At 44.4% G+C, this 141,688-nt stretch overlaps 10 protein-coding genes, 2 non-coding genes and 1 pseudogene across 14 annotated transcripts in view; 8 read left to right on the top strand and 5 right to left on the bottom strand.

The window, feature by feature from the left end:
* The window catches only part of LOC110493471 (cytosolic purine 5'-nucleotidase), a 32,254-nt gene extending 21,266 nt beyond the window's left edge, over positions 1-10,988 (bottom strand). The window contains exons 1-2 of one of the 2 annotated variants that reach the window (XM_021567765.2): positions 10,780-10,988; positions 7,640-7,770 (exon numbers count right to left, since the gene is read on the bottom strand). In XM_021567765.2, the coding sequence (XP_021423440.1) occupies positions 7,640-7,740 (101 nt within the window). In that variant the 5' untranslated portion in view covers positions 7,741-7,770; positions 10,780-10,988. Of the gene's footprint in view, positions 1-178; positions 268-7,639; positions 7,771-10,779 lie in introns of those variants that run through there. The other variant, XM_036949426.1, reaches the window with a different exon arrangement.
* Positions 10,989-14,310: 3,322 nt separating this feature from the next.
* On the top strand, positions 14,311-21,254 carry LOC110493470 (alpha-internexin). Its single transcript, XM_021567764.2, has 3 exons — positions 14,311-15,407; positions 16,169-16,293; positions 17,490-21,254. The coding sequence occupies exons 1-3, from the start codon at positions 14,346-14,348 to the stop codon at positions 17,827-17,829; spliced, it is 1,527 nt and encodes a 508-aa protein (XP_021423439.1). The 5' UTR covers positions 14,311-14,345; the 3' UTR covers positions 17,830-21,254.
* Positions 21,255-66,587: 45,333 nt separating this feature from the next.
* On the top strand, positions 66,588-74,255 carry LOC110493473 (transcription initiation factor TFIID subunit 5). The gene is made up of 12 exons (XM_021567769.2): positions 66,588-67,025; positions 68,224-68,464; positions 68,724-68,871; positions 69,009-69,176; positions 69,369-69,532; positions 69,869-70,004; positions 70,254-70,374; positions 70,576-70,705; positions 71,214-71,378; positions 71,621-71,798; positions 73,615-73,792; positions 74,006-74,255. Exons 1-12 carry the CDS (start codon positions 66,620-66,622, stop codon positions 74,218-74,220), a joined length of 2,250 nt encoding a protein of 749 aa, XP_021423444.1. The 5' UTR covers positions 66,588-66,619; the 3' UTR covers positions 74,221-74,255.
* A 399-nt stretch (positions 74,256-74,654) lies between these two features.
* On the bottom strand, positions 74,655-76,039 carry LOC110493475 (ATP synthase membrane subunit DAPIT, mitochondrial). Its single transcript, XM_021567771.2, has 4 exons — positions 75,894-76,039; positions 75,158-75,256; positions 74,979-75,069; positions 74,655-74,780 (listed from the first exon to the last, which is right to left on the bottom strand). Exons 2-3 carry the CDS (start codon positions 75,242-75,244, stop codon positions 74,980-74,982), a joined length of 177 nt encoding a protein of 58 aa, XP_021423446.1. The 5' UTR covers positions 75,245-75,256; positions 75,894-76,039; the 3' UTR covers positions 74,655-74,780; position 74,979.
* Positions 76,040-76,083: 44 nt separating this feature from the next.
* On the top strand, positions 76,084-98,267 carry LOC110493472 (protein RRP5 homolog). The gene is made up of 35 exons (XM_036949418.1): positions 76,084-76,239; positions 77,222-77,351; positions 77,711-77,848; positions 78,111-78,275; positions 79,036-79,197; positions 79,507-79,627; positions 79,947-80,122; positions 80,404-80,511; positions 80,686-80,892; positions 81,330-81,454; positions 81,863-81,926; positions 82,189-82,335; positions 84,643-84,894; positions 85,344-85,469; positions 85,668-85,862; positions 86,130-86,303; positions 86,641-86,854; positions 87,056-87,208; positions 87,446-87,555; positions 87,858-88,351; positions 88,502-88,564; positions 88,656-88,752; positions 88,850-88,939; positions 89,120-89,225; positions 89,515-89,692; positions 90,663-90,719; positions 90,930-91,052; positions 91,373-91,495; positions 91,774-91,942; positions 92,390-92,662; positions 93,203-93,453; positions 95,088-95,256; positions 95,501-95,654; positions 96,006-96,171; positions 97,692-98,267. Exons 2-35 carry the CDS (start codon positions 77,244-77,246, stop codon positions 97,861-97,863), a joined length of 5,430 nt encoding a protein of 1,809 aa, XP_036805313.1. The 5' UTR covers positions 76,084-76,239; positions 77,222-77,243; the 3' UTR covers positions 97,864-98,267.
* LOC118940660 lies at positions 79,267-79,415 on the top strand. The gene has a single exon (XR_005037246.1). It is a non-coding gene; the product is annotated as a small nucleolar RNA SNORD15 (small nucleolar RNA).
* On the top strand, positions 93,496-93,738 carry LOC118940679. The gene has a single exon (XR_005037265.1). It is a non-coding gene; the product is annotated as a small nucleolar RNA SNORA53 (small nucleolar RNA).
* Positions 98,268-98,313: 46 nt separating the features above from the next.
* LOC110493474 (RING finger protein 122) lies at positions 98,314-104,612 on the bottom strand. Its single transcript, XM_021567770.2, has 7 exons — positions 104,413-104,612; positions 103,410-103,824; positions 101,521-101,678; positions 100,704-100,746; positions 100,437-100,478; positions 100,135-100,217; positions 98,314-99,847 (listed from the first exon to the last, which is right to left on the bottom strand). The coding sequence occupies exons 3-7, from the start codon at positions 101,622-101,624 to the stop codon at positions 99,727-99,729; spliced, it is 393 nt and encodes a 130-aa protein (XP_021423445.1). The 5' UTR covers positions 101,625-101,678; positions 103,410-103,824; positions 104,413-104,612; the 3' UTR covers positions 98,314-99,726.
* Positions 104,613-105,274: 662 nt separating this feature from the next.
* LOC110495105 lies at positions 105,275-113,786 on the top strand (annotated as a pseudogene).
* Positions 113,787-114,811: 1,025 nt separating this feature from the next.
* On the bottom strand, positions 114,812-118,590 carry LOC110493476 (zona pellucida sperm-binding protein 3). The gene is made up of 9 exons (XM_021567772.2): positions 117,984-118,590; positions 117,698-117,810; positions 117,449-117,549; positions 117,189-117,357; positions 115,601-115,712; positions 115,412-115,500; positions 115,256-115,335; positions 114,965-115,069; positions 114,812-114,873 (listed from the first exon to the last, which is right to left on the bottom strand). The coding sequence occupies exons 1-9, from the start codon at positions 118,587-118,589 to the stop codon at positions 114,854-114,856; spliced, it is 1,395 nt and encodes a 464-aa protein (XP_021423447.2). The 5' UTR covers position 118,590; the 3' UTR covers positions 114,812-114,853.
* Positions 118,591-125,667: 7,077 nt separating this feature from the next.
* On the top strand, positions 125,668-133,965 carry LOC110493478 (ras-related protein Rab-40C). 2 transcript variants are annotated; one of them, XM_036949423.1, is made up of 7 exons: positions 125,690-125,776; positions 126,176-126,365; positions 126,582-126,642; positions 126,734-126,794; positions 126,927-127,004; positions 128,962-129,184; positions 131,068-133,965. In XM_036949423.1, the coding sequence occupies exons 2-7, from the start codon at positions 126,212-126,214 to the stop codon at positions 131,379-131,381; spliced, it is 891 nt and encodes a 296-aa protein (XP_036805318.1). In that variant the 5' UTR covers positions 125,690-125,776; positions 126,176-126,211; the 3' UTR covers positions 131,382-133,965. The 2 variants fall into 2 exon arrangements, with proteins under 2 accessions (XP_021423449.2, XP_036805318.1); XM_021567774.2 differs by having other exon boundaries at positions 125,668-126,365.
* A 481-nt stretch (positions 133,966-134,446) lies between these two features.
* Positions 134,447-138,603, top strand: LOC110493477 (WAP, Kazal, immunoglobulin, Kunitz and NTR domain-containing protein-like). The gene is made up of 2 exons (XM_021567773.2): positions 134,447-136,450; positions 136,656-138,603. Exons 1-2 carry the CDS (start codon positions 136,169-136,171, stop codon positions 138,201-138,203), a joined length of 1,830 nt encoding a protein of 609 aa, XP_021423448.1. The 5' UTR covers positions 134,447-136,168; the 3' UTR covers positions 138,204-138,603.
* Positions 138,604-138,614: 11 nt separating this feature from the next.
* Positions 138,615-141,038, bottom strand: LOC110493480 (methyltransferase-like 26). The gene is made up of 6 exons (XM_021567775.2): positions 140,664-141,038; positions 140,248-140,410; positions 140,050-140,109; positions 139,596-139,663; positions 139,421-139,499; positions 138,615-139,189 (listed from the first exon to the last, which is right to left on the bottom strand). Exons 1-6 carry the CDS (start codon positions 140,855-140,857, stop codon positions 139,133-139,135), a joined length of 621 nt encoding a protein of 206 aa, XP_021423450.1. The 5' UTR covers positions 140,858-141,038; the 3' UTR covers positions 138,615-139,132.
* Positions 141,039-141,688: the final 650 nt, after the last annotated feature.

Raw genomic sequence — 141,688 nt, 5'->3', positions numbered from 1 at the left:
GTTCTTTTACAGTATACTAAAATTAACTAATAGTATGTAGTATATACACTCATTAAGTATGTAGTATACAGTATGTTAGTATGGGTATTTGAACACAGCCATTATGATACTGCTATCGTCACCGTCCTAGGAAATAGACCATAATACATTCAGAAATGATGCAATATTTTGCCATTACCTTGCTGCAGCTCCATACTGAACCAGCTTCCACTGCGAGTTAAGCCCGGCGGCAGACATACGATGCATTCTGTGTCGTGACTAAAAGTGTACTAGCCTGCGCTCTGGCCTAGCCCGCTTACATAATGCTATTCCAACTCCAGCCCAGAAACAAAAAGAGCCCACTCTCTTTGCTTCCTTGCCATTCAATTTCTGACGTGTTGCAAAAAATTATTGTTGCCATTCTGCATCGTTCTCTGTTATTGTTGTTGTTGTTTGTGGTGCCCGTTTGTCACTAGTGTTGTTGGTTGGGGGGAGTTACCGTTTGCTCTAGCCCTCAAAGACATCCAGAACAATCCATCAGGTGGAAACAGCAACAAACTCAGTGCCTCCCAGGCCCTAAGCCACTGGAGCTAGGCTACTGTACAGTACTAAGGCTCAAGCCTGTATTCGCAAAGAGTCATCGTGTACTAGGATCAGTTTGTCCTTTTAGATGATAATGAATGTGATTGTATGGACCGCAGGGACCTGATCCTAGATCTGCGCTCCTAACTCTGAGACAGTTTGTGAATAGGGGCTATGCTATCCATCAGGAACAAGGAGAACGTAACACCATTCACTGCTTTAACTCAGAAGAATTTAATCAGAAATAGCCAATTACCTGATGCTTACAATCCCTAATATGGATGATACAATTACAATGTCAGTGCACTGGATTTGAGGTAGACCTACTACTGACACTAAGCTGTAGCTTACAGCCGAGGTCTCTCTAGGCTAACTGATAACAATCATCTGGAATGTGAGTAGGCCTAAGAAGGACCTACTGTATTCTCAGCATTGAGTACAAAGCGGGGTCTTGAAGTAATGGGTAGATTACTGGGGGTTCTCCTTGTTCCAGTCCCCCTATGAACAGGTTAAAACGGTCAAACTCTAGGTGTACAGTTCAGGCCCTCCTTCTGCAAATAGACCAAGGTGTTCTGGGGCTATTAGCACTGAGGTGAACGTGAGTGGGAGTCATAAATGTTGCCCAAGTGTGCGAGTACTCTTCTCCCTACTATTGACAAAGAGTGACGGTGGGGGACAGCCCACTTTGACCTGATGACTGGGCCTCAAATAGACTGAATGTGTGGGCCGGCCTCCCGTACTAGCCTACCATTACCAGATTGTCTGGTTGTCGCCACTGGGGTCTGACTGAGGGATTCACTTTTAGGTGCAGGCGACGTAGAAATAGATTTACTAGAACGGGTAAAGCCCCTCAGAGCACAGTGATTCTATTTCTATGTAGTCTATATCTAACAGTGAATCCCTAGCTTAGGCAGACCACAGCGTGTGACAATCAGGCAGATTTGTGTACCACCAGTACCCTTATCTTATGGAAACGGTACATTGAACCTACCGTGAAAGAGTTTATCTAGGACTAACAAATGGTGTTCGCCTTACTGACTGAGTGGATTGTTTCATTGTATGGTTTCATCAGCCTTTCAGCAAAGATATTCTTTCTGTAAAGGTTGCTGATATTTTTGAATCTGCAAAGTTTGTTAAACTAAACCTGACATTTCAACAAAAAAAGTGTTGTTAGATGTACATAAATGCATCAGCCCATCAAAACAACCAGGTAGTAACAGTTCTGTTGTTGTGAGGGACTTGGCTTACAGACTTCCTTACAGATGCCAGAGTGCCAGTGAACTCAGATAGACCCAACAGTGACAGAAAAGTGACAGCTTTAGTGGCGCTGTAATGTCCATAGGTTATGTAACCGTATGAAATAACTGCAATTAACCCGCACGCACACACACACGTCTCTTTGGTGAAGTTAAACGTTGCACAAGCGGCTGTTTATCTCACTCACGTGAAGCCGGCATTCCTGCCCACTGCCATTGTCTAACATTAAGTCCAGCTAACCAGCATGCATGGCCAAAGGCTTCTTTCCTGTCACGAGATAAAATGCATTTAGGGCTCATCTATTTTAGGGTCCCCATTTTCAAATACAAAAGTAAGTGACTGCCAAAACATTGTAACCTATTTTACGACCGGGCACCACTTTAGCCTATATTTAACGAATTAGAGGACTAGTTTATCGAGTTAGGACATAGAGGTTATTTGACCGCTGCACACAGCTAGTGTAGGACCACACACACAGTCACACCCTAGAGCTGGGATGATAAACCGAAAATGATCGACAGACATTTTGCTGATATCTTCCATTACGATAAGTAGCCTATAGTAGAGGAATGTGAAGTTAGAAATGAAATAAGTTTCCTAATATAATATGGATGTTTGTTACTGGGACAATTGATGGCTACAACCATCAAACAGGTACTAGTAGTTTAAAGGATCATTTTAAAAACCTGTGGTGTACATTCATGTTGTAAACGTATCGTTCTATTTATCGTTATCGCCTAAATTCAGGCAATTTATCGCAATATGGATTTTTTTGCCATATTGCCCACCTCCAACACATCACAAATGACATGTCAGTATTGAGAAAATACATGTGTTTCAGTTGAACAGGATGTTGGCATTACGGTCATGAAGTTCAGAGGAAGACGCTTCAGACAGGAAGTGCTAAATGAAATCCACAGAGACTTGGTTTTACACTGAACGGGTGTAAAACAAACTAGTACACACGGACTCTGTAATATACGCTAGAATGGCTGACAGGTTGTCGCAAGATTTTGGACCAAAGAGTAACCTACAACTACACCACATTCAAATCTAGCCATTTACAAGACATACTGAGTGGCTATGACGGTGTGAACTGAGAATTAGGCTAAGTGGAAAGTTGACGTTGAAAGACATTTACAAACAGAGGGTTGGGACTAGTAGTATCATAGCGTCCTGTCATATGTTGCTGCTGTAATTATCTGTGGTAGACTAATGACTAAATAAAACAGCGACACACAATACACGGCTACATACAGTACAGTAGGTTAATATAACTGAATCTTATTGTACATCATTTACATGTTAGTCATTTAGCAGACGATCTTATCCACAGCGACTAACAGGCGCAATTAGGGTTAAGTGTCTCGACAGATTTTTCACCTAGTCGGCTTGGGGATTCGAACCAACAACCTATCGATTCCTGGCCCACAGTGCTTAACCGCTAGGCTATCTTCCCAGTGTCCACCCATCCATACAGAGTACCAGTCAAAAGTTTGGACACAAATACTCATTCAAGGGTTTTTCTTTATGTTTACTATTTTCTAAATTGTAGAATAATAGTGAAGACATCAAAACTATGAAATAACATATGGAATCATGTAGCAACCAAAAAAGTGTTAAACAAATCTAAATATATTTCATATTTGAGAGTCTTCAAAGTAGCCACCCTTTGCCTTGATGACAGCTTTGCACACTCTTGGCATTCCCTCAACCAGTCAGAGGATAAGTTCATTAGAGCCTCATAAATCAGCAACTAACTGCACCTCAGATTGCACCACAGAGTTCAAGTAACAGACACATCTCAACATCAACTGTTCAGAGGAGACTGAGTGAATCAGGCCTTCATGGTCGAATTGCTGCAAAGAAACCACTAAGAAGAAGAGACTTGCTTGGGCCAAGAAACACGAGCAATGGACATTAGACCGGTGGAAATCTGTCCTTTGGTCTGATGAGTCCAAATTTGAGATTTTTGCTTCCAACCGCTGTGTCTTTGTGAGATGAAGAATAAGTAAACGGATGATTACTGCATGTGTGGTTCCCACCGTGAAGCATGGAGGTGGTGTGATGGTGCTTTTCTGGTGACACTGTCAGTGATTTATTAAAAATTTAAGGCACACTTAACCAGCATGGCTACCACAGTATTCTGCAGCGATACGCCATCCCATCTGGTTTGTGCATTTGTTTTTCAACAGGAAAATGACCCAACACACCTCCAGGCTGCTGAGCAATGTGACCAACAAGGAGAGTGATGGAGTGCTGCATCAGATGACCTGGCCTCCACAATCACCTGACCTCATGATTTAGGGAGAGATGATTTAGGGTGAGTTGGACTGCAGAGTGAAGGAAAAGCAGCAAACAACTGCTCAGCATATGTGGGAACTCCTTCAAGACTGTTGGAAAAGCATTCCAGGTGAAGCTGGTTGAGAGAATGCCAAGAGTATTTAACACTTTTTTGGTTACTACATGATTCCATGTGTTATTTCATAGTTTTGATGTTTTTACTATTATTCTACAATGTAGAAAATAGTCCAAATAAATAAAAACCCTTGAATGAGTAGGTGTGTCCCAAACATTTGATGAGTACTGTACATACATACATACAGTGGGGCAAAAAAGTATTTAGTCAGCCACCAATTGTGCAAGTTCTCCCACTTAAAGATGAGAGGCCTGTAATTTATTTTAATCATAGGTACACTTCAACTATGACAGACAAAATGAGAAGAAAAAAATGTTGGTCACCTACAAACAAGCAAGATTTCTGGCTCTCACAGGCCTGTAACTTCTTCTTTAAGAGGCTCCTCTGTCCTCCACTCGTTACCTGTATTAATGGTACCTGTTTGAACTTGTTATCAGTATAAAAGACACCTGTCCACAACCTCAAACAGTTACACTCCAAACTCCACTATGGCCAAGACCAAAGAGCTGTCAAAGGACACCAGAAACAAAATTGTAGACCTGCACCAGGCTGGGAAGACTGAATCTGCAATAGGAAAGCAGCTTGGTTTGAAGAAATCAACTGTGGGAGCAATTATTAGGAAATGGAAGACATACAAGACCACTGAATCTCCCTCGATCTGGGGCTCCACGCAAGATCTCACCCCGTGGGGTCAAAATGATCACAAGAACGGCGAGCAAAAATCCCAGAACCACACGGTGGGGACCTAGTGAATGACCTGCAGAGAGCTGGGACCAGCGTAACAAAGCCTACCATCAGTAACACACTACGCCGCCAAGGACTCAAATCCTGCAGTGCCAGACGTGTCCCCCTGCTTAAGCCAGTACATATCCAGGCACGACTGAAGCTTGCTAGAGAGCATTTGGATGATCCAGAAGAAGATTGGGAGAATGTCATATGGTCAGATGAAACCAAAATATAACTTTTTGGTAAAAACTCAACTCGTCGTGTTTGGAGGACAAAGAATGCGGAGTTGCATCCAAAGAACACCATACCTACTGTGAAGCATGCGGGTGGAAACATCATGCTTTGGGGCTGTTTTTCTGCAAAGGGACCAGGACGACTGATCCGTGTAAAGGAAAGAATGAATGGGGCCATGCATCATGAGATTTTGAGTGAAAACCTCCTTCCATCAGCAAGGGCATTGAAGATGAAACGTGGCTGGGTCTTTCAGCATGACAATGATCCCAAACACACTGCCCGGGCAACGAAGGAGTGGCTTCTTCGTAAGAAGCATTTCAAGGTCCTGGAGTGGCCTAGCCAGTCTCCAGATCTCAACCCCATAGAAAATCTTTGGAGGGAGTTGAAAGTCCGTGTTGCCCAGCAACAGCCCCAAAACATCACTGCGCTAGAGGAGATCTGCATGGAGGAATGGGCCAAAATACCAGCAACAGTGTGTGAAAACCTTGTGAAGACTTACAGAAAACGTTTGACCTCGGTCATTGCCAACAAAGGGTATATAACAAAGTATTGAGATTAAGTATTTGGTCAATAACAAAAGTTTTTACCCACCATATTTTGCAAATAAATTCATTAAAAATCCTACAATGTGATTTTCTGGATTTTTTTTCTTCATTTTGTCTGTCATAGTTGAAGTGTACCTATGATGAAAATTACAGGCCTCTCATCTTTTTAAGTGGGAGAACTTGCACAATTGTTGGCTGACTAAATACTTTTTTGCCCCACTGTACATACAGTGGGGAGAACAAGTATTTGATACACTGCCGATTTTGCAGGTATTCCTACTTACAAAGCATGTAGAGGTCTGTAATTTTTATCATAGGTACAATTCAACTGTGAGAGACTGAATCTAAAACAAAAATCCAGAAAATCACATTGTATGATTTTTAAGTAATTAATTTGCATTTTATTGCATGACATAAGTATTTGATCACCTACCAAACAGTAAGAATTTCAGCTCTCACAGACCTGTTAGTTTTTCTTTAAGAAGCCCTCCTGTTCTCCACTCATTACCTGTATTAACTGCACCTGTTTGAACTCGATACCTGTATAAAAGACACCTGTCCACACACTCAATCAAACAGACTCCAACCTCTCCACAATGGCCAAGACCAGAGAGCTGTGTAAGGACATCAGGGATACAGGACAATAGGCAAGCAGCTTGGTGAGAAGGCAACAACTGTTGGCGCAATTATTAGAAAATGGAAGAAGTTCAAGATGACTGTCAATCACCTTCGGTCTGGGGCTCAATGCAAGATCTCACCTCGTGGGGCATCAATGATCATGAGCAAGGTGAGGGATCAGCCCAGAACTACATGGCAGGACCTGGTCAATGACCTGAAGAGAGCTGGGACCACAGTCTCAAAGAAAACCATTAGTAACACACTGCGCCGTCATGGATTAAAATCCTGCAGCGCACGCAAGGTCCCCTTGTTCAAGCCAGCGCATGTCCAGGCCTGTCTGAAGTTTGCCAATGACCATCTGGATGATCCAGAGGAGGAATGGGAGAAGGTCATGTGGTCTGATGAGACAAAAATAGAGCTTTTTGGTCTAAACTCCACTCGCAGTGTTTGGAAGAAGAAGGAGGATGAGTACAACCCCAAGAACACCATCCCAACCGTGAAGCATGGAGGTGGAAACATCATTCTTTGGGGATGCTTTTCTGCAAAGGGGACAGGACGACTGCACCGTATTGAGGGGAGGATGGATGGGGCCATGTATCGCGAGATCTTGGCCAACAACCTCCTTCCCTCAGTAAGAGCATTGAAGATGGGTCGTGGACCTGGTCTTCCAGCATGACAACGACCCGAAACACACAGCCAGGGCAACTAAGGAGTGGCTCCGTAAGAAGCATCTCAAGGTCCTGGAGTGGCCTAGCCAGTCTCTAGACCTGAACCCAATAGAAAATCTTTGGAGGGAGCTGAAAGTCCGTATTGCCCAGCGACAGTCCCGAAACCTGAAGGATCTAGAGAAGGTCTGTATGGAGGAGTGGGCTAAAATCCCTGCTGCAGTGTGTGCAAACCTGGTCAAGAACTACAGGAAACGTATGATCTCTGTAATTGAAAACAAAGGATCTGTACAAAAAATTAAGTTAAGTATTTGATACATCAGAAAAGCATATGTCATGTAATAAAATGCTAATTAATTACTTAAAATCATACAATGTGATTTTCTGGATTTTTTTAGATTCAGTCTCTCACAGTTGAAGTGTACCTATGATAAAAATTACAGACCTCTACATGCTTTGTAAGTGGGAAAACCTGCAAAATCGGCAGTGTATCAAATACTTGCTCTCCCCACTGTACATACACACATACCTACCTACCTATGGGAACATGTCATCCCTGAGAGTATCAATAACTGTGGTAACTAATGTCACTGACAGTGTCCATCCATACATACCTATGGTAAGCCTCTCTGCGGTACTTCTTCATGGCCAGCCCGTCCATGTTGGCTGGAAGGTCTGCATAGTTCTGCAGTCTGTCGCTCCATGAAGTGGTCATATTTATACCTTAAATCCTCTGAAAGTCAATCTAGACAGGGAGAAAATAAGAGAAATTCACCTTGACATGATTCTGCAGTTTCCTCCTCTTGCGCTTTGAGCATAAGCCTATATAAATGTTCAGTTAGGCCTATCTATTTAGCCTCAAATATCTTTGAAATCTTCAAACAGGAGGAGTATGAACTCTCAAAGAGTTCACTACACTCGCTCTGCGAAACCTGTATGAACGAGCCACAGTTGCAAGCCACTGCCTGAAAACCGGCTGCATTTGGACTAATTATGTAGTTCTAAGGCAGGGAGAGCCGCCGGGCGGGGAGAACCTCCAGTCACACCAGCTGTTTGTTTTGTCAATGACAGAATAAAAGAGCCACAATAATCTTATCAAATCCCTAAAATACACTTTGCCAAGTCAGTGTGCCAAATGGCACCCTATTCCATATTTAGTGTACAGGGTGCCGCTCGGGACACATCCCTAGTTTTTTTTTTTTTTTTTAACCTTTATTTAACTAGGCAAGTCAGTTAAGAACAAATTCTTATTTTCAATGATGGCCTAGGAACAGTGGGTTAACTGCCTGATCAGGGGCAGCTCAGGATATGAACTTGCAACCTTTCGGTTACTAGTCCAACGCTCTAACCACTAGGCTACCCTGCCGCCCCGAGTTTGAGTTTGAGAGTTTGAGTCACTCTTGACGACTAAAGAAATCGAACAGTGTGTGTCGTCAATATTCACACTTTGCAGTTTGCAGGCCATTTCTATGCAAGAAGACTGAATGGAAGACTAATTACTGTCCTCATCCTGACTGTGGCTAATGACAAACGGTCGACCACCCAGGTGGAAGAAATCAAAGGAGTCACTCACTTCTTCTGGGCTACTCAGTTAGAGGGACAAAGAGTTAGGGCAGGTTAGATTAAATCGAGCACAAGTGAGAGGAAATTGAGCTGTACGGTAAACGTAACACATTATTATTTTTATTACGGTAAAAACAGAAATGAAAAGAGCCTTCAGTGCCAGCACATCTGTTCAGTGTTTAGCAGCGTAAAATTCTCAGGGGAAAGATTTATGTTTTTAGCTGTCTCTCCAGAGAAGGACCAGGTTTTTTGTATACATTAACTGCCTTCTCTATCACCCAGGAGACTAGAGAAGTGAGCAGGAGAAAAAAGCGAGGTCAGCTTTTCTTTGTCACACAACTCGCAAATGACACAATACACAAACAAGCGAGGAAACCTTGAGGGGTTGAAGGGTTGAGGTAGCCAGCAGATCTGACCTTGCTTACAGCAGCACTAGAGTTGTATAGAATTCCTCTGTATATTAAAATGCACTGTGTGCCGGTGTGAGATAAGGCTTGGGAAATGTACCTCAATCCAGGGATGAGAAATGTGTTGTACTTTGAATTGTCCCGTTATCCCAACTGTTACACCGAGAAGACTGCTCGTTTTTAGCAGTCGTTCAATCTTCTCATGGTGTGACAGTTGAGATATTGGGACAACTCAGGAGTACAACACATTTCTCATCCTTGGATTGAGGTACGTTTTCTGAGCAATACCTCACGCCGGCTCCACGGTGTCTTCATATACACAGGAATGCTGTCCAACCCTAGTATAAGCTGTAAGCAAGCGGGTCAGATCTGCTGGGTAAGGGTGAGGGAAAGACATCCCCAGCAACCATGAGTTTCCTCACTCTCAGCTGTGCTCAGGAAAAATGACATCTGATGAGAGGCTCTGAAACTGGGTTCAGGCAAAGTGACATCACAGTGTGAACTACTCAACTGAGCAAGTTTTCTAAGGAGGCCAAGGACAGCCCTTGGCATTTTTGGCATAGATAAAAGTTTGCCCATTCCAGCCTTATGCTCCTTGACAAACCAGTGATGATGTGCAGAGTATAGCTTTATTTAACATTTTGTAATGGGCTATACAATCAAAGACCAAGTTAATATGTTTATCCTCAATAGAACATTATACAGTGTTCATTCAGACTTGGTCAAAGGTCCTACAGTGAACACTGGACCTGCCTTGTCAGACCAGTCAATGCCGGATTGGCTGATGATGCACCATGCCAGATATGTTTTTGATGAAACAAATAGATAGCTAACGTTATGTAGCAGCTAACTACTTTTCACGTTTGCTAAAAAAAATGGGCAAATCAACACAAGGTAAAAAGAATGTTAAGTAAACTAGCAGTAACTACTCCATTTGAGTAGCAAGCAATAATCAGCTGAGCTTCGCTAGCTAGCATAGTAACTAACAGCAATGTTGTGGCCAACAAAAAGTGATACATTAGTTAGCTAGGTCACATTTTAAATTCAGTAGCTAGGTATGTGCTTTAAAAGGTTCAATATTCATACATCACTTGCTAATATTTCACCTCAGTTCGTGACAAAACAACCCGTCATTGTGTAGAGAACCATTGTACCATCTAATATATTTTCCATAAACTAAAATATTGTGTTTGAAGCTGGTATACAAAACCAAAACTTAAGAACGGGAAGCATAGAAAAAGCGCACATAGAACAGGTCTGCCGCTTCTTAGACTTGCTTTCAATAATAAAATATCTATAACCTGTATTTCCATGTGAATTTGGCTGGGTCGCCCAAAAAGTTATATATTGCATATTTAATAACTAGGTTTAGCTCATTGTTAGCCTGAATATATACTGTAGCTACATTTTAATTATAGGCTCAGCTCGCGCAGGGCTTGTCATTATGCGCTTATCTTGCCGGCACAAACAATGGTCTCGGTCAAATCACATTTTCTTTGCTTGCAGATCGCCAAGGGGGTTAGCTAGTTATACCTTGCCAGCTAACAGCTGATTATGGAGTTTAGCATTAAATACTAACGTTAGGCAATTTACAAAATGGACGTTAGCTAAGCCACAATTGAACTATTTTGTCGCATTTATTAGCATTATGCTAAGCTAGCTAGCAGGTTACAAAACAACCATTCGCATCTGCTCCCCCTTCACGGAAAAGCCAAAGTGGCAGACTGTCTATAGTGGAATAGAACAAAAACGGGTGTTCTGTGACCAACTTTACATACACTCACCTCTGTATTCCTCGATAAAGCAAAAACTGCACCGTTTGATAATCTGAGCATGCGCTTCATACACGATCAACGTGGAACAAAATCGAAAAAAGTATCTGAAATGCACTCGCAGAAGAACAAGTAGATACGTTATGCATACACAGTCCGTGGAGATATGATTCTTTCGCAATTTCTTGGAAAAGCTCTCTACTGACTGTGGGTTGTTACGGAGGCAGTGGGCGGTGTTTTTCTGCTGTAAGGGGGAGGGACATACATTTTATTATTGAAATGTGATGATTTTAGGCTGAATACAATTCTGATATCATCAATGGGCCATCAATGACTACTGTTGCAATCCCTTTCATTCACTAAATGTATTTAGAATAAAAATACAGTTGTGATTTCGTAATTTCACAAGTTTTACTGCAAACACTATTGCAAAATTTGATTTGTTTTTCATAATCAATCTATTGACAATTTATACTTTTTCTATTAGGCAAATCCTTTCTCTATTCTCTATTATTTTGATGAATGGGCTCCAGTAAGTAGGTATACAATAAAATGGCCTACAATGCAGACTTGGGCAATAGAGACTGCTGCTCCCTCCACATAAATGCATAGAATAAATTGACACAACATACATAGAATAACATACCCTCCCCACCCACACAAAACGTTAATAAGTGCATGGCAAGGATGTGACTAGGGGGCAGTTCCACATGATGAAGGCCTAAGGGCCTCTGTGTTTCTGCTGCTTTTTAGCAGTTTTAATGACAGGGGGACAAAGTACTGTTTGTATCTGTTCAGCCTGCATCTAGGCACCCTATAACACCTCCCCGGTGGCATCAGCTGGAACTCTGTGTTCAGTGCATGTGTGGGGTCCGATATGACCCTGTCCGGGAGAGAGGAGGGAAGTGTCATGCCTATAATCTTCCCTGCTGTCTTAGTCAGTCTCAAGATTTGGGCTTTGAGCTGCACCATCAGGTTACCAAACTATGTACCAGTGAGATGCACCGTCAGGTTACCAAACCATGTAACAGTGAACTGCACCGTCAGGTTACCAAACCATGTACCAGTGAGATGCACCGTCAGGTTACCAAACCATGTAACAGTGAATTGCACCGTCAGGTTACCAAACCATGTACCAGTGAGATGCACCGTCAGGTTACCAAACCATGTAACAGTGAACTGCACCGTCAGGTTACCAAACCATGTACCAGTGAGATGCACCGTCAGGTTACCAAACCATGTAACAGTGAATTGCACCGTCAGGTTACCAAACCATGTACCAGTGAGATGCACCGTCAGGTTACCAAACCATGTAACAGTGAATTGCACCGTCAGGTTACCAAACCATGTACCAGTGAGCTGCACCGTCAGGTTACCAAACCATGTAACAGTGAACTGCACCGTCAGGTTACCAAACCATGTAACATTGAGCTGCACCGTCAGGTTACCAAACCATGTAACAGTGAATTGCACCGTCAGGTTACCAAACCATGTACCAGTGAGCTGCACCATCAGGTTACCAAACCATGTAACAGTGAACTGCACCGTCAGGTTACCAAACCATGTAACATTGAGCTGCACCGTCAGGTTACCAAACCATGTAACAGTGAGCTGCACCATCAGGTTACCAAACCATGTCACAGTGAGCTGCACCGTCAGGTTACCAAACCATGTAACAGTGAGCTGCACCATCAGGTTACCAAACCATGTAACAATAAGCTGCACTGTCAAGTTACCAAACCATGTAACAGTGAGCTGCACCGTCAGGTTACCAAACCATGTAACAGTGAGCTGCACCATCAGGTTACCAAACCATGTAACAGTGAGCTGCACCATCAGGTTACCAAACCATGTAACAGTGAACTGCACCAACAGGTTACCAAACCATGTAACAGTGAGATGCACCGTCAGGTTACCAAACCATGTAACAGTGAACCGCACCGTCAGGTTACCAAACCATGTAACAGTGAACTGCACCATCAGGTTACCAAACCATGTAACAGTGAACTGCACCAACAGGTTACCAAACCATGTAACAGTGAGCTGCACCGTCAGGTTACCAAACCATGTAACAGTGAACCGCACCGTCAGGTTACCAAACCATGTAACAGTGAACTGCACCATCAGGTTACCAAACCATGTAACAATAAGCTACACTGTCAAGTTACCAAACCACGTAACAGTGAACTGCACCAACAGGTTACCAAACCACATAACAGTGAACTGCACCGTCAGGTTACCAAACCACGTAACAGTGAACTGCACCAACAGGTTACCAAACCAAGTTACAGTGAACTGCACCGTCAGGTTACCAAACCATGTAACAGTGAGCTGCACCGTCAGATTACTAAACCATGTAACAGTGAGCTGCACCGTCAGGTTACCAAACCATGTAACAGTGAGCTGTACCGTCAGGTTACCAAACCATGTAACAATAAGCTACACCGTCAGGTTACCAAACCATGTAACAGTGAGCTGCACCGTCAGGTTACCAAACCATCCATGTGCAGTAACAATGCCATAGCGTATGATTGACCCAATAGTAGATCGGTGAATAATCTGCCCACAGGGCATTAGAATCTGTCTATCATCCATCTTATGTCATATTTAAAGACATAAATATCTGCTAAAGCAATTTAGAATGCGAGGCTATATAAACCCAACACTGTCTACATCCATCCATCCATCCATCTAACCATATGCACCTAGCCTTGTATTTAGCTGCCTCTGTCCCATCCCAAACTCTGGTGCCGTGCAGTATGAGTTGCGTCAACAGAGGGCAGCGTCACACAACCATTTCCATGGGAGGTGTGGAGAGAGGTCGATTTTGGAAAGCTGCATGATGACTAAGGATGATACAGGGATATTTACAAACTAAATCTAGCCATATGTCAGAAATGTGCTGAATCCTCTGCAGGACAATATCTGATGTAGGTCTATTGACTAGAGACAAGACGCTTCATAGTTCTTGGTACCTAATTGAAGTGTCAAATTATGTAGAAGGACATATATTACTTTCTGTAATGGGAGGAGTAGGTCACAATTGGCAACACTTCAGGTTCACCTTCTAAAATAATATACATTTCAGCATTACTACCGGTTTTAGGCTACAGAATAAATGTGTTAGGTAGCCTAAACACGCATCCTAAATCCAATAGTACTGAGAATGAAAACGGCATAGGTTTAGAACAACATTAAATATAGTTTAGTACAATGTGTCCAGTCTCCTCAGAGGTGAGTGGCTAAAACGAGATACAGTATTTCTTGCTGAAATCAGCACTGCGCCAAAACGGACAGTTCCATCTACCGACTCTAGCGTCCAAAATAGGTGCGGCTCCTTAGATGTGATTTTAATCACAAATATAAATGTGGTTATTAACCATTTAAAAGTGATTATAATCAATGACTCAGTATATTTAAGGTATTTGATGAGAGGTTGTTTTACCTGGGAAATCTGCAGTGGCCAGTTGGGCAGGCTAGAGGTTGCCATAAACCGGCTTTAATTATTGATCGTTGGAAGGTCCCCCTATAAAAAGGAGACGCGCCCCCTGCTCTGCTCCCTTTCATCACTCGCCAAGATGAGCTACGGATCTGACTTCAATTCCGCCTCTTCCTACCGAAAGATTTTCGGGGAGTCTCCCCGTTACTCCAGCTCTCCTTCCCGGATGAGTAATGCCTCTTTACGCAGCGGCGGTTACCGGTCCCACTCTCAGTCCCGGAGCATGGGCTCTAACCTGGGCTCCTCTTTCCAACAGAAGAGGTCCTCTGGCCGGTCCTACTCGCAGATGCCCATGCCGATGGAGAACTTGGATTTCGCCCAGAGCACGGTGCTCAACAATGAGTTCAAAATCATCCGCACCAACGAGAAGGAGCAGATGATGGGGCTCAATGACCGCTTTGCCATGTTCATCGACAAGGTTCGCAACTTGGAACAGCAGAACAAGGTGCTCGAGACCGAGCTGGTGACCCTGCGTCAGAGGCAGACGGAGCCCTCGCGCCTGGCGGAACTGTACCAGCAGGAGATCCGCGAGCTGCGCTCCCAGCTGGATGAGGTGAACGGCGAGAAGTCCCAGATCCTCATCGAGCGTGACAACATCGAGGAGGACCTGCAGAAGCTCCGCGGCAAATACGATGACGAGTACCGCCTGCGGGAGGAAGCCGAGCAGACCCTCAAGGCGTTCAAGAAGGACGTGGACGATGCCACCATGGTGCGTTTAGACCTGGAGAAGAAGGTAGAATCCCTCCTCGACGAGATCAACTTCATGAGGAAGGTGCACGAGGAGGAGGTGGCCGAGCTCATGAACATGATCCAAGCCGCCCAGGTGTCCGTGGAGATGGAGGTCTCCAAACCTGACCTCACCTCTGCCCTGAAGGAGATCCGAGGCCAGTACGAGTCCATGGCCTCCAAGAACCTCCAGTCCGCCGAGGAGTGGTACAAGTCGAAGTTCGTTGACCTCAATGAGCAGGCCACCCGTAGCCAGGAGGCGATGCGCGCCAGCCGGGAGGAACTCAACGAGTTCCGGAGGCAGCTCCAGTCCAAGACCATCGAGATCGAGAGCCAGAGGGGAACCAACGAGTCCCTGGAAAGGCAGCTCAACGAGATGGAGGAGAGGCACAACCAGGAGATTGGCCAGTACCAGGTAAGAAATGATTTGTTTACTTTAAAAACATTTTTAAAGCTCAAATGTGAGCTTATCTTTCTTGCAGTTTGTTTACAAACATGTCCAGGATAAAGCAAGAGATAAAGAACTGTTTAGTTTGGAAAGATATAGCATATAACCATGTGTAAAAAAAAAACATTCTGATTAAAAGAAAATCACAATTTATGTTCTAATAAAAGTGGGGAATTTAGATTTATAACATTATTTTAGAGCTATTAAATTGTTTTACTAAAATGCACCACACGAGAGCTGTAAAATAAAAGTGTTGAGATGACAATAGAAGCTGTTCACTCTCCACGGTGCTGAAACTATTCCGGTGGCGTGATACGACGCTCTGTCACCGGTTATAGGGCTGCGGTTGAAAGCGTCTTTTAGCTTTTTTTGAGTTTGGAAGTTGAAAACCACTGTTCTAATTTTAAAATACGCACGCGCCTCTCATTGTAACTGCGTTGTGTTGTACTTAGTAACTGAGAAACGCATTGACTGCTCTCTTATAACCGTATTTTATTTGGCGTTAGTGCGTCTCTGTACATAGTGATGAAATATTCTCTGGAGAGCTGCCTGTTCTTGATGATTTAAAATCGAATTTATAATCTTATTGTTATCGTTATTTTCTTGAGTCAGACCACCAACTCTCAGAAGAAAGGTAGGCTATATTAAAACATAGCCTATATCAACACAATTCACGTTTAGGGTTGCCACTGTTTCTCAATTTGTTTTCTACTTCAATATGTTACCAGGACAACATGGCCGAGCTGGACAATGACCTGAGGACCACTAAGAGCGAGATGGCTCGTCACCTGCGGGAGTACCAGGACCTGCTGAATGTCAAGATGGCGCTGGATATTGAAATTGCAGCGTACAGGTACTTAACATAATCATATATAATAATATAATATATGCAATTTAGCAGATGCTTTTACCCAAAGCCACTTACAGTCATGCATACATTTTACATAGCTTGTATTCATAACACTCATCCTTGTAATCACAACATCACAATGATGTATTACTGTAACATACAAATGGACATCCTATTTTATTTTTTTCCCCACCTTTATTTAACCAGGTAGGCTAGTTGAGAACAAGTTATCATTTGCAACTGCGACCTGGCCAAGATAAAGCATAGCAATTCGACGCATACAACAACACAGAGTTACACATGGAATAAACAAAACATACAGTCAATAATACAGTAGAACAAAAGAAAACAAAAAGTCTATATACAGTGAGTGCAAATGAGGTAAGTTAAGGAAATAAATAGGCCATGGTGGCGAAGTAATTACAATATAGCAATTAAACACTGGAATGGTAGATCGGCAGAAGATGAATGTGCAGGTAGAGATACTGGGGTGCAAAGGAGCAAAATAAATAAATACCAGTATGGGGATGAGGTAGGTAGATAGATGGGCTGTTTACAGATAGGCTAAGTACAGGTGCAGTGATCTGTAAACTGCTCTGACAGCTGGTGCTTAAAGATAGTGAGGGAGATGTGAGTCTCCAGCTTCAGAGATTTTTGCAATTCGTTCCAGTCACGGGCAGCAGATAACTAGAAGGAAAGACGACCAAAGGAGGAATTGGCTTTGGGGGTGACCAGGGAGATATACCTGCTGGAGCGCGTGCTGCTATGGTGACCAGTGAGCTGAGATAAGGCGGGGCTTTACCTAGCAGAGACTTGTAGATAACCTCCTAGCTTTCATATAGTTACAGTAGATTTATTAAGTTTGAAAATGTCATGCCTCAATACCTGCATGACCAACACTTGATCAGCATCACTTTAAAGATCCTGATCAATTAATGACATAGATTTAGAAATCATTAGCCACACGCCCTGAGGTGACTTACTCTCCTGGGGTAGCATGGGCAGGTCACATGACTCGTTTATATTTTAACCTGTATTTAACCAACCCTATCTCTCTCCCTTCCTCCCCTCCCGTTATCTCTTTCCCTACATCTCTTCTTCCTCTCCCTCTTCCCCTGCTTTCTTCTCCCCCCATCCCTCCCTCCCTCCGTCACACTCCCTCCCTAACACCCCCCCCCCCCCCCCCCCCCCCCCCTCAGGAAACTCCTGGAAGGGGAAGAGACCCGCATCAGCACAGGCATCACCTACTCCAGCCCCAGCATGAACATGAGGTCCTCCGAGATGAGGTCCTTCGGCATGAGGTCCTCCGAGATGAGGTCTTCCAACATGAGGTCCTCCGACATGACCTCCTCCGGCGACGTGGACTTGCCCAGCATGGGCAGCTACAACCAGACCACCAGGTACACCACCATCTCTGGAGGATCCCAGAAGGACGAGGGAAAGGACCAGGAGGATGGGCAGAGCAAGTCTGGCAAGGGGTCCAACGACGGAGACCAGAAGGAGTCCAGCAACGCCAACCCTACCAACCAGAAAAACTAGACTCTCCCCTTCCCTTAGGTTTAACCTTACACCTTCCATCCCCTCCCTCCTACTCCCCATCCCCCTCTCCCCCTTCACAGGGGTATTCTCAGAGAGGAATCCGTTATAGTTTAGACTCTACTACTACTACTGTGTAACCTACCACTATCCAACAACCAATCACGGTACTTCTCTCCACTCTACTCTCTTACTATGACAATAACAAAGTAGTTACAGGCACACTTCTGGCCCTATCAGGAGACACGTAGGTTATTGTGGTGATAGGAACATACAGTTCAGTACAATACTCCCAACAGATTACTCTCACTTTGGGCTCGCGCTATTGTATGGCACTAGCCTGGTTTAACCAGACTGAACGCTGCGCTCACTAGAAACAACAGTGAAACACAACTAAATCAGTTTGGGACTCCAGGCTAGTTTGGCACCGAGCTGTGATAGATGTCATTCAGTTCAAGAAATAATCATGCACTACTGCCACCGCCTATGATAATATTCTCTATACACATTCCATGGGGGGAGGGGTGTGTGTGTGTGTGAGAGTTTGAATTTGTGCACGGAAAACAAAAATCCAAAACATATCAGCTTGTTAACTGTTGTTAATACGTCTACTACATCCACATACTACAATATGAAGGGAAGCACCTGTATGGTACGGAGGTGAGAGCTAGAGATCGACCAGGTTGTTAAAGGAGCACACAGTTATTCAAACTCAGCAGAAAACCAAAAAGATCTGTGATCTTGCTGAGCCATTTTTTGCCTTATCTACAACGCAGACAATATTGCGAACTCTGAGTTTCAAAGCAATGCAGATAAAATTCTTGTTTTTTTTCCCCCAGACAAAACATCACGAGTAACAAAATCAGAGTATATCTAAAAGGCTTGTTCGTACCCTGGCCTCGTCACTGTCAATAGCATCTGCCTTATGATCCTGGTCCACTCAAATCTGCATGACAACAGCGCGTAGCTGTTTAAACTGCCACCCCTTCTACACCAGAACCAGAGCTCAACCAACAACGGTTCCATCAAACGCGTAATTACTCTTCAAGATTGCACCTCATGACAATTACTCTAACTTCTACAAAGGCCCAGTCCAGTCAGAAACTTATTTTCCGGTGTTTTATAGATGTTTACACACTATGAGGTTGGAATAATTCAGTGAAATGGTGAAAATGATGATAATGCCCTTTTAGTGTAAGCGCTGATTGCTGTTTGAATAGACCGCCGGAAATCTCAGCCTGAAAGTGAAACTAGCTAATAATCAAACTGTTATTTGCATGATGTATGTAGCATATCTCAAGCTTGCATGGTGACAGATTGTTAGAGGGCCATACTTCATTTTCACATACTCATAACGTATAGTAGGAAAACAATGGGATGCTAGGTTCCACACTTCATTGCCAGTGCTTTACATTGCCATGTACACAACACTGGTTTTAGAACACGAGGTTGTACGTGCTTAGTTGGCCAGTAAGCTAGACTTGAGATGAATGCCATCATTTAGACAGGATGTGACTTCGACACACGCTGCTGACATTGTCCTCAGCCTCACTGCTTGGTTCTTGTGTGATGATTATGCTAATGATGAGGATGTCCGTCATGACGAGGGTCATATTCAGGGCACTTATGTATCGATCTAGATGGGATTTCATTTGTACTGACGATCAGTTTGTGCAGGCCATGACTGGTTACAAGAAAAGGGGCAATGGGAGAAGTGGAAAGAAAAGTAGGAGGTGTGGGACTCTGAGAAACAGGGAGAAAGGAAATCAAACAGAGAGAGAGAGCGAGAGAGAGAGAGAGAAATTATCTTTCTCACGACAGGCTCAATCAATCAAATAGAGAATGCGTAGGTAGCAAATTACGTTTTAGAACGAATGCATGGGCTTCTACGTGGTCCAATAGGGTGTGACGGACAGAATGTTATGCATGAACTCCATTTCCCACGTTCCATTGCGGACTCCTGAAGCCCGTTTGAATTAACAGCGACGTCCAGCCTCTGAACAGTACCACATCACGACACTACGCCTTAGGAACACAACAACTAACAAGCCAAACAAGCCAAACAAGTAAACAAAAACAAGCCAATAGTCCAGTAAAATGAACCGGACCATGATGCTTTTAAAGCACCATGACCTCTGAAAAATACGGCCATGACGGAATTATTATGTCTGTTGTGAATGATCATGAATGATCTCACCAATAGAAATCTGTACGTAAAGAAACTAGACAGCCCTTTGGTTTCCTTCGTGTGCACTGCCAGGTTTCAACACAACTACTTATGTGAACTTACCTCTGTATCTTAGCTTGAGTGCCAGTCTATTTCTGCTATGTTGCCAGCTCATTGTCTCTCATTGACAGAGAGTTGGCAAGAGAGCACAAACAAATCTGGAACTCGGCTACCTCTGTATCTATGTCTGTCTGACTGTCTGTCACGGCCCTCTAAGTCCTGACCGGCTGCACTCACTCACCCTGCGAATGGAAACCACTGATTTTACAACAGACTATAGAAAGCTGTTGATTGGTGGAGATGTGGTTGCCGTTGTTTTACACGAGGCTTGCGTTACTAAGTGTCTGAGTGTCTGGAGTTGTATGTGTTTGTATATGCGGACAGTTTCCTGGGGTAACTCATAGTGGGGAATCAGGTTGGGAAAATCAGAAAGTTTGGCCTACCGTTTCCTTAATTCTTGAGCTCCAATGTAAAGGACATTTACAAAGGAAAACTGGGTGCATGTACAAGCACAGCTACATCGACAAGTACAAATACGAGTACAAGTACAAATACGAGTACAAGTACAAGTACAGATACAAGTAGCCTTGTACACAACCACAGGTTTAAGTTTAGAATAGCTCTGACTTCAACGTAATCAAGAGGGTCACAGGTGTCTAAATACCATTTGCAACAAGCCTCTACAACAAACCTCACTACTACTACTGCAGCACTGCCAAACTTTTCTAAAATGCATGTGCGGCAAAAACAACTTGTCGTGTACAAAATAGAGCTGTTTTTGAATACCCGTTGCCACGCAAAACCAAAAACCGACAAAGATAATACAAAACAAAACATGGAATGAATGCTAGAGTGTTGTCAAAATGCCTTAAAACACCAGCCGCTTTCTAACTGAATGGGTCCTGACTTGCACTTCAAGTTTAACCTCCACTTAGCCTCCCATAGATATCAACGCAAGTGGAAATAGGACTTAAGTGGAAGTCGGGATTCATGTGCGTCTACGTGTGGTTATGTTTAGGATGTTTTATTCTCAACCATCTTCCTCTAGCGTTAAGAGCAACAGCTACCATGCTGAACTGAATAACTGGAAACATGTCAACGCTTAGTATCTGAATGTAGTTTGATAGGCTATGCTCTGACTCTGTACCTTACTGCTGATGTATGGCACACACCAATAAAGACTTAATGTATTAAGACTGTATCTCTGGGCTTGTTGTGTCTTTCTGATGGGTTTTTAAAGGACTTGCCTCGTGGAGTGAGCGAGCATACCAAACCGGGCACAATTCCACGTCTATTCCACGTCGGTTTCAATGTAATTTAATTGAAATGACGTGGAAACAACGTGGATTCAGCCAGTGTGTGCCCAGTGGAGTGCACTAACTATTTGACTTCCGAAGCGCTGTAACACATTAGACCCAAACTCAAACCTTTAACAGTAATGTTTCCCATGTGCACTCAGTCACGGGAGATCTCAACCAAGCCAAATTACATCATACATCGACGAATGGGTGGATCCTACTATAAAGTAGTCATTTTTAAGCGGTAATGCAGTCATTATGGTGGTAATGGACCAATCAAGCGAGGTTTAGTACATCTATGAAGAAAACATGTCATCCCATTTACTAATGAGATTCTAATCTTATTCAGACAAGATTAACAGTGGTATGATGGAAAGTGGTTTTCCACTCTTGGTCATGCTAGGTAAATGAATCTAAGAAATATGCAGGATCTCACTTTAGATGAATCAATTATTCTTAGCTTTAAGTGAGCATCTTCTGTGATTCATCTAGCGTTACATGTGTTAATGATTCTATCAAAGCCTAGGTTGTTCATTAGAAGTTGAATGTGCAACAGATAAACTACATTAGTAGACCCATTCACTCTCGCAGTTCCCTTTCCAGCTAGAGCACTTTTGTTCATTCTGTTAATGATGAAAGAAGTAGGTAGGAATGTAGGAATGTAAGAATAATCGTTGAACAACTCACAAATAAATTCATGAATGAAGAACAAAAGATGTTCATTTCATTTTGAATGTCCCGCCCCTCCATCTGTCAGGTGGGAAATGAATGACAGTAGTTGTAGAATATCTCTGTGTCAAGAAGTGATGCTGAGACAATTAGGGCTGTAGTCTCCAGGGTCATGGGAGAGAGACACCTTTATAGATTGTCTGCCGTGTTGACCTTTGTATCTCTTCCTCTACCTACCTCATACACACACAAGAGCGCGCACACACACACACACACACACACACACACACACACACACACACACACACACACACACACACACACACACACACACACACACACACACACACACACACACACACTCACAAAACCCTCCCAACACCCAGGCCTTGGGCCTCCATGGACCCCCTGTAAGCCCCTCTCTCCCTGCAGCCTCGGTGCCTGTGGGCCGGGCCAGATTGGGCTGGGTGGTTCTGTGTGTGTGACGCACTCTGCAGTCCTTCAAAGATTTATACCCCTGCAATGCTGCCGAGTGGAAGGTCTAACGAGAGGCTCACACAGTGGCACGCCATGTAAAAGCCCTGTTATGAAACAGCCCTGCATCAGATCAGACCACCCTGCATCGGAGCTATGCCTTTCTTACCTTGTTACCCAGGTCCCAACTTAACAACCCTGCTCAGAACATTCAGAGATGTTGCCAGATATGTATTTTAGAGAGTGAAACAAATGCTGTCAAGAGTGGATGGCTCAGAGGCCTATGCAAGAAACAATCACAATCACACAAGGCCAGTGTAGCGTGCTGATGGCTAATGTCCTGCTTGCGTCAGCATGTTGTGCACATGCAGTTAACACACTGTGTCACGCATAATGTTTTCCTTACAGTGTAAATGATGAACTTAAATGACTTAGTTGGAGTGTATTGGATATGCTTCAGTAGGGACAAACTCTGGATATCCCCAGTAGCTCCATAGCGTGATGGCGACATATGTTCTAAAATACCTCTACAACGAACTACGTGAACAGAGAGAGGAATGACTAAGGCAATCATGACTAGTCAACTTGTCAGGCAATGGCATCTGTTTTGAGGAAACATTCTCTCTCTTTCTCTGTTCCTATCTCTCTCAACTTCTCTCTCTATCACTATCTCTATATATCTCTCTCAGGGTCTCTCTCTCCCTGTTTCACCCCTGTTCTCTCTATCTTTCTCCCTCTCGCTCTCTCTCCCTCTCTCCCTCCCAAACGCCCTCCCTCCTCGTCCTCCCTCTCTCTCTGTGAGGGATGTTCTGAAAAATAAACATGTTTTATCTTTCCGGAGTCATGGCGATGAGTCTCAATCTCCTCTCTGTTGGCGGTGGACAGGGAAATTACAATCAGGCCGGAGACTGTGGCTGCGGAGCGAAGGACGTCATAAACCACACACACACACACACACACACACACACACACACACACACACACACACACACACACACACACACACACACACACACACACACACAGTTGACTGGGGCTGGGGGAACGAGGGAGGCCATAAACTTCATCTGGCCATCAGCGCCTCGGATCAATGCAATCACCCCTCTGTGGGAGAACGGGAGGAGTGAGTCATCATGGTACCAGGCAGGCCATTCGTGATACAAGTCAGTATTTGACGTCCATCCATGTCTGAGGAAGTCGGGAGATGATGTGGAAACCTGCCACTAGGGGCAACAGTGAGCACTGTTACCTTCAAGTAGGTTTCAGTTTTGTTGATGGGGATGACGGAGAGGCACCAAGCGTTGCATGTTCTAATCCAGCGATAGAATTGTTTGTTTTTTTGTTTTAAGCCTATCCCAAACCTTAACCCTTACCTTAACCATTCAGAGTTAATGCCTTGAACACTTCGAAATTTGACGTTTGAGAAACATGGATGAATGTGTAATTTTGACGTGTGATTGTGAGAGCTTGTAGCACAGCACGGACAGATGCAGAGTCACACACACAGATGCACATATTCACATACGCACACATCACGCACACACACATCCATACACACACACTCCCATAAATCATCTCATTACTTCATCAGTCACTACTTACTGTGACAAGTATGGAGAGTAAGTCAAAATCCCTGAACCCATGGGCTCACTGAAAACAACAATTACGATACATTACCATTACATTCTATATATATATATATATATATATTCCCTATAGCAACAGTATGATATCAGCCTGCAGCCTATTCTAATGAAATGAAATCACCCACAGCTCTGACCTCGGCTGCTCCTTACCCCTGTGGGAGTAGACCCATTCATCACACTCTCTCACAGGCTTACCTGTCACTTAATCCACCCACAGACCCATAAACGCAACACACACACACACAAATGTGCGCATGGAAGCGGATGCATACACGGGCACACACACACACACACACACACACACACACACACACACACACACACACAAAATTCGCAGACACACACAGTCTCTCCCGCCCACCACTACTTCAATGGGCCGTAGAAACACACATTACGGAATCAAGGCAGGGAATACGACTGTTACTGAAAAATTCCTTAAATTGTAGCTTTAACCCACATGTTATGTATCACCTGATGGCAGACAGGAGGAGGGAGGAATTATTGGTTGTAAAATGGTGGACGTGCTGCAGTCTCCCATCTCAAGGTCTCATTAGAAAGTGATTCATCATCTTGAGAGGTCACTGTCCAGGGCTGTTGATGTCATCAGTAGGCGACCTGAGGGTTATCGTTAAGCTTGAACTGTGCCTAATGAATGTGAGAGAATACTATGGCCTTCAATCTTTTACCAGTACCTGTGGAGGCCGGTGGGAGGAGCTATAGGAGGACGGGCTCATTGTAATGGCCGGAATAGAATGAATGGACAGGAGTCAAACATGTGGTTTGATGTGTTTGATGTTGTTCCCAATAATTCCATTACAGCCAATACACTGCCCATCCTCCAATAGCTCCACCCACCAGCCTTAACTGACCAGAACATGAATATGTAAATAAGCATGTTGTTTTACAGTTTCTCTCAATTGCTAAAACACTAAAACCCATTGGCTGAACAAAGACTAATTTAGCTAATTATGCAGTTTGTTGTCAATACCTTAAACCATTTCACATGGTAAAATACAATTTGTAGATCTCACTTAGACTTCTCAGCAAAACTCTAAACACATTCTCATTCTCAAAACACATTCTGCACTCTAATGCACATGTCATCCATACTGGTAAACACAAGTGGCAACAATCAAATACAAATAGAGAACACATGTCATTGATTGAACACAACCACTCAAAATTGATTTAACCTGTTTCAAATGATGCAACACAACCAATATAAGCCAGTTCAGAGAGCAAACAGGTTGTTGAAGGTGGGAAGGAGAAAGTCTGAGAATGGATACTGTAGTACAGTGCATTGTAGGCTGTATACTGTACAATGGATGAATTGTATGGCCCTGAACATTGTGCTTTCCATTTATTAACAGTACTGACTGCTCAATAGATTTTGATTGGTTGCAGGTTCATATCAACAAAGAACAAGAATTACAGTATCACAGAGACAAAGGACAAGTTTGTGAGATGCAGGGTACAGTACTGTAAAAAATAGGGGCACAAGGAGGAGGAAGAACAAAAAACAAAATTGCAAAGAGCAAAGCAGAGTAGTAATTTCTGATCGATTTTGAGCTACTATGATAGAACATGTTTTCGTTCATCAAAAGACAATGACGGAAAAATATGAATATTTTTTTAGATTAAAAATGTACTTCTCCCTGAGAATTGTATGTTTTGAACAATGTGTTTTCTATTTTTCGGTGTATTGTTTACTGACTGCTTGAGAGTGTACATCATTTTGATCACTTTGTTTATGATTTGAGAGCAGTGTTTGATTTTGAACACAGGTGAAACTGTTTTGAGGCGAATGTTTCATTTTGCAAGAGGAGTCAGAGGTCATGTAAATAGTGCTTGAAGATGAGGTTTTGTGTTTCATGTTTTCAGGAAATGGAGCAAGGTTTCAGGAATTGTGTTTTAGCAATTGAGAAAAACTGTAAACACACTGTATTTGGAAAATGCAGATGGCATATGCAGATGCTGTGCAGGACCTATGATCTATTTATCCAATCTTTGTAATGTTTCAAAATCCTTTTTTTCTAGGCAGACATAGACAATCAACGTGTAAAAACAACAAATATTAGGAAAACACTTCTTTGCATAGCTTGGTCTCGTTACCTGTAAACAAAGTGTTAATTCGGGGTCGCTAGCGGCTGCTGTTGCCTTGGATACTGTTGCTAACGTCCCGCTGTGCTCTAGCGGCCTTGAGAGCGACCTCTCAGACAAACTGGGCAGTCAGGAAGATAGACAGACACACAGACAGACAGGCACGCATGCACGCACGCACGCACACACACACACACACACACACACACACACACACACACACACACACACACACACACACACACACACACACACACACACGCACACACACACACACACACACACACACACACACACACACACACACACACAGTCCTGTCAGTGCCTGGTGTTGCATCCAAAAGACGAAGAAGATCACAGTTTAAACTCATGGACAAGTAGTCTCTCAGTCGATAGGATCCCAAGCCTACAGGTTCAGTATTCAGGGACCAGTAACCTCTCAGTCGATAGGATCCCAAGCCTACAGGTTCAGTATTCAGGGACCAGTAACCTCACAGTCGATAGGATCCCAAGCCTACAGGTTCAGTATTCAGGCACCAGTAACCTCTCAGTCGATAGGATCCCAAGCCTACAGGTTCAGTATTCAGGGACCAGTAACCTCTCAGTCGATAGGATCCCAAGCCTACAGGTTCAGTATTCAGGGACCAGTAACCTCACAGTCGATAGGATCCCAAGCCTACAGGTTCAGTATTCAGGCACCAGTAACCTCTCAGTCGATAGGATCCCAAGCCTACAGGTTCAGTATTCATGGACAAGTAGTCTCTCAGTCGATAGGATCCCAAGCCTACAGGTTCAGTAGTCAGGGACCAGTAACCTCTAAGTCGATAGGATCCCAAGCCTACAGGTTCAGTATTCAGGCACCAGTACCCTCTCAGTCGATAGGATCCCAAGCCTACAGGTTCAGTATTCAGGCACCAGTAACCTCTATCTAAGTCAATAGGATCCCAAGCCTACAGGTTCAGTAGTCAGGGACCAGTAACCTCTCAGTCGATAGGATCCCAAGCCTACAGGTTCAGTAGTCAGGGACCAGTCATTGTTTCATTCAGTGGCTGCAGACAGAGCCCCAGCTGGTCATAGTACAGAGGCTATTACAAACAGGACAGTATGTTTTTTTTATCATGGTGAATTCTCATAGAGGTGTGTTGTGTGCTGTCGTGGCAGTTTACTGTGATTGGAAAGTGTCCCACATCCAGCAAATAATAGGCTAGCGTTGTTTTAGTAGCCTGCTGCCAGCAGTAGCTTTATCTCAGTACTCCGACAGTCTCCAATGTCCCGGCCCATTACACAGGCGTATATGTGGTGCCCCTCTGGGAAATCATAGAAATAGCATAAGTCAAATGATGTGGGAGCCCAGAGTCCAACAATCATTATTACTGCAGATAAAAGGGAACATCAAAAACAAAAGGTGTCTTCAACAGAAGAGCTGCAGGGGCTAAGAATAATACAGGATATTGACATGGTAAAGGCCTAAACATAGAGTATTGATAAGGTAATAAAACCCCCAAAAAAACATGTGACCATCAAAACTATAACAAAAGCACTGCCTGGACGAAAAATAGCGTATTGATAAAGAACATCCCACTGAGCACACACACTGGTTGAATCAATGGTGTTCCCACATCATTTGAATGGAATTACGTTGAACCGACATGGAATAGATGATGAATTGACGTCTGTGCCCAGTGGGATAATCCAGAAACCAAGAGTATGTCCAAGCAAAATATAATAGCTAGCAGCTACACCAAACCACATCTCCAATTACTACAATCAGTGTTTCCCCATGAACGAGAAAAAAATGGTGTCACATTACCCAAAAGGATAAGTGACTCAGGACTCTCCCTGCTATGAAAACAGCGTGTTTTTTCCCCCCAGCTGGTGCTGATTATAGATCAGACCGAATCAACAGAGCGAGACAGACAGAAGCAGTTAAACCCTGAACAAAGGGATCGGCTGTGCTGCTGCTGTCACCATGGACACCGTGCACTAGTCTTATATAATCTCACCTGGAGGAGATGGAACAGTCTATTCCCTGGTATTATCTGTACAGCCCTGAGCCCTGAGCCCTGAGCCTTGAGCCCTGAACCCTGAATCCTGAAGCCTGAGGGGTCCAGCAGCAGAGACAGAAGAAACAGAACAGACCTACAGTATCTAACCCCATTAGAGACTCAGAAACGGTTCAACAAGATACATACACACATACACACACACACGCACCCACACATCCCACCCCATCAGTCTAACTGTTCAGATGGATAGACAGACCAGCCTGGGGAGGAAGACAGTGTTATTCTCTGTCTCTTTATACAGCTGACTGGGTTGGTGTGCAATATGAGAATCCAGCTGAGCTCTCCCCTGTCTGTCATACAGCAAGCTAGATGGTCTTTATGGTAGTGATACTGCATAAAGCATTTAAATGCTCTGCTGTAATACAGTATAGACTGATAATCATACAGATGTAGGATCTTAATCCGAGGCAGTTTTCTACAGCAGGAAAATAATCCTGCAGCAACAGGAAATGTGAATCTTTATGTGGATTGTAATTTCTGGACATTTTTGTAGGGGTTGATACATTTTTCACAAGGGAAAATCAAGTCTGACATTTCGAAGTGGAAATTACAAACTTCGGAAGCCTTTTTTATCCCACCCCTTTTTCTCCCCAATTTCGTGATATCCAATTGGTAGTTACAGTCTTGTCCCATCGCTGCAATTCCCATACGGACTTGGAAGAGGCGAAGGTAGAGAGCCGTGCGTCCTCTGAAACTCGACCCCGCCAAGCTGCAATGCTTCTTGACACAATGCTCGCTTAACCCGGAAGCCTGCCGCACCAATGTGTCGGAGGAAACATCCTACACCTCGTCGATCGTGTCAGCGTGCATTGTGCCCACCCCGCCGCAGGAGTTGCTAGAGCGCGATGGAACAAGGACAACCCGGCCGGCTAAACCCGCCCCTAACCCGGACGATGCCGGGCCAATTGTGCGCCGCCTCATGGGTCTCACGGTCGCGGCTGGCTGTGACACAGCCTGGGATCGAACCAGGATCTGTAGTGATGCAGTGCCTTAGACCGCTGCGCCACTTGGGAGGCCCAGAAGCCTTTTTAAACCTTAAAACAACAAGTTTTACATTTCAGCAATGCAGGAAAGTTCTCCTGCAATGGGGTGATCAAATTTAGATCCTACATCTGTATCCATTGAGGATAAAAGCACTGTCTTTAAATTCAACATTCTGGAATATAGGCCTTAGATATATAACTGCTATACATATATTGATGGATGTTATAGTTAGTGTTGTGAGTCAGTGTGTTGATGTGGAGTGTGTCTCTGCAAAACTCCTCTTAAAGCCAAGCCTTTTCTCCTCCTGTCCCTGGGGAGCCCAACACCACGTCACGCCACTGCCGTTCTGACTGCGGCAGAGGATGGCACACACAGAGAGAGAAAGAGAAAGAGACAGTGTGGGTAGATCAAAGCATAAACGCAGGATAGCATTTGTTTTCATTTGCATTAGTTTACATTACAAGTTATTGTTTTTGCAGACTTACAGTATAACACATCCATCTTAGAATTGCATAGCAACATGTTCCTTGTTGTACATCACATGGCAGAGAAAAGCAGTAATAAAGCCCACATAAAAAAATACTACAGTGTAGTATAGAATACTATAGTATTTACAATGGAATTACAGTGCATTCGGAAAGTATTCAGACCCTTTATCCATGTTTTGTTACGTTACAGCCTTATTCTAAAATAGATTAAATTCACAAGCTCTGTCAGGCTCTGTTACAAGCTCTGTCAGGTTGGATGGGGAGCATCGCTGCACAGCTATTTTCAGGTCTCTCCAGAGATGTTAGATGGGGTTCAAGTCTGGGCTCTGGCTGGGTCACTCAAGGACATTTAGAGATTTGTCCCGAAGCCACTTCCTGTTGGAAGGTGAACCTTTGGCGCAGTCTGAGATCCTGAATGATCTGGAGCAGGTTTTCATCAAGGATCTCTCTGTACCTTGCTCCGTTCATCTTTCCCTCGATCCTGACTAGTCTCCCAGTCCCTGCTGCTGTAAAACATCCCCACAGTATGAAGCTGCCACCACCATGCTTCACCGTAGGGATGGTGCCAGGTTTCCTCCAGATGTGACGCTTAGCATTCAGGCCAAAGAGAATCTTGTTTCTCATGGTCTGAGAGTCCTTTAGGTGCCTTTTGGTATACTCCAAGTGGGCCGTCACGTGCCTTTTACTGAGGAGTGGATTCCGTCTGGCCACTCTATCAAAAAGGCCTGATTGGTGAAGTGCTGCAGAGATGGTTGTCCTTCTGGAAGGTTCTCTCATCTCCACAGAGGAACTCTGAAGCTCTGTCAGAGTAACCGTAGGCTTCTTGGTCACCTCCCTGACCAAGTCCCTTCTCCTTCTATTGCTCAGTTTGGCCGGGTGGCCAGCTCTAGAAAGAATCTTGGTGGTTCCAAACTTCTTCCATTTAAGAATGATTGAGGTCACTGTGTTCTTGGGGACTTTCAATACTGCAGAAATGTTCTGGTACCCTTCCCCAGATCTGTGCCTCGACACAATCCTATCTCTGAGCTCTACGGACAATCCCTACGACCTCATAGCCATGGTTTTTGCTCTGACATGCACTGTTAACTGTGGGACCTTAAACAGACAGGTGTGTGCCTTTCCAAATCATGTCCAATCAAGTGAATTTACCACAGGTGGACTCCAATTAAGTTGAAGAAACATCTCACGGATGATCAATGGAAACAGGATGCACCTGAGCTCAATTTCAAGTCTCATAGCAAAGGGTCTAAATACTTATGTAAATACATTTGAAAAAATATCTAAAAACCTGTTTTCGCTTTGTCATTACGGGGTATTTTGTGTCGATTAATGAGGGAGAAAAAAAACTATTTAATCCATTTTAGAATCAGGCTGTAACATAACAAAAGGTGGAAAAGTCAAGCGGTCTGAATACTTTCCAAATGCATTGTATGTGTGTGTGTAGTCTAGTAGGCCACAGGCCTGAGACAATGGACATTCAATATGTAGCCTAGATGTAGTCTAGTAGGCTGAGGTTAACTAGCTAGCTAACTTCGCTGGTTCATTGTTGCCCATGCGAGTAAGTTAGGCTAGCAAGGGTTTTCAGCTAGGTAGCCTATGACAACAACAACTAAAAGTGTACTGTATGACAGAGCCACAGACCGTTTTGCCAACATGAAAGAGAGGAGGGTGGCATTGCTTTCAGCTAGTTTGTAAGTAGGGAGAGTCAAAAACATGTTTTTACTTGCGCACCCATGCACGCGCGCGCGCACACACACACACACACACACACACACACACACACACACACACACACACACACACACACACACACACACACACACACACACACACACAGACACACACACACAGACACACACACACAGACACAGACACACACACACACACGCGCACACAGACAGAAATAAGTACCATAGACAGCCACATGATATTTAGCAACATTGATCGGACTAAGTTGTTTTTTGTATCTTTAAGTTTGTTTCCAGTGTATTATACTAAGCATGTATAGCCTTGTTGATTTGATGATGTTGAAATGTTTGTTGAAATGGTGCTGAAATGGTGCTGAAATAGCAGAGGCAATGCTCCTGTTGTCTTTGTAATGATTTGCGGTAACTCTGTGCTTCTAAATGAGTAGTTGTTTAGTAAACTGTCAAACATGAACTTGCTTTACCATGTTGCCGGTCATATAACTGTTTGTTCCATGAAATATTTGCTTTGTAGACTTTATCGGACAGATGTTGCTCTCCGGTTATGTGATGAAACAAACGTATGTCAAATCAAATCAAATCAAATTGATTTATATAGCCCTTCGTACATCAGCTGATATCTCAAAGTGCTGTACAGAAACCCAGCCTAAACCCCAAACAGCAAGCAATGCAGGTGTAGAAGCACGGTGGCTAGGAAAAACTCCCTAGAAAGGCCAAAACCTAGGAAGAAACCTAGAGAGGAACCAGGCTATGTGGGGTGGCCAGTCCTCTTCTGGCTGTGCCGGGTGGAGATTATAACAGAACATGGTCAAGATGTTCAAATGTTCATAAATGACCAGCATGGTCGAATAATAATAAGGCAGAACAGTTGAAACTGGAGCAGCAGCACAGTCCGGTGGACTGGGGACAGCAAGGAGTCATCATGTCAGGTATTCCTGGGGCATGGTCCTAGGGCTCAGGTCCTCCGAGAGAGAGAAAGAAAGAGAGAATTAGAGAGAGCATATGTGGGATGGCCAGTCCTCTTCTGGCTGTGCCGGGTGGAGATTATAACAGAACATGGCCAAGATGTTCAAATGTTCATAAATGACCAGCATGGTCGAATAATAATAAGGCAGAACAGTTGAAACTGGAGCAGCAGCACGGCCAGGTGGACTGGGGACAGCAAGGAGTCATCATGTCAGGTAGTCCTGGGGCATGGTCCTAGGGCTCAGGTCCTCCGAGAGAGAGAAAGAGAGAAGGAGAGAATTAGAGAACGCACACTTAGATTCACACAGGACACCGAATAGGACAGGAGAAGTACTCCAGATATAACAAACTGACCCTACCCCCCGACACATAAACTACTGCAGCATAAATACTGGAGGCTGAGACAGGAGGGGTCAGGAGACACTGTGGCCCCATCCGAGGACACCCCCGGACAGGGCCAAACAGGAAGGATATAACCCCACCCACTTTGCCAAAGCACAGCCCCCACACCACTAGAGGGATATCTTCAACCACCAACTTGTGTCGTTGAATTTAATCTGCCACTGTGTGACTGTTGTCTTCTTTGTTGTCTCTGCCATTTTATATCGCAGTGCCTTATGAACGAATGGGTTATAGCGCAAACAACACAATTATCACAACATTGGTTGTAATATGGATGTTTTACTGGCTTGGCTTCCTCAGTGATTTTACGCCGCTTCAATCTGCAAAAACGCTACATTAAATACTATAGTATATACCACATTATCCTTTTACAGCAGTATTTATACTAGTTAACTGTAAATACAACAGTACACTACAGTCAATACTACGGTATTCACTGTATCGTTTCTGTAGACTTTAGTCTTGTCACGAGAATGTTCAATCCCAATCATAATAACTGACAATCAATAGCTCTGACCAATCCCCGAGATCTGTAAGACCATGGGTTTAATAATAATTTGTCAAAGACTCAGCTTATGCAATAAGATAGTACAGTTTATTCAGAGAACATTCTAAAGTCCATTATACAAAGACATCCATTGTATAGCTGTGGACATACTTCCACACAAACAGTAGGTATCCTACGCACATACTTCCACACAAACAGTAGGTATCCTACGCACATACTTCCACACAAACAGTAGGTATCCTACGCACATACTTCCACACAAACAGTAGGTATCCTACGCACATACTTCCACACAAACAGTAGGTATCCTACGCACATACTTCCACACAAACCGTAGGAGAGTTTTATCTCCATAGTCCTCACCACTGTGTATCACTGCCCAGCCGACAGTTCCATTCCCCCGAGATTAGGGAAACCTTGAGAAGTACTCCCTATGCTCTCATAGGTTCCTCCGAGGACTAGCCAGGCCAGTTCAAACACAGTTTGAATTGTTCTTCTGTATTTTCCAAGGCACCCACACACAAGTTCAAATCCTAAGCTACGCCTTGCTCAGACAGTCAGATACAGATACATTGTTCCACCTAGTTCCGACTAAAACTGCACACATCCTCAGATGATAATTTTATGATTCTAATCAATTTCATACCGTTATAAGGTTCCAGAGTGGAATTATTTTATCGTTATCTTTCAACATGTACATTCTTTTATCAAGACCTCAGTCTGCAGAAACACTACAGTGAATACAGGGAGTATTTTTTCATGTGGGAGACTGTGGCAAAATGCTATTGAGGGAAAGACTTTTAACCAGAATCCACTTCACTCAAAGGCCGCTGATCAAAGAAACAGTGAAAGAATGAGATTTCGCCCCCAACTCCCCTCAGGCCTGGCAGAGAGAGAGAAAATTGAGAACAATCGTGTTCGTGAATAATTTCACAATACTGTACCTCAAGCAGCCTCTCACAGCAGAACAGAAGAACGTTTTCAGGAGATGTTAAAAAGAGAGACACTTAAAGACTCTTAAAAGACGGACTCCAACCTCAATCAGCAAGGACACTTTCTTAGCCATCTGCAGCAGCAGAGTCCTGGAGGCAGATAGAACTCTTCAGGGTTCCTCTAGTTCCTCTAGGATGCTCCTGAGATGCACTTCAAGTGGAACACTAGTTTTCCAACAGATCGAACGCCAGTTTGCCTTCCAGGAAATCGGAGGAGTTAGACTTTTTTTTTTTTTTTTCTGCCCATATGAAAGTATGAGTTTGAGATGCAGGACTCTTGATATGGTTGCCTGTCTATAATTTGGATGTGGATACGTTTCTGGATACTAACTATCCCTGAGGGTGCATTCTGAATATACATGGCAAACCAATCCATTGTCTCCCTTAGAATGTACAACTCTATACAAACGCTCCTCCACTCCAGTTTTTGGCTATATTCTACCATTGGAGTATTCCCACAAAACTCCAGGAACCTTCTCAGACTACAACACAGAGACCTTGAGCTGCGTACAAATCAAACAGTTACATTCGAAAGCTTTCCTTTAACGATTAGGCCTCTTTGTCTCAGCAAATGTCTTTTACTCTAGTTGTAATTACTGCTCAGGATTTCCAGTGTAAACTGGGAGGGGAAACAGAGAGATGTTTAATCTCTATTCAGATGGGACTCGTTATTTTTTTTAGGGCGCATCACAGGAAAAACAACCCCGTCCAATGGGGAGTATCCTGACGCCGGTGACATTGCAAAATGGAGCATAAAATAGTCCTGGACATCAGAGAGATTATGTTGCATGGCAATGCTGAAAATGTAAAGTACAATCAACATCAGGGCAACTCAACATTAGAGGGAGGAGAGAGACAGCATGACATTGCAAAACGGTGGTGACTGACAATTATTGATAACTCAAGGTTGACAATATATTGATATCTATGCTCAATAATATGGATGGCCTCCTATTATAAAAAAATATATAAATGTTGCGACTACTCCACCTCACTCAAGCTAGTCATTCATACTCCCAGCTAAATATTCCATAAAATCTCACTCACTCATCTCACTACAAGCAGGGTACAGCATTTATTATAAATCAACGACGACTGGCCAGGTTAAATCAACAATGACTCAAGGTTGCACTCCAACAATCCTACAACCGCCTAGGGTGACTTGGCACTTTGAGAGAAGGGACGGGAAAAAGCTACAAAATGAACGGACCTAACCAAGCCGCACCGGTCAGGGGAAAAGAACACTTTGGAAATAAACGCCACAGTAGGTGACGATAACCCGAAGTGACAAGGTGTTCTGTGGAGTGCAGTGACACTTTCGGGGGGGACTCGACTGCGGTGGAGGCTGATTTCATACATCAGAGATGGAACGGATTGATATGTGGGTGTATCAGACAGAATAAATAATAGAACGGATTTTGAACTTCCTGTCTCTTCAGAGAATCTCTTCGAGATTGAAAAGGCAGAAATAAGGCATAGGAAATACATCTTTTTAATGGTCTCATTTATCATTTCTGTCAGGAGAAACCTGATTTTCACAAAATTATTTTTTTCTACCTTAAAAAAATGGTATTGAAAATAGCAAGAAAGCTGATTTACATGTAAGAATGGTTAAGTTTCAGTAGGCAGGCCTGTGTGGAGTTATCAATGTACAGAAAACACTTACATCTGCAATGACAAGATTTCATGGCTTAATTACAATTAACTGGTTCACAGCTTAATTACATCAGCCCAGCTGACTTTTGGCCGGCTTAGGCAGTCATCCCCTTAGTGGTATAGTAGTCCAGCTGTTAAACAGGTGGAAGGGTGGAGGAGGTGGAGGAGACGGAGGGGGACCCTACCCTTCTCCAGACCTCTCTCAGGAGGTGTGTGTATGTATGAGCCAAGGTGTGAGTGGTGGGGGTAGGAAGAGGGGGTTGTGTGTGTGTGTGTGTGTGTGTGTGTGTGTGTGTGTGTGTGTGTGTGTGTGTGTGCCAAGGCACTGCACCACATTCCTAGTACTTGCTGTATCTGAACTAGAGGACACGCAGCTCTCAGAGGTTCTCTCAGGTTATTAATAGCACTGCTCCATCAGAAGTTCTCTCAGGTTATTAATAGCACTGCTCCATCAGAGGAGATTTTTTTCAAAGCCGTGTTTGTGAGCTTTTCACTTAAAGCATCAGGATACAAATAGAGAATAACAACATCGTCTGCGTTTGGCATATGCTTTATTCAACCGTTTCCCCTCACAATCTGAGAAGGATTAGTCTCCACACGGTATATTCTATGAAGCTAAACGACTGGATGGAGGGAATAACTGTCGCTCTGGCACATTGAGATTCTAGCTAGCGACTATTTTCCATGCAACCAAATGGCAGGTTGACGTTTATTGTCATGTCCTGGAGACAGAACTGACCGATTTCTGCTTAGATAGGCCAGCTGCAAAGTCAAAATTGGCTATATTGTAAAAAATAATGAAAACATTTTTTTTGTCTTAGTTTATTTAAGGTTAGGGTTAGTAGTGTGGTTAAGGTTAGGGTTAAGGTTAGGTTAGGTTTAAAATCTGATTGTATCCCTTTATGGCTGTGGTAGCTAGTGACCACTCTGCTGAGCTGCCTGCGGAACAAGATTCATGGCGAAAAAAGCTAACCTGCTTCCAAATCACTATACAGTACAAGCAATCACATTATTTGTACTCTACAGTCTTCAGCACACCCGTGTTGATTCCACAAATGGGCCACAGTCAGATTCTAGCTGGCGTGATGGCAGAGATAGAGACACACCCATGTGGAGTTGCACTGCACGCTGGTGTGCTGCAGAGATAACGATTACACCAGAGGTGTGTTTAATTGAGAGATAAATCTGTTTTCGTATCAAAGTGTCACTGCCTGAGCACTGTAGGGCATCTGACCACCCTAGCATCTGACCACCCTAGGGCATCTGTTAGGCACAGAGCACACACACTGCGTGGGTAGGTGTGTGTGTGTGTGTTGGGGGAGGGTAGTGTGAAACCCACATGATGGAACCCGCCCTATATCTTCCCGTTGAGTATTGATACATCACTGGTGCTGGAGAAATCCTATTCTCTGCTGATTCCCCTGCAATACTGTAGCACTGATCGGAGACAAGATCAGACAAAATACAAGAAAGATATGATTAAATGAGATGACACAGAATATAATTAAACCTTGCCATTGTAGTATCCAACTTTTAACCAAAGGACAAGGGAGAATACTAAAATCTAACAAAATAGGGGCTGATATGATTTGGTCAGGAAAGATGGCCAAACCTATTGCAGTTCCATTCGATAGTGTGTGTGCTAGTGGGTGTGTGTGATGCATGTTTCCCCAAAACTGCATACATGTTACTGCAGAGGTCTTAGAGAGAGAGAGAGACAGAGAGGGAGGGAGGGAGGGAGAGTGAGAGAGAGAGGGATAGAGGAGAGCAAGAGAGAGAGAGAGAGAGAGAGAGAGGAAGGGAGAGAAAGAGGGATAGAGGAGGGAGAGAGAGAGAGAGAGAGAGAGAGAGCGAGAGAGAGAGAGAGTGCGCAAAGTAGTACCTGCAAATGGACAAAGCTTGTACTAGCTGGTCCTATGAGTCTGTTACAACTCTATTGTAAACAGGACAGTCTATCAAAATGCTAAACACACTATCTGTCTGTCTGCCTGTCTGCCTGTCTGTCTGTCTGTCTGTCTGTCTGTCTGTCTGTCTGTCTGTCTGTCTGTCTGTCTGTCTGTCTGTCTGTCTGTCTGTCTGTCTGTCTGTCTGTCTGTCTGTCTGTCTGTCTGTCTGTCTGTCTGTCTGGTCTGTCTGTCTGTCTGTCTGTCTGTCTGTCTGTCTGTGTTGTTTGTCTTTGTAGGAGGTCTGTCTCTTGATGCCAGGTGGGTGACTGAGAGAAAATGTATTGAGTGCTGCTACATTATCACCATCACCATCTCTCCTGTGCCCTTACCTGCCAATGGGAATGTCTATTTTAACCTTCAGGAAAGCAACCGCAGGCACGCACACACACACGGGCGCACACACACACACACACACACACACACACACACATATACAAAATTCCCTTAGAATTACAATAGGGGATTTTTCAGGAAGTGGGTCTTTCTCCATCTAAGCTGCCAGTCACACGTGACTGGAAGGCAATTATGAGGCATCATTCAGAACCGTAACGTTGAATTAATTTATCACCATTCGATTCCCTCCGATGGCTTGGCTAACACCAACAGCAGAGGCAGAAGGCCAACAGTTAATGGAGCCATTACTCTCTGACCAACAGTGAATTTGTTCTGGGGAAATGTCACCGGGTCTGACTTAATGGTAATGCTGGTATTAATCATGTGTTCCTGTACCTTAGAGAGGGAAGTGAGTGGAGAGAAATAGAGACAGATGTTGTTTATATTATGCTGTTATGTGGAATCCATTTGTTACGGGTTGGACAAAACAACTGCACTGAAAAATGACATTGTTTAAGTCAACGTATTTTATTGCAAATATGATGAATGAAAAATGTGGTTGTTTAAGTCCATTTGCAACGGTAATGACAAGCATTGTGCCGTGTTACGGGTTTGACAAAAACACTGCGTGTGTGCAACGAAGGCAAACAAACTGAGGGTGTAAAAATAGGATATCAGTTGTTAATACTAATTTAAGGCCATATGTTCTGGTAATGACAAGCTGACTAAACAACTGCACACATATGAGGCTCTATGGAGATCTGTCACGGAGGATTCAGGAACTGTGTATCTGTCTACTTCCATGTCAGGTAGTTGCAGATGAAGCTCTGTGCAAAGTTAGAGGGGAGAGGGAGCTAGGGGCTGTGTAAGCCCTCTAGAGTTGATGGAGAACACACACACACACACACACACTTACTTACACACACACACTTACTTACACACACACACACACACGCACACACACACACACACACACACTTACACACACACACTTACACACACACACACACACACACACACACACACACACACACACACACACACACACACACACACACACACACACACACACACACACACACACAGCACTGCTGGTATTTATTAATAGTCTTTGTGAATGTTCATCCACTTTTACTCCATATCTCTCCCTAACTATGAAGTCTCCCTCCTCCCTCCCTCCCTCCCTCCCTCCCTGCACAGCAGTGCTGAAATCATGAAAGACCCTCATGATGAAAGAGGGTCCTTCTGTAGTTTTCATTCCCACCCACACTGAAGAGACAGATATGAACCCTGACACCCCTATAATGAAATCCATTAAAGATTCTCTCCAGATTAGAGTGGAGAGCATCATTTAATTATATTGTCTATTTTTGGCCACAGAAACATAAATTTAGGTTTTGAGAGATGTTCTAAAGCCAGAGAGCCTGTCCATAAAACACTGATAATGTCCTGCCAAGTTCATCATCGGCTCTCGGCTGTCCCACTGGAAGGGTACTACACTTCAACACCACTTAAAGATCCATATTAGCCAATCATACACAATAAAAGAGTAGGTTTTATTCTCACAAGCCCCAGTCATCCAGACAACAACACGTGCAGTAGAAGGGCTTGTTCTCCTCTATGACATCATAGCAGAACAGCACACGTATAGAAACACCCCAATTCAGCACTGTCTCCTACGGAATAACATACAACCCACGCCAGACCTTCCCATCCCCACTCTGTAATCCTCTCCTCTCCTCTCCTCTCCTCTCCTCTTCCCCCCTCCTCTCCTCTCCTCTCCTCTCATCTCATCTCCTCTCCTCTTCCCCCCCTCCCCTACTCTCCTCTCCTCTCTTCTCCTCTCCTCTCATCTCCTCTCCTCTACCCCCCTCCCCTCCTCTCCTCTCCTCTCCTCTCCTCTCCTCTCCTCTCCTCTCCTCTACTCTCCTCGTCTGTCTGTCTGTCTGTCTGTCTGTCTGTCTGTCTGTCTGTCTGTCTGTCTGTCTGTCTGTCTGTCTGTCTGTCTGTCTGTCTGCCTGCCTGCCTGCCTGCCTGCCTGCCTGCCTGCCTGCCTGCCTGCCTGCCTGCCTGCCTGTCTGTCTGTCTGTCTGTCTGTCTGTCTGCCTGCCTGCCTGTCTGTCTGTCCGCGGTGTCTGTGTGTCTGTCTGTGTATAGGGTAGGGCAGGTTGGAAAGCCAGGATAGCAGGCTGGCTGGAGCAAGCAATGCCAACTCAGTGACTCTGCAGGGTATGAGAGTGACAGGCAGAATGATAGATGATGATAAGAGATTTGAAATCATCATCTCTCACTACTTAATGTATTTTAACCAGTACTCTATCACTAAATAGTCATCATCTTGACCGGCTGAAAATCTTGCTCACTTGAAATAAAGGGCATTATTGGAATACTTTTCAATTTAGAGAATGAAGGACTTGCCAAGTCTTCCTCACCTTTGCAGAGGTGCAGTTTACAAAGCAGTGAGTGTGTGGGTGGTAGTCAGGAGATGAAGAGCTGACACAGAGGATCTCATACCCACACACCAAGCCAGTTTACCAGACAGATAGAGAGATTCCTAACTGATCCCTGAAACTGTTGCTCCAACCAGGCTTTGAGAGCCAAGATGGATGCCAACTTCAGTGTTAAATGTGAAATATGCCCTGGCTCTCACTGTAACTGTCTCCTCTGCCTCATTAAATCCCCCGTAGAGCTTCATTTTGACACACGGAGTGTCCATCATCGCTAGGGGATATGCAAATAACATGGTAATCGTTCTGCGTTTTGAGAAGATCGTAGAGTAGACAAAATGTCATTAATTTACATATACTGTTAACCTCTAATAGAATGAGAGTTGCAAACTGTTTAATTAGTCCAGAGCCACAGTCTCTCTCTCTCACGCTCTCGCCACTTATTATCGTTGTTCGTAATGTTATCTCTCGCCGTGAAATGTTTCTCAGCTGAATCTGCATTAAGCTATTCGAGGCGTCTTTCCTCTTAGCTTTGAGTGCCAAATTGAGAAAAGGTTGAAGTGTGAAATTATAATCGGTTTGAATATGTGATGATACTGAATGAATGTGGAATTAGATTTGATGAGTAAAAAGAAGAGGAAAGGAGAAAAGTCCTCAGAACAAATGGTACCCTATTCCCTATGTAGTGCACTACTTTACCCTATTCCCTATGTAGTGCACTACTTTACCCTATTCCCTGTGTAGTGCACTACTTTACCCTATTCCCTATGTAGTGCACTACTTTACCCTATTCCCTGTGTAGTGCACTACTTTACCATATTCCCTATGTAGTGCACTACTTTACCCTATTCCCTATGTAGTGCACTACTTTACCCTATTCCCTATGTAGTGCACTACTTTACCCTATTCCCTGTGTAGTGCACTACTTTACCCTATTCCCTATGTAGTGCACTACTTTACCCTATTCCCTGTGTAGTGCACTACTTTACCCTATTCCCTATGTAGTGCACTACTTTACCCTATTCTCTATGTAGTGCACTATTTTACCCTATTCCGTATGTAATGCACTACTTTTGAGTGCACTACTTAGAGAATATGGTGCCATTCGGGACGAACACCAACTATATTTCTGTATAACATAGGATTTACATAGGATGGCTGGTCACTAGGGACAACCCCTCCTCCCCCTCTCCTTCAATCTCCCCACCTCACCCTCTCCTTCAACCTCCCCACCTCCCCCTCTCCTTCAACCTCCCCACCTCCCCCTCTCCTTCAACCTCCCCTCCTCACCCTCTCCTTCAACCTCCCCACCTCCCCCTCTCCTTCAACCTCCCCACCTCCCCCTCTCCTTCAACCTCCCCTCCTCACCCTCTCCTTCAACCTCCCCACCTCCCCCTCTCCTTCAACCTCCCCACCTCCCCTTCAACCCCCCCCCCCTCTCCTTCAACGTCCCCACCTTCTTCACCCTCCCCTCCGCCCCTTCCACCTCCCATGTTACTACGACAAACCAGATGCTGCAAACACACACACACACACACACACACACACACACACACACACACACACATATCCTCCAGCATGTGTGTGGACTGGGGATGATGAGTTACTGTTGGCCAATGCAGCAGCACAGGCAGCAGAAGCCAGAAAAGTAATGCGTCTTCTGTAATAAATTGAATGGTAAGCCAAAATGAAGAGATGTCCCAGATGACTCCTTTGCAGTAGGCAGAGCGTGCATGCGTGCGTGCGTGTGTGTGTGTGTGTATATGTGTTACGCACGCCTCTATGAAGAGGGAACGCAACACCCTGCTACAACTCAACTCTCCGTGAAGTGAAAGAGGTATGGACTGTAGGTGCGAGTAAGGATGACAAAGGCAGAGAGAGTGGTACCGTTTACAAGGACTTTATTCCTTCACACGGTAATATGGGGGAAAGGGGGCTGGACGGAACCAAAGCAAAGAAAGTAAATCTCAAAGCCCCCTCTCCTATCTTACCTGCCTAACCACTACTTACCTAATTTAGCACCACTTGGTGCCCTAACCAAAATACAGGGTGTGGTCCGCCCAGGTCTTACCTTGTGTGCCTAGACAGTGAATATACTACGGGTATATGTATGCCCGCGGGCCTCTTGCCTAAGCACTCCCTAGGTGCCTTCCCCTTCCCCCCTGGGAACAAATGAAACAGAATAACACAAACAAGTTCAATAATCAAAACACTGCGTCCTACTGACACACAGACATAACCAATTAGCTCTCTCCCTCAACCAATACAGGACACACTAATCATCTCCCTCTGAGAACAACCAAGACAGCATATCACCCTCATCCATCAGCCTCCTCTCTCAGCAATGATCTTTCTGCAATCTACATCTCTGCAATGACCTCCCAGCAATGATCTCTCTTGATCTCTCTTCTGAACAGAACACTGTATAGCTTCAGAAGGAATGGGAATTTGGAGACAGTTGCATCTTGACGAGGGGGCGGGGTCAGCTCCAATTAGCCATGGAGTCGACCAATCGGCTGCTTGGGGGATTTCAGGAAGCCATCCTGAAACACACAAAACAAACCACCACCCAGAAACTGGGTAACGTAACAGTATGTATGTGTGTGTTTGTGTGTTTGTGTGTTTGTGACAGCCATGGAGAACTGATTCGATTTTTGTCCCCGGACCAGCCAGGCGTGACATACAGAGACCCTCCACCCATCACTCAGCGACCCCACCGAAAGTGCCACTTCGCTGGGTTAGGATCAACAGCAACCTATCCCCCTCTGAAAGTTTCCTGGTTGACGTGGATTGTGGATCCCGTGACCCACCGCCTGATTAGGTTGACCCCGTAAGTGTTACGGTGAGTGAATGAGGACCCAAAAGCGAACTAACTTAAACAGAGCTTCTTTAATAACCAAACATAGGTAGGCTCAGATAGACCGGCAGATTCCGACAGGACAGGACAAGGTTACAGCAAACATGACGATAGTCTGGCTCAGGCATGAAACACAACAAACAAGAATCCGACAAGGACAGGAACAAAAACAGAGAGAGATATAGAGGTCTAATCAGAGGGAAAAAGGGAACAGGTGGGAAGAGGGGTGACGAGGTGGTTAGGAGGAGACAAGGAACAGCTGGGGGAAAGCGGGGGAGAAAAGGTAACCTAATACGACCAGCAGAGGGAGACAGGGTGAAAGGAAAGGACAGAAAGACACAACATGACAATACATGACAGTACCCCCCCACTCACCGAGCGCCTCCTGGCGCACTCGAGGAGGAAACCTGGCGGCAACGGAGGAAATCCTCGATCAGCGCACGGTCCAGCACGTCCCGAGAGGGAACCCAACTCCTCTCCTCAGGACCGTACCCCTCCCAATCAACGAGGTACTGGTGACCACGGCCCCGAGGACGCATGTCCAAAATCCTGCGGACCCTGTAGATGGGTGCGCCCTCGACAAGGATGGGGGGGGGGGGGGGGGGGGAGACGAGCGGGGGCGCGAAGAACGGGCTTGATACAGGAGACATGGAAGACCGGGTGGACGCGACGAAGGTATCGCGGAAGAAGAAGTCGAACTGCGACAGGATTAATGACCCGAGAAATACGGAACGGACCAATGAACCGCGGGGTCAACTTGCGAGAAGCCGTCTTAAGGGGAAGGTTCTGAGTGGAGAGCCAAACTCTCTGACCGCGACAATATCTAGGACTCTTAGTTCTACGCTTATTAGCAGCCCTCACAGTCTGCGTCCTATAACGGCAAAGTGCAGACCTGACCCTCTTCCAGGTGCGCTCGCAACGTTGGACAAAAGCCTGAGCGGAGGGGACGCTGGACTCGGCGAACTGAGATGAGAACAGCGGAGGCTGGTACCCGAGGCTACTCTGAAAAGGAGATAGCCCGGTCGCAGACGAAGGAAGCGAGTTGTGGGCGTATTCTGCCCAGGGGAGCTGTTCTGACCAAGACGCAGGGTTGCGAAAAGAAAGACTGCGTAAGATGCGACCAATAGTCTGATTGGCCCGTTCTGCTTGACCGTTAGACTGGGGGTGAAAGCCGGAAGAGAGACTGACGGAAGCCCCAATCAAACGGCAAAACTCCCTCCAAAATTGAGACGTGAATTGCGGACCTCTGTCCGAAACGACGTCTGACGGAAGGCCATGAATTCTGAAAACATTCTCGATGATGATTTGTGCCGTCTCTTTAGCAGAAGGAAGCTTAGCAAGGGGAATGAAATGAGCCGCCTTAGAGAACCTATCGACAACCGTAAGAATAACAGTCTTCCCCGCTGACGAAGGCAGTCCGGTGACAAAATCTAAGGCGATGTGAGACCACGGTCGAGAGGGAATGGGAAGCGGCCTGAGACGGCCGGCAGGAGGGGAGTTACCGGACTTAGTCTGCGCGCAGACCGAACAAGCAGCCACGAAACGACGCGTGTCATGCTCCCGGGTGGGCCACCAAAAACGCTGGCGAATGGAAGCAAGCGTACCCCGAACGCCAGGGTGGCCGGCTAACTTGGCAGAGTGAGCCCACTGAAGAACGGCCAGACGAGTAGGAACGGGAACGAAAAGAAGGTTCCTAGGACAAGCGCGCGGCGACGGAGTGTGAGTGAGCGCTTGCTTTACCTGCCTCTCAATTCCCCAGACAGTCAACCCGACAACACGCCCCTCAGGGAGAATCCCCTCGGGGTCAGTGGAGGCTACTGAAGAACTGAAGAGACGAGATAAAGCATCAGGCTTGGTGTTCTTAGAGCCCGGACGATAAGAAATCACGAACTCGAAACGAGCGAAAAACAGCGCCCAACGCGCCTGACGCGCATTAAGTCGTTTGGCAGAACGGATGTACTCAAGGTTCCTATGGTCAGTCCAAACGACAAAAGGAACGGTCGCGCCCTCCAACCACTGTCGCCATTCGCCTAGGGCTAACCGGATGGCGAGCAGTTCGCGGTTTCCCACATCATAGTTACGTTCCGACGGCGACAGGCGATGAGAAAAATACGCGCATGGGTGGACCTTGTCGTCAGAGAGGGAGCGCTGAGAAAGAATGGCTCCCACGCCCACCTCTGACGCGTCAACCTCGACAACGAACTGTCTAGAGACGTCAGGTGTAACAAGGATAGGAGCGGATGTAAAACGATTCTTGAGGAGATCAAAAGCTCCCTGGGCGGAAACGGACCACTTAAAGCACGTCTTGACAGAAGTAAGGGCTGTGAGAGGAGCTGCCACCTGACCGAAATTACGGATGAAATGACGATAGAAGTTCGCGAAGCCGAGAAAGCGCTGCAGCTCGACGCGTGACTTAGGGGCGGGCCAATCAATGACAGCTTGGACCTTAGCGGGATCCATCTTAATGCCTTCAGCGGAAATAACAGAACCGAGAAATGTGACGGAGGAGGCATGAAAAGTGCACTTCTCAGCCTTCACAAAAAGACAATTCTCTAAAAGGCGCTGGAGGACACGTCGAACGTGCTGAACATGAATCTGGAGTGACGGTGAAAAAATCAGGATATCGTCAAGGTAAACGAAAACAAAGATGTTCAGCATGTCTCTCAGGACATCATTGACTAATGCCTGAAAGACAGCTGGAGCGTTAGCGAGGCCGAAAGGAAGAACCCGGTATTCAAAGTGCCCTAACGGAGTGTTAAACGCCGTCTTCCACTCGTCCCCCTCCCTGATGCGCACGAGATGGTAAGCGTTACGAAGGTCCAACTTAGTGAAAAACCTGGCTCCCTGCAGGATCTCGAAGGCTGAAGACATAAGAGGAAGCGGATAACGATTCTTAACTGTTATGTCATTCAGCCCTCGATAATCTATGCAGGGGCGCAGAGACCCGTCCTTCTTTTTGACAAAAAAAAAACCCGCTGCGGCGGGAGAGGAGGAGGGGACTATGGTACCGGCGTCAAGAGCTACAGACAAATAATCCTCGAGAGCCTTACGTTCGGGAGCCGACAGAGAGTATAGTCTACCCCGGGGGGGGGGTGGTTCCCGGAAGGAGATCAATACTACAATCATACGACCGGTGTGGAGGAAGAGAGGTGGCCCTGGACCGACTGAACACCGTGCGCAGATCGTGATATTCCTCCGGCACCCCTGTCAAATCACCAGGCTCCTCCTGTGAAGAAGAGACAGAGGAAACAGGAGGGATAGCAGACATTAAACATTTCACATGACAAGAGACGTTCCAGGAGAGGATAGAATTACTAGACCAATTAATGGAAGGATTATGACAAACTAGCCAGGGATGGCCCAAAACAACAGGTGTAAAAGGTGAACGAAAAATCAAAAAAGAAATGGTTTCGCTATGATTACCAGAAACAGTGAGGGTTAAAGGTAGCGTCTCACGCTGAATCCTGGGGAGAGGACTACCATCCAGGGCGAACAAGGCCGTGGACTCCCTTAACTGTCTGAGAGGAATGTCATGTTCCCGAGCCCAGGTCTCGTCCATAAAACAGCCCTCCGCCCCAGAGTCTATTAAGGCACTGCAGGAAGCTGACGAACCGGTCCAGCGTAGATGGACCGACAAGGTAGTGCAGGATCTTGAAGGAGAGACAGGAGTAGTAGCGCTCACCAGTAGCCCTCCGCTTACTGATGAGCTCTGGCTTTTACTGGACATGAAGTGACAAAATGACCAGCAGAACCGCAATAGAGACAGAGGCGGTTGGTGATTCTCCGTTCCCTCTCCTTAGTCGAGATGCGGATACCTCCCAGCTGCATGGGCTCAGCTCCCGAGCCGGCAGAGGAAGATGGTAGTGATGCGGAGAGGGGGGCAACGGAGAACGCGAGCTCCTTTCCACGAGCTCGGTGACGAAGATCAACCCGTCGCTCAATGCGAATAGCGAGTTCAATCAGGGAATCCACGCTGGAAGGGACCTCCCGGGAGAGAATCTCATCCTTTACCTCTGCGCGGAGACCCTCCAGAAAACGAGCGAGCAAAGCCGGCTCGTTCCAGCCACTGGAGGCAGCAAGAGTGCGAAACTCAATAGAGTAGTCTGTTATGGATCGATTACCTTGACATAGGGAAGACAGGACCCTGGAAGCCTCCTCCCCAAAAACAGATCGATCAAAAACCCGTATCATCTCCTCCTTAAAGTCCTGATACTGGTTAGTACACTCAGCCCTTGCCTCCCAGATTGCCGTGCCCCACTCACGAGCCCGTCCAATAAGGAGAGATATGACGTAGGCGACACGAGCAGTGCTCCTGGAGTAAGTGTTGGGCTGGAGAGAAAACACAATATCACACTGGGTGAGGAACGAGCGGCATTCAGTGGGCTCCCCAGAGTAACACGGCGGGTTATTGATTCTGGGCTCCGGAGATTCGAAAGCCCTGGAAGTGGCCGGTGGATCGAGGCGGAGATGGTGAACCTGTTCTGTGAGGTTGGAGACTTGGGTGGCCAGGGTCTCAACGGCATGTCGAGCAGCAGACAATTCCTGCTCGTGTCTGCCTAGCATCGCTCCCTGGATCTCGACGGCTGAGTGGAGAGGATCCGAAGTCGCTGGGTCCATTCTTGGTCGGATTCTTCTGTTACGGTGAGTGAATGAGGACCCAAAAGCGAACTAACTTAAACAGAGCTTCTTTAATAACCAAACATAGGTAGGCTCAGATAGACCGGCAGATTCCGACAGGACAGGACAAGGTTACAGCAAACATGACGATAGTCTGGCTCAGGCATGAAACACAACAAACAAGAATCCGACAAGGACAGGAACAAAAACAGAGAGAGATATAGAGGTCTAATCAGAGGGAAAAAGGGAACAGGTGGGAAGAGGGGTGACGAGGTGGTTAGGAGGAGACAAGGAACAGCTGGGGGAAAGCGGGGGAGAAAAGGTAACCTAATACGACCAGCAGAGGGAGACAGGGTGAAAGGAAAGGACAGAAAGACACAACATGACAATACATGACAGTAAGGGTGACACAAAGCTGGGTAGGGCAAGGGATTAAGCCCTATAGTCCTGTGGGACAGTGGGGTGGAAAGCCTACTGTCTGTTCAGTGGTGTCAGTTTCTGTAGCCCCTTTTACACTGAACTAGGTTTCTCCAGGGAATAACATGGGATTCTAAACCCTAGCTGGTAAAAGCAGGGTGTCTGGTAAAAGCAGAGTTTCTGGTAAAAGCAGAGTTTCTGGTAAAAGCAGAGTTTCTGGTAAAAGCAGAGTGTCTGGTAAAAGCAGAGTTTCTGGTAAAAGCAGAGTGTCTGGTAAAAGCAGAGTGTCTGGTAAAAGTAGAGTTTCTGGTAAAAGCAGAGTGTCTGGTAAAAGCAGAGTTTCTGGTAAAAGCAGAGTGTCTGGTAAAAGCAGAGTGTCTGGTAAAAGTAGAGTATCTGGTAAAAGCAGAGTTTCTGGTAAAAGCAGAGTGTCTGGTAAAAGCAGAGTTTCTGGTAAAAGCAGAGTTTCTGGTAAAAGCAGAGTTTCTGGTAAAAGCAGAGTTTCTGGTAAAAGCAGAGTTTCTGGTAAAAGCAGAGTGTCTGGTAAAAGCAGAGTTTCTGGTAAAAGCAGAGTTTCTGGTAAAAGCAGAGTGTCTGGTAAAAGCAGAGTTTCTGGTAAAAGCAGAGTTTCTGGTAAAAGTAGAGTTTCTGGTAAAAGCAGGGTGTCTGGTAAAAGCAGAGTTTCTGGTAAAAGCAGAGTTTCTGGTAAAAGCAGAGTGTCTGGTAAAAGCAGGGTTTCTGGTAAAAGCAGGGTGTCTGGTAAAAGCAGAGTTTCTGGTAAAAGCAGAGTTTCTGGTAAAAGCAGAGTTTCTGGTAAAAGCAGAGTTTCTGGTAAAAGCAGGGTGTCTGGTAAAAGCAGAGTTTCTGGTAAAAGCAGGGTGTCTGGTAAAAGCAGAGTTTCTGGTAAAAGCAGAGTGTCTGGTAAAAGCAGAGTGTCTGGTAAAAGCAGAGTGTCTGGTAAAAGCAGAGTTTCTGGTAAAAGCAGAGTGTCTGGTAAAAGCAGAGTTTCTGGTAAAAGCAGAGTGTCTGGTAAAAGCAGAGTTTCTGGTAAAAGTAGAGTGTCTGGTAAAAGCAGAGTTTCTGGTAAAAGCAGAGTTTCTGGTAAAAGCAGAGTTTCTGGTAAAAGCAGAGTGTCTGGTAAAAGCAGAGTTTCTGGTAAAAGCAGAGTGTCTGGTAAAAGCAGAGTTTCTGGTAAAAGCAGAGTTTCTGGTAAAAGCAGAGTTTCTGGTAAAAGCAGGGTGTCTAGATAACGAGCTGCCTTTGAAAACCTGACTGATTATTAGTCGACCCACGTACTGTAGGAACATCACAGAACCACCTACACTGGGTCAGATGTTATTACAAAGAATTAGTACTTGACGTGTGATGACTCATTGCACCATGAAAAAGATCCGGATTTGAAAGAACATAATTAACCTACACTAAAACAAACTCATAAAAACCAATAATAATTCTCACAGATACATTTTTTCAACTAATTCAGTGAACGTTTTATTACACACAGTATTGATTCTTCATCGACTCAAGGTTTTCCATAGAGAAAGCCCCTGAGTAGCAATGCTGTGACCTTTTAAACGTTTATTCCAGTCTCTCTCTCTTATCTCGTCCTCACAGCAGCTGTCAATCAAGCAAGGAGGAGGGCCAATAAACCATTATCTTTAGACACTGTCACTAGAGCATACAAAGGCCCTGTTTAAAATGAGCTATCGAAAGAGGCTGTGTGTGTGTGTGTGTGTGTGTGTGTGTGTGTGTGTGTGTGTGTGTGTGTGTGTGTGTGTGTGTGTGTGTGTGTGTGTGTGTGTGTGTGTGTGTGTGTGTGTGAGAGAGCTATCTAAAGCGACTGTGAATGTGGGACAATAGCCTTCATAAACTCCAGGATGTAATTTCAACAAAGCAGCGATAATGTTATAACAATGTTGTTACATTGTTACATTGTTACATTGAACAGGAACAAGGTTTTGTTAAAACTCAAAGGGAGCCTGGACTTTAGTCTTTTTACACATTTTAGCAAGTCTGTCATGACACGACAGTGGAGCAAAATGGCTAACACGGACACAGACTGAATACAGGAGTAAAATACTTCCAACTTGGATAAGGAAACACAAGAAACAAGGTAAAAAACAAACTGAGAAACTTCAAATGGAAGTGGTTTGGAATGAAAAAGTCACAATACTGGTAAGTGATCCTTCTGTAAACTGTGTTGTGTCGCGGTTCTGTGATGTCGTGCGGTGCACTGATGTAGCGAGGGGCCTTATTCATTTTAGATGCATTATTCAGACTAATAAAGAGACTGGGGAGATAAACATTGGTGTTCTGAAGAACCCGTGGCAGTGAGGACGGGGATCGGGCTGCCTGGTGTGTGGGAGGGAACAGAGAGACAGAACTATCGAGCGAGAAGGAGAGAGAGGAATTAGAATTCTGCAAAAACTTAAGTTGACAAACTAAGGCTGGTACGGAACAATTTAACCCACTATATCAGACTTTGTCCTTCACAGTACAGTCCAAACCCAAGATCACCAACCATGAAGTCTATTTAGGTCCTCATGCTTCATCATAATTAATTTAAGCCAGGTACTACTCCCATGCCCCCATCATTGTATTTTATACTGCGTGCCCAGCTCCAGCTCCATCTTGGGTTGGGCTGGTACTGAATAATGGAGGCTCCCCACATTTTCTCCTGAACAGAGCAGAGAGACCACTGGTCCCAGAACTCTGCCTGACAGCCATTATCATGCTACACTGGGCAAAAGGCTCTGAACAACCCCCTACACACACACACACACACACACACACACACACACACACACACACACACACACACAGGATAAGAGCAAGAAAGGTGAGGTGAGGACAGAGGAGGGGCGAGAAGGTGAGAGGAAGGGAGAAAGAGGAGAGGAGAGGAGAGGAGAGGAGAGGAGAGGAGAGGAGAGGAGAGGAGAGGAGAGGAGAGGAGAGGAGAGGAGAGGAGAGGAGTACGGAGTGGAGAGAGAGGGGAGAGGAGAGGAGTATGGAGTGGAGAGAGAGGGGAGAGGAGAGGAGTACGGAGAGGAGAGAAGAGAAGTTGAGGGGAGAGGAGTGGAGGAGAGGAGATGAGAGGAGAGAGGGGAGAAGAGTGCGGAGAGGAGAGAAGATAAGAGGAGAGAGGAAAGGAAAGGAGAAGAGAAGACAGAGGAGAGAGGAAAAGGAGATGAAAGGAGAAGAGAGAGGAGAAGAGAGGAGAGGAAAGAAGCGAGGATAGGGGAGAGGGGAAAGGAAAGGAGGGGAGAGGAGAGGTGAGGTGAGGACAAAGGAGGGGAGAGGACATGAGGGGAGAGGAGGGGAGAAGAGGAATGAAGAGAGGATATAGGAGAGGAGAAGGATAGGAGGGGAGAGGAGAGGAAAGGTGAGGTGAGGACAGAGGAGGGGAGAGGAGAGAAAGGGGAGGAGAGGATAGAAGAAAGGATATTCGATAGGTGAAAGGATAGAAGAGGAGAGGAGAAAGGAAAGGAGAGAGGAGGGGAGAGGCGGGGAGAGGAGAGGAGAAGACAAAGGAGAAGGGGAGAGGGGAGAGAGAGGAGGGGCGATAGAGGACGGCAGAAGAGATGAGATGAGAGTAGAGGAGAGGTGAGGTGAGGTGAGGACAAAGGAGGGGAGAGGACAGGAGGGGAGAGGAGGGGAGGAGAAGAGGAAATAATAGAGGATATAGGAGAGGGGAAGGATAGGATGGGAGGGGAGAGGAGAGGAAAGGTGAGGTGAGGACAGAGGAGGGGAGAGGAGAGAAAGGGGAGGAGAGGATAGAAGAAAGGATATTCGATAGGGGAAAGGATAGAAGAGGAGAGGAGAAAGGAAAGGAGAGAGGAGGGGAGAGGTGGGGAGAGGAGAGGAGAAGACAAAGGAGAAGGGGAGAGAGGGGAGAGAGAGGAGGGGAGAGAGAGGAGAGGAGAGGAGAGGAGAGGAGAGGAGAGGAGATTGGAGGGAGAAGAGGAGAGTAGAGAGAAGAGGCAGAGGAGATGAAAGGAGGGGAGAGGAGAGGAGATGGGAGGGGAGGAGGGAAGGGGAGGGAACAGGAAAGGAGAGGAGAGGAGATGAGAGAGGAGGGGAGATGAGAGGAGAAGAGAGAGGAAAGGAGAGGAGCGAGGAGAGGACAAGGCAGGAGAGGAGGAGGGTGGAGGAGAGAGGAGGTTGGAGAGAGGAGATAGGAGTGGAAAGGAGAAAGGAGAGGAGAGCGGAGAGAGGAGAGAGAAGAGGATATGAGAGAGGAGAGAGGAGAGGGGATAGAGGAGAGGAGTTAGAAGAGGATATGACGGGCATGATAGACTAGCACAGGATGCCGCCCGGTGAAACATTCTTTTCAATGGAAGGAAAGCGGTGAGAAGCGGAGAGGGCGGGGCACCTTTGGGCAGTGCAAAATATCAACTTGCACCAACTTTATCTTAAACACCAGCGGCGAACGCTAGGCGGTGACCAATCATATTGAGTCGTTCCCATGACGAATTTGACACTATGCGATCCAAGGCTGGAGACTTTCTTCAGCAATGGCTGAAAATTGCAAAAAATGTACAGTTGACAGGAATATGTTAGTTAATATGTTAGTTAATGTTAGTTAATGTTAGTTAGTTTTTATCATAAAGTTAATTTACGAAAATCGTGATTTAGCAAGCTAGCTGACTAGCTAACAATCACCAGCTAGCTTTATGGGTGTTGTGACATGAGTATGAAATTGTAATTCTGGTTGTTTAAAGTTTTAGGGACAGAAACAGCCAGCAAACCAGGCTGTCGTCGTGTGAAACAGTGGATGTAAAGAATCTAGCTAGCTAAAGGATTTACTGCAAAATGAATGTACAATTTTGTAAGCTTGCCTTGCTGATATTTGCCATGCAATGCAGATAGATAAAATAACGTAGCTAGCTATGTTCTTGCTTATTGTGCAGTGGAGGATATAAATACCTGTATGCCTATGGAAGTGTAGCTAGCCATCTAGCCAATCTGTGTATGGACCCAAACGTTTGGTATACATAAAAGTTCAGAACCGAGCTATGAACCTCAGCTCTCATAGCCAGTAGTATCAACTTCAAAACAGTCTGAATGATATTAATGAAGCCTATGGATTGAGTAGATTATAATATCACTTTGTGCCAAGGATGCAAGTTGTATATACATGTAGTTATTACCATGTATGAGATCCCCACATTGTAGCCTGTACATTTAATATTGGTCATGTACTCTACCTTGGCAAATAAAGGTGCAATTCAGGTATGAATGTCTTTGAGATGATTTTTCAGTCATATCCAATACCAGGAGTATCAAATTCCAGTCTTTGAATGATGCTGTGTCTGCATGTATGTATTACAATTATACACTTCAACAGTGTTTACCAATCTTGGTCCTGGGACATCAACGGTTACATATTGTAACTAGTAGACTAGAAACAGGATTTAGCTAGTTAAAGGCTGATTTGTCGTTCATATATACAGAAATATAATTTAAAAAACAGTACACTGCACTTCCTATGCATCATGTAAATACTCTAAAACCGGTTCTTCTCAATATCTAATGCCCTTCATCTGCATTGATCTGATAAACACAGGATAGGTGTAGTATTTCGTCAAATGAGAGACCAGTAGAGAATGTGAAACGCTTTATTGAAAGAAGTTCATCATCCAAGTGTTATAAATACATGCATTCTAAATATTATAATTGTAACATTATAAATACAAGTTCAATCTGTACTTCAATGCACATCTGTTGTGTATTATATAAACAGAGGAAGAAAGAGAAGGTGTAAAAGCGGGTGAGGTGGCGATGACGGGACTGGGGGTTGGCATCTTCTCTCACATCAAAACATATCTGCAGACGAGATGCAGAGGGAGAGAGAGATAGCATTGTTTAAGCCTTGTGTTTCCATTTTTTATTCTTGTGTTTCTATTTTTTTATTCTTGTGTTTCTATTTTTTTATTCTAACACTGTCGGTCATCATAATCATCAGGAGGTGAAATGCAAACCTGACCTTGGATCATTATCTCTGGGACGACTGCATCTCTATCTGCATTTCAATGTGAGGCATCTCCTTAATAATACTTCCTGTTGACCTGACCAAGTGACCTCTCACCTCTGATCGTGCTGTGCCCTCTACGTAGCCAGTTCTGATGCGGGAGGGGTTCACCGACACAGATTATATAACCTAGAGGATTTATGGAGAAGATGAGAGAGGGATGAAGTGAAGGAGAGAGACTTGAGAAAATGAGAAAATAAGGTAGTTAAAGAGACAGTGTTCAACAGGAATCTGTGTGTGTGGCCTCACCTGGTGTCCACACTAAGTGGCTGCAGAGTACTTTATGCTGAAAAACTTGAATGGACACACGAGGACAAACAATATAGCGTAGTTATAAAAATAATGAAGTGTCTTACTATTCTCCATGGTTGGGCCCTCTTGCCTATTCTTTGAAGGTGGAAGGAGCCACAGTTATACACCTGAGCCTGCTTACTGCACAACACAATCCATCAATCAGATTGATATATGAATGTGTAGGTGTGGGTTATAGGGTGTCTAATTGTTCTACATTTTTCAATATGAGTGATTTAAAATGTCCGTTCAAAAACAAAACAGGCTATCACACCCTTACCTAAACAGCACCCTCACCTGAGAAGTAGAAATCAAAGGGAGAGAAACTGGGAATTGAATAACTGCAGTTGACATAGCTAAGTAAATGGAAGAATACTCATATTGCAATGTGAATGGCTCTAAAAAGAGCCTCTGGTGGTGCGTAGTGTAGTCTATGGTGTTGCCAGGGAACAGCACCCTCTTCCAAGAAGTAGGAGGTGAAGATCTCCTGCACACTGACTACCTCTCCTGCTGTGTTGTTGGACTCCATCCTTGAAACGTCCTGCAGAGCAGCAGACTTCTCCTCTGGCACATGGTGGCGAGATGCAGATCCCTTCCTGGTCCTGCTGTCCACCCTCATGAAGTTATGCAGGACAGAGGTAGCCTCCAAATACCTGAATTCCTCCAGGAGGCAGTCTCAGATGGCCATGGTCACCCAACCTTGCAGTGCCCTACAAGTTAACTGTAGGCAATCGTTTTGAAGGAGTCTCCAGTTACAAGGTATCTGTAGGAATATGGAAGACAATGTAATTATTAGACTTACACATCACCAGGTCATCGTGGATTACTAAAGTATAATATCTCTGATAACAAATCATGATAACATTGGATTGATAGATGCACGGGCACACATACATTTGAAGTCAGAAGTTTACATACACTTAGGTTGGAGTCATTAATCTCTCTGGTACAAGTGGGACGCCTTGACAACAGCCAGTGAAATTGCAGGGCGCCAAATTTAAAACAACAGAAATCCCATAATTAAAATTCCTCAAACATACAAGTATTATACACCATTTTAAAGATAAACATCTTGTAAATCCAACCACAGTATCCGATTTCAAAAAGGCTTTACTGCGAAAGCACACCATGTGATTATGTTAGGTCAGCGGCTAGTCACAGAAAACCATACAGCCGGCCTCCCGGGTGGCGCAGTGGTTAAGGGCGCTGTACTGCAGCGCCAGCTGTGCCATCAGAGTTCCTGGGTTCGCGCCCAGGCTCTGTCGTAACCGGCCGCGACCGGGAGGTCCGTGGGGCGACGCACAATTGGCCTAGCGTCGCCCGGGTTAGGGAGGGCTTGGTCGGTAGGGGTGTCCTTGTCTCATCGCGCACCAGCGACTCCTGTGGCGGGCTGGGCGCAGTGTGCGCTAACCAAGGTGGCCAGGTGCACGGTGTTTCCTCCGGCGCATTGGTGCGGCTGGCTTCCGGGTTGGATGCGTGCTGTGTTAAGAAGCAGTGCGGCTTGGTTGGGTTGTGTATCGGAGGACGCATGACTTTCAACCTTCGTCTCTCCCGAGCCCGTACGGGAGTTGTAGCGATGAGACAAGATAGTAGATACTACAACAATTGGATACCACGAAATTGGGGAGAAAAAGGGGTAAAAATAAAATTTAAAAAAAGAAAACCATACAGCCATTTTCCAGCCAAGGAGAGGGCTCACATAAGTCAGAAATAGCGATTCAATTAATCACTAACCTTTGATGATCTTCATCAGATGGCACTCCCAGGACTCCATGTTAGACAATAAATGTGTGTTTTGTTCGATAAAGTTCATCTTTATGTCTAAAAACGTAATTTGAAATTGGCGCGTTATGATCAGAAATGCATTGTCTCAAAGAGTGTTTTCTATCCAAATCTACTAATTATATGCAGTTTAATTTGGGCATGCTTTTCATCCAAATTTCCGAATGCTGCCCCCTACCCTAGCAAAGTTTTAAAATTCGTTTTTCAACCAGTCCACAAATTTCTTGTTAACATAACATAACTAGGTTAGGAGAGGGGAGAGAGGAGAAGCAGAGGAGAAGAGAGAGAAGAAGAGAGGAGAGAAGAGTGGGGGAGGTCAGACCGGAGCCACACAGAGAGATGAGGGAGTGTTTTCATCAGACCTGAATTCAACAGCATTTGTTTTCTTTCAGCATTCTTTGAGTGTTTGATTGAGACTGCCTGGTGTGCCAGGTGGGAGTGTTTTGTACTTTTGGGACTAATCCATTAATTCCATTGCGGCAGGCAAGCCCAATCAAGCCCAATCAAGTTCAGCTAGAATATTTGCAAGAAAACAGATACTATTTGAACCTAGGTCTGGTGAGAGGGCTAGCCCAAGGCTTTACAAGGGAGATGAGGGAGTGTCCTTGAACTTACCCTCTTCACCATCAGATCTGTCTTTGAGGTTGGCAATGAAACAATGTGGGGGTTGGATGGAACAGTAATTGGATGTGGGGGGATGTGGGGGATGTGGGGGGATATGGAGTGGGTTGCCAGATTGACAGATGAAAAGGTTCATGTGATGACTGGTCTGCTGGTGCCTCAGTTTGCCAGGTCACCTGTGTGACTCAGGTGCAAATGAAAGACAAGAGGCTGGTATCTGCTGTGATGTGAGGCAGCTAGGTGGAAGCATCTGTTGGTGCATGCCCGTTAGGCATTCAGGGGTTGCCCTGGTAGCCATAGGCGAGGGATTATTTACTCTCCATTAGGTTTGGATTAGGGAGGATGGGGGCTGATGAAAGAGGTGTGCCTCAAGGAGAAAGAGGGAAGGTCTCCTGGATTCACTCTCTCTACCTCCTTCCCTCTTTTCTACATCTCTCCCTCTCTCTCTTTTCTACTACTTCCCCACGTGCCATATTCATCTCCACCTCCTCCCTTTCTACCTCTCACTCTCTCCTCTCACCTCTCTCTCTCTACCTCCCTCTCTTCGACACATAGCCCATTTCCACTTTTCATCCCCATCACTCTTTCTACCTCTCACTCAATTTCTCTCTCTCTCCTGCACTCTCCTCTCTGCTACATCCTCCACCTCTCTACATCCTCCATCCTCCACCTCTCTACGTCCTCCAACTCTCTACATCCTCCAACTCTCTACGTCCTCCACCTCTCTACATCCTCCACCTCTCTACATCCTCCAACTCTCTACGTCCTCCACCTCTCTACGTCCTCCACCTCTACATCCTCCACCTCTACATCCTCCACCTCTACATCCTCCACCTCTCTACATCCTCCACCCTCCACATCTCTACGTCCTCCAACTCTATACGTCCTCCACCTCTACATCCTCCACCTCTCTACATCCTCCACCTCTACATCCTCCACCTCTACATCCTCCACCTCTCTACATCCTCCACCTCTACATCCTCCACCTCTACATCCTCCACCTCTCTACATCCTCCACCTCTACATCCTCCACCTCTACATCCTCCACCTCTACATCCTCCACCTCTCTACATCCTCCACCTCTCTACATCCTCCACCTCTACATATCCTCCACCTCTACATCCTCCACCTTTCTACATCCTCCACCTCTACATCCTCCACCTCTCTACATCCTCCACCTCTCTACATCCTCCACCTCTCTACATCCTCCACCTCTCTACATCCTACACCTCTACATCCTACACCTCTCTACATCCTCCACCTCTACATCCTCTACCTCTACATCCTCCACCTCTCTACATCCTCCACCTCTCTACATCCTCCACCTCTCTACATCCTCCACCTCTACATCCTCCACCTCTACATCCTTCACCTCTCTACATCCTCCACCTCTCTACATCCTCCACCTCCATTTCCCTTTACCCCTTTGTCCCCCCTCCTTCCTACCCACCCTCCAGCTCCCCCCCGCCCTCTCTCTCTCTCTCTCTCTCTTTCTCTCTCTCTCTCTCTCTCTCTCTCTGGGTGTGTTTTGCTTCATCTGTGAGCCACACCTCATGAATTATTCAATGTGCAACACAGTGGGAGGTGAGGAGCCGCACCCTCACCATTTGCACATACACACGCACGCACGCACACAGCTCAAATACACCCACCTCAGCAGGGACCTTTCAAACAGCAGATGCATAGACGCTCGCTTGCTAAGGGAAAGCAATGCCTCGAATACTCACGACTTTGGCTAAAAGATGAAAATCTGTGTTCAGTGAGCAGTAAGGACAAATTTTATGATAAACTACAACCCAGCACTGAGGAAGGGCAGCAAACACAAGGCCACCAGCATCTTATCTTTCGAGAAACAGCTTGAGGAACTAATTCACTGACCAGGGGCTTGAGCAATGACAGAACACAGCTATTACAGAGTCTGAAGGCAGTTAAAGACAGCAAAGCAAAGGCCTTCTCTCACAGACTGAACAGATAGGGAGGGGACCAAAGACTGACAATGCTGCATGGCTATTATTTTACACACACACAACAAAAATAATCTTGGCAGTGTGTATCATCCTCTCACAGAAGACCTAATAAATGATAAATGATAAATGATTTGTTAAAAAGTATAACATACAACTTGTTATCAGGATTTCACTATCTTTTTTGTATCTTCTTGTTCTCTGTGCCATGTGCTTTCCCTGAAACACAGACACACACACCTAACAAGAGGGGTAGTGAAAAGGGGGAAGGGAAGTGTGGATGTGCAACGCCCTATCTCAGTCCTCCTCTGTCATAGAATGGTGTTACATTGCTCTCCTCTGCCACGTGGAAAACACACACACACGCACGCACGCACACACACACACACACCCTTCACACATTTCAATCTAATAAGAAAGAAGACTATTCACCAGACTGGGCATTGAAGGGAATTACATGATTTTTTCAACTCAATGACTGCAGATTGATATCAGACTAATTGGAAAACCCCAGCAGGGAAAGAGGGCTCTAGAGAGTTCTGCCATCAGAGTACCTAGCGAGCACCTGAGTGTGACAAAGGAGATCTCTATGGCTACAGTCACCAATGCTGCAGACTGCAGTGCACTTAACAGACAGTCAATGACTGTAAAACTCCCAAACGATCTCATCTCCAGGGCAGCATTTTACAAACAGGTTAAAGAAGACAGCTTTAAAGGGTCATTCATCAGATCTTTTAATAATGTTCAGTTTGGCATGTGGCTTAGATTTCCGCAGTGCTACTGAACTGTAGATAAAATAGTCCTTCTGGTTTCTTGGAGTGCTGGTGTGAGTGCTGGTGTGAGTGCTGGCGTGAGTGCTGGTGTGAGTGCTGGCGTGAGTGCGTGCGTGGTTGCGTTTGTTTGTTGTGCATCGTTGGTAGTGTTTTTGTCAAGCGGTGCGACGATGGTAGTGCCACACCCTGTTGTGTTTCCACACAGTCAACGTGAGGGATGTGTTGTAAATGCAGGAGGGAGGGAGGGAGGGAGGGGGAGAGAAAAGAAAAGAGGAGAGAGAATGGGTTTGTTCTGACACCCAGCGTGTGACTAGGGGAGTTGTCACTCTCCTCCTGTGAAGCTACTGAACATGTGAACCCTCCCCCCTCACACACAACCAGCGGGCAGACACACACAGACGCTCGGAAGAATATGATGGAGTGCACTGCACACGTGTAATATGGAACAGCACGCACCCGATGGTATTAAAGCACACCAGAATACACACACACACAAACACACGCTCACAGCGTACCCCATGAATATTCATAGGACACTAAATCCAACAGCACTGCAAGTTTGGGCACAGAACACATGACCGTATAACATTACACATCAACATACAATACATCCACTTCCTCTCAAAGTATCCCACAGAGAAAGAGTAGCAAACTGTAAAACAATAGTAGCGGAAAAACAATAGGAAAAATACAGGAAAAAAAACACATTGGCATGGTTACCTCTTTAATCAGTTGGATGCTTTCACAAGATTTACTGGCGTCCAGGGTGTGTTCATTTCACAAATCAATCTGGCACTGAATGTCTTGACTAAAAATGTAATTACTCCGTTTTATTTCAAATCACTGGCAGCCGCAGTGCCAACTGCCAAGATACTTTCAAGCTCTTAGACAAGCATCTGGGTCATTGCCAACCAGAACATCATTCATTTGTTTCTACCAAACAACATTTCTGTTTCATTTCCTACGACAAACAAACTACTACTACATCCATTCCCCAACAGTCTGTTGAATTTTGTAACGGCAGGAGCAAATGAAACAACTAAGGAGAAACAGACAGAATAGAAGCTGTGATCTACATATTGATATCTAAAGGATGAGCACGTTTGAGACGGACTACCTTGTGCTGCACATGATCCCTGATCTACAAATCACCTTGTGCACACACACGCAAGCACGCACGCACACACACACCGCACACAACGTCATGGCGACACCAAGATTCAATGATGCACCACATGGACACTCGGGAAGTGAGAAGCTGCTGTCTGTACGTTGATGCTATAGGCGGTCTGCAGCATGTCTATGTGCCATTTCAGGAGGCAGGCGGCAGAGTACGCATTAATTAAGACGACACGCTGCAGGTCCAGTCTCTGGTAATTGCTTTTGGAGGTGAGGAGCCAAACAGCCATTGATCTAAAATCAATAACCTTAGGCCCTTTTACGTGTGCTTCCGCCCTGAGCCAGCATTAGTAGGGGGCAGATCTACAGTTCTATACATTATAGATCTATCTGGGGGGTGGGGGGGTGGGGGGTTATTAAAGATGTTGTTTTTAGGTGATGAAGAAAGCATTAATATCGCTATTAACAGAAACAGTAACCCATCTAGGAAAGTTTAGCTTATTTCTAGGGAGTTGTCTGCGTGACAGGTTCCTCCTCATCTCCAGCAAACTACTGATGTCCAGATTCTCTGTAGACCGCTGCTTCCTTCTACCTACAGGGTGTCATTACACTGACATTCCAGCACCAGGTTTTACATGGACCAGGGTCCTTTTACAGGGGAGGAGGAGGTGTAGCTGGAGCACTGCGTTTGTTGCATAACAGCTGCAGCAGTCTAGGGCGGTGTGGGGGCGAGGAGGGGGGAACGCACAGACGTTCGCATTACCCAGCCCAGGGTGTTGGCCATCAGTGCTTGACTTGGCCAGGAGCTGAGTACCGGCACCTCAAATGTTCTACTGCTTGAGCTCCTGTTCCTCATATAGAATATTAGCTCAAAAGTACCGGCACCTATTTCAGTCCATGTCGAGCATTGGTGGCCATGCGTGTGGACTCACAGGGCTTTAGCACTGTAGACACATACACACATGCTGTTCCTCCTCCACATAACTTGTGATCTTTTTATGTGGTTTCTCACCTACCAAATACACTCATGCAGGAGCAGATGTGGGACTGAAAGTCCGTTCTAGTACTCTCATCTTCATCCCCCAGACAATCTCTCTGTTGTGTGATCCAGAAACAGACATTCGAAACGCTCGTGTTTCACTAACTGCTTATTTTAATAATAATAGATGCAGGGGTTAAGAGGTTGGTCCAGTACCCGAAAGGTTGCTGGTTCAAATCCCCGAGCTGACTAGGTGAATAATCTGCTGTTGTGTCCTTGAGCAAGGCACTCCACCCTACTTTCTCCAGTAAGTTGCTCTGGATAAGAGTGTCTGCTAAATGACTAAAATGTCAACTGGATGGACCGGTCCCCACAGAGTATAACTTTCAACAGAAACCTATTGAATTTCCAACTTTATGCTGACAAGACTTCCTGCTATGATATTGTATACGAAACATGCTAGTTTGCCTTTCAACTGAAATTGTGCATAGTCTTCCTGTACTTTGTCTATGTAATTGATAATGAGGTCTGGTGTGCAGCCCATACTGAGGAGTCTGGGGGATTCTGTACGAAGGACTGCAGTGCAAGCTCAGCAGGTGTGCTGCAGAAGGGGATCTGATAACCCCCTCTCCTTCCCCCTTTTCTCTCCTCCCTGTAACACCAATCACATTGAACAACAGAGGTCCCCCAACTCACAGGGTGCATCCAAAAATGGCATCGTATATTGTCACACCCTGATCTGTTTCACCTGTCTAGTGCTTATCTCCACCCCCCCACCACCACCAGGTGTCTCCCATTTGGCCCCATTATCTGTGTATTTATACCTGCGTTTTCTGTTTGTCTGTTGCCAGTTTGTCTTGCCCCATCAAGCCTTACCAGCGGGTTCCCGTGGTTCCTGTGCGCTAGCTTTTGGTTTTCCTAGTCATCCCAGTTCTGACCTTTCTGCCTGTCCTGATCCTGCCTGCCGTCCTATACCTGCCTGACTCTGAATTGGATTATGAATCTTTGCCTGCCTTGACTTCCCTTTTGGTGAACGGATGTTCTCTGCATGTGTGGTTCCCACCGCGAAGCATTGCGGAGAAGGTGTGATGTTCTGGGGGTGCTTTGCTGGTGACGCTGTCGGTGATTTATTTAGAATTCAAGGCACACTTAACCAGCATGGCTACCACAGCATTCTGCAGCGATACGCCATCACATCTGGTTTGCGCTTAGTGGGACTATCGTTTGTTTTTCAACAGGACAATGACTGAACACACCTCCAGGCTGTGTAAGGGCTGTTTGACCAAGAAGGAGAGTGATGGAATGCTGCATCAGATGACCTGGCCTCCACAATCACCTGACCTCAGCCTAATTGAGATGGTTTGGGATGAGTTAGACTGCAGAGTGAAGGAAAAGCAGCCAACAAGTGCTCAGCATATGTGGGAACTCCTTCAAGACTGTTGGAAAAGCATTCCAAGAGAGTGCAAAGCTGTCATCAAGGCAAAGGGTGGCTACTTTGAAGAATCTAAAATATATTTTGATTTGTTTAACACTTTCTTTTGGTTACTACATGATTCCAAATGTGTTATTTCATAGGTTTGATGTCTTCACTATTATTCTACAATGTAGAAAATAGTCCAAATAAAGAAAAACCCTTGACTGAGTAGGTGTGTCCAAACTTTTGACTGGCACTGTATCTACATTAAAATAGTCATGGGAAGCACAAATATAACGTCACAAATCACCCAGAAAAAGAAAAGAAATACATTCCTCAACTAAGTCCCCAATCAATGTTTTAAATTGATCAACTGGCATCAGAACATCAAGATGAAATGTACACTACCGTTCAAAAGTTTGGGGTCACTTAGAAATGTCCTTATTTTTGAAAGAAAAGCACATTTTGTGTCCATTAAAATAACATCAAATTGATCAGAAATACAGTGTAAACGTTGTAAAATAAGGGCCGCATCCCAGAGTCGCCGCTTCACTGTTGACGTTGAGACTAGCGTTTTGCGGGTACTATATAGTGAAGCTGCTAGTTGAGGACTTGTAAGGCGTCTGTTTCTCAAACTAGACACTAATGTACTTGTCCTCTTGATCAGTTGTGCACCGGGGCCTCCCACTCTTTCTATTCTGGTTAGAGACAGTTTGTGCTGTTCTGTGAAGGGATTAGTACACAGTGTTGTACGAGATCTTCAGTTTCTTGGCAATTTCTCGCATGGAATAGCCTTCATTTCTCAGAACAAGAATAGACTGACGAGTTTCAGAAGAGTTATTTGTTTCTGGCCATTTTGAGCCTGTAATCGAAACCACAAATGCTGATGCTCCAGATACTCAACTAGTCTAAAGAAGGCCAGTTTTATTGCTTCTTTAATCAGAACAACAGTTTTCAGCTGTGCTAAGATAATTGAAAAAGGGGTTTCTAATGATCAATCATCCTTTTAAAATTAAAAACTTGGATTAGCTAACACAACGTGCCATTGGAGTGATGGTTGCTGATAATGGGCCTCTGTACGCCTACGTAGATATTCCATCAAAAATCTGCCGTTTCCAGCTACAATAGTCATTTACAACATTAACAATGTCTACACTGTATTTCTGATCAATTTGATCTTATTATAATGGACAAAAACTGTGCTTTTCTTTCAATAACAAGGACATTTCTAAGTGACCCCAAACTTTTGAACTTTTGAACCAGCAATAGGGTGCATTCAAACTAAAAGCGGATTGTTGCCCCAGACCGAGGGTGTTTGACCGTCATCATGAACTTCTTCCATTTTCTAATAATTACGCCAACAATTGTTGCCTTCTCGCCAAGCTGCTTGACTATTGTCCTGTAGCCCATCCCAGCCTTGTGCAGGTCTACAATTTTACCCTGATGTCCTTACACAGCTCTCTGGTCTTGGCCATTGTAGAGAGGTTGGCGTCTGTTTGATTGAGTGTGTGGACAGGTGTCTTTTATACAGGTAATGAGTTCAAACAGGTGCAGTTAATACAGGTAATGAGTGGAGAACAGGAGGGCGTCTTAAAGAAAAACTAACAGGTCTGTGAGAGCCGGAATTCTTACTGGTTGGTAGGTGATCAAATACTTATGTCATGCAATAAAATGCAAATTAATTACTTAAAAATCATACAATGTGATTTTTGTTTTAGATTCCATCTCTCACAGTTGAAGTGTATCTATGATTAAAAAAATGACAGACCTCTACATGCTTTGTAAGTAGGAAAACCTGCAAAATCGGCAGTGTATCAAATACTTGTTCTCCCCACTGTATGTACGTTGGAAATCTACACAAAAATCTTTTCCATATATAGTGAATTCATGATTCAGAAATCTGTGAAATGTTGTTTTATTGAAAGCCTCTGGCAGAATTAGCTATTTTGGTCAAAAGTACTATAGGTTTGAGTCAGGAAATGTTTACTTATTCACCTAAATTTCTCCTTATTGTCCGATCAGGTAGCCTGATTTCAGATGTGTCCATGTAAACTGGATTATTAGGAAAATCGTTCTTCTTGCAAAGCATGTAAACAGTTTAAACAAACTATTATATTAATCTGACTATGCACAATAATAAAATCAAAATTGCATTATTGTATTATTGTGTGCATGTAACCGTACTCAATATGTCTTTCTCATAAAATAGATTGACAGCACAGCATTGCTGAAGGAGCAACAGGTAGCTTGGCGATTAAGAGCGTTGGGCCAGTAACCGAAAGGTCGCTGGGTCGAATCCCCGAGCCAACTAGGTGAAAAATTGGTCAATGTGCCCTTGAGCAAGGCACTTAGCCCTAATTGCTCCTGTAAGTCACTCTGGATAAGAGCGTCTGCTAAATGACTAGAATATAAAAATGTATTGCTTTTTCTGTCTTTTTTTTACACCATTTAATTGAAAACATCAGCAATAAAAAATATACTGGTATTGCCGAATCCCTTTAAGGAGATTTGATCTCTCAAACGTCAGGGAAAGTGAGTGGGCACAAAGTGCCACCTACTGGTACAACTGACACATGACTGGCACATATAGATCACAGATCCCCAGCCAAGGATAATCATTTTTTGTATATTTTTGTCAGCAGGTGAAACATATATACTAACTAAAACTAAAAGCAATACAAGTAATGCAAAAAATATTTACCTCTAAGCTATTAGCTGTCCTCTTCAATAATGTTATGTTACAAATACAAGATTTTCATATAATACAAAAATGTAAACATCATAGCACAATATTTCTACAAGCAAGAAATATGATTTGGCCATAATAAATCGTTTCTAAAATATAAACTCGAAATTTGATTGGCTGCTGTACAGGAATGACGGTCCTCTAAGAATTCGCCTACACCACTGAGAACCAACGAAACTACAATTTCTTCTTTGGGAGGACCAATCAGAATATTAGATATTGTGCGGTCCACGTTTTTTTTTTTTTGCCCGTACATGCGCACTTCATTTCGAAAATGGCGGCTGTGCAAGATGGTCAGCTCAATATGGAGGTCGAAAAAGACATAAAAACAGAAATAACAAACGATGGGTCTGGAAACATCAATGCAAACTCTTCGTCACCCGGTTCTACGTCTTCAGGCGGTAAATCGAAATCTCCAGCGGGATCGGGTGAAGATCAACAGACACTGCTCGCGGTGTTGCAATTTCTCAAGAGGAATAAATTGACCGAGTCGGTCGACATTTTGCGGCGAGAAGCGGGCTTATCTGCAGATGCAGATGATTCCCCTGTATCCGATTCGGCAGGAGCTGGATCGGGTGGCGTCCCAAATGTCAGTGCTGATGGGGGGGATGCCAACTCTCTCCTCAGCCGAGTGTCAATCGCCACCCCCGTCGCACCCCCGGCCACCGCACCCCCAAAAGGTCTCGTGCGATCACATTCAAAAGTCATGCGTATTGTTTTGATTTGCCTTGTTAGCTAGCTACCCAGCTAAGATACCAACATACATGATATTATGCATATTCACAAGAGCATGCAATGCAATTGATTTGTTATTGCCAGTTGGCATACTGTTGAATGAATGAGGGAGCTTGACAGCCAGTCCTGAAACTGCTGTTTTTGTTCCTCATACTGTTGCTGGTAGATGTATGAAAACAGTTCTTGCGATAAGACCATAGCCGCGGGAAGTATGGGTGCTGAGTTTGTGCAACACCCCCTGAAAAAAACACAATAAAACATTTAAAAAATAGTAATGCAAAATAGTAATATTTTTGGAAAAAATATTTTCACAAAAGTAGTGCGCTCGGCCTTTATTAGTATAAGCGGACTGATATAGAGGTATGTTACCGCGAAGCACTTGTTTTCCCTCCAGCTTCTCTGCTTTGGCAAAAAAAGGTAGTTGTATCATTGCAGGATTCAATAGTTGGAGTTGTTGCCCTGTCCCTTTCTCTGAGATTGTCATTCTAATGGAATCCAGAAAGAACAAGACCCTGTCCTCAATAATTTACATCAAAAGGTAGAAAGTTATGGGCAAAGACACAAAACATCCAGTTCAAATTAAATATTTTTTCTTGACCAAATAAAATTGAAAAACCACAATTTAACATCCTTACAAACCACTTAATGTAAATGTACATTACTGTATTGTACATAGGCTGGTCATCTAGGTTTGTACCTGTAGACTTTCCATCACCATGAAGAACAACAATGCACAATACAGTAATTGAGAGCATTGAGACATCAAGTGGTTTCTGATGTGGCTCAGGTGGTAGAGCATGTCGCTTGCAGTGCTAGGATTGTGGGTTGGATTCCCACGGGGGGCCAGTATGAAAATGTATGCACTCACTACTGTAAGTTGCTCTGGATAAAGAACGTCTACTAAAATGGAAAAGGAAAGAACAGACGGTTTTGTACAGATAATTATCAGACTCTGGTTACAAACGCAGGTAAACACTCAAAATAGATTTATCTTCTGTTTTCACAAAAGTAGTGCACTGGGCCTTTACTAGTCGTGGAACCCCAACCCCCAAACTACTATGGATAAGACCAATAGTTATATTACTATTAGTTAGCTACTCTAATATATTCATTCTTCTAACAACTACTACTGTGCTTGTACAGTGGTGGCAGCATCAGGTGGGGAAGACCAACCAGACGTCAACGTTGTCTTGTCGGCCTATAGCCAGCAGGGGGACCCTGTCCTCTACCCACTCTACTATAACGGCCTGAAGAAGTTTATAGAGTCTGTCCTGGACTGCCACAGAGCTGAACTCTCCCAGGTCTTCTACCCACTGTTTGTCCACATGTACCTGGAGCTGGTCTACAACAACCACGAGAATGAGGCTAAACAGTTTTTTGAAAAGTAAGTGTTGTGGACTGGTAGTGTTGTTGCTCCTTTGTAGCGTCTCCAAAGTTCCTGCCTGTCAAGTACATGTCTTTTATTGATTGTAGGTCCAACTGGTGTATTGATTTGTCAGGGACTTTTAGGGAGTTCCACAATCAAATGGGAAACAACCTGTTCTATTTGTAGCTGCCTAACTCAGTGTAATGTGACACTATGCATGCGTTATTTAGTTGTTAGATCCACTGACTCTGCTCCCTGCTGTCTCTCCCTACCTCAGGTTCAGCGGTGACCAGGAGTGTTACTACGAGGAGGACCTCCGCATCCTCTCCAGCATGTCCAAGAAGGAACACATGAAGGGAAACGAGACCATGCTGGACTTCAGGACCAGCAAGTTTGTCCTCCGCATCTCCCGAGACTCCTACCAGGTAAGTAGCCTTGGTGGGCCAGCAACTTCAAATCCCAGCACTGACTGAGGGGGGGGGGGGGGGGGGGGGGGGGACGACCAGAAATGTCAAGGTCTCTGTGGCAGTTGACAATAACGTATCGTATGTTATCTTACCAGCTACTGAAGAGGCACCTGCAGGAACGTCAGAACAACCAGATCTGGAATATTATACAGGAACATCTCTATATTGATATCTTTGACGGGATGCCTCGGAGTAAAAGTCAGATTGATGCCATGTCGGGCAGTCTGGCTGGGGAGGGCAAGAGAGATGCCAACAAAGCCAAGGTGAGTGATGCAGAAGCAAAAATCTGTTATAGCTGGTTTGTTTTAAAGTGATAGTGTTATCAATGTATGTGTGAGCAAGCCAGTGAGCAATACTTTTTCATTTTAGTTATGCATTACTGTATTTTCTGATTTGAGAGATTAAAACTATCTGTACTGACTACACTTACTGTACCACTCATGGCTGTTGTGCAGGTGTTCTATGGTCTTCTGAAGGAGCCAGAGATCGAGGTACCTCTGGACGATGAGGATGAGGAGGCAGAGAACGAAGAGGGCAAACCCAAGAAGAAGAAACCGAAGAAGGACAGCATGGGCTCCAAGAGCAAGAAACAGGACCCCAACGCACCCCAACAAACTAGGTACGTCACCACTGACACACATTTCTTTAGTTACGCGTTGCTTTCCTTAGTGCACACGCCCTAGCGAACCGTTTTGCTAGGGAAAATGTTTATTTTTTATTGGACCAGTCCAGGTAGTCCCTGTTTCAGTCCGTTTTCATTTGGTGCCTAATGAACACAGCCCAGATTTCCTTATGTTTCAGAGACCACGGACAACATTTGTACTCTATTCTGCACTAGAGTTAGCCAGGAAGCTTGTTAGCATTTGCAGTCCCTCCCCATTGAAACAACTGTTACTGCCTGACTATGACTTATGAATGATGTATAAATTGACCGTGTTCATTTTTAATATCCAAGAATCCCCCTCCCCGAGCTGAAGGACTCTGACAAGCTGGACAAGATCATGAACATGAAGGAGGCCACTAAGAAGATCCGTCTGGGCCCAGACAACCTACCCTCCATCTGTTTCTACTCCTTCCTCAACGCTTACCAGGTCAGCCATGCTTGGATATGGATTTTGAATGTTTGAATGATAACTTTATTAGTATTTATTTATCAAGTGTTAGTACTTGATTTCAATGTTGACAAAACCGTATTCATATTTTTGTGATGAGCTCAGTGTTCTCAACATGAAGCTTCTAAAGCATAATTGTTTAATATTGTGAATAAAACTTTTACTCACAGTATTACCACAAAACAATGCGGTAACATACAGTATTCTGTCTTGACCTTTGACCTGTAGGGTCTGACAGCGGTGGATTTCACAGATGACTCCAGTCTGATCGCGGGGGGCTTCGCTGACTCCACCGTTAGGGTGTGGAGCGTCACACCCAAGAAACTACGCCGGGTCAAATCTGCAGCAGGTAAATGACAATGGTGACCACAGAGATAACATACAATACATCATGCACACATCCAAACACATGTCATGACCAAGGCTGAAAGTAGCATTCCACAAGCCATCTATAACCATTGTTGAACTTGAGATCATAAGCTTGCACATAAATTGATAGTAACCATGACTTTAAATCTGCTACCTCTCTCTCTCTCTCGTCTCCCTGTAGACCTGAGTAATATTGATAAAGAGTCTGATGACGTGTTGGAGAGGATCATGGATGAGAAGACGGCCAGTGAGTCTAAGATCCTGTACGGACACAGTGGACCCGTATACGGCATCAGCTTCAGCCCTGACAGGTAAGATGTTATAAAGTGATCATTGGGAGGGAGGGGGGCACCTTTCCAAACTCAGATTAAACCTGGTCCTGGACTATGAAGAATGCCTAAGGTAGGGGTGTCGAACTGATTTTGGTCTGGAAGGCCGCACTGAAAGTGTCTTATTTCCTTGCCGTCAAATTTTTCTAAAAAGGAGTCCACTATACATCGTTAATGGAATTTTTTATGCTCCCTGACTGTCTAGTGATTAATTAGCGAGCTGGACAGTCAAGAAACAGTTTTTATTTTTTATTTGACACCCCTGGTCTAAGGGCTTTTTAGTCCAGGACGATGCTTAATCTGTCCTTGGAGAACTGGACCTGGGTGTATCATGTAGTGGGGCGTATTGGACTAATGTTAAAGAGGAGGCAAGGATGCATAGTTTGAATTAATGAACCTCATAGAGATTTGAAACACTAGAGTTACTGTCTTTTCTAGTGTTCTTATTTCTATGGTTAACTTCAATTCTCCTCTAATCATGTATTTTTAGGAACTACCTGTTGTCCAGTTCTGAGGACGGTACGGTCAGACTGTGGAGTCTGCAGACATTCACCTGTCTGGTGGGTTATAAAGGACACAACTACCCTGTCTGGGACACTCAGTTCTCACCCTATGGTTACTACTTTATCTCTGGGGGACATGACCGAGTCGCTCGGTAAGAACCCTCATTAACACCTAATGTTCCATTTGTTTCAATGCAATTGATGAATGGCATTCTTTGGGCCTGTTTCCTGGACTGAAAAGGATGTTCAATGGAAATCCTCTATTGAAAAAACTTTCAAGGTTTAATTTATGTCTAGAGAAAAAGCCTGACTGTAATTTGGTTTTGTTTACCTGATGGGTCACAAGAAAACAGCCACTGGTCTTTTTGAGGTTTTGCTTGGTCTTCTTCCGCAGTCTGTGGGCGACTGACCACTACCAGCCCCTGCGTATGTTCGCTGGTCACCTGGCTGACATCACGTGCACCCTCTTCCACCCTAACTCCAACTACGTGGCCACGGGTTCAGCTGACCGTACCATCCGCCTCTGGGACGTCCTGACTGGAAACTGTGTCCGCATCCTCACGGGTCACAAGGTACGAAGAGTTCAAGGTCGTAGGGCACCTGGTGGTCTGTTCTCTCCCAATAGAATGTGTATAGGATGGTTTGGTGTTCAAGGTCATGTTTAGTAGGCGCGAAAGGAACAACTTGAATTCATTTTTTTCACAGCCCTGAGTAACATGTCCTTTTGTACAAATGTACACTGCTCAAAAAAATAAAGGGAACACTTAAACAACACAATGTAACTCCAAGTCAATCACACTTCTGTGAAATCAAACTGTCCACTTAGGAAGCAACACTGATTGACAATACATTTCACATGCTGTTGTGCAAATGGAATAGACAACAGTTGGAAATTATAGGCAATTAGCAAGACACCCCCAATAAAGAAGTGGTTCTGCAGGTGGTAACCACAGACCACTTCTCAGTTCCTATTCTTCCTGCCTGATGTTTTGGTCACTTTTGAATGCTGGCGGTGCTTTCACTCTAGCGGTAGCATGAGACGGAGTCTACAACCCACACAAGTGGCTCAGGTAGTGCAGCTCATCCATGATGGCACATCAATGCGAGCTGTGGCAAGAAGGTTTGCTGTGTCTGTCAGCGTAGTGTCCAGAGCATGGAGGCGCTACCAGGAGACGTGGAGGAGGCCGTAGGAGGGCAACAACCCAGTAGCAGGACCGCTACCTCCGCCTTTGTGCAAGGAGGAGCAGGAGGAGCACTACCAGAGCCCTGCAAAATGACCTCCAGCAGGCCACAAATGTGCATGTGTCTGCTCAAACGGTCAGAAACGGACTCCATGAGGGTGGTCTGAGGGCCCGACGTCCACAGGTGGGGGTTGTGCTTACAGCCCAACACCGTGCAGGATGTTTGGCATTTGCCAGAGAACGCCAAGATTGGCAAATTCGCCACTGGCGCCCTGTGCTCTTCGCAGATGAAAGCAGGTTCACACTGAGCACGTGACAGTCTGGAGACGCCGTGGAGAACGTTCTGCTGCCTGCAACATCCTCCAGCATGACCGGTTTGGCGGTGGGTCAGTCATGGTGTGGGGTGGCATTTCTTTGGGGAGCCGCACAGCCCTCCATGTGCTCGCCAGAGGTAGCCTGACTGCCATTAGGTACCGAGATGAGATCCTCAGACCCCTTGTGAGATCATATGCTGGTGCGGCTGGCCCTGGGTTCCTCCTAATGCAAGACAATGCTAGACCTCATGTGGCTGGAGTGTGTCAGCAGTTCCTGCAAGAGGAAGGCATTGATGCTATGGACTGGCCCGCCCGTTCCCCAGACCTGAATCTAATTGAGCACATCTGGGACATCATGTTTCGCTCCATCCACCAACGCCACGTTGCACCACAGACTGTCCAGGAGTTGGCGGATGCTTTAGTCCAGGTCTGGGAGGAGATCCCTCAGGAGACCATCCTCCACCTCATCAGGAGCATGCCCAGGCGTTGTAGGGAGGTCATACAGGCACGTGGAGGCCACACACACTACTGAGCCTCATTTTGACTTGTTTTAAGGACATTACATCAAAGTTGGATCAGCCTGTAGTGTGGTTTTCCACTTTCATTTTGAGTGTGACTCCAAATCCAGACCTCCATGGGTTGATAAATTTGATTTCCATTGATAATTTGTGTTTTTGTTGTCAGCACATTCAACTATGTAAAGAAAAAAGTATTCAATACGAATATTTCATTCATTCAGATCTAGGATGTGTTATTTTAGTGTTCCCTTTATTTTTTTGAGCAGTGTATATTGTATGTATGATTTAAAATAGCTTGTTGCATACTGTACACAACAAGAGTAGTGTGTGTGATGTTACTGAACCTCCATCTCAATAAACCGGTTTGGTTCCCAGGGTCCCATTCATTCCCTGGCCTTCTCCCCCAATGGGAAGTTCATGGCCTCGGGGGCAACTGACGGCAGGGTTCTACTGTGGGATGTTGGTCACGGCCTGATGGTCGGAGAGCTGAAGGGACATACTGACACCATCTACGCCCTCAAGTTCAGCAGGGACGGAGAGATACTAGCCTCAGGTTGGTGCCCCTTTAGTCTAACTGGCATGTAATAGCCTTTTTACACTACTGAGCCCTTTGTGCTGGCCTGGTCATGCACCCACCATACTTGAAAGGACAATGCGAAAAGAAAATATCTGAGGAAGCACAGTATGGTTTAGGTGGATATTGGGTCTACAAGAAATGTATGCTTGTAGTTTTCCACCACTCCACTTATATAATATTATTTTCCAGGCTCAATGGATAACACTGTTAAACTGTGGGATACACTGAAGGCCTTTGATGATGTGGAGCTGGATGACTTCACCGCAGCAACAGGTCACATCCATCTACCAGAGAACTCCCAGGAGCTGTTGCTAGGCACCTACATGACCAAGTCCACCCCTGTCATTCACCTGCACTTCACCCGCAGGAACCTACTGCTGGCTGCAGGGGCCTACAACCCATGAGGACATTCAAAGAAGCCCCTGCTAAAAAAAAAAAAGACTAGGGTTGTGTGAGATGAGAAATGACAAAAGTCTTATCCAACCAGACAGTGGATCAAAGCAAAATGCCCAACCAGTTGAATTGGCTAACTGAAGTTTATCAACTGTGATGCAGACCTAAGGACCTTGCTTGTTCCAAAAGCTGATCTAGGATCTGAGCCCACCCAGCCTAAAATTACTCTGGGGTGAAATTGCCCCTAGATACTGATCCAGGATAAGCTTGCCCTCGCAAAACTGACCCAGGACCAGTGTCACCTTACTCGCCTAAAGAGTGCCATTACTAGCCTATTAAAGAGAATGTTTTTTTTCACTGCCACAAACAGCTTTATGTGGCTGTCATGCTATAGTCTTTTATAACGGTGCATATTGTGTAAATAAAACACTTTTTATTGACTTGGTGGGTTAAAATGTACATTTTTATTGTTAATAACACGGCGATGCCAAGTAATATGGCCTTAATTCTTGCAAGCACATCCAGCTGCCGTCAAGCTTCCAACCACTATACTACAGAACAGTCAGGACACCTGTGGGGAAACGAGAACACATGGGATATATACAGTTAGCTTTCCACCAGAAACATGTGTTGTCCATACAAAGACTCCTGATTAGTCAAATACACATTTCTGAATAAAACAGTGCAGTCTTAACACAATTATAAAATGGTAAGTTTGCTAGACAAAATGGGTACGAGAAACTGACGGTATCCTATGCAATACACTCACATCACTTTGCCGTGACAGCCGCCTGTTTCTTGGGCTTCAACTTGAAGAAGAGGGCAATGGTGGCTATGCTTGCATATGTGAGCAAGACACACTGTGGACAGAATAACACACGTGTGACCTTTCTGAGAATGTGAACTGGTTGTACACCATCTTGCACAGTAATTCATGCATGAACTTACGTTCCTCCTGCCTGTGATTGTGTATGCATTGAAGTACTTGGCAAAACCAGTAAACTGGTGACTGGTTCCTGCGTCGTGTCCGCCCATGTTGGATAGTAGCTGGTCCCGAGAGAAATAGATTACTCAGTCAATTACAATGCATTGAGGATTGAGGATGACAGAGGGCAAGTAAAAAGTAATGCCAACCACAAATGATGGATAGGCCTATTTCTAAACACCCACGGGCAAGTAGTTATCAGTACTCATTGTGTACTTATTGTACTGGGGGAAAAAAATGATTACTCAAGACAACTTGCCTGTCAAACACTGAAGCTCAGTAGCCCTAGTTGACAAGCCTGACGGCCTGCAAGCCAGACAGCTTCATCCCACAACAGTGGAGACAAATGGGCTAACAACGTTAGCTAGTTACAGTAATTGTGTGGTACCATTCAACCCAAAGCGGAATGCTATATTTGTGTGGGTATTGTTTGTTAGCTGGTTCACTTTCATTCAAAAACAGTAGCTGGCCAGGCAGTAGCTAGCTAGCTACCGCTAGAGGTTAACGTTAGCAAACAATCTGGCTTGTCTTGAGCTATCTCGCTAACGTTAGCAATATTGGCTAGCAAGATTAGTTGGTACTGACAAACTAAACAGGCATTTTAGAGACACCACAAGCAACAGCGTCCTGGACAAGGCTGTTATAAAACATAGGAAAATTAATAAAGCTAGATGGTATACTGATTGTCACTATTCTTACCTTGTGCACGGAATTGTACAAGTGCCCTTCAACGAGAGAGGCCGAAATGCTAAAAGTATCAGGAAATCCCGCCTACTCTCTACAGCGCATGTTCAGTGGTTAGTATTTAGTGAACCAATGTTTGTGGACGAAGCTAACGCCAGTCAATTAATAACCCCGCCTTTTTCAAGTAAAATTCAACAGTGACAGGTTTGTTGAAACGTCAATCACTCGAAAGATGGACGTGAATGGACACTTAGGGAAACACCTACTCAAGACCGTTTCCGGTTTTGAAAACTTGCGTGCTTCTGATCCACACATGTGAGCTTGCATACCAACTTCTGAACTGGATATTTAAAAGAAAAAGGTAGAGTTTGCTGGTGGATGTTACATTTTTATAAACATGTACAATCGAGGAAAATGTTGGCACGTTTTGATTGTTGTATTTTTGTGTTTTAACCGATTGTTTGATACGTATAGCTTGCATGCTAATGGACTGTAGCTTACTAGCTAACGTTAGCAATGTTGCTGATGTGTTTGGGATGTGCTAGTGGGGATGTAGCTAGCTAACAAGCCATCGAGATTCTAGTTAAATATTTTGTGAAGCAGAAGGTAAATAATACTCTCAATGCGCATGTAGCAATGCCAAAGTGTTCACAATCAAAAGTTTTATCATAGTTGTATTAGAAATAGTAGATATATGAAACTGTACAATCATACATTGCTTGACATGTGCAGTGGTGTAAAAATACTTTTAAGTACCACTTTAAGTCGTTTTTTTGGGTATCTGTACTTGACTTTAGTATTCATATTTTTGACTACTTTTCTAAAGAAAACAACGTACGTTTTACTCCATACATTTCCCTGACACCCAAAAGTACAAATTACATTTTGAATGCATAGCAAGACAGGACAATTGTCCAATTCGCGCACTTATCAAGAGAACATCCCTGGTCACCCCTACTGCCTCAGATCTGGCAGACTCACTAAACACAAATGCTTCGTTTGTAAATTATGCCAGAGTGTTGAACTGTGCCCATGGCTATCCTAATAAAAACAAGAACACTGTGTCGTCTGATTTACTTAATATAAGCTATTTTAAATTATTTATACTTCTAATTTTGATACTTAAGTACATTTAACACCCAATACTTTTAGACTTTTACTCAAGTCGTATTTTACAGGGTGACTTACTTTTACTTGAGTCAATTTCTTTAAAGGTATCTTTACTTTTACTCAAGTATGAAAATGGTGTGCTATTTCCACCACTGGCATGTGTTCTAAAAGAGCCCTTATCACCCCCTTTCCTCTCTGATTGATAACATTCACTGTGTCATTTGTCTCTGTAGACCTTTAAATCAGTAAACAACCATGGCAGCAACGGAGGAGGACTTCCCTCGCGGAGGTAAAACCAAGCAGACCACTGAAAGTAAAGCAGAACCTGTGAGAAGGCATACAGAAGTGGACAATCTGTTCGAGGTAAAAACACGAGTCTTGTCAATCATCAAGGTGATATACGAGCCTTATTGTTGTTTTAACTCTAATTAGCTCTGGTCCAGAGATTAGTTTGCGACAGTGCAGCCGACTGACACTCTGGCGACGGTGCAGCCGACTGACACTCTGGCGACGGTGCAGCCGACTGACACTCTGGCGACGGTGCAGCCGACTGACACTCTGGCGACGGTGCAGCCGACTGACACTCTGGCGACGGTGCAGCCGACTGACACTCTGGCGACGGTGCAGCCGACTGACACTCTGGACCAGAGCTAAGCTCAAATGTGCATCTCAAACAGTATTCTGTCCGTCAGTTAAGATACTATTGTGGTTGACTCTTTCAGACACATACAGCAGAGGAATCCAAGAAAAGGAAGGGACAGAAAGGGGATGCCTTGAAGAAAGCGAAGAGGCAAAGGACGAGCAAAGAGGAGGCGCTGAAGCTCAATACAACAACCTCTGTAGATATCCTACAGTTAAAAGTAAGTTTAATCAACAACATACTTTTTAACATTTTATATTTCTCTGCCATCTCATTTCCTTTGCACACCCATTGAATGTGAGCTGAACCTGGGTCATGCTCATAAGGGCACAACGTTGCAAATTTTTTTTTCAAGGTTGTGTAACGGGGAAAGGGGTAAAAAAGCGTTTCTTATTGGACAAGTCCAGGGAGTCCCTCTGTTTCAGTACATTTACTTCTGTTTGATTACTAATGAACACAATCCTGTTTTTTTTTACCCCCAGAGCCTGAAGGTGGGTACCCTACTGCTGGGCTGTGTGAAGGAGGTGGCCGATTTTGAGGTGACGATTAACCTGCCCAGCGGCCTTTTGGGATACCTGAACATTTCCAATATCTCGGACTCGTACACCAAGATACTGAGTGACCACCTGGACTCTGCTTCTTCAGAGGTAACACATTTAATGTAACTCCTACCGAGGGGATTGTTCTGTCTTATATAGGTAAAAGGCTATGCACTAGTTTCTGAGATGTCTAATAAGGCAGTTCTAAGGGCATGTCTACACTTGACACATAGATGCTACTTCTGCTATCCGAATACGATAATCACTTAAAAGACAGTTCTAGGCGCACAAAAGTCGCACTGGGTTCATATACGGCTGATCACCTCAGGGACGCATTGTGAGGATCGTGTTTGCTGGCTTCATAAATGCAACCCAGCTGGCAAATTTTTAGAAAAACACAATTGTGTTTGGCTAGAGTTCTAGAGACGGTTATGCTAACCCCTTTAGCTTTCCGAGCTTGCTGGCTAGCTACAGGGGCTAGTAGACTAGTTACAGTGTTTTGCTACTGCCATCAAGTTCTTGTGCTATTATCATCTTTTGCCTATGCCACCGTTTTGCAGAATGCTTACTGACATTTGAATATAGTGCGGGGAAGGGAATCCGGACACGGTAGACCATGTTTAAATGTGGCGTAGTTGCATGATCAAAACTCCTCGATCAGAATACAAAGACTTTATTAACTGTAGTCTATTTAGAAGAACTGTGCTCTGAGTTTTTAAAAACCGTATACAGCTTTAATTATTTTTTTTTTTGCTTGGTGCACCGTGGGGCTCCCGACCTCACGGAGTTCAGAAGACAATTCCTGATACCGTACGAATGAGGTGTGAACAACACATCCTAATGGATCCACTTTGCTCTTTCTCTCCAGGAGATCTTCTCTCTCCACAGTCTCTTCTCCCCGGGCATGCTGGTCAGGTGTGTGGTAGCCAGGTTGGACACTGCCAAAGGAGGATCGGTCAGCATTCAGCTGTCAATCAAACCCAAAGAGGTCAACAAGGGCTTGAGTACTGGCTTTCTGAAGGCTGGCTTGGTGAGTCAACACCTACAGTATACGTGATATAGTACAAATTAAAAACAGGCTCCGGGCCCGGGATCTCCTCTTCAGTGATGATACGATGACGAGTCGGAACGGGGCACAGTCTGTCTCGGGAGGGTCACTGAGTCAGGGTCATGTTTTGTGTCTCTGGGTTCAGTTCCCCAGAGCAGTGTCTCTTCAGTTGAAGACATAGAGGCATTTGTCTAAGAAGAGCTAGAAAAATAAAGAAAAGTTGTGATATCCTGTTTATGATTTGAGGTCATGCTTTAGGCTTAGACGGATGTGTCACGTTTTTTGTTTCAGATCCTGAGTGGTTGTGTGGAGAGTATTGAGGATCACGGCTACCTGGTTGACCTCGGCATCAAGGGAACCAAGGCCTTCCTGCCCAAGCAGGCAGCCAAAGACAAAACGAATAGTCCGAAAGGTATCTAAAGAGTCCCCTTTCACATCAAATATAGTACGCTTTCCATTCAATGTCACGCTGTTAGTTTCTCCAGGAGTCTGATACATTTCTTCAATGTACTCTGTAGACGTCAAAATGACTAATGTGTTATTAACTGTGTTGAATGTGACTTTTCTGGGTCATGTTCATTGTGGCTCGCAATTGAAAACGTTTTAAATGTTTTGCAACAGAAAATATAAATGAGTATTTCTTGTGGGACAAGTCCCGGTAGCCCCTTCCTGTTTCAGTCTGTTTTCTTCCTTTTGATGCCTAACGAACACAACAACCCTGGTGTTCGCAGAGCTGAAGGTGGGCCAGTATGTGACTTCTCTGTTGGAGGAGGTGAAGAACGATGGGCATGTGGTCCGTCTGTCCACCAGCCCCACGGCGGTGGCCCAGGCCGTTGCAGATACCGCGCACGGCTGGACCCTTACCAACCTGCTGCCTGGCCTACTGGTCAAGGCCCAGATCAAAAAGGTACATTGACTGAGTACTCTTGTATTCCAATAACAATCTTCTACATATTAGTAGTCTAAGTCTAAGCACAGAGAAGTGTTGGCTTACACCTATGATTATAAATGAACAATTACACCGTTTCGTGGTTTAGTATTGTTGGCAAATGTCTCTTGTTGCTTGACATATAAACTTTTTGTAATATTGATAGCAACTAGAGAACTTGCAATTTTGTATATCTCTTTTTTATAAAGTCAATAATATGTTGATGTCCTGTTTCATTGTGGTTGACCCTGTGGTTCTAGGTGACCCCACGTGGTCTGATTCTGGAGTTCCTCTCCTCCTTCACCGGCCTGGTGGACTTTATGCACCTGGAACCAGAACAGGCCTCCACATTCAACGAGGGAGACAGCGTAAGAATTTACAGTCTATTAGGCTAGATGCAAGAGTTGTACTTATTTCTACCTCAAATAACAAAACAAAAACCAAGATATTCACGAGAATTTCAAATTGGCCGATTATGACTGTAATCTAATTTAGACATTACATTCAGTTGACCTTTGACCTCTTACCCCTTTCTCTCCCAGGTGAAGGCCTGCATCCTTTATGTGGAGCCGTCCACCCGGCTGGTGGGCCTGTCCCTGCGCAGCCACCTGCTGCAGCCAGGGGGCTACGTGGACCTGGTGGCCACTGAGAGGATAGGGGAGGTGGCGCATGGCTGCAAGATGACCGCTCTCCATCACCTGTCTGGAGCCATGCTGGAGCTGCCTGACCAGACTGTGGTGTTTGTACATGTGAGTCCGTGTTCTTAGACCATACATGCGTTGTCTTGTGAGTTTAAGTACCAACTCGGGTCTTCGTACATGTTAGTTCCTATTGTTGGTAGACCATATTGTTGGTGTACCATACTAACTATAGCCAAGCCCCTCTTTGTAGACCTGGTAGAGCACCTTACTACTGCCAAAATGCTAAGAATCAGCCACTATAGGACAAAGACAGTGTTGTAGAGAATATTGTGATGTGTTTTGTAAGAGGAAGTTCTTCGGCCATGGTGAGAACATAATGGTGAGCCCATGCCCCTTGGATCATGTGACAAGCCAACATTAAAAACAATACAAAACCTCAAACCCATGGCTGCTTTGACCTGGCCCAGTGAAAGTGGACTAATGTGGTCTGTGACTGGCCTAGTGGCAGTGGTTTGATTTGATCCGTCCGTTTCTCCTGTCTCCAGAGGAACCACATGAAGGAGCCCATGGAGGCGTTCAACCTGAACCGTGTCATGGCCAAGCCTGAACACACCTGTAGGATCATGGACTTCAGCCCCATGGAGCAGGTGCACCTGGTCAGCCTGCGTCAGTAAGTGTGGTGTGTGTGTGGATGGGGATCCTGTAGTGCAGTGGTATTCAAATGTTTTCATTTTCTTGGCCAGATTTCTCACAACCCCACCCTCTCACCCAAAATCAAATGATTGACATTGACACTTAACCATCAATTCATTATATTTCAATATTTTCTATCAAAATTAGGGGAACCAATAAATACTTGAATTAAATAAAATTGTATTTTCAAACAATCTTTCTCAAACGTTTTGTATATTGTCCCATATAATAATCTGTATGTTTGTTCCAGCTTGTAAAGGACGTATGTTTGTTCCAGCTTGTAAAGGACGTCTGTTTGTTCCAGCTTGTAAAGGACGTCTGTTTGTTCCAGCTTGTAAAGGACGTCTGTTTGTTCCAGCTTGTAACCTTGCTGTCTCTCATATAGGAGCATCGTTGATGCCCCGTTCTTCAGAAGATACCATGACATCCAACCTGGACAGATTGTTCAGGTAAGATATTTTATATTTTTAGTTTGTCTCTCTCACACAACACCTGAAAGGTCTTCAAAAAAAGATACAAAATTAGCCCATTAAAGCGTCATTGTGATTGTGTGCGTAGGGTGGCAAAAATCTGGTAACTTTCCTGGGTTTTCTAGAAATCCAGGTTGGGGGATTCTGGATGATTTGCTCTTGATTCCAGGAACCTTCCAACAGTAAATTGTGCATTGCTAGTGGCATGTGTTTAACCCAGTTTGTCCTCCCTCTCTCCCAGGGCATGGTGACGTCCCTCCAGAGCCATGGCATGATGGTGAAGGTGACCGACTACATCAGAGGCCTGGTTCCATGGACACACCTCTCTGACATCATCCTCAAGAACCCAGAGAAGAAGTACACAGTGGGCATGCCCATCAAGTGCAGGGTCAGTAGTACTATGTAACCACTCACCTTTTAGAAAGGGTCAACTGTGGTGACCTTTAACCTTGGGGAACCAATCATTGATGAAACACCTACTCATAATTCTCTTTAGCAAATATTAGGTGTAGGTTAATCTACCTAATAAGTGTCTTGTAGGGATCTGACCCTTTTTTTTCAATTTTTGCCTAAAATTACATACCCAAATCTAACTGCCTGTAGCTCAAGACCTGAAGCAAGAATATACATATTATTCATACCATTTGAAAGGGAACACGTTGAAGTTTGTGAAAATGTTAAATTAATGTAGGAGAATATGACACATTAGATCTGGTAAAAGATAATACAAAGAAAAAAACATGCGTTTTGTACCATCGTCTTTGAAGTGCGAGAGAGAGGTCATAATGTATTATTCCAGCCCAGGCGCAATTAAAATTTTGGCCACTAGGTAGCAGCAGTGAATGTGCAAAGTTTTAGATTGATCCAATGAAACATTTGTATTTCTGTTCAAAATTGTCAATACTGCCCAAATGTGCCTAATTGGTTGATTAATAACTTTTCAAGTTCATAACTGTGCACGCTCCTCAAACGATAGTATGGTATCTTTCACTGTAACAGCTACTGTAAATTGGACAGTGCAGTTAGAGTAACAAGAATTTAAGCTTTCTGCCAATATCCGATATGTCTATGTTCTGGGAAATGGTCTTGTTACTTACAACCTCATGCTAATCGCATTAGTGCACATTAGCTCAACCGTCCCGTGGGTGGAACACCGATCTGTAGAGATCCTTAACTTCTCTGGGATATGTGGGACTGTAGTGTTCCACCTCGCCAACAGCCAGTGAAATTGCAGGACGCCAAATTCAAAACAAAAGAAATCCCATAATTAAAATTCCTCAAACATACAAGTATTTTACACCATTTTAAAGATAAACGTCTTGTAAATCCAGCCACAGTGTCCGATTTCAAATAGGCTTTACGGCGAAAGCACACCAAACGATTATGTTAGGTCAGCACCTAGTCACAGAACCATACAGCCATATTCCAGCCAAGGAGAGGGCTCACAAAAATCAGAAATACGATTAAATGAATCACTAACCTTTGATCTTCATCAGATGGCACTCCCAGGACTTCATGTTACACAATAAATGTCTATTTTGTTCGATAAAGTTCATCTTTGTCCAAAAACCTCATTTGAAATTGGTGTGTTCAGAAATTCATTGTCTCAAACAAACATCCGGTGAAAGTGCAGAGAGCCACATCAAATTACAGAAATACTCATAATAAACACTGATAAAAGATACACGTGTTAAAACATGGAAATATAGATAAACTTCTCCTTAATGCAACCGCTGTGTCAGATTTCAAAATGGCTTTACGGTGAAAGCACACCTTGCGATTTAGGTCAGCGCTAGTTGCAGAAAAACATCCAGCCATTTTCCAAAGAAGGCGAGGTGTCAGAAAAGTCAGAAATAGCGTTATAAATATTCACTTACCTTTGATGATCTTCATCGGAATGCACTCCCAGGAATCCCAGTTCCACAATAAATGTTTTTTTGTTCGATCAAGTCCATAATTTATGTCCAAATACCTCCTTTTTGTTTGCGTGTTTAGCCCAGTAATCCAAATGCATAATGCACAATCACTTGTTCCGACTAAATATTTAAAAAGTTATATTACAGTTCGTAGAAACATGTCAAGAATGTATAGAATCAATCTTTAGGATGTTTTTAACATAAATCTTCAATAATGTTCCAACCGGAGAATTCCTTTGTCTTTAGAAATGCAATGGAACGCAGCTACCTCTCACAGGAGCACGTGTGATCAGCTCGTGGCACTCTGCCAGACACCTGATTGAAACCGCTCTCTTTCTCTCCCCCTCACAGTAGAATCCTCAAACAAGGTTCTGAAGACTGTTGACATCTAGTGGAAGCCTTAGGAAGTGCAATATGACCCCATAGACACTGTGGGCTATGACTTGAAAAACTCCAAATGTCAGATTTCCCACTCCCCGGTTGGATTTTTTTCTCAGGTTTTTGCCTGCCATATGAGTTCTGTTATACTCCGACATCATTCGAACAGTTTTAGAAACTTCAGTGTTTTCTTTCCAAATCTACTAATTATATGCATATTCTAGCTTTTGGGCCTGAGTAGCAGGCAGTTTACTCTGGGCACCTTTTTATCCAAGCTACTCAATACTGCCCCCCAGTCCCAAAGAAGTTAAGAGGTTTTAACGTACTCTGTGCTTGCTTGTCTGGTTTGCTGTTTAATCTCTTAGTTTTTAAAACTGTTTCCCTCCATCCCTCTGTCTCAGGTGTTGTCAGTGGACCCACAGGAGAAGAAGCTGACCCTAACCAGGAAAAAGGCCCTGATAGATTCCTCCCTCCCCCCATTCCTGACCTACGAAGATGCCCGCCGCGGTCGCGTCTCCCACGGGTTCATCGTCTGTGTCAAGGACTTTGGCTGCATCGTCCGTTTCTATGGCGACGTCAAGGGGCTGGTGCCCCCCAACGAGCTCAGCACGGAGCCAGTGGTAGTTCCTGAGAACATGTTCTACGTCGGACAGGTGAGGGGAAACAAAATGGCTGCCTGGAACTTTTCTGTATCTTGATCATTCTTATGCGTTGTAGATTTGCTGTTGTTTTTCTGTGTTCTTCTTGCGATATAGGCTAATTGTCCTCTTGAATAACTTTGAAGTAGCCTACTGATAGTTATTGAACTTTGACACAAAAGTTTAACTGAAGTTCTTCCACCAGTTTGTCTTGCCGGTGTCAGAAAAGGTTCTGTTTTAAACTTCTGTATCAAAACAGGGAAGTCTTAGTTTAGACTGACAGCCCAATTCGGATCTCTTTTTCATTAATTGGTCTTTTGACCAATCACATCTGAAAAAGATCTGATGTGAAAAGGTCTGATGTTAATTGTCAAAATACCAATTATTGTAATAAAAAAAATCAGAATTGGGCTGCCTTTCTAAACGCAGTCTTAACGGCTACCTTGGTTCTCTGTTATGTTCAGGTGGTGAAGGCTAAAGTGCTGAACTGTGACGTGGAGAAGGAGAAGCTCCTTCTTTCCTTCAAGGCAGTGGCAGGAGGAGACACTGAGGGACCGTCTAAACCCAAGTTTGACTTTGAGGTTGGGAAGGTAAGAAAATGGCAGCACATCCTTTCATATTGTTAACACATATAATCATTTCTGAATAATAAAAAACAAAAGATGGTCTCTCTTTTATATAGTTGCATGTTCTATGCAGTTGTTAAACGTGTTAGGTTCATCTCGGTTGTTGGCTTGGATTCTAGACTGTTCTTTGCTTTCTGTTTTTTGTCTTTTTTATTGTTTTAGAAAGTGGAGGTTAAGGTGGTGAGTAAAGTCCTTACCGGTCTGGAGGTGTCCATTCTCCCAGAGGAGACCACCGCCTTGCTACCCATGATGCACCTCTCCGACCACGTGTCCAACTGTCTACTGCTGTGGGAGGGGCTGCAAGAGGGTGACATCATCTCCAACATTGTCTGCCTCAGCGAGAAGAAACCGAATATTGTATCCTTTTCATACTTTTGAACTTCAGATCGCTTACTTACCTTCACACATTGATTTCAGACACATAGCCCAAAACATAACAGAACGCTCATCGGTGTGGCTGAATGTTGTGTTCGTCTCACCATTGTGGCTGGCTGTCGTGGTTGTGTTTAGAATGTAGTGGCTATACCAAGGAAATGACTACCTCTTACTAAAGGACATCGTAACCACTTTTTACTGTAGTACGACTACACAGTACCTCTTTCCCTTAACCCTGCCTCTCTCAAGACCCTGACTAAAAAGCCCACTCTGAAGTCATTCCTGGAGGAGGGGGGCGTGGTGGCTAAGGAGTTCTCTGACATCGCAGTTGGGGTGCAGCTGATTGGCTGGGTCAAGAACATTATGCCCTACGGAGTGTTTGTGGAGTTCCCCTATGGTCTGGTTGGCCTGGCCCCTAAAGCGGTGAGTTGGTAGGAAAGGAGTTACTAGTGACCCCTACTAACTCTTAGTAAATTCCAATTTACTCCCACTAACTCAATTGGAGTAAATTGGAATTTATTAAGAGTTAGTAGGGGTCAATGGGAGTTAGTAGGGGTCAATGGGAGTTAGTAGGGGTCAATGGGAGTTAGTAGGGGTCAATGGGAGTTAGTAGGGGTCAATGGGAGTTAGCTAAGAATATATTATGCAGTTTGTTGAAAATGTGCAGCTCACCTCTCCTTTCTTCTTCAAATCATCAATAACATTGTCTAAAAGCCATTACTATAGAATAATTGAAATTGACATACTCTTTCTCCTCTAGGCCATGAGTGACAAGTTCGTCAGTGACACGACATCTCACTTCCAGCTGGGCCATACGGTGTTTGCCAAGGTGACCAACTTGGATGAGGAGAAGCGCAGGTTCCTGGTCAGTCTCAAGGTGTCAGAGGTCCCCTCCCCTGAGAGAGACGGCCAGGCCAGGCTGATCCGAGGCCTGCAGGAGAGGAAGGAGGTGATGGAGATGATGGCCAGCAGAGGTACGTGGGTGGAGTTGTAACGTTGTTGTCAACTGTTCTAGGAAATATGAGTTTTCTTCCGTTTGCTAAGTTCCCGTTTCCTAGTAGGTTTAAAAGTGCTATTCCAATACATTTAAATTGATCAAAATGATTATGCTAAGAGTTACCTTTAACTCCCGCTTTTCTCTTGTTCCTCCTCTCTCCTCCCTCTGTCTCTGACAGGTGACTCTGACCTACTCAAGCAGCTGTCTGCGGTGACCATAGGCCAGAGGATGAAGATGAGCGTAGACGAGGTGAGGGAGGACGGGAGTGTCACCTTCAAGTCAGACGAACTCAGCGCAGCCACCGTACTGGCCACCAAGGACCATGCGCCGGGTGAATATTCACTATATGTCCAATCAGGGTCGGGCTCAATTCTCTTTCAATTCAGGAAGTGAATTGAAATTACAATTTGTAACTCCTGCATTGACTGAATTTACATGGAATTGACCGTGTACCCAGTGGAACTTCTACCAGACACAACACGAGGAATCTTTTGAGTGTGACACTCGGGGAATGTTTTGACTGTTACATCATAGTTATAATGTAAACTAAATGTGTGTAATGTTTCAGGTAAGTTGGCGACGGGACAGGAGTGCATGCCGGTAATCCTTCACGTTGACCTCGTGACCTCTGAAGTCTACGTGTCCCTCTTGGCTAAACTGACCGGCAAGAGGAAAGCGGTGAGTACTTGGCTGCATCTCAAGTGACACCCTAGTTCCTATATAGTGCGTTTGGAACACTGCTCTACTATAGCTAGTTTTATTTGGGACTACATGAAGCTTCTTTATGAGTGGTTGGGTGGCTGAGAAGTCAATAGTGGTTCATTTGGTTTTTTAAAAAATCATTAAATGAGCAACTATTCAATGCAATAGATCTGTATTATCCCTCAAGTTGAAACTCCCTGCACCCTTATGGACTAGACAATCTTTAACACTTTGAAAAGCCTTCAAATCTTGGTAGTTCATGACCTGTGTCCTTATAGGTGGAGGCAGGGTCCACACACACTGCCACTGTGCATCACGCTGACCGCGACTTTGCCGTCATCTCATTGGGCGACACGGCCCAACTGACGGTCATCCAAACCACCAATCACCCCAACGAAACGTTCCGCTTTGACTCTGAGAAACTGACCGCCGGTAAAACCCTGACGATCACCGTCACCAAATCCAGCTGTGAGGAACTAGGAGGGCTCCCCCTAGTGTCCTGGGAACTTGCCCCGCCCATAAGCAAAAGATTAATCTCCGTCTCCAAGGGGTCAAAGGGCACGTATCGCTACGGCGACGTGGTCAAGGGGAAGGTGAAGACAGTGAAGCCTACGTGTGTGCTGGTGACGCTAGAGGACGGGAGCACGGGGTGCGTGCACGTGTCCGAGATACAGGAAGTGGTGTGCGTGGGAACGTTCCCCACGTCCCTCCTCAAGATAGGAAGTGAGGTCACAGCCCGGGTCATCGGAGGACGGGAGGGCAACAGTCACAGGTAAGGATAACAATATATTAACAGATTTAAGTAGCCACATTTTGTTATATAGTTTGATCATTTGAAGGATATTTCTGAATTACAGGTATTCTGTTCGAAATATCTGCGTTATTTTAGAGTTGCAAATATATATTGTCTTTTTTATTTTAGGTTCTTGCCGTTCTCCCATCCCAACTTCACGTACTCCATGCCTGAACTCTCACTTCTTCCCAGGTAAATGTTCTGAACATTTAGAAGAGCGTATTCTGTTATTATACTGCCTTTTTGGTTTCTTGTTAGATAATCTTTCCTTCTCTGGTCACAGGAACCTGAAAGAAGACGCAGATGTTAAGCCAGTCAAGACCAAAGAGAAGCTGAAGCGTTATCAGGTCGGCGACGACGTCATTTGCTTTGTGTCAAAGGTGAGTTTGAACAAATGTTAAGTGACTTGTTATACAGAATGTGTGAAACATGTTTAGTAGTAGTACTAGTTGTGTTAAATGTGTATTTCTTCCTCAGTACTTTCCAAAGAGGAAGTGTCTAGAAGTGACTACTGGTCCCTCAGTAACTGGAACTGTTGAACAACTGGCCATGACCTCTGACCCTGAAGTATGTTTTATATACACTTAACTCAATGTTTTTCTCATTAATTCTATGGGGAATTCCCTCAAAGACCTCAAGACATTTTTGTGAAACGGTAAAATGAAGATGGTGATGTCCCTTATACTGTATGGATCTGTGTTCACCCTAATAGGTTCACTAAAATCATTTTTAATTGTACTTATTCAGGGTGCCAAACACCCAGAGAAGCTGTTCAAGCTGGGCCAGGCGGTCAGTGCTAAGGTGGTGAGAGTCAGCTCCTCCAAGCCCTCACGCCTCTCATTGTCCCTCAATGGTGAGGACACAAAATAAACACAAGAAACACAACCCTCTTCTGACCGCCAATACAGTGAATATAAGACCCTTCCAACCATCAATAGTACATTTAATATTACATAGAACCTTCTAAACATCAGTACATTGAAAATAGGCCCTTCTAACCACCAATGCAGAAAAATCAACGCATAACCAACTTTTAACCTTTGAACCATCAATACAGACATGTCGACTCACCATATACAGCTCTCTCGCTATGTTGTGGTTGCATTTACTCACTCGTAGTGTTGGTTGTCAATCGCTGTCAGGTGTACACAAGTTGGAGAAGGGCCATGTAATCATGGGGTTGGTGCAGAAGCTAGATCCAGTCCTGGGTCTGCTGGTGAAGCTGCCGTTCAGCGCCATGGGAACGGTTGCCATGGAGGACCTAGCCGACAAATATAAGCCAAAACCTCTGGAGCGGTACAGCAAGGACCAGCTGGTCAGGTCAGTGGCACACTTTAAACCTGGGTCAAAGGTTAACTGGACCAGCTGGTCAGGTCAGTGGCACACTTTAAACCTGGGTTAAAAGCTAACTGGACCAGCTGGTCAGGTCAGTGGCACACTTTAAACCTGGGTCAAAGGCTAACTGGACCAGCTGGTCAGGTCAGTGGCACTTTTTAAACCTGGGTTAAAGGCTAACTGGACCAGCTGGTCAGGTCAGTGGCACTTTTTAAACCCGGGTTAAAGGCTAACTGGACCAGCTGGTCAGGTCAGTGGCACTTTTTAAACCTGGGTTAAAGGCTAACTGGACCAGCTGGTCAGGTCAGTGGCACTTTTTAAACCTGGGTTAAAGGCTAACTGGACCAGCTGGTCAGGTCAGTGGCACACTTTAAACCTGGGTTAAAGGTTAACTGGACCAGCTGGTCAGGTCAGTGGCACTTTTTAAACCTGGGTTAAAGGCTAACTGGACCAGCTGGTCAGGTCAGTGGCACACTTTAAACCTGGGTTAAAGGCTAACTGGACCAGCTGGTCAGGTCAGTGGCACACTTTAAACCCGGGTTAAAGGCTAACTGGACCAGCTGGTCAGGTCAGTGGCACTTTTTAAACCTGGGTTAAAGGCTAACTGGACCAGCTGGTCAGGTCAGTGGCACACTTTTTAAACCTGGGTTAAAGGCTAACTGGACCAGCTGGTCAGGTCAGTGGCACACTTTTTAAACCTGGGTTAAAGGCTAACTGGACCAGCTGGTCAGGTCAGTGGCACACTTTAAACCCGGGTTAAAGGCTAACTGGACCAGCTGGTCAGGTCAGTGGCACACTTTAAACCTGGGTTAAAGGCTAACTGGACCAGTCTAAAAGTTAGTCAAGTTAAAAATGGTTTTGGAGTATTAACTCTCTAAAGCTGGTCTTTTTATTTATGTAATTCAAGTTATTTCAAGGTCATACTAATGTTAATGTTTTTGTGCTCTCATTCTAGGTGCTGCATTGTAGGAGAGGCGACGAGCAATTGGCAGTTGTCCCTCCGCTCTTCGAGGTACGATTCCCCAAAATGAATTAGAGTTCAAGTGTATTAGGAAATGACTCCCAAAGCAATAACGACACCCTATTCAACCTTATACATGTCTCTCTCTTCGTTCTTCTCCTCTATTCAACTAGTCCATTCTAACTATCATATATCTATATTAGGCACTTTGAGCACTGGGAAAGGGCATTTTCTAAATGAATCATTTGAATGATCTTTCAGGACGAACCCAGAGAAGGCCTCGGTAGTACAGGACCCAGAGATTGTGTCTCTAGAAGACCTGTCAGAGGGGCAGATCGTCAGAGGTTATGTGAGGACTGTCAATGCACAGGGAGTCTTTGTTAGGTAACTCAGTACATTATCTCTTTATAGAAACCAACCCTTTTATTAAAAAAAAAAATGACATACCTTTACAATGTCCTGGAAAGATATGAAACTATGAATGGAAAATACATGTACGGTATTCATTACTTCTGTATTATACTTAGACAATATATCTCAGATTCACAGTCCCTTTAGTATACATGTACAATGGTCTGGGAAGATATTAAATTATCATGCAGCTTTTTCCTGAAGAACGATTGTGATTTTGAAAACCCAATGTAGAAAAGCTGTTGCTATGGTAATATAGCTAATTGAAAATGTTGCCTTTTTGTTTTTGACAGTTTGTCTAGATCCATAAAGGGCAGAGCCCAGTTCCAGAAGGCCACTAAGTACTTTGTGGCTAGCCACCAAGACTATGCCAAGAAAGTACCGCAGGCCACACTGCTCACCACCAAGATCCTCAGGTAAGACCCCCCCTCCCTAAAATAATTTGGTACAACCCCACCACCACTGCTAGGGGAATAGGTCGGCCCTTCCTGACCATCTCATTCAGAATAGGGGTGTTCCATAAAACAAGGAAGTTGTTAGTCATATTTTTGGGTAACAACCTAGATTTATTTGTTATATTGAACATGTCTGTGACCCACAGGGTTATTATGGAGCAAACACGAGCACCAATGTGTAGGAGTTGTTAGGTTTCTACATTTTGTTTTTTTTAACACGAATGTGTTGTTCCTCGCAGCATCGATAAAGAAAGCGGGCTGGTGGATCTGTCTCTGCTCCAAGAGGACACTGGGAGACCAGACGTGCTCCCAGAATCCCTGGGGCTGCACCTGCGCCTGACAGGAGAGGCCAAGGAGAAGCGTGACGCCACCAAGAAGAGGAAACGCACAGAGTCGGAGAGCAAGCAGGTGTCCATTTGTCCCTCTTTTGTTAATACAAGGTCATTTAACGTAGCAGGCGTCTGAGCGGGGTCACCACATCCAGTTTTCAGAGGTAAAGGAAGCTACGTTGGAGATGTATCCCTGAAAACCAGATGTTTCTAGTGACCCCACTGAGGGTGAAATACAAGCAAATCCTTTTTAGTTTGAATAAACAAAGTGATAGGACACCTGCAACAATATAACTGAGATGTGTGAGTGCTTTTTAATTATAAAAAATGAATACATGTAATACAATTTTAAATAATTAGCTATTTTAAAAGGAAACCTGTCCTCTTCCATGATGTCACTGATACTAATACTACTACATAGAATAGAGGAAGCACTGATTACTGTATAACTTGGGTTGCCCTAGCAGTTTGACCGGGGACTGGAATGTCTAATCCATATAATCACTTATCTTCTGTCTTAACGCAGGGAACTGCAGAAAATGTTTCAAAGAAGAAGAAGAAGAAGAAGGGGAAAGTGGAGGACAGCGACAGCGGAGTGGAGGTGTACTTCAGAGAAGAAGAGGAGGAAGATAAGTTGGAGCCTGCGGAAGTAGAGAAGCCCGTCCCAGTGCAGCCGGCCAGACTGCAGGTGACCGGAGGGTTCTCCTGGGATGCAGCCCTGAGCGCCCTGAAACCAGCGTCCGCTGCCCTGGGGGGAGAGGACTCCAGCGACGGGGAGGACGGCGAGGTGAACATTAAGGTAAGGAGTAATGCTGGGGTTGTACGGCGAGGGGAACACTAAGGTAAGGAGTAAAGCTGGGGTTGTACGGCGAGGGGAACACTAAGGTAACGAGTAATGCTGGGGTTGTACGGCGAGGGGAACACTAAGGTAACGAGTAATGCTGGGGTTGTACGGCGAGGGGAACACTAAGGTAACGAGTAATGCTGGGGTTGTACGGCGAGGGGAACACTAAGGTAACGAGTAATGCTGGGGTTGTACGGCGAGGGGAACATTAAGGTAACGAGTAATGCTGGGGTTGTACTATGAGTGGCACCTACTAAAGGAAATCACTTAGTTAAGGAATTTTTGCTTTGCATTTGCTATGAGGGTTAGAATGTCTGTACAGCCTCAAATGTTCATGGAGGTGTTCGTTTGACCTCTCCCTTGGATTATTTATAGTACTGGTATTGTTTTCATGTTCTTGTATGACCTTTCTCTATCTATCTTTAGCTGCCACTCTCCTCTAAATCCTTTCTTTATTTTCTTCTTTCCTTGCTTTCATCCCCCTCGTCCACCTAGCCCCAGAAGAAGTCTCACCATAAGCAGGAGGTGGAGAAGCGGGAGGCTGAGAAGGCCCTGACCAAGCTGGAGACGGAGCTGATGGACCCAGGCCTGCGACCCCAGACGGCGGCTAGCTTTGAGCGCCTGCTACTCGGCTCCCCTGACAGCTCTCTGCTCTGGCTGCAATTCATGGCCTTCCACCTGCAGGCCACACAGATCGAACAGGCTAGAGCGGTGGCTGAGAGGGCTCTGAAGACTATCTCCTTCAGGTTAGTTGTGTGGTGGGGACAGGTGTGTGTGTGTGTGTTCATAACACGCTCCTTAGATCCACTTCTGGGGGGTTCTCCTGTGCTGGTGCTGTCGTCGCTCTCTGAGTGCTGCAACTCCAGCCTGGAGGCCCTCAACAGCTTTCTGGCTGTACGGTTGGAGGTGCTTGAGTCATTGGTGTGTGAGAGCAGTCTACCTGCCCCGCCCAGCCCCACTGTTGCTCTGGCAACCCTCAGTCCTACTGGGGGGGGATTCTACTAGAGCAGCTAGGCTGGGGGGCGGACAACACGAAGAAGAAAGCGGGTCCTGTGCGTGGGTTGGCGTGGGGGGATATGAATGTGTTGATTAGGGCTGGGCAGTGTACTGTATTTTATGATGTACCGGTATTGATGCACGGACCGCTTTTAAAAAAAAAAAATGTTTTTTTAACTTGACCTTCTAAAACGGTATTTGAATGTTTGGTTTGTTAAATGTGATACCCTGTGTGTAACGTCCATTTTTATAGTTTACTTCGCTACTTGGGTCATCTCTCTGCTCTCTCTCTCTCTCTCTCGCTTCATGCCTGTTTCCACACACCGAGCCCCACCCCCCGTCACTCAAGGAGCGCATTTGTTGTTCCTCGACCACGAGACACTTGAGTTCAGTCTGCATGGTCGAATGCAACAATGTTGATGACAATGATGCTGTTTTCACTTTGCTTCTTAATATAAATCCACTAGTGTTCTACAATTACACTTCATTTTTGTTTCTTACATCTGCAAACAGCTAATTTGTCTTTTCTTAGAAAAATTGGGCCTTAATCTTATTTACCGCTAATGCTAATCCCTAGTTAGCTGGCTAGCTAGCTAATAAATGTACTGAGTCAGAGCAAACGTAATCAGCTATACAGCCTGATAATACGTGTATCTTCTAAATCAGAGGAATACGCAAAGCATGAATATGTTAGCTAAATTAAGTTGCCTGAAAACATTCAATGTAGCCAAAGATTATAGGGTCCCCAAGGAAACACTTGTCAACACTTTGGTTCCTACCCTGTCACAATAACTCCTCCCTGGCATTTTCATTCATTGTCATGTCAAACAACACTATTCAAAGTGCCCACTATTACATTCCAACTATAGAATGATTATTCTAATTCTATTTCCATGGTTCCAACAGTTCACCCGTGTTTTTGCTCTGAATTGCAAGTCAAATCGCAGTTGCAACATTTCGTTAAAAATAAGGCCTAGATTGTTTGCCCGTATCGTGCAGCCCTACGTGGCAGTATGGAAATGATCTCAAGTTAGAGCAGGAAATACAGAGATTTATAAAAAAAATGTAGATAAATATTTTTGGTCAGAATGCAGAAAGACCCAGTTGAAATCACTTAGGATGATGTATGTGTTGCCACCCTAGGGTCACGCACTACTCATAAAGCACATTTACAACTTTTATTATTCAAATAGATAAAATACCATCATTCTGCCTTTAAAAGAAATATATCAAAAATAGTGTTGATTGTGTGTCATGTCTGTATCCTGTCTGTCATCAAATAATTCTTACAAAAATTGTATCACAAAAAAAAAGTGAAAAAGAGAAAGAAGGAAAGGGTGTATATAACGTATGTATTCTATAACACGTGTGTATTCTCCCTCAGAGAAGAGCAGGAGAAGCTGAATGTGTGGGTGGCTCTGTTGAACCTGGAGAACCTGTATGGGACAGAGGAGAGTCTTCAGAAGGTGTTTGAGCGAGCCGTGCAGTATTGTGAACCCATGCCCGTCTACCAGCAGCTGGCTGACATCTACGCCAAGTGTCAGAAGACTAAGGTAGCTTACTGCCAGGGCTCACAAACATTTATTACAACGGCTAACATTCCTTAATGAACAAAAAGTGATATACTTCGCGTATTTACTTTGTCGTATTAAAGCCCGTTAGATGTTGTATTGGGAGTGTCTTTTTTCTGAGCTTCTTGTAGGTTTTCTTCTGTTGAATGTTCATACTAGCTCGCTGTTTTTACTGGTACGGTTTGGAGTAGGTTCTCATCAATTGTGTGTGTGTCTGTGTGTGTAGGAGGCGGAAGGTCTGTACAAGACCATGGTGAAGCGGTTCCGTCAGGAGAAGGCTGTGTGGCTGAGCTACGGGACCTTCCTGCTTCAGCAGGGTCAGAGTGACGCGGCCAGCGCCCTGCTACAGAGGGCCATCAAGAGCCTGCCGAACAAAGACAGTAAGGCCCCTGTTATCGCCTTTAGGACTCATACACGCCTTTTGGGAGCCCCTTACCTCAACACATTCCCTATTCGACCTCTAGCTCCTATTGGACACTGGGTTGGATTGATATAAACAAGATGGCAAATAGCGTTATCTTGTGGAATTTTGGCTGTATTGCTTTACGCCAATCTTTCCTGTCCTGTTTCTACTCAGTCCGTTTATCTTTCAACAGATCTACTCACCAAGTCATTTGTCCAGGTTGACAGCTCTTAGTTAGTACCCTTTTGTCATAGAGTGAAAAAGGTACTAACACCTTACATACAGTATCTCCATGTTAACCATCCACCTTCTCCGTCGTCCTCTTCAGATGTGGATCTGATAGCCAAGTTTGCCCAGCTGGAGTTCCGCTACGGAGACGTAGAGCGAGGAAAGGCCATGTTGGACAGGATCCTAACCAGCTACCCCAAACGCACCGACCTGTGGTCCGTCTTCATAGACCTCATGGTCAAACACGGCTCCCAGAAGGAAGTCCGGTGAGTGAGCCCGACGGCGCCTCACTGGTTTTTGTTATGTTTACGAAATGACGTTGGAATAGCCTGATCCCAGGTCTGTTTGGCATGACAATGACCATAGGAGTTGGCAATAAAGCACCAACACATCTGGGACCAGGCTGACCCGGTAATATTTCATTTACGAAAACATGTAATATTTGAATATTAAATATGATCAACTTTAGTCTAGGAAGTGTAAGTTCTTCACCACCTCAACTGACAAACTTGTATTCATTACTTTGGGGGCGGCAGGGTAGCTTAGCGGTTAGAGGGTTGGACTAGTAACCGAAAGGTTGCGAGATCGAATCCCCGAGCTGACAAGGTACAAATCTGTCGTTCTGCCCCTGAACAAGGCAGTTAACCCACTGTTCCTAGGCCGTCATTGAAAATAAGAATTTGTTCTTAACTGACTTGCCTAGTTAAAAAAAGGTCAAATTAAAATAAATGTGACTTTTGTAACACATAACTAGTCATGAATTTAGGTGTTAAGGGCATATGCTAACTACCATATACAGTGCATTTGGAAGGTATTCAGACCACTTGACTTTTTCCACATTTTGTTACAGCCTTATTCTAAAATGGATTTAAAAAATGTAAATCCTCATGACAAAGCGAAAACAGGGTTTTGGAATTTATTTTGTACATTTATTCAAACTAAAAAACAGATACCTTATTTACATAAGTATTCGGACCCTTTGCTATGTAACTTGAAATTAAGCTCAGGTGCATCCTGTTTCCATTGATCATCCTTGAGATGTTTCTACAACTTGATTGGAGTCCACCTGTGGTCAATTCAATTGATTGGACATGATTTGGAAAGGCACACACCTGTCTATATAAGGTCCCACAGTTGACAGTGTATGTCAGAGCAAAAACCAAGCCATGAGGTCGAAGGAATTGTCCATAGAACTCAGAGACAGGATTGTGTAGAGGCACAGATATGGAGAAGGGTACCAGAACATTTCTGCAGCATTGAAGGAAAAAGTCACATGACGGCCCGCTTTGAGTTTGCCTTAAGGCACATAAATGATTCTCAGACCATGAAAAACAAGATTCTCTGGTCTGATGAAACCAAGACTGAACTCTTTGGCCTGAATGCCAAGCGGTATGTCTGGAGGAAACCTGGCACCATCCCTTCGGTGAAGCACGGCGGTGTCAGCATCATGCTGTGGGGATGTTTTTCAGCGGCAGGGACTGGGAGACTAGTCAGGATCGAGGGAAAGATAAACAGAGCAAAGTACAGAGAGATCCTTGATGAAATCTGAATACTTATGTAAATGTGATATTTCATTTTTTATTTTATTTTATAAATTTGCAAACATTGTCATTATGGGTTATTGTGTGTAGATTGAGGGATTTTTATTTCACTTTAGAATGAGTCTGTAACGTAACAAAATGTGAAAATAGTCAAGGGGTCTGAATAATTTCCGAAAGCACCGTCATTGGTAGCATGGAGTTTCCTGTCATGTGACCTGGTCTAACATCCTGTTTCCTGTGTTCAGGGCTGTGTTTGACCGTGTGATCCACCTGAGTGTGGCGGTGAAGAGGATCAAGTTCTTCTTCAAGCGTTACCTGGAGTATGAGAAGAAGAGCGGCACGCCAGAGAGCATCCAGGCTGTCAAGGACAAGGCTCTGGAGTACGTGGAGTCTAAAGGGACAGAGGCCGCCAGATAGAGAGACACACACACACGTCATGTTTTGGGTATTTTCCAACAGCTGTTGTGCAACTGTGGGAAAAGAAGCAAAGAGCTCAAGGGGGAAGCCTGACCTGAGTGTCGTAACAGCCTCGACACACACACAGATGTAGCCACACAGATACACACCCTGCTGTTGGATATTCAGAGAAGACATTTTGTTAATTGTGTGAAAGCTTTCAAATGGTGACATGTCACACATGATATGGACTTGGAAATGTGGGAGGTCATTCTACCTGGTCGTTTTAACCCATTTTGTATAAATAGCATAATTTAAAATAAATATACTTTTTTGTGTGTATGTATGGATGACAAATCACGCTGTCCTGACTGAGTAGAATGACAATCATTTTGTAATCAAATAAATGATACTAAATAACCTGATCACGTCTTATATACCATCTACTAATCATCCACAGAAGAAGCACCACAGAGAGGATACATATTTTATTTAAAAGCGACAAACGATACAAAATTACAAGATGGGGGGGGTCACAACGTTACGTACATACATACAGGCAAGACTAGCTGTCTATCAGTCTTCGAGGTTATGGACCTGGTTTGTGTCAGAAATGGCACCCTATTCCCTATATAGTACACTACTTTTGACCAGGGCCTGCATAGGGTTTTGGTCAAAGGTAGTGCACTGTGTAAGGAATAGGGTGCCATTTCATACACACTCCTGGATATATAGTTCTGTACATCAGAGAGCTGCTGTAATGTTGGTATTGGACTGGTTTTGTGATTCCAGCCTTTGGCTGCGTTCCAGACCAACTACATTGCAGTCGCTTGCCAGATCTCAATGGCTGCGTTCCAGACCGACGACCTTGCAGTCGCTTGCCAGATCTCCACGCCTGGATAAGTGTTTCACATATCAGCTAACCGCATACGTCTACGCAGTCTATGATGTGGCATAGAACCATTTGTTGCTGCGTGTGGCGCGACTGCAATGTAGTCGGCCTGGAACGTGACCAATGTTTTGACTACCTCAGTATAGTGTTGCCTTGGTTGGAGTTGGCAGTATTGGACATGTTCTGTGTGTGGCACATGGTATTGAATGGCATGTTTGTGCTGGCTTGTATTGTAACACCCCTGAGGTATGAGAGGTATCCATTTACATCAATCCTGATACTCGACCAATGACCTTCTCAGAATGCCAGACGTGTCGTTTGTAATTGGCTGTTTCTGGCAGTGTTGTACCAGGCATCGTCCAATGACGGGGGGAACTCAATATTCTAAAGTGGCTCCCGTTCCTATGTCACTTTCCTCTCATTCTCACTGGAGATACTATTAGTATGCTGCTGAAAAATGAATATTTGGGTCAGGAGTGTCCGTATGGCCTTTACTCATTCTCACTGATCTAAAGGGGGAGGCTAGACGGCAGCTTTATGAAGCTCCACTGCTAAGCTAGGAGGGCCCAATCCCAAACTGACCTGCTGCACCCGAGCCCCTACCCTATCCTTCATTTCTTGCAGGAAGCCCCATTGGCATGCTAGTATGGCCAAATTCCAAACACCACATCCCTCAAGGTTAGAGTTATCATTTTGTTTTTAGGTTCCATTGCTAAACTAGTAGGGCCCGATCCTGAAACACACTCTTGCGCCCTGCCCCCTCGGTCATCGTTGACTTTCTTGACGATCTGAAAGGCCTGGACGGGTGTAATCAACATCCATATACAGTAGCCAAACCCCAGCCATATTGATTAATGCTCAGTCAAAGACTAACACCATGGAAGCCACTTTAAGAATACAATCGACTCTGTGTGATGTCCATAAAATGACCATCAATTCCGTGTAAATGCGTACAGGTGCGAATGGCGGTCGTGGTGGCCCCTGAGGGTCCTTCACACCTCCTCTGGGTCCTGGGGCCCCTCAGTTCCCTGTGTGGGGTCTGGGTGGAGCCTGAGGATGGGTTTATTACACATGGGGCACACGCTACGGATCTCCAGCCACTTCAGCAGGCACCTGGATGGGACACACAAAATAGACCGATTTTCCTCAAAGTGCATAACCTGTTCAAATATTATCGAGATGCATCCTTCATTTTATTCTGTCTGTCCTTCATTCCTTTTTTCCAAGAGCTAATCATTGATCTGACAAGGATGTTAACTTCAAGGAAAGGGGGGATGGAACCAGAAGGATTTATGATGTTATCATGTTAGTTTCAGCTGCCTCTGGAACGTCATTATGACCACAGACGTGTTGACATTTTGTGAGCTCTGTCTATAAGGCGAGCCTGACGGTTAACTCACTTCTTGTGAAATGCGTGCGAACACGGACACACGGCTAGCTCATCTCTGGTCCGAAACTCTTCCAAACATACTGCACACGTTTGCTTTAAGGGCAAGAAGAAAAAAATGGTGTTAGTGTGTGTGGTCACATTTACAAGAACAATGATCGAGTCAACCCGCCCTTAGCACAAAGTTAAATACATCATCTGAGTTCAAACACTCGACACCAGGTTAAATGAAAGGCATTGCATCGCCCACACGGAAATGGGTCAGAAAATGTTACATTAATCTGCATATTGAAATAACAGAATAACACGACTTACTCCTAGCAGGCTCAGCTTCTTGCCTGCCCCTTTAAGAACCACCTATTGAGAACAAAAGAGCAGTTTGTACATATGTTAGATGTAAGGTACTTGACACACACACAGGTATTGGCACAAATCCAAGGTTGACGTAATGGAAGGTTAACTATGAAGACTAGTGGGCGTTGTTTCAACGCACGCTGACGGCAACAGTGTGAAATACTGTAGTAGTAGTTGAACCCTGGTCAGACCCCAGTGCTACATGTGCTCGTGTAGAGAAAGGCCTACCTCGTTGTAGCTGAACTGCTCCCTCGTCCCTTGCTGTTTCAACCTACAAAGAGAACAATACAAAATGGCCGTGTTTAAAGATGGAGTCCGGGAAGCACTTAAGTTGACAAATAAACTTTGATTTACAAATTTGAAACATATTGTGTGAATTGGAATTCATAACATTTCTTATTTGGGGGGGGGGATAACGTACACGAAATGGATGACGTAGTACACAATTTGGCATCACTTTAAAATGTCTGTCATCAACGCAAAGGGTGGCTACTTTGACGAATCTCACATATAAAATATATTTTGATTTGTTTAACACTTTCTTGGTTACATGGAATCATGTAATGTGTTATTTCATAGTTTGGATGTCTTCACTATTCTACAATGTAGAAAATAGTAAAAATAAAGAAAAACCCTGGAAGGAGTAGGTGTGTCCAAACTTTTGACTGATACTGTATATAAATAATATCATAGGCCTATAATATGATATAATACATTATTAATAATAATGCTCTTGAAGCATAGTAAGTGAAGCCTCCATGTGGATAAGTCTACATGTTAATATCCTGATTGCAATGGCAACCAGCCAGCAGCCATCTTTGTTTGGGTCCTTCCCCCTACAGTTTCCAAGCCACAAAGTCAAAATTCACTATATCGTAAAAATTAATGAGCACAAAAAGGAGCTTTTTGGTCTTAATTTAAGGTTTGGGTTAGGCATAAGTTTAGCAGTATGGTTAATGTTAGGTTTAAATTCCGATGTTAAATTGTAGAAATAGGCAGAGTTCATCACTTTGTGGCTGTTCCAGCTAGTGATGACCCTACATACCTGAAGAGGTAGCAGCAGAAGATGAGGCTGAGCATGAAGACGAACAGGCCGATGCCCAGCACTATCACATAGACATTGAGTGGCAGGTGGTAAGTGGTATCCATCTTGCTATGTCCACAGTACTTCTCAAAGTGCTGGAGACCTAAACCACAAGCATCCTGAGAAGAAAAATATATATTTTCACACAGGTTGTTGTCATGAAAGAGGTTGTCAAAACAACAGAGGGACATGAACGAAAACATGTCACAGCTTACCTCACTTACCATATAATGTAAGTGTTATAAATACTAATATGTTTTCCCCTCTCAAAACAGAGGAGCCGGGGACACATCCCCCACATGCAAACGGCTCACAGCTTCTTGTTTACACACCTTTTAAAACAGGAGAGACACTAAAATGGAACGCAGAATCTCTCGCTGGTTCACTTCTCACGTAGGTGTTATAACTAGAGACATATTTATACATGGACTAATATATTTCAGTCTAAATATAGGGCTCTCGTTATAACTGCGTTGCTTATTGTATGGTATTCCTCCCTTAGACATCTCCATTATACCCTCCATGTAGGACACCAGAGCCACCGACATGTGTTTTACTATCTAGGGCTTCATGTTAGAAAGCCTAGTAAGCCTTGTATTGACAATCCAAACGACACGGTCAATATTTGGTGGGGAGGGAGGGGGAAGTGACTGCCTGGTATTTGGCTCCCATCCCACCCGTACTGCTCTGTATTGCTCTGCTCTGACTGGAGCCGAGGCACGTAATTGGCAGTGAACTAAACCAACATGGAGTACGGTGGCTCCACTTCCGTCGGTGGGCCATCTGTTCCACAGACTCCCCTTCACAGACTAGGTGGCTGGCTTGTGGGTTGTGTGTGTGTGTGTGTGTGTGTCATGGGTGGGGGTTGGTTGGGGGCTTTAGCTAGCCTTTTCATGAACAGACACACAACACTCTAGGGACTGAGGCACCATTTGGCAAGACAATGGTAACCAGGAAGCACCACTTCCACCCATATGCCCCATGTGTTCTGTTCTTGTGAATTTGCCTCACCATGGACGAGATGCCCCCTCACCCCCCTCTCTTTGCCAGTCTGTTTTAACGGCCGTGTCACTTCATTTGGAGTGATAGAACGGGTACAGCTTGAGCACAGTGGCAGGGATGGGGTCATTCATTTGACATTGGGGTTAAGGGAGGGGCGAATGGGAGTAGGGGGTCTTAGAATTGAAACATGGTTACATAGACAGTTTATTTTCTCAGATGTAGAATGGACCATATGCAGAGACCGGCTAGGTATTGAATAGCTAAACAACCTCTAGTCGTACCGTTAGTTACAGTTACATGATGGTTGCTATGTAGCCTATATACAGTGGGGCAAAAAAGTATTTAGTCAGAAGTTACAGGTCTGTGAGAGCCAGAAATCTTACTTGTTTGTAGGTGACCAAATACCTATTTTCCACCATAATTTGCAAATAAATTCATAAAAAATCCTACAGTGTGATTTTCTAGATTTTTTCTTCTCATTTTGTCTGTCATAGTTGAAGTGTACCTATGATGAAAATTACAGGCCTCTCATCTTTTTAAGTGGGAGAACTTGCACAATTGGTGGCTGACTAAATACTTTTTTGCCCCACTGTATATATAACTAACTAAACATCACACTGGGAAATTGAATTATTTTGAGTGCCGTTTCACCCTTTCGACAAAACCCAACTGAACCCGCATTCAATTTCGTCATTTCTCAAGCATATCAATGCTTGCAATACAGAAGCCCTGTTAGCAGTAAGTAAAGAGTTGAAGGGAGGGGGGAGTGTTATAGTGGAACACACAGGCTGTGTAAGCTACAGACTGCGTTACATTGACTTGGCAGAAGGTTGGGGGAAAACACTTACCGTTACACCATTGGAATGGTTGCATGAAACCTGACTCCCAGGACTGCAGCAGTAAATCCAGGCCCTGTCAGGAGAAGGCTGGACCTGTATGAGGGCCAAACTACCAGGTTACCCCGATGCCCGGAAGCCCAAAATCAGTCTCTAAACTGGGGCTAAAAGAAGACAAACGAGTCGCTGGGGTGGTTTGAGGTTGTGGTGGATCGTCCAAAAACAAAACCATGAAGATGATCAGAATTCCGAGAAGAAGATTGTGCAGATTCTGGCTGTGCGGTTTTGTCCACTCAGCAATCCATGCGCGACATTCCCAAATCTGGATTAGCTCCCGAGGGTTAGGATTGGGAGATGTGGGATTGGGAGTGCTGCAGTCCTCGTGTGTGCTCCTTCTCCTCTCTCGACATTGACGTCCAAGTGATGACTGTCAGAGAGAGACGAAGAAATCAGTTTAGTCACATGGCTCTTACCTCATGTCAATGTCCACTGGTGAAATCTTCTCTCGACACGGAGCAAAACAACACATTTCCTTTCCTCCCAATCAAAACAACTTGCATTCAGGAGAAAAACAGCTCCATAAATTGCAATCCGGTAAACAACAACTGTCCAGTTCATCACAGTGACAGAAAACCATTCCAAACGACAAGAGTCCCTGCTCTTATTCCAGTGTGGGAGGTATTAGTCCCTGCTTTGTCCCCCTCCAAATCCTTCTGAACAGAGGGATTTTCACAAGCCTTATCCCCTCTGTCTGCCCTCTCTTCTCCTTCTCTTCCTCTACTCCTTCAGGGCTCTGATCTACTAGGGGGGTAGAGCTTACTCTTCACAGCAGGAAAAACATGATTCCCCCAAAACACAAAGGACAGTCTTCTAGCTGGGATATTTTGCTAGTGTGTACGTGTCTGTGTGTGTGTACGTGTCTGTGTGTGTATTTAGGAGGGGGAAGTTCCTACTCTCCCTCTAACCATCTGCTGCTTCGATTGAGAAAAATGTTGAGATAAAGACAGTCTCCCACCTCCAGCTGGCCTGGTCATGGTGGCAGGGTTCCCTCTTCGTCTCAATCCATAATGGTGGTCTAGAAATCTGCCTCGATCCTCCTCTGCTGCTTCTGCTATTGCTGCTGCTGTTCCTATATTTCTGCCTCTGCCTCTCTCAATTCAATACAAGGGTCTCTCTCTCTCTCTCTCTCTTTGGTTTGTAAACAGAGCTCTGGCTGTTGGTCATGTGACCAGTCCTTTGCCTCGCAACTCTCGTTTCCCTCCCCCCTCCCTCTCCTTTGGACCCTCCCCCTCTCCCTCCGTCCTCCAATCCCTGTCTCTCTCCCTCTCTCCCTGGGAGAGATGAAAACAGGCATAGGCAGGAGGGTAGGCAGAGGGGCTTAGACATAGACGAATGAGACGACTGGATACGGTGTGAGGGTTGTGAGTTTCTCCCTCTGTGTGTGTTGGAGTCTTGCAGGAAAGACAGGGAGGGCCCAGTCAGTGACATGTGCACTGCTGCAGTCCAGACAACCAAACAACATCCCAGTTGCTCATTAATTATGTGCTATATGTACGTTGCAACCCAGCAATGCAAAGCCAGGCAGGGTGAGGGAAAGGCCAGCAGCCAGCCCTTTTAGTCAAAACAACAAAACGATCACTGGGCAACAAAACCAACATGGCTACCACAGCCAACGCATATAGGGGGATTGGGAAGCTAGCTCTATCAGTCAAAGCCCTGATTATTTTCCAGTTTTGTTTCTCTTGATCTATAGTCTATATATAAACGTGTTGCTATCATGTTGGTAGAGAGACAGGAGCAGGGTTGGAGAGAGGGAAATACCAAGAAAGGGAGATCAAAAGAAAGCAGAAAGAAAGATAAATACTAGAGAGTGAAAGATGGCCAGAGACATCCCTCCTTCCACCCCCACACGTCAGTCCTGCCAGGCCAACAGGCCTCAGAGACAACAGCTGCAGGATTTGGGCTGTAGGGTAGGGAGCTAGGAAGGAGGATATATGCTTTCCTGGCACCCTGGTTCCCTGGGCCATGTTCATTAGGCACCAAACAGAAGAAAACAGACTAAAACAGCCCTTATGGGGAAAATAACAAATTCATTTCACATGTGAAGGTTGCCTGGGACATGTTCATTTGGCACCAAACGGAAGAAAACAGACTAAAACAGCCCTTATGGGGGAAAAAACAGATTCATTTCACATGTGAGGTATTCCAAAAACACGTTTTCATGTGATCTTATGTGAAGTTAATGTGTTAACACATGGCAACATGAAACTACATGTGAAAACGTGATCACGTGCCGTGTTCCAAAAACATGTGAAATCATGTGTTTTTCTGTCATATTTTTTTTCTAGAAAACCATTTTTTACATTAGCAGATGTCACAAAGTGATTATTACAGAAACTCAGCTTAAAACCCCAAAGAGCAAGCAATGCAGATGTAGAAGCCCAGTGGCTAGAAAAAACTCACTAGAAAGGCAGGAACCTCAAGGGAAACCAGGTTCTGAGTCGTGACCACTCTTCTTCTGGCTGTGCCAGGTGGAGATAATAAGAGTACATGGCCATTATAGCCAGATTGTTCTTCAAGATGTTGTAAAAGTTTAATAGATGACCAGCATCGTCAAATTATATTCACAGTGGTTATAGAGGGTGCAACAGGTCAACATCTCAGGAGTAAATGTCAGTTGGCTTTTCATAGCTGAGCATTCAGAGGTTGAGATAGCAGGTGCAGTACAGAGAGAGAGAGAGGATCAAAACAGCAGATCCGAGATAAGGTATCACGTCTGCTGAACAGGTCAGAGTTCCATAGCCTCAGGCAGAACAGCAGAAACTGGATCAGCAACATGACCAGGTGGACTAGGGAGGGGACGGCCAGGAGTCCTCAGGCCAGGTAGTGCTGAGGCATGGTCTGGTCCTAGGGCTCAGGTCCTCTGGGAAGGGAGAGGAAGAGAGAGAGAGAGAGAGAGAGAGATGGGAGAATTCGAGGAAGCATACTTAAGATCACACAGGACACCAGATAAGACAGGAGAAATACACCAGATAGGACAGACTGACCCTAACTCCCTCGCACATCAGGGAACACTGTGGCCCTGTCTGACGATACCCTGCTCTCCCATAGCATACCAGGGAGGGAGTGACTCCCTGAACCTATCTAATGAGAAACTGTTGTTTTCTTACTAATGAAAATGACCAGTGTGTGGGAGGATACCCTGTTCCCAGATCTGCTCTATAGCTAAGCCCTATGGTCATACAAGTTGGCTATACAGCCCAAACTGAACTGGGACGAGCTGCTATGAAGAGGAAGTAGAGGCTTCCGCGGGATCCGGGGGATTCATTACATTCTCATCATCCTATAATTATGACATCATCATTATCCAGCACAGCTGTATTGTCTGTCGGTCCAAGATGAATCTCTGCTCCCAGAACCAAATCAGCTACTCTGTTCAACGCTTCCACGAGAGTGTAGTACAAAACAAGATGAAGATGTTCAGTCGATATGGACGTTTTTGATTTATAAGGATGCCCTAGGCTCCATTAACATCCTCAAATCAAATTTCATTGGTCACATACACGTGTTTAGCAGATGTTATTGTAGGTGCAGCGAAATGCTTGTATCTGGTGTCCTGTGATTTAAAAATGAGCTGACCATTCTTTTATACCTCAATGGTGTTGACAAGCAGCTTTGGGAGGTTAGATTTGGCATTTGTAGTTTTTCTACCCTCTAGTGGCATGCTATAGGAGAGCAGTGTTATGTCAAACCGTCAACAACTCACTGATATATGAGGATAAATGTAATCCATCACCATGCATATGTAATTAAATAAATGGCATTTTAAGAAATGTTATTTTAAAAGCTTTATGACAGATAAAGTGAAGTAAACATTGATTGCCAATGTTGACTGATTAAAAAGCACTTTACCTGAAAGCTTGGGAGATAGGATGAAACGAAAGATAGATGCAAATCCTGACCCTGTTTCTATCCCATCATGTAAATTGTTATGGCCGAATGTGTGTGTGTGTGTGTGTGTGTGTGTGTGTGTGTGTGTGTGTGTGTGTGTGTGTGTGTGTGTGTGTGTGTGTGTGTGTGTGTGTGTGTGTGTGTGTGTGTCCAGTTTACATGCAATGACTGAGTGAGATGGATTATCAGGTCATGAGGACACTTGTCATGGTTGAGAGAAGGCTTGGAATTCTTAATTGAGTCCCAACTGTAAGTACCATATGGAATTACATACAGTATGCTGATGTTTTAGTATCTGGGTTACAGTTGACAGATGTTCTTCAATTTGTAAATTCTGTTTTTTACAGAATTGTGACAATCAATAAAAGTTCCTTTTGAGTGTGTCAAAGAACATTCCAGAACAACAATCTAACACTATCGGTCAGCATTAGAGTATGAAAGGAAGTTTAAATCATTGATTGTTTGCAAAATGCCACTAATACAAACCGTACTACTCATGGTAGCTTTTAAGCCAGCATTCAGGGCATTCTGATCAAAATCAAATCAAATCAAATGTATTTATATAACCCTTCTTACATCAGCTGATATCTCAAAGTGCTGTACAGAAACCCAGCCTAAAACCCCAAACAGCAAGCAATGCAGGTGCAGAAGCAGGGTGGCTAGGAAAAACTCCCTAGAAAGGCCAAAACTTAGGAAGAAACCTAGAGAGGAACCGGGCTATGAGGGGTGGCCAGTCCTCTTCTGGCTGTGTCGGGTGGAGATTATAACAGAACATGGCCAAGATGTTCAAATGTTCATAAATGACCAATATGGTCAAATAATAATAATCACAGTAGTTGTCGAGGGTGCAGCAAGTCAGCACCTCAGGAGTAAATGTCAGTTGGCTTTTCATAGCCGATCATTAAGAGTATCTCTACCGCTCCTGCTGTCTCTAGAGAGTTGAAAACAGCAGGTCTGGGAAAGGTAGCACGTCCGGTGAACAGGTCAGGGTACCATAGCTGCAGGCAGAACAGTTGAAACTGGAGCAGCAGCACGGCCAGGTGGACTGGGGACAGCAAGGAGTCATCAGGCAAGGTAGTCCTGATGCATGGTCCTAGGGCTCAGGTTCTCTGAGAGAGAGAAAGAAAGAGAGAAAGAGAGAATTAGAGAGAGCATACTTAAATGCACACAGGACACCGGATAAGACAGGAGAAGTACTTCAGATATAACAAACTGACCCTATCCCCCCGACACATAAACTACTGCAGCATAAATACTGGAGACTGAGACAGGAGGGGTCAGGAGACACTGTGGCCCCATCCGATGATACCCCCGGACAGGGCCAAACAGGAAGGATATAACCCCACCCACTTTTCCAAAGCACAGCCCCCACACCACTAAAGGGATATCTTCAACCACCAACTTGCCATCTTGAGACAAGGCCGAGTATAGCCCACAAAGATCTCTGCCACGGCACAACCCAAGGGGGGGGCGCCAACCCAGACAGGAAGATCACGTCAGTGACTCAACCCACTCAAGTGACGCACCCCTCCTAGGGACGGCATAAAATAACACCAGTAAGCCAGTGACTCAGCCCCTGTAATAGGGTTAGAGGCAGAGAATCCCAGTGGAGAGAGGGGAACCGGCCAGGCAGAGACAGCAAGGGCGGTTCGTTGCTCCAGAGCCTTTCCGTTCACCTTCACACTCTTTGTTTGGTATTCTACAAAGGTTTTAGCAAAGAAACAACGATGCTTTTAAGGAAGACAAAAGTTGATTCCACAAGCATGAGACGCACCCAACAGGATAATTCTGGCTCGAAGTCTCATTGGTTTTGGAATTACAATATCTTTGTCGTGGAACCTCTCATAGCCACACCAATGCTGCATTCATACAGTTGAAGTCGGATGTTTACATACACTTATGTTGGTGTCATTAAAACTCGTTTTTCAATCACTCCACAAATGTCTTGTTAGCAAACTATAGTTTTGTCAAGTTGGTTAGGACATCTACTTTGTGCATGACACAAGTAATTTTTCCAACTATTGTTACAGACAAACTATTTCACTTACAATTCACTGTATCACAATTCCAGTGGGTCATAAGTTTACATACACTAAGTTGACTGTGCCTTTAAACAGCTTGGAAAATTCCAGAAAATGATGTCATAGCTTAGAAGCTTCTGATAGGCTAATTGTCATCATTTGAGTCAATTGGAGGTGTACCTGTGGATGTATTTCAAGGCCTACCTTCAAACTCAATGCATATTTGTTTGACATCATGGGAAAATCAAAAGAATTCAGCCAAGACCTCAGAAAAAAAATTGTGGACCACCACAAATCTGGTTCATCCTTGGGAGCAATTTCAAAACACCTGAAGGTACCACGTTCATCTGTACAAACAATAGTACGCAAGTATAAACACCATGGGACCACACAGCCGTCATACCGCTCAGGAAGGAGACGCGTTCTGTCTCCTAGAGATGAACGTACTTTGGTGCGAAAAGTGCAAATCAATCCCAGAACAACAGCAAAGGACCTTGTGACGATGCTGGAGGAAACAGGTACAAAAGTATCTATATCCACAGTAAAAACGAGTCCTATACCGACATAACCTGAAAGGCCGGTCTGCAAGGAAGAAGCTACTGCTCCAAAACCGCCATCAAAAAGCCAGACTACGGTTTGCAACTGCACATGGGGACAAAGATCGAACTTTTTGGAGAAATGTCCTCTGGTCTGATGAAACAAAAATGGAACTGTTTGGCCATAATGACCATCGTTATGTTTGGAGGAAAAAGGGGGAGGCTTGCAAGCCGAAGAAAACCATCCCAACAGTGAAGCACTCGGGTGGCAGCATCATGTTGTGGCGGTGCTTTGCTGCAGGAGGGACTGATGGACTTCACAAAATGGATGGCATCATGAGGAGGAAAATTAAGTGGATATATTGCTTGGTCGCAAATGGGTCTTCCAAATGGACATTGACCCGAAGCATACTTCCAAAGTTGTGGCAAAATGGCTTAAGGACAACAAAGTCAAGGTATTGGAGTGGCCATCACAAAGCCCTGACCTCAATCCTATAGAAAATTTGTGGGCAGAACTGAAAAAGTGTGTTCGAGCAAGGAGACCTACAAACTTGACTCGGTTACACCAGCTCTGTCAGGAGGAATGGGCCAAAATTCACCCAACTTATTGTGGGAAGCTTGTGGAAGGCTACCCAAAACTTTTGACCCAAGTTAAACAATTTAGGCAATGCTACCAAATACTAATTGAGTGTATGTAAACTTCTGACCCACTAGGAATGTGATGAAAGAAATAAAAGCTGAAATAAATCATTCTCTCTACTATTATTCTGACATTTCACATTCTTAAAATAAAGTGGTGATCATAACTGACCTAAGACAGGGAATCTTTACTCAGATTAAATGTCAGGAATTGTGAAAAACTGAGTTTAAATGTATTTGGCTAAGGTGTATGAAAACGTCTGACTTCTACTGTATTTCCTGGTAGGAAAACTAAATTAAATCTTAGAAACAGATTTTTGGGGGGGTTGATCTCAGAATTATGCTTTTAATGTAAGCTAGGATGAATAAAAAAGTGATGAATGTAGGCTTCCACAGTAGCGTTAGGCTAAAGGAAACATTTCATCTTGATTCTACAAGGAGCCATTTGATGTTTGGTTTAATTGATAAAGAATTTTTCAAAAGTCTACACAGAGCAGTAATAACAACAAACAGACTGTACATCATCATGACATATCTGACACATTATGTACAACAACTCAAGTAAGTACCCTTTGGGTACTCTAACAAAAAAATACAGTTAACCATCCTGAAACCAAGGAGCAACAAAAGTGCCAATGTGGGAGTGTTTGATGTTTGATGCCAGGAAACATTTCCAACTAAGCTCTCCATCAAAATATGAATTACGATAAATAATCACACCACAAAAAGGACTTCAATTCTATCTTTAAACCACAGACTAAATCTTCAAGGACAATCAGTCTTATCAGTCAATCAGTGCTTAATATCCCATCCTACAGTGAATGGTGCTTTTTCCTCTTTTGATATGTTTAAACTTTGCTGTAATATACCGCCCATTCCCTCTTAGGCAAATCAGGAGCGTGACCGTTAGCATATCCATTTGGTCCTCCACTGACTCCATGGACGTCTCCATTTGGTATGAGCCCTTCATGGGATTCTCCATCCGGCTGTTCCTTCCTCAGTGCCAGAGGCGGCTTACACGTGTGCCAATTCCACAGAACTTTTTTTAAATGTACTGAGATCTATAGAAAAAAGATGGATCCAGTTGTTTGAAAGCAATTTGATAGTGCTGCCTCTGAAGTATTCAAATCTGTGGGAAAACACGGAGGTAGATGTTTGAATTCAACAACAACAAAAATGTGAAAGGCACTCAGTCATTTGATGTTGGAGAAATCTTGTAGCCCTGTGTCTGTGTAAATTTGCAACTCATAAAATGTAGACAAGGAAGTAAATGAAGATGTTGTTTACAAGTAGTACTGACTAAACAATTGAATCAATCTCCCACTGCTTTATAATGAAACATCAATGGTTTGAGCGTCTGAAGAGCTCACAAATCATTCAAGAATGACTTATTTTTTATTGAACAACTGGTAAATCAATGTTCAGTTTCTTTCCAGCAAGCCCTAAATGATTTACGTGTCTGAAAAAGCCTTAACAAAATAGACAGTGAAAAATCAATCATCTAAGTAACTGAAAAAAAGGCCTACTTGTGTCACAATCGGCTTTTCTCCTCTTTCAAGTATGCAGGTGGTGAAACCGTCTCAAATGATGATAAGGCAACAAATGGACGATCACAAATATGTCTTCAACTTCTCTTGAAACACTCCAGCGTTGCCAAACCTCTTGGTATACTAACTCTCCTCTTTCTAGTAGGCAGTCTTTGATTAAATCAAGTTCCAAGTTCAATGAGCTCAAATGACGATACGGTTGAAAATGTATGTCAAATAGTTCTCCACGTACTTTTGGAATATTGTTGATTCTGATGCTCACTCAACCCTTCAAGAACAGTCTATGGGGATGTGGAATGGTAGAAAGCAAAGGCAAGGTCACGTCATCTGCCATCAGCTAGGCCCCTCCCTGTGAAGGCACCTGCACTCCTTTCTCTGTTGTACTGATGTAACAGGTTTCCGATCTCCCCCTCGCCATTGTCCCAAGAGCAAGAAGAGGTTTGATATGTCTATTTGCAGTTGTCTGGACAGGATGAGGTGGTTTTCAGTCTCTAACCAGAGTGGCACAGCTGAAATTCCCACAGATTGTGGAGGGGTTTGCTAATGACCTATTAGAAGCCATGAGGAGCATGAGTGATGTGGAGGTTGGCATGGTGATTGAAGACTTTGTGGTGGAGGGCAGGATCAGTTCCCTTGTGTGTGACATCATCGTCCCCATTGCCCCGTTAGAGCCATACAGTTTCCCGTTTCAACTCGTGTAACCAGGCTATTGATGATATGCCACCTGAAATGGAGGGCTGTGGTAGAGTCAAAATGGTGGATGGTGGTGTGAACCAAAATGGCTGCCCGTGTCACACAGCTGCCATAGGATATGATGATATGCTATGCCTGCTGTGTTGTGACAATGAGAAAGTCAAAGTGGTAAAAGTCACTGATGTATTGGATAGCGCTCTTTGCTCAAAACACACCCCTTACCTGGCCAAAACCCAGGTTACCAAATGGTTCCAGACCACAATTAGAAAAGCTTGGGGACAGATATCCCACAAGTACGAATTTGAGCTGACATTTCGCAACATAGACGCCCCAGGAGCTCTGATGGTTCTATTCAGATCAGGGAAGGTGATAGCCTTCGATATGGCTCCCGTGGTGAAACTCAAAGACACGGAAGCTTATTTCACCATTTCTCCTTCCACCTCAACTACGAACAACTCCTTGGACACATACTGGAGCCTCTCATTGACCACTTACGAGGACCACTTCCTGAAGTACCTGGCCCATCACCTGCCTGAAAACTCCTGCCACGTTCACTGCCTTGGAATTGTAGCGTTCCTTCACAAAAAGCAAACGGGCCTCACATCACTTCAAAAGTGTTAATTCACTTGCTTTTGAGTAAAGAGCCTTCTGACTGGTACCCTGAACACTTGGCTAGCAGGTTACGTGATATATTGCACTTCCTAGAAAATAGCCTTCAGGGTAGGAAGTTGCTTCACAGCTTTATTGGAAAGCCTCTGGTTCCAAGTGAGATTGGACTCCCTGCTGTATTTAGTGATGCAGAGCCTGTAAACCTCCTCCACCCTCTTTGGGTACAAAATGGCAGCTACACCAAGACTGTAAAGCACTTGGAAGAGATGCTCAGGAACTCTTCCATGCTGATACAGGAGTATTTGCCAAAGCCGAAGGAATGCAACGGTCTGGACAAACCTTCAACTGGTATAGAGTGTTGAACAATTTAAGGTTAATACTGGACAATTAACTGTAAAGAGATGCCAAATCTATAATGCCATTGACATGCAGAGAAGTACATCATGAGGAAACCTGCTTAAGTGGTTTCATGTTAAAATCAGAAGTTCCAACCCGGACCCAAATAACTGCTTATTTGAAAGTTACCTGAAATACTTCAGCATTTTCCAAATGTGGCCCAAAACTACATTGGAAACATTTCAAATAATGTCCTATAGCCTATTTGAAAAAGTGAAAAAAACAAAAAATACCAAACAGACCAGGGTTCAACTGCATGGGAGTATAGACACTGAACAAACAATTTTACTAAGTTACAGTTAAGGAAATCAGTCAATTGAAATACATTAGGCCCTAATCTACATATTTAACAGGACTGGGAGGAGCACAGCCATGGTGGGCCTTCCCACACCCACCAACTTGGGAACTAGGCAGAACCAGGCTCAGAAATACTCAGGTTTCAGCTCTGAGTGGCTGGTCTTTGATTATCCTACAGGTGAAGAAGCTGGCTGTTAAGGTCCCGGGCTGGTATAGTTACTCGTGGTCTGCAGTTGTGAGGCCAGTTAGACAATGCCCAGTTCTCAAAAATGTGCAGCAGTTTATGGTAGTAAAATTAACAATATTATGCACACTCCCTCAATTTAGACATTGTGGTCTTGTGAGAATTGCTTATATAAGAGTGGCCTTGTGCCCATCACAAGGTCCACCTGTGTAATGATCATGCAGGGTGATGGAGTCTCTTGACAAAGGAGAAATGCTCAAACATGGATTTCAACAAATGTGAACACTTGAACTAAGCTTTGTACGTATGGAACATTCCTGGGTTCTTTCATTTCAGCTCATGAAATTAAGTTCACATGTTGGATTTATATATTTGGGGATTTTAAAATGACATAACAATAATTTCCAGACACATTCCAATAGTCAACTACTTCAAATAAAAAAACACCCAAATATGTATGTCTGAAAGTAATTCACTTTAATATTTCAACCCAGTTCTGCCTGTACCTCTGCAGCCATTTTGAATGAACTCAATACACATGATAATTTAAAAAGTTTATTTTATCAAAAGAACTGTCCACTGCTCAAACCCTCCCAACAGCACCTAAAACAATGAGGGAGAAAGCTATTATTTTCAGAAATTTGTGCTCATAATATATTAACATATGAAACATTCTTAAGCATTAACCAGCTACCTTCAGTAGCCCCATCGGTGAAGGTTCCCACGCTCCATGTTTTATTTTTAGCATGGTCGTCATGGGCCATCGTCATAAAATGACTGGTCACAGTTTGTGCGTGAGCTATGAGAGCGTTTTCAGATCATTATTGCATTTTCCACAGAGATTACAGTCAAACCATAATGTAAGATGGTGGTATGAATGCCTGCATTAAGTCGTCAAAATGGCTTCCCATTCCCCATTGTGCTCAGATGAAAGGGTTGGTGACAATGAGACAAGACCTGTCATGAACCGGGCCTATATACTCACCGGAGGGTTGTAGAGAAGGAGAAGGACAAGAGCCGACACAGCATGAGCAAACCGCAGCTTCACCACACAGTTCCACCCACCTAGGACAATCACAATAAATATTAAACCTCATAGCAAGGAGGTCCCTCAGAACTCAAATCACTCAGGTGAACCTACTTTTTAGTCTTTGTGTCATAGTTGCAGGATTTGAAACTTGGAGTTGGAGTGACATTCCCTGTAGTTATTTCACAGTGCAAGTGGAGTTTCTGGAAGAAAGTACGTTCTTTAAGGTGCATTACTGTAGGCCTATAGTATAGAAGCAAACCATCATGATTAGTTGTTTGGAGATTCACACATGAGTCAGACCTGATTGTCCAGGCCCTGGAAGATGAAAGCTCCGACAGTGAACCTCAAAGCATTGTTGGTTGTGTGTGACAGGAACTTTGACTGGACAGTATTCTTGCCATCCACCATGCATCTAGTGAAGAGAAGATCGTGTACTTAACACTCCAATTCGGGACAAGGTTCACTCGCTGGTTCTTATTCTCGCCTTGTAAACCAGGGACTGAGTTACAAAAGACACTAGGGCTGTTTACACAGGCAGACTGTTCTGATTTCTCTCTTGGTTGAGGTTTAACAGCACTTGGCATCCCATATATTGCATTACCACCCCCAACTGAATTATAGGCCCATGACACTGATACAAAATGGGAATCAAAAATACACTGAATATTACCCTACTTTAACCTCATCTGATCCTTCCCCAGGCCAATGGGCTGAGAGGACAGGACACTACCATGCGACAAGCTGTGCTAGTCCTCTGCACCTTACTGAAGCATACATGTCAGTCATTGGCCTATCCCTATGTGCTGTCAGACATCCCATTCACAGGAATCCTCCGAATTGCTCACCCTTGACCCATTCTCTACTTCACTCCCTCAGCACTACTCTGACTAGCCACCGAACACGTCTGATCCCCAGCGACATGTGCACCCTACAGTTGACCACTTTATCCAACGACACTACACAACCCTCTATCCCATGCCCTTCTGCACACATCCACATTTTGGAATCTCCCTCCTACACACTGTGACAGGACCATAAATGTTGCAGCTGAAACAGAGCAGTGGATTCAGCACAAAAGCTCCAATAGGATAACTGATACATCCTAACATGATCTTGTCAGGTAAAGACTGACTCAACTCAAAAGGGCTGACAGTGACAGTGTTGCCACTGGATCTGCGTCGCACCAAACTTCACACAGGAATCTTCAACTTCCATTATGTCACCCCAGAAATCACTCCCTTCAATGGTGCGCAAAGCAAGACTATACTAGTTGCGGCGCACAGAGCGCCTGCTCCCTCTGATCTAAAGAAACAAGTCCAGTCCACCGACTCAAAAGCACACCCTCTTTTCCACCCCTGGATCAGCCAAAAGACCTGGTTCCATCCTCTTCCAAAATCTCAGTCCCACTGGACCAAAAGGCATCATCATCATCATCACATCAACACAAGGCTCATGCTCCTCACAAACCTTTACCCCTTCAATTTCACCTCCATAACTCGAACTGGCATCTGGCCCACTTGCAACTTCAGTCTTCCTCGACATACCCCTTTCCCTGTTATTGCTAGAGTCAAATTCAAACCCATCCTCTTTCCCTCCAATCCTCTTCCCTTAACCAATTACCCGACTGCTGAAAATAATCCATTTCCACAAACCGAAATTTATTTAGCCTTGGGAGACTCTGTACTCCCACATCAAATGTCAATTTGACCAATCAGATAAGTTTAGACTTGATGTGATTGGTCTTTCAAGCAATTAGTGGACAAGAGAATTAGGCTGCCTGTGTAAACTACCCAGCTGTGGAATCTAGCCAATTAACAAGCAAGAAATTAACTACCATGAACAAAACAAGGCCAAGATAAATTGTAGTTCTGTAACAAAGTAGTTTTACCCATAGTTGTCGACCACAGTGTATTTGAGAGTGGAGTTGGGGCTAGCAGTCACATAACAGTTGTTAATATACACCCGCCGATGCAAAGAAATAGTGGGAACTTTGGCCTCAAAGTACATTGGTTGTCCAATGATATAGGTTTTATTTCCAGTGAGCTTGTTCCATGATTCTGAAGAGAAAGGATAGAGTTAAGGTCCATCAATAGAAAACAATACTGCAAGTGCATTCAGATTTAGGTGACATCTGTCAAGTCAACTCACCATCATAAGATATGAGGGTGACGCCAACCTTGGATTTAAGGGCCTTGAAGACTTTTCCCGCCAAACGAGGATGAAAGCCAAACTTGTAAGAGTGGTGGATCCTGTAGAAAATGGCCATTAGTGCAGTCAGACACTCAAATAATATCCAGACTAGCATACTACCTAGTATGGAGCCATGTATAGGATATGCTAGTGTGGACATTGGAACGTAGCCACCAAATGTGAAATCATGATGAAGTGGTGCTTCACCGATTGTAGCGGCATTCGATGTGAACAGAGAATGGCAACTCCCTCACAATACCGCCTATGGCCTCTGGCTCGTACTTCAGCACGTTGGAGTAGGAAATATAGTCAGCGGTACACTGGAATAGGAGAAACAACTCTAAAAACCACCAAGACATCTGAACATACTCAATCATTACAGCCATGGTTGTACAATCCCTTCAGACCATTGCAATTGGACTGGATCACTCAGGGCATACATTTGATGTCTGAGTGACAGGGGATTGTATTTCTGATGGCATTGGTAGCCAACCTTTCTATGGAAGCTACAGCTTTTGATGTTGTAGAGCATGTAGTAGTGTTCCGCGGTGGATTTGTTGACTTTGCATTTGTGGAGTTTGAGGTACTTGCAGGCGTCGGGGTTGGTGAAGGCGTCCTTTCTGATTCTCACATAAATCCTGTCGAGGTGGCACAGGACCTCAACCTTCTTAGAGTGAGCTGGAGGAGTGGTGGGAGGAGAGGCAGTGGGCAGCAGGATGTGCTTGACTGAGAGTGGCAGCGGCCTGAACTTCCCTTCGGGCTTGAAGACATCCGCTTGGTCCTCAGAAGCACGAATAGGGATGTATTCTGGTAGCTTCAGATAGTCAAACTTACGAGAATGCTCCAACATGGGAGTGGCCACGATTTGGGAACGAGATCTGACCTTGGGTTCAGATTCGTCATCAAACCTCAACTTCTCACCCCACAGAACCTCAGTGTCATTCCCGTCATCAACAGCTAAAGGGAAGCCCTTACCTGGCAAACCATAAGCAGAGTAGTAACTCATGAGCAAAAGCATCAATTTCACCACCATCTTGCCATTCACCACCAAACCTCTCTCAATAATCCAGAACAGTAAAAAGGTGTATGAGAGAACCATCATTTGCTTGTGTGTTTTATATACTAGCTACAGCACCCAAGTAATTGCAACACCTGGTGATGACTTTAATCAGTAGCATAATCAACCAATCAGCAGTCACCAGGGCCCAGTTTTTCAAAAGTTATATGATCACAGTTTCATTTTAAAGCAGATATAAATCGCCTTGTGACGGGGGAATGGACGTTTATTATGTTCAACAGGGAGGGGCAATTGAAAGTAAGATTCAGCCCACCTGCTTTTATACTATAGTTGGACTATAAGTTGTTAAATGTTTCTTCTGAAATAAATATTTTAAAATAAATATAGTTTTACCACATGAAAACAAGAGCTCAGTTCAGAGTTGACCTTAAAATTAGGGACAGACGCAAATTAATCACATTCAATTAATAATCTTCAGAAATGATTTTGTCAAAGCAACAAAATAACAAACAACAAAATAACTAGGGCTTTACAATGATGGTGGACTCTTGGTATTAAGTAGGGTTAAAATCTTCCATAGAAGGCAGAGGGTGCGCAGTCACATGTCAAAATTAGTAATTTTGGCACTTTAGCAAGTCATTATTCATATTAAAAATCTGCTTATTGAATAATCCATGTGGTCTATATTTAAGGGCACTTCAATTAATATAACAGGCTTTTAAAATGCAATATTGGTGCACAATTTTGACCTTTCTTAAAATATCAAAGAGAAGCAAAAAGCACTCATTTTGTGGAACGATCCAACTGCTGGTAGCAGTAAATCACCAACCTTGGTTTTATACCTTTTCAAACAATGCACTCCAGGTGGCAGTATGCACCCTTTCAGTTTGTTGACCAACTCAAAGAAGTAGTAGAATAAGAAAACGGGCTACTTCAAAATGGAGATGAGATGGCCTCAATGTTGCTGCCCATGCTTTCACAGACACCATAATGGGACAGATACAATGTTGCGTCAGAGAGGAAGCCCAGTGGCTGGAAGTGGGAAAGTATGGAGCGAGATGGAACTGGGCTGACATTTGGCTGATTTTCTCATCGAAGAAAAGCCTGATCTCAATACAATTTTCTGTTCCCAAAACTATGATCAGTTACGAACAGAGTACACTAAGTTTTGTAGATGTGACCCTTTGCCAAAGTAAAAAAAGGACATTGTTTACATTGAATTGAGTTATCACACACTTCACAGAGAAGGCGTTCCCTTCTTCTTCTTCTTCTTTTTTGTATTTTTCTTCTGTGGGGTTTAATGACGGTTGGCATCCAATATTTTGCATTACCGCCCCCAACTGGACTCTAGTAGAATATTTTATTTTATAGAAATAGTTACATGAGGTATAAATGCACAGTGAATAACAAATAACAGTAACGAGTAAAAATAACATGACTATATACAGGAAGTATCAGTACCTAGTCGATGTGCAGGGGTACGAGGTAACTGAGGTAGCTTTGTACATGCAGGTAGGGGTAAAGTGACTAGGCAACATAATAGATAATAGACAGCAGCAGCATATGTGGTGAGTGTAAAAGTGTGTGTGAGGGTGTGTGTTGCGTCAGTATGCATGTGAATATGTGTTTTGTGTGTGTGTCCGGTTAGCCATTTGATTAGCTATTTAGCATTCTTGATTAGCAGTTTTATGGCTTGGGTTGTAGAAACTGTTCAGGGTCCTGTTGGTTTCAGACTTGGTACAAAGGTACCGCTTGTCGTGCGGTAGCAGAGAGAACAGTCTATGGCTTTGGCAGGAGACTTTGTCAATTTTTCGGGCCTTTCTCTGACACCGCCTGGTATAGAGGTCCTGTATGGCAGGAAGCTCGGCCCAAGTGATGTACTGGATCGTACTCACCACCCTCTGTAGCGCCTTGAGGTCGGGTGCCTTGCAGTTGCCTTACCAAGGGGTGATGCAGGAGTGAAGTCTGCAGAGGTGCATCTGCAACAACCGAAAGTCGGACACTGATGTGGTTTACCAACAGCAAAGCTCAGTGCAACATGGCAGTGTTGTTCTTTATAATGTCAAAGTAAACATGTCTCCAACCCCCATATCATATGCTCACAAACTGGAAATGTACAAAACATTAGAAACACGCTCCTGATATTCAGTTGCACCCCCTTTTGCCCGCAGAACAGCCTCAATTCGTTGGGGCATGGACTCTACGAGGTCTCAAATGCGTTCCACATGGATGCTGGCTCATGTTGACTCCAATGCTTCCCACAGTTGTGTCAAGTTGGCTGGATGTCTTCGTGACCTAATTTGTATTGCAATGGTGATCAATGGCACGGCTAAAGTGGAGGGAAAGTCCAGGAAGACGGACATTATTGTGGATGCTGGGACTAAAACATTTCTCAGGGAAGGCCGGAGCAGGGCCGGATTAATGAGGGGTTTACTGGGGTTGAATTACCAATTTAACATTTTTCACATTTTAGTCACATAGCAGATGCTCTTTTCCAGAGCGACTTACAGTTAGTGCATTCATCTTAACATAGCTCGGTGGGACAACCACATATCACAGTCACAGAAAGTAAATGTGACTGTAAATGTTTCCTCAATCAGCATCAGTAAAGTCAGAGCTAGTCAGAGCTAGAGCTAGGGGGTTAAATCAAATCAAATCAAAAAGTGTTTGTCACATACACATGGTTAGCAGATGTTAATGCGAGTGTAGCGAAATGCTTGTGCTTCTAGTTCCGACCATGCAGTAATATCTAACAAGTAATCTAACCTAACAATTTCACAACAACTACCTTATACACACAAGTGTAAAGGAATGAATAAGAATATGTACATAAAAATATACTGTACATATGAGATGAGTAATGTAGGGTATGAAAACATTATATAAAGTGGCATTGTTTAAAGTGGCTAGTGATACATTTATTACAGAAATTATTCCATTATTTTTCCATTATTGGCTAGAGTTGAGTCAGTATGTTGGCAGCAGCCACTCAATGTTAGTGATGACTGTTTAACAGTCTGATGGCCTTGAGATATAAGCTATTTTTCAGTCTCTCGGTCCCCGCTTTGATGCACCTGTACTGACCTCGCCTTCTGGATGATAGCGGGGTGAACAGGCAGTGGCTCGGGTGGTTGTTGTCCTTGATGATCTTTTTGGCCTTTCTGTGACATTGGGTGGTGTAGGTGTCCTGGAGGGCAAGTAGTTTGCTGCTGCGCCTTCTTCACGATGCTGTCCGTGTGGGTGGACCATTTCAGTTTGTCCGTGATGTGTACGCCGAGGAACTTAAAACTTTCCACCCTCTCCACTACTGTCCCGTCAATGTGGATAGGGGGCTGCTTCCTCTGCTGTTTCCTGAAGTCCACGATCATCTCATTTGTTTTGTTGACATTGAGTGTGTTGACATTGAGTGTGAGGTTATTAAACAAAATACTGCATTTCCTAGGAATGCGAAGCGAGGCGGCCACCTCTGTCGGTGCCGGAAGAGAGTGCAAGTGCAAGTGCTGATTAATGTTGTATTTTCTTGTGTATTTTTTGGGGGCGGGGGTCGAGGTGAGGATGAGGATCATTTAAGATACTGTTTGAAGAGGTAGGGATTCAGATGTTTTCGGAAGATGGGTTGGGACTCTGCTGTCCTAGCACACAATACCCCATAATGACATTTTTTGCAAAGGTATAAAAAAAAGTAACAATTGAAATATCACATTTACAATAGTATTCAGACTCTTATTCAGTACTTTGTTGAAGCACCTTTGGCCGTGATAACACTCTCGAGTCTTCTTGGGTATGAAGCTACAAGCTTGACACACCTGTATTTGGGGAGTTTCTCCCATTCTTCTCTGCAGATCCTCTCAAGCTCTGTCAGGTTGAATGGGAGTGTTGCTGCACAGCTATTTTCAGGTCTCTCCGGAGATTTTCGATCGGGTTCAAGTCCGGGCTCTGGCTGGGCCACTCAAGGACATTCATAGACTTGTCCCGAAGCCACTCCTGCGTTGCCTTGGCTGTGTGCTTAGGGTCATTGTCCTGTTGGCAGTTGAACCTTTGCCCCAGTCTGAGGTCCTGAGTGCTCTGGAGAAGGTTTTCATCAAAGTTCTCTCTGTATTTTGCTCCGTTCATCTTTCCCTCGATCCTGACAATTCTCCCAGTCCCATTCCGCTGAAAAACATCCCCACAGCATGATGCTGCCACCACCGTGCTTCACCATAGGGATGGTTCCAGATATGACGTTTGGCACGCAGGCCAAATAGTTCAATCTGGATTACATCAGACCAGAGAATCTTGTTTCTCGTGGTCAGAGTCTTTAGGTGCCTTTTGGCAAACTCCAAGCGGGCTGTCATGTGCCTTTTACTGAGGCGTGGCGTCCGTCTGACTACTCTACCATAAAGGCCTGATTGGTGGAGAGCTGCAGAGATGGTTGTCCTTCTGGAAGGTTCTCCCATCTACACAGAGGAACTCTAGAGCTTTGTTCTTCCCTAGATCTGTGCCTCGACACAATCCTGTCTCAGAGCTCTACGGACAACTCCTTCGACCTCATGGCTTGGTTTTTGCTCTGTCAACTATGGGATCTTATATCGACAGGTGTGTGCCTTTCCAAATCATGTCCAATCAATTGAGTTTACCACAGGTGGACTCCAATCAAGTTGAAAAAACATCTCAAGGATGATCAACAGGATGAACCTGAGCTCAATTTCGAGTCTCATAGCAAAGGGTCTGAATACTTATGTAAATAAGGTATTTCTGTTTTATATTTTTTATAAATTGGCAAAAATGTTTTTTTTTTTATGTTTTTGCTTTGGCATTATAGGGTATTGTGTGTAGATTGATGAGGGGAAAAAAATAATTGTAGCAGTTTTAGAATCAGACTGTAACGTAGAAAAATGTGGAAAAAGTCAAGGGGTCTGAATACTTTCCGAATGCACTGTATACGGCTTATTGCATAATACCTGGGATAGAATAGTATATGTACAGCAATAGTTGAATAGGATGGAAAAGCAGGGTGATTTTGTTTAGTTTAAATAAAATGTTGATAGTTTGTATGATTTTTTCACCCCACTTTGTTTCCTTTTTGGGATCCTTATTATCCACCCAAACAGTAGGTAGCTTTATGCAAATCAAATTGTTTGCGAACGCCATTATACCAGAGAAGAAGAAGAAGAAGAAGAAGAAGAAAACCGGCAAACTGGATGTAAGGATATTTAAGTTATCCTGTAGGAGCTTTTGTGCCGAATACATTACGTTGTTACAGGTGTCAAGCATATGGGCATGTGGTAGCAGTGTGTAAGAGGGAGGTTCCTAGGTGTGAGAAGTGACCAGAAGGGCATGAGACAAAGGAATGTGTAGCATTGGAGAAAGTAGTAGTACACTTGAAGTCAGAAGTTTACATACACTTATGTTGGAGTCATTAAAACTTGTTATTTAACCACTCCTCACATTTCGGTTAGGACAAGTCGGTTAGGACATCTACTTTGTGCATGACACAAGTAATTTTTCCAACAATTGTTTACAGACAGATTATTTCACAACTGGCTAAACCACAATTCCAGTGGGTCAGAAGTTTACATACACTAAGATGACTGATGAAAATGATGTCATGGCTTTAGATGCTTCTGATAGGCTAATTGTCATGATTTGAGTCAATTGGAGGTGTACCTGTGGGTGTATTTCAAGGCCTAGCTTCAAACTCAGTGCCTCTTTGCTTGACATCGTGGGGAAATCTAAAGAAATTAGCCAAGACCTCAGAAAAAAATGTTTGACCTCCATAAGTCCAGTTCATCCTTGGGAGCTATTTCCAAACGCCTGAAGGTACCACGTTCATCTGTACAAGCAATAGTACGCAAGTATAAACACCATGGGACCACACAACCGTCATACCGCTCATGAAGGAGACGCTTTCTGTCTCCTAGAGATGAACATACTTTGTTGCGAAAAGTGCAAATCAATCCCAGAACAACAGCGGGAGGAGGAAACAGGTACAAAAGTATCTATATACACAGTAAAGCAAGTCCTATATCGACATAACCTGACAGGCCACTCAGCAAGGAAGAAGCCACTGCTCCAAAACCACCATAAAAAAGCCATACTACGTTTTGCAACTGCACATGGGGACAAAGATCATACCTTTTGGAGAAATGTCCTCTGGTCTGATGAAACAAAAATAGAACTGTTTGTCCAAAGAACACCATCCCAACCGTGAAGCACGGGGGTGGTAGCATCATGTTGTGGCAGTGCTTTGCTGCAGGAGGGACTGGTCCACTGCACAAAATAGAAAATAGAAAATTAAGTGGATATATTGAAGCAACATCTCAAGACATCAGTCAGGAAGTTAAAGCTTGGTCGCAAATGGGTCTCCAACTGGACCATGACCCCAAGCATACTTACAAAGTTGTGGCAAATGGCTTAAGGTCAACCGAGTCAAGGTATTGGAGTGGCCATCACAAAGCAATGACCTCAATCCAATAGAAAATTTGTGGGCAGAACTGAAAAAGCGTGTGCGAGCAAGGAGGCCTACAAACCTGACTCAGTTACACCAGCTCTGTCAGTAGGAATGGGCCAAAATTCACCCAACTTATTTGGGAAGCTTGTGGAAGGCTACCCGAAACATTTGACCAAAGTTAAACAATTTAAAGGCAATGCTACCAAATACTAATTGAGTGTATGTACATTTCTGACACACTAGGAATGTGATGATAGAAATCAAATCTGAAATAAATCATTCTCTCTACTATTATTCTGACATGTCACATTCCTAAAATAAAGTGGTGATCCTAACTGACCTAAGACAGGGAGAGTGTGGTAACATCTCACAGCAAGAACTGGCAAAGCTGGTGCAGTCCATCACTGCAGTACTTAATGTAGCTGGTGTCCACACTGTTACTTTTGATTTTGACCCCCCCTTTGTTCAGGGACACATTATTCCATTTCTGTTTGTCACATGTTTTTGGAACTTGTTCGGTTCATGTCTCAGTTGCTGAATCTTGTTATGTTCATAAAAATATTTATTAAGTTTGCTGAAAATTAACGCAGTTGACAATGAGAGGACGTTTATTTTTTGCTGAGTTCTTAAGGGAGTTGAACTCCAGTCTAGTGGGTGGCGGTAATGCAACATATATTTGATGCCAACCACTATTAAACTTAACCAAAGAAGAAGAGGAACCGGAAAACCGGATGTTGATGCTGGCAAAAGCTAAATCTAGGTTGATGTTATTTGCAGTGCTTTGATACTGACGCGTACTCGAAGGCAACTAATTGTTATTTATGGACTCTTAAATGAAGTAACATTTTCGTTTTGAATTAACATTTCAAAAACAATGTTTTACCTTGTAGAGGACATTTGGTTTTGGAGGCAGAATGGCCCAGATTAATTAATGATGTTTTCGTAAATTAGTTTAGGTAGCTAACGTTAGCACGGGGTATTTTTCTTTCACATAAGTTACTAGATAGCTAACTAACGTTAGCTAGGTAATGAATTTTCTAAGAAAACATGATGGAATTGGAGATAATTCGTGCTCAACGCTCATTGTATGTTTTGTAGCTAGTGGTGCGCGACACTGCTAGCTAGTAACCTTAATTTCTCTGTGGCTAACGTTAGCTATAGTATCGTTAGCTAGTAAACAACGTCGTTCTCCCTTAGTGTTCGACAAGGCATTTCACACAACTTCTCCCACCCGCAGTCGTGGATCTCCAAACTCGGTCTTAACTTGATACCAATGCGTGGGATGATGGCTACACAGGGCAGCCCTGTCAAGAGTTACGACTACCTCCTGAAGTTCTTGCTGGTTGGAGACAGTGATGTGGGGAAAGGAGAGATCCTAGACAGTCTGCAGGACGGATCAGCAGAGTCTCCCTATCCCTACAGCAGTGGTGAGTGTATGTAACTAGTTAGAATACATCAAGTGTATACATTATATGAAGTATAAACATACTAGTCAGTGTTTTTTTTACTCTGGAATCAAACTGGCCCTTTGCCATTATACTCTCCATCATAGGCTATCAAGCTTGTTGATGAAAAATCAATCCCTTGTAGTTTGAGGTTAAGGTTGGGCTGGCTGTCTGCTATAATCATGTTTGTTTTCTCAGGGATTGACTACAAGACTACCACAATCCTGTTGGATGGGAGAAGAGTCAAGTTAGAGTTGTGGTACATGTAGAAAATACTTGTCTAATACTTGCAGAAAACTCATTGACAGAAAGCTAAACGGAATCTAATAGGGTCATTCTTTGTTCAACAGGGATACGTCTGGACAGGGTCGATTCTGCACAATCTTCCGGTCATATTCACGTGGGGCACAGGTGGGTTAGACCCCTTCATTCCAAATGCTTCAGGTTCTAGGCTATATCATCTGTGTATTCAGGGACAAGCGGACTGTTTACTGATTAAAGATGTATTGCTTGTTCATGTCCCCCCACTCCCCCAACCCACAGGGAATCCTGCTAGTTTATGATATCACAAATGGCTGGTCGTTTGATGGCATTGACCGCTGGATCCGGGAGATCGATGAGGTAAGCTAGTTTGCTGACTGATCATTTAACACTGCACGTCTGACGATGTGACTCAAGTCTTCATTCTAAAGAGCATATGTGCCTCATCATGCTGCAGTAATAGCTCAAATGAAAATCCACCATACCGGTTTGTAGCTAGTAGAATCACTAGCCATGTAGAGCTATTGCCAGGCGGGCAGGCTGTAGTCTGAGGATCTGCTGTTGTTGTCAAAAGACTCCCCTCAGGCAAACGGTTTAGGTCAGTCACGACCAAAACCTCCCACAACCTGAATAGCTTTTCCCTCTGTGCTGTGGCCTTCACCAACTGGCCACTGGTACACATTTTATCTTCCCGCTCATAGACTTTACACTCTGCACTATTGTGGCGGCATGTAGCCTAGTGGTTAGAGCGTTAGGCCAGTAACTGAAAGGTTGCCAGATCAAATCCCCGAGCTGACAAGGTAAAAATCTGTCGTTCTGCCCCTGAACAAGGCAGTTAACCCAATGTTTCTAGGCCATCATTGTAAATAAGAATTTGTTCTTAACTGACTTGCCTAGTTAAATAAAGGATAAATACAAACAAACAAAAAATCTGCAAGGTTGTAAACTCATCACTTTTTGGAGATATTCGCTGTTTTCATTTCAAAATAGGTTGTCCACGTGAATCGTGTCGATCCGCAAAAAAAAAATGGAGGAGAGGCCGAAAATATCGTCTCCCTCTGTGATCACTGAATGATGGTGCGTTTCTCATTTAGAAATGAATGACTGAGCACAGAATGCTTCCCTATGCGTCCTACAAATAGAATATTAAACAGAGTTAAGAGTGTGACGTCATATCAGAATGACCACATCCCCTAACCAGCCATTAGCCTACCTCAGCTGCTCCTCTCCATCTGTTCTCCATCAGTTTATAAATGTTATTAAGCTGTGATGGTGAGCTGGGGTGTGCAGACAGTGATGAGGTTTGTTGTTACATTTGTTTAGTTATTGGAGCGGCATGGTAGTTTTTGGTTTGATAACAAACAACCTTGTTTAGCCATGCTACCTGGCTGGCTAGCTAACATCATGGTACCTTGTCTGTGCACACATTTGGATGGCACTGGAAAAAGGGATAGATAGTCCACTCAAAGAGATGCTTCAAAGGTAGGATGCATATGCCTGATAAATGTATTCTAAGCTAAATCAGAATCTAAAATCTATTTTTTTCTTCTTCTGGTTTTTCTGTTCCTTAAATTCTGTTTGGTGCCTAACTTTTGGTGTGTGTGTGAAGAGTAGTCTAAAGATGGTTTCATATAGGCCTAGTGTGTTTTCCCCTTACTGCCACTATGAAAATGCAGATCATTATGCATTTCTATTCCCTTACTACATTCCTCCTGCCCAATCACAGGTAGGCCTTTGGATATGAGCAAATCAGCTCTTTTCTGCAGTAGCCTTTTTTATTATACAGTAAAAAGTGTGAAGTTAAATTCAGAGGTGTGAATATCAGGGACAGGTTTTCGTGCAGAACGTATAGAGAACGGAAACAGTAGATTTAACAATTGACATCAATAAGGGATCATAGTTTTCACATGGGTCCACCTGGTCAGTCTGTGTCTTGGAAAGAGCAGGTGTTCCTAATGTTTTGTTTTGTTCTAATGTAGTTTAAAGTGTTAATTATATAGTCTAGTTTTTAGCTTCAGTGTACTTGCTGTGTGTGGATTCTGTGTCTCTATATTTAGTATTTTCTGTCTATTGTCTGTCTGACTCTGTAGCAGCACCATTTCACCAAGAGACATTCCTGGACATGCAAATGTATTTACAGAATAAAGGTGATTTCTACTCTTCCTGTTTCCTGCTTTGAGAAGGCCGGTGTGTTTTCTGTTCAAACAGGGTTTGTGTGTGATTTGATTAAAGGAATCGTAAACAAGATGGGAGTTGTTAACAAAACAACCCCTACTCTCAATATCATCCTCCTATTGATTTCTCTCCTTTCCCCCAGCATGCCCCGGGGGTGCCCCGCATCCTAGTTGGCAACCGGCTCCACCTGGCCTTTAAGAGGCAGGTGCCCACGGAGCAGGCCCGCGCCTACGCCGAGAAGAACGGCATGACCTTCTTTGAGGTCAGCCCTCTGTGCAACTTCAACGTCATCGAGTCGTTCACGGAGCTGTCGCGCATCGTGCTGATGAGGCACGGCATGGAGAAGTTCTGGAGACCAAACCGAGGTGAGGAGACCAGGGAAGACTAAAGTTACAGCCACTGTAGGGTCTTGGGTTGGGAAGCCTTAGGGTGCAGTAAAACAATGGGAAAGGTTATTGTTGGTGTGAGGAAACCTGGGTTTGTTTGTTATTTTATGTTGCTACCCTTCAAGTCTTTGATTTGATTCATATATGGAATATATCTAAACTCAGCAAAAAAAAGAAACGTCCCTTTTTGAGGACCCTGTCTTTCAAAGATCATTCGTAAACATCCAAATAACTTCACAGATCTTCATTATAAAGGGTTTAAACACTGTTTCCCATGCTTGTTCAATCAACCATAAACAATTAATGAACATGCACCTGTGGAACGGTTGTTAAGACACTAACAGTAGGCAATTAAGGTCACAGTTATGAAAACTTAGGACACTAAAGAGGCCTTTCTACTGACTCTGAAAAACACCAAAAGAAAGATGCCCAGGGTCCCTGCTCATCTGCGTGAACGTGCCTTGGGCATGCTGCAAAGAGGCATGAGGACTACAGATGTGACCAGGGCAATAAATTGCAATGTCCGTACTGTGAGATGCCTAAGACAGCGCTACAGGGAGACAGGACGGACAGCTGATTGTCCTTGCAGTGGCAGACCACGTGTAACAACACTTGCACAGGATCGGTACATCTGAACATCACACCTGCGGGACAGGTACAGGATGGCAACAACAACTGCCCGAGTTACACCAGGAACATACAATCCCTCCATCAGTGCTCGGACTGTATGTAGTAGCCTGAGAGAGGCTGGACTGAGGGCTTGTAGGCATGTTGTAAGGCAGGTCCTCACCAGACATCACCGGCAACAACATCACCTATAGACACAAACCCACCGTCACTGGACCAGACAGGACTGGCAAAAAGTGCTCTTCACTGACGAGTCGCGGTTTTGTCTCACCAGGTGTGATGGTCGGATTCGCGTTTATCATCAAAGGAATGAGCGTTACACCGAGGCCTTTACTCTGGAGGGTGATCGATTTGGAGGTGGACGGGCCGTCATGGTCTGGGGCTGTGTGTCACCGCATCATCGGACTGAGCTTGTTGTCATTGCAGGCAATATCAACGCTGTTCGTTACAGGGAAGACATCCTCCTCCTTCATGTGGTACCCTTCCTGCAGGCTCATCCTGACATGACCCTCCAGCATGACAATGCCATCAGCCATACTGCTCTTTCTGTGTGTGAATCCTTGCAAGACAGGAATGTCAGTGTTCTGCCATGGCCAGCGAAGAGCCCAGATCTCAATCCCATTGAGTACGTCTGGGACCTGTTGGATCGGAGGGTGAGGGCAAGGGCCATTCCCCCCCCAGAAATGTCTGTGAACTTGCACGTGCCTTGGTGGAAGAGTGGGGTAACATCTCACAGCAAGAACTGGCAAATCTGGTGCAGTCCATGAGGAGGAGATGCACTGCAGTAGTTAATGCAGCTGGTGGCCACACCAGATACTGACTGTTACTTTTGATTTTGACCCCCCTTTGTTCAGGGACACATTATTCAATTTCTGTTAGTCACATGTCTGTGGAACTTGTTCAGTTTGTGTCTCAGTTGTTGAATCTTGTTATGTTCATACAAATATTTACACGTTAAGTTTGCTGAAAATTAACGCAGTTGACAGTGAGAGGATGTTTCTTTTTTTGCCGAGTTTATTTGGAATAATGAAAGGTGGTTGTCTCTTGCTTGCTGGGTTCTCATTTGATGGGAGGAAGCGCACTGGGCTCTCCTCGTCATTGACGCAACAGCAGCTGTCCCACCTGCAAAATAAACCAGCAACACAACTAGATTGTTGTCATGTCCTCTACTATACCGTTATAGCATGTAATACAACATGACTATGTCCTTCCCTGTCCATCCCCTTCCCCACCAGTGTTCAGCCTCCAGGACCTATGTTGCCGTGCCATCGTCTCATGCACCCCCGTCCACCTCATTGACAAGCTGCCTCTCCCCGTGGCCATCAAGTCCCACCTCAAATCCTTCTCCATGGCCAACGGAATGAATGCTGTCATGATGCATGGACGCTCCTACTCCGTGGCCACCAATGCGGCGGGCGGCAGCGGCGGCGTGAGCGGCAACAACAACAGCAGCAGCAAGGGAAACAGTCTCAAACGCTCCAAGTCCTTTAAACCGCCTCCGAGCCCCCCCAAGAGTAGCAGCAGCAAAAGTAACTGTAACATCACCTAGTGAGGGGCAAGGGAGGAACTTCTGAGGCCTCCCATTGGGCCTAATGCTATCGCTGATGCGGGTGCTCAGGGGCCCCAATTTGGAGATGCATAAACACACAACAGGAACTGTAAAAGCTGTGAGTGAGTCCAATATGGCTTTCACTCTTTCTTAGACTCCTAGCGCCATCTTGTGGGTCTCCGTTAAACCTACAGCTACCACCCACTGTAACCAGTAGAGCTCGCTAGCTTGTCGTCCTAAAACCCAGAAGTGAGTTACCTCTGTTTTTTTCAGACTTTCCTATGGGGAAAGAATAGGGGTTTTGAGATAAACACTGAAAATAAGGTCTGTGGTAAACACAGGCTTAGGAGATCTTATACACTTTGTTCTATGAGATAATAGCAGCCAGTTAACATGACCTTTATTCATTATGAAGCCTTTATGTGCTTTTTTTATTACGTAAATGCATCCAAATTCACAAAGTGACGTTAGCTGATGAAGATTATCTCCTAGAACAAAATGTATAATATCTCCTAAGCCTGTGTTTACCACAGACCTTATTTTCAGTGTTTATCTTAAAAAACGACATTTTCCCCAGTCCATCGAATCGTGGCGGAGTTAGTGCCTACAAAAAGACAACATGACTATTTCTCTCCATACAGCCTCTTGGACTTTAAGCTGTGACGTCATCACTCACCTTCCTGTCAACACTACAAGAGAGTATGAGGACTCTGAACAGATTCGCTGGGTATATTTATATGTAGACTTATTGTACATGTGTGGTAATCGGTCGGCTTGTTTTCCAGTGGATGTTTTGCACTGACTTCTTACGTGATTCGTCTTGAATGTTTTGCGAGTTTGTGTGGGATTGTGTTATTATGCCTGTCCGTTGACTTTGTCCCTCTTCAATACTTATAGCCTATGTCTGGGTCGTGTTCATTAGGGCATGCGATGGAAAACGTTTTGCAGCGGAAACCGAAAATTTGAGCGTTTGTTATTGAACAAGCTCAGGTTGTCCTTTCTTGTTTGTCTTTTTTATTTTCATTTGCTGCCTACTGAACATGACCCTGGTTTGATATGGCTCAGAAACACATTGAGTGATTATTCTTTCCAAATCTCACACGGATTTGCCAACAAATGGAACACTTAAAATATTGAAACTTAAAAAAAATAATAATTTTACTCTCTGCACTCTGACAAAGTTTTCTTGTGTCTTAATGTTACCTTTATTTAACTGGGCAAGTCAGTTAAGAACAAATTCTTATTTTCAATGACGGCCTAGGAACAGTGGGTTAACTGCCTTGTTCAGGGGCAGAACGACACATTGTTCAGCTCGGGGATTTGATCTTGCAACCTTTCGGTTACTAGTCCAACGCTCTAACCACTAGGCTACCTGCCACCCATCCATCTGTTGGTCTTCTTCTGTGTGTTGCTCTGCCTGTTGACTTGGGTCCTTGTCCTGTTTGGCACCAGAATGTATAACACCAGTCTGGTCTGTGCTCATATGATTGATTTAAAAGCAAATGGGGTCAAGCTGTTATAGCATAGGGTCATTGTAGATTTCACTGGTTTCATTTCAGAATAATGGGTGCAATATCAGACTGCTCTCCCTCACTGTTTGCAGTTTAAAGATATACTCAGCAATATGACGTAGATGCAGAAAGTAAACCGCATTGGGGGGGGGGCTTCCCTAAGGCTCTACTTCGTGTGAGAGTGTAGTCTTGCATCTTGATCATCTCCATATCTGCCGTGCTGCTCGTGGCAATGTCATTTAGCTGAGTCTACCTTTTAATGCTGATCAGAGAGCCGATGGTGTGTTGATCCAAGTCTGTTTGCTCATTCATGGCCCTTTGCCCTGAGTGACCCTGTGAGTAACCAATATGTGCCTGGCTTTTTACCGGTATCATGATTTATCTTGAAGTATCAGTAGGATTTTTGGGGAAATGCCGCAAAGGGCTAAAATATCTTTCATCTGAATCACTTTGATAAGTGGTTATGTTAACTTGTGACTTACTAACTTTGGACTCCAGTAAACTTAAATGTATCCACATAAAGCTAAATCCATACAAGCTTAATAAAAAATAAAGAGTTCATATTCACAATTTTATTTATACCCATTTGTTTATAAATAATATTCAGGTTTTTGTTGGTGTCTTTTATATTTTTGTAAAGGACAAAATTCTTAAATGTATTTACACAGACATTCCCTATGCTCACTGCAAGAGAGAGGAAAACCAATGCATGACATTTCTGTTTCTACACCCTTTTATTAAATAAAAGGTCAAGGAAAATAATCATTATTCAGGGTATTATAAGCACTACCTGTATGTGGTATAAGCTGCTGAGTGGATTGTAAGGATGATGAACGGTTTTGCAAATAAATGTGGCTGCATAGTTGCCATGGAAAGCAATCGTTTCCCCCAAATTAAACTGTTATACTTGTTTTTTCTTCAAAATGATTTATTACTGAATAACTAACTGTATTGTATATTTTTGATTAGTTGATATACGTTTTGCTCATGTGCATATTTAGCACTTACCCTACTCTTCCTGGGGACCAAATAGGAAACAAAACACAACAAATAAAATACATAATACCATGTCACCTGTTTCTGCCTCACGCTTCAGAAAACAGGAAACAGGAGATGGCTCCTGGCGCCCTATGAGCCGGTCTGGCTCCTGCCCTATGAGCCGTTCTGGCTCCTGCCTTATGAGCCGTTCTGGCTCCTGCCCTATGAGCCGTTCTGGCTCCTGCCCTATGAGCCGTTCTGGCTCCTGCCCTATGAGCCGGTCTGGCTCCTGCCCTATGAGCCGTTCTGGCTCCTGCCTTATGAGCCGTTCTGGCTCCTGCCCTATGAGCCGTTCTGGCTCCTGCCCTATGAGCCGTTCTGGCTCCTGCCCTATGAGCCGGTCTGGCTCCTGCCCTATGAGCCGGTCTGGCTCCTGCCCTATGAGCCGTTCTGGCTCCTGCCTGGCTCCTGCCTGGCTCCTGCCCTATGAGCCGTTCTGGCTCCTGCCCTATGAGCCGGTCTGGCTCCTGCCCTATGAGCCGTTCTGGCTCCTGCCCTATGAGCCGTTCTGGCTCCTGCCCTATGAGCTGGTCTGGCTCCTGCCCTATGAGCCGTTCTGGCTCCTGCCCTATGAGCCAGTCTGGCTCGCACAATCAATGGCTCATGCAAGGCCACTTACCTACATAATACAGTGCAAATTACAATACAAAATATATTTTAAAAATAGCTGTCTCTCTTCACAGTCCCCGTTGTGCCGTAATATGTTCTTTTATCTGGTTTTATTGCTAGCTTGAGTTTTGTAGTGATATTATTGGCTATTCAAAGCTTTGGCAATGTCAGTGCGGGAGCGGTGGGAATTCTTTGTTTCTCTTTGTCCTCTCCGACCCCTTGGCTGTCGGTATCAAGCTCAATTGAAGTAAAACGGTGGGGGGTCTGAATTGATTAGTCGCCCCGGGGTTATTGGCTCGGCAGCCCCTGGCTCGCGGCCCCTCTGCAGCGGCTCTGAATGCCGACGGTCAAAAGTCACGCGAAGGTTGAAGGGTCACGTTCAATGAAAGCGAGGGGAGTTTGCTTCTCATAGACCTTTGAGCCGTGTCGAGACAAAGATGAGTCGCACACCATTGAAAATGTGTCGCTTTACGTCTTGCCACCTGACCGTGGCATCTCGGAGCTTTGTGTGAATGATGGGTGTAAACTGACCGAAGCGTCTAGACTTCGACTTGAACACAGCCAAACGTAAACATGTTTCAATGCATGCACTATCAGTGTCAAGTTGCGCATATTTCTTGCCAGTTCTCCTGTGCGCGCCTCCTCAAAATGTTTGATTCTTTCTCATTCAGATAGCCTATCTAGTCTAATTAATCCCACATTTAAAAAGTTGTCTATGTTCATCATGACATATTCAATATTTAATATCAACATGTTGTATGTTCTAGATACACTGGATCAAATTACACCATAGTCTACTCATTGCGTAAAAAAACGGTCATTATCAGTGTGCATTTATTTTATTGAACCAGGTAGGCCAGTTGAGAACAAGTTCTCATTTACAACTGCAACCTGGCCAAGATTAAGCCAGTGCATGTTAGGAAACTTCTCAATCATGGCCCATTTATATGAGCAACACTTCTAGAGTTGTTGTCTGGACGCATGAAACATTGATGCATTTCTCACCGGAATGTTTGGCCCCGTGCGTACTGTTGTTGGGACAGCTTGACAACACCGCCCTATCAAGATTCCTTTGATGTCTTTACAATGTTTGTCCAGTTGCTTAGCGCATGGTGCTGCTTCATAAAAGTTTCAGACACTGGACAACCATGGGGGCGGTCAGAGGCGCTGCCCTTCCTACCTCTAGTCACACCAAAACCGATATTGCTTCTCTCTATCTCTTTGTGTGGTGAGTTGACTCCGCACGTCTTGGAAGTCAGCGTAGATATAGCCTGATTTTTTTTTTTTTTGTGTGTGTGTGCAGTTTTTTTGTTTTAGTCTAACCGTTTTGCGATGTTATCAAACCAGACTGGATTCACATATGTTATTTTTGTTCTCTTATTCGAGGCTACTTGTTGAATCAATGTACAGCGCAGAGGGAGATGTTTTTGTTGGACAATGGTTTATTCATCAGAAATTTGAGAACCGTTTCTCTTGCGTGGCGAGCAACAAAATTGGCACTTGTACCCAGATTGGTTACGCACAAACTGGATGGTTGCATTTGAACAAAATGGAGGTATTTTCCTGAGGGGCTGCACGGAAGTTATGGAACTTGTTGATGGATGACTTTCATGAAAGTTCCTTTTTAAAATGAATATATCTTCCCTCAGCCGTCGAGGGGTTGGAGGTGGAAAGAACGTGGACACAAACCAGCCAAAAGCACTTATATACCCAAAAGGACTCTTATCAGGACACGTTGGTTGGTCCTCTCTTGTGTTTTTGGTTTGCCTCTGCGTCTTCCCACAACAGACCCGGAGTGCAAGTCTAGCTGGTTCCAAAGTGGAACATCCAGGAGTTTGTCCCAACAAGCTGAATGCTAACCTTTGGGTTGATGCACAAAGCACCTGCGAACGGGAATGTGAAGTTGACGAGGTGAGGCATTTATATGTATTCAATATTTAATTCCACAATCCATTGTCTGTCATTTGTTTATGACGAACTTAAACAGTTGTAAGGAAATGTGTTATACTGTACACGTTCATTACATTTTATTTTATTAGGTCTACCACTTGGTGTTTGTTGTATTGAAATATACTATGTCTTTTTGCCTCAGTAAATGCCTGTTGTTATTCCCCAGGACTGTGCTGGCTTTGAGAAATGCTGCACCAATGTGTGTGGACTCTTCAGCTGTGTGGCCGCCCGTTTCTCTGATGGCACCCCTGCTCAGCCGGATGGCCAGGGCAGAGGAGAGAAGGGCTCCGGGGGCCAGGGCTCCATCGCCACCTGCCAGGGCTTCATCTGCAGCCAACAGGGGGCCACCTGCGACATCTGGGAGGGACAGCCCATCTGCAAGTGCCAGGACCACTGCGAGAAGGATCCCAGCTTCACCTGTGCCTCCGACGGACTCACCTACTTCAACAAGTGTTACATGGATGCTGAGGCGTGTACACAGGGTGTGACGCTAACTGTGGTGACCTGCCGGTTTCATCTATCTGGGCCTCAAACAAGTCCACTCCCTCAGGACACAACAGCCAATCCAACGCTGACGTCCTTCCTGGAAGACCCCATTCCCCCAACGCTCTTCTCCAACCCCAGCCACCAGTCGGTCTACATAGGCGGCACGGTAAGCTTCCACTGCGATGTAATGGGAGTCCCGCGGCCCGCCGTGACCTGGGAGAAGCAGAGCGAGCGCCACGAGAGCCTGGTAATGCGGCCCGACCGGATGTACGGCAACGTGGTCATCACCAACATCGGCCAGCTAGTCGTCTACAACGCCCAGGTGTGGGACACGGGCATCTACACTTGCGTCGCCCGAAATGCAGCTGGGGTCCTCCGCGCCGACTACCCTCTCTCTGTCATCCGTCGGACCGAGGACGACATCTTCTCGGAGGACCCCGAGATGGCGGGAATGCCCATGGGGCCCCCGTTTTCACCCGCCGACTGCCTGGCAGAGGTGGACCGGAGGGAGTGCTCCGCCGAGCGCTACGTTGACTGGTACTACGACGCCGAGCAAGGTACCTGCCTGGCCTTCTCCAACGGGGGCTGCGATGACAGCCGCAACCGCTTCGAGACCTACGAGGAGTGCCAGGCATCCTGCCAGAGGGAGGGGATGGGGATCTGTTCCTTACCTGCGGTCCAGGGCCCCTGCAAGAGCTGGGAGGCCCACTGGGCCTGGAACTCCCTCTTGAAACAATGCCAGGCCTTTGCTTATGGCGGTTGCCAGGGCAATAGCAATCGCTTCCGATCCAAGAAGGAGTGCGAGGCAAACTGTCCGCAGTCCAAACGACGAGTCTGCAAAACATGCCGGGTCAAAGGTAAAATCGTCCCGAGCCTGTGCCGGAGCGATTTTGCCATCGTCGGTCGATTGACGGAACTGATCGAGGACCTCGATTCTGGGATCGCCCGGTTCAGTCTAGAGAAGATCCTCCGTGACGAGAAGATGGGCTTGGCATTCTTTAACACCCGCCACCTGGAGGTGACCCTGGCTAAGATGGACTGGAGCTGCCCCTGCCCCAACATCACCATGGAGGAGGGCCCCTTATTGGTCATGGGGGATGTACAGGACGGCATGGCCGTGATACAACCTGACAGCTACGTCAGACCCATCTCCGATAAGAGGCTGAAGAGGATTCATGAAGTCTTGGAGAAGAGGACCTGTGAGATGCTGCAGAGGTTCCGGGACTAGGGGCTCTATTCGATTCGTATCTCGGAAGCTCAGCGTTAGTGCGATTTCAATTTAAAGGCAATTCTCCCGCATTAGAGGAGACTGCATTCAAAGTTAACACTGCAAATGTTGGCTCAATAGGAAATGACCTTCACATTTCTATCACGCAATCTAACGCTTCAGCGAGACAGATTGAATAGAGCCCCAGAACTGATCACCTCAACTTGGGCTGTTATAGCAAGACTAATATACAGTGGCATAGCCCTACAATGACTGTGAGAAACTCTTGGGTGGAGTTTGTGCCATGATGTCCTGTATCAAATTACAGTGCATTTCTTTCTGACACTGTTTTCATTACCCAGAAAAATCAAGCACGGACTTTTCAAACAATGCCAATGTTGTACATAACACAATCAAATCGAGATGTGTAAATACCATTATTCAAATAGGTTTATTCAAATGTAATGTTTCATGTGTAAGATTTGTATTCACTGTAATGTGCCGTACTGTTTTCTACTGATAATTATATGCTGAAGTGGTGTAATGTTTCTCCTTTTTTGAAATCCCATAACTTCAATGCATACTTCTTAAGGTAAATTAATACTCCAAGTTGATTGAAAAAAATGTTATACTTTTTTCTGCACTTTTCTGATGTGGGTGTCATGCAAAAGCACCTTCCTACAACAATCCTATTCATTTTAATCAAAAGCGAGCGCCATACATTTTGAAGTTACCAAACAGATCACCTATGAGGAAATTACTTGTGTAGATAGGAGTTGAAAACTGAGGGAATTATTGGATTTGGCATTGATTCAAATAAGGTATCAGTTCAGGTTCATTTTCAACCAAGTGTTAAATATCCATTACTGGTCATGTTATACCCTGTACAGACAGGAGCGCGATGGTGCATTTGTGATGTTGGAATGGAACCCCAGAGAGGGCAGTAGACTTCACACCAGACTCTCCTTCCGGAACAGAAGGCACTTGTTGTTAGCTGGCATGTCAACCTAACGTTACAATGACAAGAGAGAGTGGTTATAAGCCGACATCAAAGTATTTCACACATTTTGAAGTAAGAAATGGGTCAAGGATGTTTCAATGTGGCATCTTTTGCTATTAGAATACATTTGGTCTGACAGTTAGTTTAACATGTTTGTGTTACTTACGCAGATCATTGGGTTTCATTCACATCATTATGAAAATCCTAAATGACTGATATTTGGAGTATCACTTCTTACCATTTTCTCCAGGAACAAGCCACTCCTCTCTGCCACAGACCTGAGCAGGGTGATGTCCCTTAGGCCCCACTCTGGATTTCTATAAGACATCAACAGTTTGAGTTATTTGCTTCGATAATGTGTGGTCAAATAGCAGATATATTCAGATTCCGGCATTATTGTAGTTCTCACTTACCTCGACCTTAGACTGAGGTCAAAGTCGATGTTGCTTTGTGGAGTGATCTGTCCATTTAATGCATAGGGCTAGAGAGACGATATTAGAAGACGCAAGACAAGTTCACGAGGGCAATTTCACAGTGAGTTCTAAAGTGGACTCCCTAAAAACACGCCACTTCGATACAAGTGACTTTTAGTAGCAGTTTAGGAGAGCATTTTCCCCAATCCTTTCCCTAACCTTAACCTAATTATCCTAACTTGCTACCTACATTTTTGTAACCTGCTGCGTAAGTTCTGCTAACCTGCAGCGAAAAGGTATATCAAAGTTTTAATATTTTTAGAGAGTTCCAGTTCTAAATATGGGAAATACACAAATATTGCTTCCAACATCCTTTCTTCTACATGCTTATTTACTGCCAACATCCGGTTGAGGATATAATCAACACCGTGCTTGTAACACCATTATAATATACCCCGTAGGTCAGCAGTACTCCTTGTGGTTTCAGGATGGTTCCCGCTCCTTTGAACAAACCCTGTGGGTAAAAACATAACATCACACGATAATGAGTAGTATGCAATAAAAGTATCATGTATCATCAGTTAGCGGACCATTAACTATGTATTTATAAGAGCATCTCTATAGACAATATGTAGGCCTAAACAGTATTCACCTCAGTGCAGGCCATAGGGGAGATATGGATCATGTTGATGTTGAGTACCAGGTCCAAGGACTCGGGCTGGATCCCACCCCAGTTTTCACAGGGTAGAGAGGCGTCGAGGTGGATGGCAGGCTTCACGTTCGGCAGGTTGTGATGCGCTCTGTATGCGTCTATACTGGTGGCGGTGACAAAATAGATAATTCTCATTGTAAGCATCAACAAAAAAATAATAGCTGCTGATATAGGCCTAAAGAATGAGTTAGGCCTACTATTATTATCAACATGAATTCATTGTAACCTATTTTAAATAACGGTCAGCTTTGGATTTTCGGGAAAAACAACTCAGATCTGGACTCACTGAACCGTTAACTTATGCCTAGCGTTACGACATTCATTTGCAAGCTAAAAAAATATATCTTTAAACTCACCTGGCTAAAGATTGTCGGTCAAATTCTGACGGCTGCCAGGTAATATTTCGTAAACCCTGTGCGAAGTGGGTGACATGTTGCCCGGTACCAGACGATATCTCCAGTGCATTCAACGGTTTCGCCGTATCCACACTCTCACGGAGCACCGCAAGGATGGGTTCCTTATTTCTCTCGGCGGCAGGTGCATTGAGCATTTTGGCAACTCCTGGATACACTCTCCGCGCTAAAATATGCAATTGTTTCCACCACTCCAGTTGAACTAGTTGGCTGTGCAAGTTAGTCACAACAGAGCTCTGAACAATTTCGCCTCCGGACTATAACAATATTAATCGACTTCCGCGTTGTGTCACGTGATTAAATCACGTCACCCGGCCTGGTGTAATAACTGCAACGTTTTAAAAAGCTGCACAATGTGCACTTTTCCTGAGATTGCAGTTCCTTAGGATGGAGAAGCAGGGTGATTATTCAACTACAGGGCACTTCAATGTCCTCTTGGTACATTTTGTGGATTTTATTTAAATATATATATATTATATATATTGTTCTTTATAAGTATTATATTAAGTTCACACTACAATCACTCCAGATTTTTTAAACACCTCTCTGTCAAGTATTTTAGCTTCTTTTCATATGCATTTTATACCTCAATTTCACTGTTTAGCCCTTGTCCCTGACGCAGATGTATGTGCTTCTACTATGTTTTGCTATTAGAAATCATTAATAATTACACACTATTAGGTTATCTACTCGAGAAAGAGTCGATTAAATAAAATATATCAATATTTATTGTGAGTATGCCCTTTATTTACACAAAAATGTCCACCACTAAGGGCAAATTCCTCATTAATAATGTTTTTTTCAAGAGAATGTTAATTTAGTTACCATGGAAACGTATTGTGACACTGAAGCACATGGCTGCAGCAGACAGTTGTTCCAGATGTGATGTCCAGAAGTTGAAGAAAAATCGAGGTAAATATTGCTTGTGTAGAGAATATTTTTTATTGTCAGTCATTTCCAAACAAGCT

Source organism: Oncorhynchus mykiss, chromosome 17, assembly GCF_013265735.2.
Source record: "Oncorhynchus mykiss isolate Arlee chromosome 17, USDA_OmykA_1.1, whole genome shotgun sequence".
NCBI lineage: Eukaryota > Metazoa > Chordata > Actinopteri > Salmoniformes > Salmonidae > Oncorhynchus > Oncorhynchus mykiss.
Note: the sequence above shows the minus strand (reverse complement) of the source record. Positions and strands in the feature narration are given on the sequence as shown.

Excerpts from the sequence above, each read along its gene's own strand:
- LOC110493470 (XM_021567764.2), top strand. The coding sequence starts at position 14,346 with ATGAGCTACGGATCTGACTTCAATTCCGCCTCTTCCTACCGAAAGATT. Across the intron at positions 15,408-16,168 it reads AGGAGATTGGCCAGTACCAG|GACAACATGGCCGAGCTGGA; the intron begins GTAAGAAATGAT and ends ATATGTTACCAG. Across the intron at positions 16,294-17,489 it reads ATTGAAATTGCAGCGTACAG|GAAACTCCTGGAAGGGGAAG; the intron begins GTACTTAACATA and ends CCCCCCCCTCAG.
- LOC110493473 (XM_021567769.2), top strand. The coding sequence starts at position 66,620 with ATGGCGGCTGTGCAAGATGGTCAGCTCAATATGGAGGTCGAAAAAGAC. Across the intron at positions 67,026-68,223 it reads GGCCACCGCACCCCCAAAAG|TGGTGGCAGCATCAGGTGGG; the intron begins GTCTCGTGCGAT and ends GTGCTTGTACAG. Across the intron at positions 68,872-69,008 it reads TCTCCCGAGACTCCTACCAG|CTACTGAAGAGGCACCTGCA; the intron begins GTAAGTAGCCTT and ends TTATCTTACCAG.
- LOC110493475 (XM_021567771.2), bottom strand. The coding sequence starts at position 75,244 with ATGGGCGGACACGACGCAGGAACCAGTCACCAGTTTACTGGTTTTGCC. Across the intron at positions 75,070-75,157 it reads CAATCACAGGCAGGAGGAAC|TGTGTCTTGCTCACATATGC; the intron begins GTAAGTTCATGC and ends TTCTGTCCACAG.
- LOC110493472 (XM_036949418.1), top strand. The coding sequence starts at position 77,244 with ATGGCAGCAACGGAGGAGGACTTCCCTCGCGGAGGTAAAACCAAGCAG. Across the intron at positions 78,276-79,035 it reads TGGACTCTGCTTCTTCAGAG|GAGATCTTCTCTCTCCACAG; the intron begins GTAACACATTTA and ends CTTTCTCTCCAG. Across the intron at positions 96,172-97,691 it reads GGCTCCCAGAAGGAAGTCCG|GGCTGTGTTTGACCGTGTGA; the intron begins GTGAGTGAGCCC and ends TCCTGTGTTCAG.
- LOC110493474 (XM_021567770.2), bottom strand. The coding sequence starts at position 101,624 with ATGGATACCACTTACCACCTGCCACTCAATGTCTATGTGATAGTGCTG. Across the intron at positions 100,747-101,520 it reads TTCTGCTGCTACCTCTTCAG|GTTGAAACAGCAAGGGACGA; the intron begins GTATGTAGGGTC and ends TTCTCTTTGTAG. Across the intron at positions 100,218-100,436 it reads AGAAGCTGAGCCTGCTAGGA|CAAACGTGTGCAGTATGTTT; the intron begins GTAAGTCGTGTT and ends TTGCCCTTAAAG.
- LOC110493476 (XM_021567772.2), bottom strand. The coding sequence starts at position 118,589 with ATGGTTCTCTCATACACCTTTTTACTGTTCTGGATTATTGAGAGAGGT. Across the intron at positions 117,358-117,448 it reads CACCCTCATATCTTATGATG|AATCATGGAACAAGCTCACT; the intron begins GTGAGTTGACTT and ends CTTTCTCTTCAG. Across the intron at positions 115,713-117,188 it reads ACTGTGGTCGACAACTATGG|ATGCATGGTGGATGGCAAGA; the intron begins GTAAAACTACTT and ends TCTCTTCACTAG.
- LOC110493478 (XM_021567774.2), top strand. The coding sequence starts at position 126,212 with ATGCGTGGGATGATGGCTACACAGGGCAGCCCTGTCAAGAGTTACGAC. Across the intron at positions 126,366-126,581 it reads TCCCTATCCCTACAGCAGTG|GGATTGACTACAAGACTACC; the intron begins GTGAGTGTATGT and ends TTGTTTTCTCAG. Across the intron at positions 129,185-131,067 it reads GTTCTGGAGACCAAACCGAG|TGTTCAGCCTCCAGGACCTA; the intron begins GTGAGGAGACCA and ends CTTCCCCACCAG.
- LOC110493477 (XM_021567773.2), top strand. The coding sequence starts at position 136,169 with ATGAATATATCTTCCCTCAGCCGTCGAGGGGTTGGAGGTGGAAAGAAC. Across the intron at positions 136,451-136,655 it reads GGGAATGTGAAGTTGACGAG|GACTGTGCTGGCTTTGAGAA; the intron begins GTGAGGCATTTA and ends GTTATTCCCCAG.
- LOC110493480 (XM_021567775.2), bottom strand. The coding sequence starts at position 140,857 with ATGCTCAATGCACCTGCCGCCGAGAGAAATAAGGAACCCATCCTTGCG. Across the intron at positions 140,110-140,247 it reads CCCCTATGGCCTGCACTGAG|GGTTTGTTCAAAGGAGCGGG; the intron begins GTGAATACTGTT and ends TTTTACCCACAG. Across the intron at positions 139,500-139,595 it reads GACCTCAGTCTAAGGTCGAG|AAATCCAGAGTGGGGCCTAA; the intron begins GTAAGTGAGAAC and ends GATGTCTTATAG.